Source organism: Phragmites australis, chromosome 13 (assembly GCF_958298935.1).
Source record: "Phragmites australis chromosome 13, lpPhrAust1.1, whole genome shotgun sequence".
Lineage (NCBI taxonomy): Eukaryota > Viridiplantae > Streptophyta > Magnoliopsida > Poales > Poaceae > Phragmites > Phragmites australis.
In genome coordinates this window covers 25286130-25429238 of record NC_084933.1, presented here as the reverse complement: position 1 = coordinate 25429238, position 143109 = coordinate 25286130, and the positions used below count along the sequence as shown (strand labels likewise).

The following is a 143109-nucleotide window of genomic DNA, read 5'->3' as shown; positions in this document are numbered from 1 at the left end:
AGCAACACCACAGCTGCCACCGCTCGCGTGGAGGAGGTGGAGAGGAGGAGGATCTCGCGAGGGGAGGAGACAGTGGGGAGGGGTGAGGGGAGGAGGCCAGAGGCCAACGGTGGGGATCGGAGGAGGCAGTGTAGGGGAGAGAAAAAGACGTGTGCATCTGAGTCTGAGATAAAAAGAGAGAGAGGATATGTGAGGAGGAGAGAGCCGAAGAGACTTAGAAAAATCTGAAGCTAGACTTGAGGCACTGAGCCAAAACTAGATTGCATAAAACATTCGGGTCTAGCCACAGCTTCATTGCCGGTTCATAATAAAAATCAGTAGTAATACTGTCATTATCGGTTTGTACTTAGAACCGACAGTGATAAGCAATTATCAGTGCCATTTTTTATTAAGAATCAATAATAATAACTGTATCAGTACCGATTTTTAATAAAACAGTAGTGATAAATCGATATATAAGACATATTCTATAGCATTAAAGTGTGTTACCGGAGGTCGTAGCTGCTAACCGATCAGCTTACAGGTAGTGCTGATCAGTCAACTACAATACACTGTACCAAGCACATCCCAATCATTTTCGCACTAAGCTGGCTATAGGCCTATAATTTTGTCTCATGAAGGTTTACAGTATTCCCAGGCAAGGTCAATGTCCCAATCACAACTAAAACTCTTTTCGCCGCTTGACCTTTTTCGTTCATTCCCTCCCTCCCTGTCGAACAATCGTATCTCACCATGAGTACTCCATGTGTACGTTGGTCGGTACTGAAAGAAGAGAAGAGCGACGATTTTGCGGCTGACAGATGGTAAAAGAAAACTGCACTTCCAGGGCACACCCTTGGCAATCGAGCGCGCTAGCTGCTTGCAGTGCTTGCCCTCTATGGCTGCCACCTAGAAAGTCCTTGATTACTTTTGTGTAGCAGCGTGGCACTGAATATATATGCACTGTCCACTTGCATACACATCCAATATAATACATGGATGCGTCCATCATATCCCTCCGATGAAGAACACATGTTAATCACTAGCTGGTATTCTAATCGTTAATCGTAGCGGTACCTAACCAATCCGATCTTAGTCTTAGATGATCACACCAGATTATTTCACTTTCGCAACTAAGATCGCATTCACGGTACCAATTCGTCAAGCGTGATGGAATCGTGACATCACACTGATTATGCAGCTAGATATATACAGCAGGAACACGGCGCCGACCCAGAATCACCCGGTTGTGTCCACCGCTTTGCATATGGTGAACCGGTGATCGCTCGATCCATTCGGACGACTATCACTGATGGCAACAGGGCTTGTGGCTGTCGCCGATCAAGATCGCCAGCTCTGTGCTGCAACATGTATCGCCGGCTCCTTGCAGTTGCAGGCACACGCACAGAAGCGCGGCCGGGGTCGTAGCAACTAGTGCATGTCCCCATGCCGTGCTGATCACGTCGCGCGTGGTCACAGCTAGTGTGGTGCATGCACGACGCACGTTCAATTGTTCAAACATGTCGGCTCGATCGCCGTCGCTGCATAACGATACGGCCGGGCCGGGGGTGAAAGACCGATGACAGGGATCGAGCTGATTCCGACCGGTGGATCGGTGGACGCTAGCATTTGGAGGAAGGTCGGTTTGGGATGGGACCACGTACAGATCGATTCATCGATCGATTGAACTGGCAGTCTCCGTAGGTAGGGATCAATACAGGAGGACGGGTATATATAGATGGTGTCATGCACAGTGAAGACTGAAGACGCGTCCAGTGTCCATGCATCACGCGCGTGCTTGTATGCATGCGCTTGTGTTGAATCCTCGTGATCTCGCGAAACCGACGAACTACTGAACAAGCAGGCCGTGCATTCGATCTCGCAGACTGAACGGCCGACAGTAAGGCTGCGCGCTGACAGAGTCACAGAGGTCGCCTAGTATGTTTTCTTGCGGTTGTTTTGGCGTGGATTCCTCGATCCGTACGTCACGGCAACCTAAGCTCCTGTTTGGTTGGGTTTTACTGTTTCTTAGAAGCCAGAAATTCAATAAAAAATAGGTTGCTGATAAACTATTTTTTAAAAGCTGAAAAACTGATTTTTGATGAAATGAACTAAAAGCTGATAAGTTGGTTGAAAAGGGATTTTCTAATTTTTAGCATGCTGAGAAGCTAACAATTTAATTAAAAAACTAATAGCAAAAAGTTATCAATTAAAAATAAAAACCAACTTTTCAAACAAAAACCGAAAACCTCATCCAAACCAAACACAGTGTGAATGCGCACGGCAGCAGCCGGCCCATGGAGTGTTTGTGCGACTACCAAAACGAAGACCCGATTGAGCCGGCGCCCCCTCCCCAACACAGCGCGAAGCCCATCCGCGACCGCGCGTTGCACAGCCCATCCGTCCTAGGTGCCCGGTGGAGGCCTGGAGGGCGACCTGCGCGCACAAGAGCGCGCACCGATGCGCAGCAACTCGTCCACTGCCGTCTCTTACCTGATAGGCAACTCGGCTTTCAACTCACCGATCGATCGGCGCTGGATCCCTAACTTGTCCGCGCAGGTTACACTACAGCAGTGCTACACCCCCAACCATCGGTGGGAAATTCGGGTCACTTCGTTTTACGCGCAAAGGTGACGGACAAGTCCGCTACATCTTTAACAAACTTAGTAAAGATCGTTCAGCCGGGTGATGACCTAATTCTAGAATGACATACTCATGGTGGTTTTTCGTGGCGAACGCAGAGCCAAGAATAGAGGAGGCTCCTGTCTCGCTAACTCCGGCCAGATGGTACGTAGTTACGGGCAATATATATGACAAATTCTTCCGACATAACTAATCCAGGACGCTCAACATCTGGAGTTACGTTCTCTGATGGTTTCAAATAAGGCAGCAGGGGAGGCCTTCACCGGCGGCAAGAGAAAACCAAGAACAGGGAAGAGAAGTGCCACTACGACTTCAGTCACCATTCGTTTCTGGACGTCTGAAACGACGCCATCCATGCGCAGACTGAGAAGAATGTTTAGGGCCTGCTTGGATGTTACAGTATCTAGAAACCCTAGTTTCTAAAAACTATAGATATTTAAATATGCGAGATGAAATACCACAGTTTGTGAATACAAAAATATATTACAGTTTTAGAAAAATCATGAAGTGTTTGGTATCTGTAGTATTAGGTAAAATATTTTGTTTCAAGAAAATAGCTATTAGGTTAACTTGTTATTATAATGAAAAACTAAACATGCTATACAGATACATAATACAACATTATGTCTATTTTTATTAGCTTTTGAACGTAACATTACATAACCGATGTATATCCATTTACGTGTAAACAAGCAAATTTTGTATGAGCCAGGTCATGTTCCACTTTATTAACTTATAGGTTAACAACGTGGCATGTGAAATATGAATCTATTGGTACACGTGAATGCACTGGATAATACATGAGTAAGAGTTTCTTAACTACAGGTATAATGTGAAGCAGTATGCGAGCGTGCGAACCAAAGCTCAGTTTCAAGAAAAAGAGGCCAAGAGTGGATTTTTAAATATTCTAAAAATATCATGGTATTGGACATACTTTGGTTTTTAAAATCAAAGTTTGTATTGTATCTGAACACTCAGTGTTTTTAATACCACAAGAAACCATGCATGGTATTACCTAGAAACTTTAAAAATACTTTATATCCATACAGACTCTTACGCAGGCATAGAATATGTATGTAGCCACTGAAGATCTCAAGTACAACTGTACAAGAGGTATGGAGATATTAGTTCAATCTGTTGAATTATAAGGAAATTGTCTATTTTTTCATGTTAGCTTAGGCTTTTGAGTGAGTGAGTTAGTCGGTGCATATAGTTTAATATAGTATTAGGGCTAGAGGTCTTGAGTTCAAGTAGGTTTTTACGTGAGGGCTAGTGTTAAAGTAGAAATGAATTGCTTATCTTTTCTCATCAGATTAGATTTTTGGTGAATTGATCGGTGCATATAACTCAATACAAACACCACATATTCTAAAAAGTACTAGTCAAGCACTGTATCAGGAGAAATACGCACGATCTATCTCGATTATCCATCCTCTCACTTGATACTTATGTATCCATTGATTCTCTTACCTATTTTACAATTTAATTTACATACTCATTCAACACAAATCTTAATCTAAATAAATAGTCTGATAACCATGCGTCGGCATGTATAGTGGAATTTTCATATTCATCGTACAAGCTGCCGCACGTAAGACACCCATTTACCAGTTGAATACCTAAACTTTCTTTAGCTAGAAAGCCATGACTCCACAAGATAAGCAGCCTCGAGAGTAGACATGTGACTGGGCTGGTGCTAAATTAAAGTTTGTGCGCTTACCCAACATGACATAATCAAATTGAGGAAAGTTGAAACTTTTTGGCACTCAAGTTTCCGTTTGCGAAAGATCTATTCGTTTCAACTGTTTCGCTATATATACGTACGGGCCAACGCTAGGAGCGCATTACGTGGCGCATGACTTGTCAATGCGTCGCGACTTGTGTGTCTCCACGTAGGCATGATTCCGTTCACCATGTGATGACACGTCTCAAGTCAGCGGGCTGTCGGTATTCGTGGTTTAGCTGTAGATTAGGGGGCATAAGACAAGAGGTTTTAGTGAGACTAGAGGTTTTAGTGAGACTAACCTAAAAGATTAGTAGGTATTCTTTTCTCTAGATTGGTATATATAGCGACATCAATTATTTGGAGCTTGTGCGCTTACCGAACTAAGCCGATCGATCTACGAGCCTAAAAGGTGGATTTTTTTAAAGGAATTTTTTAGTATTATTTTTACGGGAATTTCAAAAATATGGCACAAATTCGAAAAATTATAAGATTACTTACTATCGCAAGATGGTTTCGCAAAATCAATTTTGGCGAGTTGGAGTACTGAAAATATATATTTTTGCAGATTGGTTTAACGAAAATTTAATTTTCACGGGTTGAAACTGCGAAAATATTTTTGTGTCTTGAGAGCGTGAAAATATGAAATTTGTCGCGGAACCAAAATGTGAAAACTAGTTTTCCTGGGATAGGCGTGTGAAAACTAGTCTTCGCACTGTTCGCCCGTTCGCGCCTCACTTTACTTCGCTGCCGATCTCGTGCTTGCCCTCCTGCGCATTCGGCCGTAACAGTGGTGTCAGTTGAAAGAGAAGAAGAAGAAGAGAAGTAAGAAGAGAAGAAAGAAGAAGGGAGAAGGAGAGGAAGGAGAAGGAGGGTGCAAGAGGAGGGAGAGGAAGGTGGGAGCAGGAGGAGGAAGAGAAAGGAGAAGGAATGGGGGAGGAGGATGGTGGAGGAAGAGAAAGAATGAGAAGGTAAATTTTTTGGGATGTTTTGTTATTTTTGTTATTTATTTAGGTTACATAATTTTAATTAGATATTTGTTAGTTTTAGATTTATGTAGAAATATTTTTTAGTTATAGATATTTGTAGATTTATGTTAGGATCAATGAGCAGGGGAACAAATTTAGATATATGTAGAAATATTTGTTAGTTTTAGATTTATGTAGAAATATTTTATATTAGGATACCTAAGTAGTGGGACAAATTTAGATGTATGTATAAATATTTATTAGTTTTATAGGTATGTAGAAATAATTTTTATCTATGTTGGATGTAATATCATGTAGATGTACAATTTAATTTGCTATCTATGGGGAATATCTGGATAAGAAGCTTTTATTTTTTTCACCAACCCAGTAGATGTTTTCTTGCACCTGGCAATCTTTCTTTCCATAAGACATGTTTTATTTAGCGATGGGTACTACATGCTATTGTAACTTATCGTAGATTGTGTAAGAATAGGGTACGACTCGGTGCATGTTTACGAGCCACAAACAACCAACGAATGTTTACGATGAGCGTTATATGTTATGCAACTTACTTTCATTAATAAAATGGTTGAGATTTATCATTTTATACGTCTTTTCTAAATCCAATTCTTTCATAGGATTTTTTGTCTTCCATGCAAATGCAATAATAACTCCTTACTAAATTTTTATAGAATAAAATAACCACACTAAGCAACAATTTTCAAAAGTAATCTCTATCAAGCATCAATGTCACAACTTTTTTAGCCTTCACATGGAATCTATGCGAAAGTATCCTTGTGTAGGATCAAGAAGACCGACTAGAGGGAGATGAATATGCGGGTCTAAATTGTAAGCAAGATATAATCGATAAAGATGTGTAATTACAAATAATATGTTACAACACATATAAAATCCTCAAAATCTATGTCTCAATAGAAGTAGTCAATTCTATATCTATGTTAAGATTTGCAAACTAGGGTGATAGATAAGCAATTATAATTCTATAAATGTAAATTACTAAAAGTAAATAAGGTTAAGTAGACAAACCACAAAGGAAATATCGGATTCTTTACTGTGGTCTCGGAGACTTATCGGTCTCCTCTAATCCACGTTGAGATAGGTTTAAACCTTTAACTGTTAAGTATGCATCTAATCCGAAGATATAATGTATATTAAGATCATATTTTGGTAACATCAAACAACACTAAGTTGTTTGAGATTATCAAAACCCACTTACTAGCATCAAACACCATTAAGATTTTGATGTTAATAGAATTAAATATATGTATATAGCAATCTCCCCTATAATCTATGTATATGTGAATGAATATAGAATATCATTACACATATTGTTTATCTCAAATTTTGGACGGAGTTTTATTTATATATATGAGCAAGCATGACAATGTATATATCAAAAGTGAATATGCAATGCAAAGCGAAACCCTCTTGCAAATATAACATCTACAATTTTTTCTTCCGATTAACATCAATGCTAAAATGTAAGATCTTTAAAGAACTTACCAAATAGAAAGAACTTGCTAAAAAAATTCTCCCTAAAGCTCATTAGCCATATCCCATGAATGAATCATCAAAAGTAATACACCACCACTTATAGTATGAGTTCCCTAAAAAATATGTATTTCTCATAGATTGAGTAAAATCAAATACACTTATCCAATTACGAATTATTTAAAGAGATCGCACTATTCAATAGACTCAAGGGGTGTAAAGAGATGCCAATTGAAAATTCAAGACATAGCAATTTTATGAGATGCCAATTGAAAGCAAGTCAAGCATGAGCCCAAATCAATATCCAAAACACAAGTGCAATGAATTACGCTCAAATTGAATATAGCAAAATTATTGACATTATAATGAGATTTCATTTATCACAAGTGTGAACATCTTATAGGCTTAAATGTTTGATAGAGCCATTCAAAAAGAACAAGATAAAAGAGTTCAACACAATCCAACTTAAAAAGCAGAAGTTGAGATGTTTCTAACAAAAGCCAATAAACTTCAAGCAAAAGGATAAATTTTGCAATCTTCATCAATATTGTATATAAGAGCAACTAAAGCATTTTATATGAATTCTTTTGCATATTTAAGATTGGATGAATCATAAACATGATTATAGACATCTCACAAAAAATATGCTACTTCAAATTGCTCATATTTATAATAAAGAATTTTTTAGACACTTGCAAGAGAAAAGTGTTTTTATCAAGAATTTGCATGCTATGATGTAACCTACACAAGGCTGAATCTTTGATATTAAATACATAAATTAAGAACATATTACCTAAAACTATTGGATTGTTGTAGAGATTATTGCTCATCCTTGCTTGGTTTTACTTTAACACAATCCTTCTTCAAGATTTCAATTGAAGTAGAAATTGAAGGAGAAGATCTTCATGAAAACCAATTGAAAGAAAAATATATTCTTTATGTTTTCCAATTAAAATGATCTTTATTTTGAAAAGACCTTGTCAATGAATTAGCCAAGCATCCATTGTATCTCCGTTGTACCTAAAATTTATTTAAGTACAATCTGATTTCCAAACTCATTTGGTCCGAAGAGGTTAGCAAAAATCTCAACACATAGAGCAAACTCTCCTATAAACGGTGCATATGAATATGAAATAGATACTGATTGAAGCCAATGAAAACTCTATGCACCTTTTAGTCATTACGAGTTTTTAATCTATATGTTGAATCAAATAAGACAAATATGCTATAATATTAAATTTAAATAACCATGCTCATCACTTTAAAGATATAATAAAGATATAATTTAGGTAAAATAACATATAAATCATAAAAGGTTGTCCAAAATATATTTAAGAAACAAAATCAATAAATGATCATTCACAAAGTTTAACACATAAACTAAGCAATAAGATTGAGCATATAATATTATGAAAGAATTACATTCATGCTCAAAAACTTATCTTAACCAAATATATTGAAAATGATATAAGCGGTAAGATAGCAAAATCTTAGCTTCTATAAACAAGTTTCACAAACGAAATCAATAATTAGAAGCACGAGGTTGAAAGAAAGATGATCAACAAATATTACCACTTTTATAATTACCTATTATAAGTAAATAAAATGGTATATCGAGATATCTTGAAAATGAAAATTACAAAATTACATAGATTAACTTTATTTCAATGAAAGATATAATGAAATTTTAGAATTAAGCACCATGCTACAAGTCACATTCTTCACAAGATCAACCAACGTAAGTAATTTTTCATAAATCTATTAGTTGATTTAATCTGAATAAGAAAAAGATTACAATTAAAATCCCGAGATAAAAGGATAAGCATAAAACATAATAAAGATCTCAAGTTTCAATTAGAACTATATAATTATCAATTAATGAATATATTAGGATATTGAGTCTTAAATGAGCTTGACATACCACAAAGATACTAGATAAATAATAATATCAATTCTCAGTGGTATTCATCAATTATTCACAATTTATGAGTAAGTAATATGCCAAAGTGTAATACTCATGTATTATATGATAATTCATTAATTTCTCGAAAGAGACAAATATAATTCAAATAAATACAAGTAATATCAAATGATGCTATGACGGCCAGACTGGGAAAAGGCGCAGTCAGATGGGGAAAGGCGCGGTTCGACTGCTGGAAGCAGAGGACTCAGAAACCTCTCTGTATAACTCTGGCAGTCGGACCGATATCATAGAGGTCAAACCATTGAAAGCAAAAATTTCAAAAATATTTGGAGAGAACTTGAAAAAAGATTTGGATTTTAAAACAATTATAATGGAAAGATTTAGACAAGTCCATTATCAACTTGAATCAAACATAACCATAGATGTAGTGTATCAATTAAAAATTTGAATCAACTTGGTATGATCATGAAAATAGCATATAGAAATATGAGCATGTAAATCATGATGCAATGCTAGATAAGCAAAAGGCATAAACTTTTATTCATGCATAGATACAAAACCTACACATGCAAAGGGCTAGGAATCTTCAATGGCTTTTTGGACCATCAGATATTTCAATTTTTCAATCGGAAGTTTCTGTATGTGAAAAATTCCAAAAATCATATTTGACTATGTATCTATCACAAAAATATGAATTTTAAAAATAGTCATCTCAAAAAAAAATTGTGATAGAGTGTTATCCATAGATTGACATTGAATAGATGATAAGTGTTTTTCACATAACTTGGCACTTTTAATACTTTGATGAATTCTTCATCTTCAAATAATATTGCCAAGTGTCCAATACCCTTCTTTCCACCTTAAGGGCATGATGAGGATAAATTTCCCTTTTTTTTTTTGGCATGTATAACATATTTTGCCGCCAAACCTCTTCACTTAAGGCTTGTTGCCTTGATGATCATTTGATTGACATCTTATCACATATGTTCTTGATATTATCTTTGAGCTCCTTAATTTTCTCTATGAGGTCAATTTCACAAGTAGAACTAGATGATACGTTTTTGTTAGAGTAACAAGGAATAATAGGTAATTCATCATTGAATATGAATTTCGCATTAAATTGCTAGAACTAGCACATGTTAAATCTACATTGTGCAAAGAAAGTGTGCTATTGTCCATACGAGATTTATATGAGTTTACCATAGTGAAAAGTACCTCATAATCTATTTCTAGATCGGTATGAGAAGCTACAAGACTTTTATGAGTGCACGAAAGCTCATTAATTTATTTTTTATAGTTTCACATACTTGTTAGTTAGCTTATCAAGTTGAGCTCAAAGCTCAACATTTTTTCTTCTAAAGATGCTATATAAGAAATAGAGTTAGAGGCACATGCATCATCAATAGAAAAAATAATGGATTTGTTTTTAGATATAGAAGGAAATTAGGACATGACATATCTAAATTCACTATAGGCATAACATCTAATTTATCAATTAAAGAAACATATTTAATCTTAAGATTCACATTAAGATTGGATCAAGAACTATGAGATTCAGCTAGCAAAATATTTGAGTGTTTTGAGTCGAAACAAATATGCTTCAAAAGTTAAATCATAGCATGATACATAATAAAACAACAAACAATAATATTATGCACAACTAAACAGTGTACACTACTCAATGCTAGAGACTAGATATTTCAATATAAGTATTTGTTACTAAATGACATTGGTCCATAATATAGAAAATTCATCCTCATAGTTGACTCATTTTGGCATAAGGAGTGAAAATTCTTCTTCATAAATGAGTAAAGTCTCTAATGACTCTTCAAGTACCTATTAAATAATTCAAGCATTTTATGGTACGCAAACCATATTGGATCCTTAATGTTAGTCATAAGAGATTTAGCACCCAAATGATATTTGCATGAATTTTATATAAATTAACAACCTTAGCAATTATGGTATCATTTCTAGTCTTCCTATGCAAATAATGACCATTGAAAAAAATAGGCTTAGGAGTGTTACCATTTAGGTCATTTTTACCAATATGTCATTTCTCTCAGCAATTATAACAAGTCATATTTTTGCTTCTTGTCACATTGCTTTCCTTCTTGCCAATTTGCCTCTTTAATATCTCTGACTTCTCATCAAGCTTGCAAGGACAACTTGAGGCAAAGTGTCTCATTTTCTTTCAATTAAAGCACAAGATGTGAGCGAGACATTTCTTTTCTTTCTTCTTGCTCAACCTCTCTGTATCTTGATATTTCTTTTGTTGTCTTTTATTGTGCCTTATTTGATTGTTCTCCTTTTTCTTGGTATGGAAATCAAGTCCACTCTTATTATGTATGGTTCTTTGGTAATTCAAAATATTACCAAGAACGGTCCTTTAATTATAGCATCTTTCTAGTTTCTTCATTAATTTGTTGATCTCCTCTTTTAGCTCATTGTTCCCCTCCCGGAGGGTCACCCGGAGACTCTGGTACTTGGAGTATCTGGATCAACCCGAAGTATCCAGGCGGTCCCAGCCGAAGATGACAGAGGACCCCGTCCGAAGGGTCACCCAGAGACTCCGGAACCCGGAGTGTCCGGTCCAATCCGAATAATCTGGATTTGCTGTTCGTCAGACTTTCTCCTTTGTGTTGATGGCTTGTAAAATTCATAGCTAATTCATACAAGCAACAAAAATTATGAAACTAATTTTTTTGGCTTCATAATAACCTTCTCTACCTGTTAAAAATATCCCCAGACATTAAATAGTTAGTTAAATTTCTAAGATTAATTAATTAGGTTGAGGCTTCATTAAATCACTATTAATTCTTTACAAGTCCATGGTATTAATGACATAAATACCACCCCTAATCCACGTTGGAGCTCCACTAAGGATATGCTCTCGGTCGGCACCTGGTCACGACTCTTGAGCCACCAAGCCATCAAGGCAAACCATTAAGCTAGATGAGTCACCAAGGCAAAGTCGCACCATTAGTCTCCCTTCTAATCGCTTGTCGTAGTGATCACTTCGGAGCTTGAGCCACCAAGGCAACGGTCTCCACGTCCCTATACGCGTGTCTTGCTGCCGCTCCACACCAATTCAGAGGGTCAACAAGCTTGAGACTCTGACTCAATTTGCCGGTAAGTCAGCAAGACTCCAAAGTGCCAACGTACCATCCAGTTCAAGCTAGGATCACTCATTGATCTATTCTCTAGGCAGCAATCACCTAACAACACTCTCTCTAGGTCTATAAGTACTAATCACACACTAAACATGTGTTTAATTACCTTGGATGATCACATTAAGCACTTTGGTGGCTTGGATGTCTTCTCGAGTATCTCTGTGTTTCTCTGGACTCTAGAAACATGCCACACCTTCAAATAACTGAGTTGATGTGTATTTATAGCCTAAAACCCGCCAACTAGATGTTTTCCCAATAGCTCGAAAAAGCTGTTAACATCGGATGATTCAGTGAGAACAGTAGTACTAACACCAGATCATCTGATGAGTACATCTTCAAAAACTAGTTGTGAGACTCCCACTCAAAGTTATCCTAAACACCGGACTATTCGATGTAACATTCAAACCATCACCGGACTATCCGGTGAGTTATCTTGAGCCAACCAAGCCACTTCATTCTTCTCTACACAAAATACTCTGATGTAATCCTCTGGTGTACACACTTCCCATCGTCGGACCTTCCGATTTGTTGTTCTCCGATCTTCAACACCTGCAACACTCTCTGTAAAAATTGCTCCTGTGTAAGCCTCCAGTGTACACAACACATATCACCAGAACATCCGGTGAGGTATTCTTCGATCTTCAACTCTTTGAAACGCTTTTGTAGGAAATACTCCGGTGCGAACTATCTGGTGTGTACAACACATGCGCTGGTCCTTCTGGTTAGTCAATCTTTATTCTTCTGTGTTTGGATTCTTCTATATAGAATTAGTCTGACGTGATTCTTCAGTGATCATCGGACCATCCGGTGAAGCCATCTGCATTCTTTTGTCAACAATGCTACACTGCTTCTGCTTATTTGACACCGGACCATCCAATGAGGTCTTCAGCATTATCTCCTCTTTTGTCAGAAATGCTCCGGTGAGTTCAACACACAGCACCGGACCATCCTGTGAGAGGAATTCTTATAGGACTTCTCCAATTCAATCAATCTTTGTTCCGACTATGGTGACTTCTTTATGTATTACATCTATGAGATCAAATAAAACATATACTTGACAAACATGTTAGTCCAAATTACTATGTTACCATTAATAATCAAAATCATAATCATAATGTAATAGATCATTTTCACTACAATGTCAATACTAGGAGTACCGTTATTGTGGTATCTATTTATACAAATATCTGATTTTAGCTATTATTTTTTAATTTTTAATAAAATAATATTATTGTAAAAAATCATTGGCTCGCTGGTAGTTGGTCCGCTCGTAACATGAGCCGTGCATCATACAGTGGGCAGGTGTGGGCGCGCATACGGGCTAGAGATGGAGCAGATGCTTTTTTTGGGGGGGGGGGGGTGGATATGGAGCGGATGACTTTAAACAAATGCTTTGTTGTACTAGTTCGTTTAATTATCCCCTTTAAATGAGTCTTACTCTCTTATTTGATACCCGTTTTCGATTTTATTTGCAATGTGTGTTTGTTACAACAAGTTTAATATAATTATATCCATATTGCATATGTTTCAAGTACATTTTATATGTAATAGCAACTTACGTGTAAAATTACCAATGAATTCTTAACATAAGTTGCTACTAAATAAATCGTTGATGTTGCTACCAAACATTAGATGAAGTTGCTATACTATATCCACATAAGTTGCTACTGTAGATCATAATTCGAAATTGTTACATAAGTTGCTGCGCAATCTACATAAGTTGCTACAAGACATTCACCAAATTTGGAAGTTGTTATCAAATCCAAGTCTAGCCAAGTATGTGAAATAATTAATAGGCTTCTAAATCATAGTAATTTTGGGTATATTACACAATCTCTACATGATCTGTTACCAATATTTTCTGAAGTTGCTATACAATATTTCGATGAAGTTGCTACTTAACTTTTCACTGAAGTTGCTACATAACTTCTTCACTGAATTTGCTACCATGTTTTGCAAAGCTGTTACTCTAACTTCCCATCGAAGTTGTTACCTAATTTTTTTCTTAAGTTGCTACCTATTTTCTCACGAAGTTGCTACTTAACTAAAGTTGGTAATAACTTTATATATAAGTTATTAGCAAATATATATATGCATCCAAAACATGTACAATCAGGATCTTGTTTTGCAAAGCTCGTTAAATAGAACATAATTGCGCAAACATAACTCAAAATGAATACTTGATGAAAAAATTATAGTCGATCAAAGGAGCCAAAACAAGCACTAGTATATTGACATCATCACGAAAGCGGACATGCATGTCTGATATGATTTTTTATCCGTTAGATGCAAATCATGCGGCTGACATGAGTTGCATGCATGCATGGACAAGAGGAGGGGGCTGCGCCAGAAATGGTGGCTAGACCAATTGGTGTATTTTCTCGCGGGGTTTTGAGAGTTAGCTTGCAATTAATATGAAATAGATCGGATACAGATTGGATAATCTATTTTCCATATTGTTATTTATATTTTAATATGAATATAAATACAAATACAAATACAAATATTCTCGAATGCGAATACGAATCAGATAATTTGAATCCAAATCCGCTTTCGAATATCTACTCGATCAGGTTGTAAGCAAATATCCTACATATTTAATTACAAGAATTTTTATTTTGATGCACAAAAAATTCGTTTACATTTGTAATTATTGGAATTACCGAAATTTTAGAAATTTAATTTTAAATTCATGTCTAGAATTTAAATGTTTGATCAAATTTGATTGAATTTTGTTCAAATTTGATTGAAATTAGTTCAAATTTGATTGAAATTAGTTCTAATTTGATTGGCTGGAATATATAAATTTTTTTCACCTCTGAAATTTTAAAATATTAGCAAATTTTCGTTCCATGATTGGCGGATATAGATATTATACATTTTCACATCCGAATTTAAAGCAATTCGGATATCCACATTTGAATCGGATTCTCGAAAACCAATTCACATACATCCATTTTAGAAACGGATACGGATACGAATATATATATTCGTGTTTTGACAGATACGAACATCGGATAATTCGAATACTTGCTATCTATTTCCCACCCCTAGCAATTCACTGCATTTGTGCAGTTGAATATAGGTAGTTATATGGAACTACTTACAATTATCAGTGAGAATTAATTAATTTGCTATTACGATCAGACCGATTAATGCAACTATTATATCCAAAAGTAGAAAAAGAAAATAATTAAGTTCTTCGATCCATTAAAGCCACTCGACGATGTCAAACGGAGCTTGGGTAGTGTTCATCACAGGTGACCGATCTTGCTCAATTAGGTCGTTTCTCCGCAAATCCTATCTTCACGAAAGGCGTAACTGTATACCACCAATATAAATATATATTATCTTCGATCCATTTATCTGCCTTTTATTTTATGTCAGAAAATCCGGAACCTAACCAAATCCTTTTTGTCCGCCTGCTGGCCCATTCAGGGATAGAGCAATGACCCACGCCTGTACTGATAGAGGAATTCACAGGACAAGCAAGTGGTCTCCATTGCGGACTGACATAGTGAAATGTGACTATGTGAGTGAACTCCATATATGAGAATGCATGGTTGAATGCCATAGCCATGCTAAGGTGCTATGACCTAATCAATACTGGATTAACGGACACTCAGGATCAGGACGATGGATATAGCCCACTATGCATGCCTGCGCCATACAAATCGAGTACGTGCATGTGGGACCAGTCGATCTTACCCTCGGTCTCTAATCCGACGTGTCAGTGCGCTGTTGGCTTCAAGAATCCTACGTGTCACTCGCTCATGTGCTGCTCCTGATTTGCATCCACACTTGCATGAACGTTGTATAAAAAACTGAAGTGGATCGATAAGTTGCAGTTAACCAGATCGATCAGTACCGCACACACTGAATATATATATAATGTTACCCTCAAATTAACTTTTAGCATTTAAGCAGTCTTCTCGATAATTAAATGTACATGTGATATGGCGTCCCGTTCCGTATCGTGAAGTTTGCAAGCACAAGGACTACACACAAAAATTCCAGATGTTGTGTATCCTACGTGCGTAGTCTGTATCAGATCTTTGCCAGGACGCGAGTTGACGAATTTGACGACACGTTTTCCATCGCTCATATACATACGTAAGCATGCGTGCAACTGTAGCATTCCAGACTTAGAGGGGCCGGGTCATGGGCATCCCGCGTTCGGACTTGGTTATAATTATTTCATATAGAACTACAGTTATTTTACCCGTGAGTTACAATCATATTTACTTTATAGAACTAAATCAATATTATGCTTGGTCGATTCTTTTGTGAATGCTGATAAAAGCTTCAACGCGATATGTCTGGTTGCTGTTTAATTTGTTGGACTATTAGAAAGTCAGAAACAAATTATGATTCGAGAAGAAATTCATTCGCTACTCTAGTGAGATAATATTTCACGCTAGTTCTCCACTAACTTTGTGGTAGACTTTCTCAAGGTGCTCCTACACGTCCGTCCATTGTCCTTCTGTGCACAGAATCCCTTGCATTTTATTTCTTGTACATAAAAAGCAAAATAAAGAACATACGTCCATTTTCCTTCTGTGCGCCCATATACACCTGTTTGATTTCACAAGACCATACGTACACGGTACATGCATGATGCATGGAAGATTGGAAGCTTCAAAATTTCCAGGCATGCATGACATGATGCTTTATTGTGCGCAAGGTCGGTCATTTCCTAACATCAAGGCCCAGCACCACCGAAGCAAATTTATAGCACTTGGTTCTATAAAAGATACTCTCTCCTATGATTGATATGTATATACTCATTTTCTCTACTCTTCAGTTAAATTATTGGATCGCAGAATAAATGATATAGACGAGGTCTCATGAGAGCCTTTCTAAACATATTCATATAAAATTTGCTTCCTAACACCACAAACTAGTACTAATTCTTTGTGCCTTATCTCTCCTATTTCTCACTATATATAGAGGACATGTCCAGATTCACATCCCAAGACTAGCAAGAGCGTCAGCAGCAGCCTGCTGCTACCTACCCTCCTCGCGTTCCCTTCTTGGAAGGCCAGCTGATCCCTCATCCCTCTCCAGCCTCTCAGTCGTCTACTACACTCTGCGCTCGCACGTACGCCAGGAGTGACGATAAGCGGATAAGGAAAACAGCAGCGCAGGGCATCTATGGAGATGGCCGCGGCAAAGGGCGCGCAGAACGGCCGTAGTGCCCCGGAGTGGCGGGTGACGGTGCCGGAGGGCGCGTCGGCGATGGGGGAGCACGAAGCCGGCCGGGCTGCAAGGGCGTGGGCGTGGCTGGTTTCTTGCGTGCTCACGTTCAGGGACAAGGTGCTTGGTTTCGCGAGGAGGGTCTGGAAGATCGGTGCCGACGACCCCAGGAGGGCGGTGCACGGCCTCAAGGTGGGCCTCGCCCTCGTGCTGGTCTCCGTGTTCTACTACACCAGGCCCCTTTACGACGGCGTCGGCGGCGCGGCCATGTGGGCCGTCCTGACGGTCGTCGTCGTCTTCGAGTACACCGTTGGTGAGTTACACGTTGCATCCCTTGTCATGCACCGATGCACGTAGTGTTTGTCAAGTATGCCACATGCACTCAAGTACATGGTCAACTGGTCCTGACGTAATGGCTACATGCTTGGGTGTGTGTGCAGGTGGCTGTGTGTACAAGGGGTTCAACCGAGCCTTCGCGACGGCCAGCGCCGGTGTGGTCGCGCTTGGCGTGCACTGGATAGCCAGCAAGTCTGGAGACAAGTTCGAGCCGTTCATTTGCAGCGGCTCAGTTTTTCTGCTTGGTACGTACGTACCAAAGCATGTGTAAAGTATAAACATGCATAGTAGTAGCAGTGTACTATTTTCGTTTACGTGTGGCGCAACTAATTAAGTAGCCGGAAACCATGCACGTATATATAACACGGCGAAACTTGCTCTGCGTACGTGCAGCTGCGATGGCGACGTTCTCGCGGTTCATCCCGACGGTGAAGGCGCGGTTCGACTACGGCGTGACCATTTTCATCCTGACCTACAGCCTAGTGGCGGTGTCGGGTTACCGCGTGGGCGCGCTGCTGGCGATGGCGCAACAGCGGATATCGACCGTCTCCATCGGCATCTTCATCTGCCTCGCCGTCTGCGTGCTCATCTGCCCCGTGTGGGCCGGGCAGGAGCTGCACCGCGCCACCGTGCACAACATGGAGAAGCTCGCTGGCGCCGTGGAGGCCTGCGTCGAGGACTACTTCGCCGCCGCGGAGGTGAACAACAGGCAGCCGTCCGCCAAGGCGGACGGGTACAAGTGCGTGCTCAACTCCAAGGCGTCCGAGGATGCGCAAGGCAACCTAGCGCGGTGGGAGCCCGCGCACGGCAAGTTCGGCTTCCGCCACCCGTACGGCCAGTACAGGAACGTCGGCGCGGCCATGCGCCATTGCGCCTACTGCGTGGAGGCCCTGAGCGGCTGCATCCGCTCGGCCGAGACCCAGGCGCCCGCGCACGCCAAGCGGCACCTCGCCGACGCGTGCACGAGGGTGGCGGCGCAGTGCGCGAGGGTGCTCAGGGAGGCGTCGAGCTCCGTCAGCACAATGACGACGTCGCGGAGCCTGGACTTAGCCGTGGCGGAGACGAAGACCGCCGTGCAGGAGGTCCAGGCCAACCTGAGGGCGCTTCCGGCCAATCTGCTGATGGACGCGGCGCAGCTGTTCACGGTCACCTCGCTGCTGATAAACGTGTCCACGAGGGTCGAGGGCGTCGTGGACGCCGTCGACACGCTGGCAAGCCTCGCGGCCTTCAAGGCAGCAGATGACGAAAAGCCTGCAGAGTCCGGGACTAAGGTGTGCAACCCGTGATCGACCCGGACTCGAAGGAGTCGGACGATGAATGCGCTCGAACAAGCTTAATTAATCGGGTTCTGACCAGAACTAATCCCGCCAGAGTATAATCAAGAGATGAGTCGAGTCGAGCCGGGCAGATTATACTGGTTCAATCTGACGGAGTTCGCCGCAGTCATCCTCTCCTAGCATTTCTGGCTTATCCAAACGAGCCCTAACTCGTACCGAAGAACGGAGTGTGATTGAACAAAAAGGCTGTATCGGGCCAATTAAAAATCCTTGGTTATTTGCTGAGAAGCACATCACCAGGTTCGTGGAGAATAAGCGCCCTCTTAAGTTTATAATCATGACGTCAGCAGCATAATTGTTTTCATGTTGTACATATGTGTAAAATTTTAAAAAGTTGAGTTTTTTACACCATGAGGAACGTGCGGGATAGAAGGATGAGGTATTTAATGGGTGATTGATATTATGGTAGGTAATTAAAGGATGATTGATATTGTTTTAGGAATAAAATTGGGTCCAACTTTACACATAAACCATTAAATCAAGTCGGTGAATGATGGAGATGTTCCGAATCAGTCACAACTGGTGAATTATATAGAAGTATATAAAAGTATAAATGAGTACGAAAGAAGGAACTGGGCAAGTGTGCAAAACAAAAGTATGCTCTTTGTACCGTGGAACCCACATGGTTATTAAAATAAGCAATAAATTTCTGACACCATATAATATTAAGCATTGGAAATTCACTTTAGGCAATGAAAATCCACGTCAAATGATATATTTGCATATCACAACAATTGGACTTCCAAATGCACGAACCAATTCTAATATATCATGCTTTAGCATTCATTATCCTTTTCACGATGGTTGCAACAATCGATAACATGTCAAAATTTTCATAGTGAAACACAATTACTCTCAGTCTAAAGCTTGATAATTAGAACATGATACCATTGTAAGAGCTTTAAAAAATAAAGAAATTAGAGCTAAAAAGACATTTTTATGCATGGAAGTCACTTAGCTATAATATTTCGAATAACATCAATTTACCACATCTATTAAAATAAAAGCTCCAAATTGAAGCTTTTACAGGATAGTTAGTGTCCACGTTGGGAAAGCTCCATAACACAAAAGTAAAGCAGGCAAGTTTGCATGACAACACAATAAAGTACATTGCTTTACAGTTTCTTCTATACAGGTTCTCATAGATGCATCTGAAGGACTCTTGCATCTATATCATTTTTTGAATATTTGGCCGCCTGAAAAAACAGACATGTTAGGTAATTTTGGTAAAATTATAACAAAAACACGCAAGGAAAATGAAAAAAAAATGTCATTTTGCAACTACAAACAATTAAAGAGGCAAAGAGAATGAAATATATATATATATATATATCACAAAATAACTCTTTTCCCATGTATGAAAGTGGCTAAACTCCTTTCCTGTTAGAGGTATGAATAATAGCTAACAAAAATGAACTTTAGGTTTTAGTTGTAAGTGAAAAGTATTAAGACAAAACAACCATGAAACAAATTTAGTGGCCACCAATAGCCCAACTGACAAAGGACATAACTCTTTTCTGCAGCTTGGAGGATTGTCATATGAGTTTTCATGTTAGTTGTTTCATGGTAATCAACACTCATAACCATTGGGCTCGAAAAGAGTCGTGCAAGGGTTATCATCGTATTGCAACACAGTAACAGCTCACTCAAACTCCTCCCTGAGAATATTGATCGTATGCCTATCAACTGCACGACCTAAATCATGGCCGGTATCGAATGGATCCTCGATGCACATCAGATGGCAGTCGTTTTCAACGCTAGTCGTCCACTTCTTCTTATGCTTGTTATTCACAACAAATTGCACTGAGTGTAGTGAATTTGTAAAATTCTTTGAAACCTACATGAAATCTGACAAAGTAGATGCTGAAAGTTCATGATTCAAAAAAGATCGTTGGTTCTTACGTTACAGTCTTCCCCAAGCGGGTAGAGATGGCGTCATTCCTGTAATCGTGACAGAATTCCCAGTAGTGGAAGAACGCCCAAATCAATTCCGACTGTGCTCCTTGTGTTTCAGCATCAAAATCGTGAAGTTGATGAACTTTGTCAAAGTATGCGCGTTCAGTGCCATCGACATTCAAGGTATATGTTGATTCCATGGCTTGCAAAAATCGCGGGGAAGACGCAAGTTGCATCAAGATGAAATCAGCAAACTACTGTACAACATGAAACTCAAAACAAGTCTATGTTTTGGCATCAAATGAAATTTGGTTCTCCTTCCAACATGAACCTATATGAACAATTCTAGTTCTGTATGCACTCATATTTGAATTAGATATAACTGGAAAAAGCACACATAAGAATGGACCTACTTTGCCAAAAAAAAGGAAAAGAAAAGAAAAAAAAGGAAAAGGGACCAACCAATCAACTGTAGTTGAATGATGATCCATCAATCCAAAGAGAAGCATGCATATAAAGTGAGAATGTCAAATGGTGGAAATCGAGGACGAATAGAACATAGTACTCCACTATCAAATAAAAGAAAGAAGAAAGAGTTAAATAAAAGAAATGAAAAGAAGGTTCGATGCTAACAATGTGTCTTACTTGTATCAACACGATGAATCTAAATTCAAGGAAAATTATTTGTCCTGAAATGTACTTGCAAAATGTCAAATGAATTTAATAAGTTTAGCAACAAAACCTGCAAACATGGTATAATCTTGGGCTCTCGTAGCTACAAGAAGTTAATGCACATAAGAACATATATGCAAGTTCATGCAGATAAAGATCAAACCCTAATTTTTCAACAAACCACATACTCCTGAGATGAAAAGAAAATAAAGAATGCACAAGTATCATTTCACTCACGCATAGCTAGAGAGGGTTCCACTGTATGTTTCATTCACACCCCTCAGTTTGGCCCAATGTTTCACAAAAAAGGCCAGCTGAAGCATGGCACCATGGTAGAGGCAGCTCTGCCGCCGGAGGCTATGCCGATGAGAGAGATGAGTGCGGGCTTGGTCTTGAACATGACGTTGCGGAAGAGATTGAGGAGGCGTGGGAGGAGGGCCTGGAGGTAGGAAGCGAGGTTGTCGGTGCCGCGGAGAGAGTGGCAGCGAGTTGTGCACATTGGTCTGGCTTGTGGAGCAGCACATCCACGAGCGGCCCCAGCACACACGGAGGAGTTCGGGTCCTGCACCCACCACAACGAGGTGGCCACGAGCCTAGGCACAAGCGTTGCAACGCGTCTCGTGTGTGCTCGCCGGCCACGAGTGCAAGAAGCCAGAGCTTGTGCTGTCGCAACGGCGTCCTATCGGTGGGCCACACATCGGAGACTGCGGCCACAAACCCCGACAGCTCGTCAGCGTCCATCCCACACAAAACCGTGTCCAGCTCTGTAATATGTAATTGTTTCTGTTACACGTCTAGCAGGGAGGGCGTGCAGGATTTAGAATGAAAATAGGATCCAATTTTACACGTGAACGGTTAGATCAAGTCGGATGGACGACGGAGATCTTCTGGATCAACTACAACTAATGAATTATATAGGAATATATATATAGAAATACCGATGAGTTTGAAATAAGAAACTGGGCAAGTGAGCAAATAGGTCATGCTTGTTTTGCAATGATGAAGGCTACCAAATTTTCTCCATACACCTTTTTCATGTGCTTTTTGACAATATTTATGCTGCATCACTAGGGATGGTAATAGGACATGTGGGTCCAGGTATCTGCGGGTTCTGCACCTGACGGGTATGAGTTCGAGTCTAGATTTTTGTCCATGGGTATGATGGGTTGGGCACTCGAAATGGGCCAGATCGAGTTCGGGTTTTCAGTTTCACAGGTCACCCGAAATCCTAGCCTAACTCACCCATCAGACCAGCCAAACCCACACTGTCACACACCCGACCTCCCGGTCTCCTCGCGTGGCCTCCTCGACACCCGGCCTCTCCGCCGCCACCCTGCTCGACTTGGTCAGCAAGCTCCCCGACCCGATGGGCACCCGATAGGTGCAGGTGGGGTCTTAGTTTTCACCTATTCGTCACCTCGGACTTAGGTCGGGTTTAGACTGTTGGGTTTTAGATTAGATGTGGTTTCGCTCCACCGGCTCCAACCCGATCCGTTACCATCTCTATGCATTACAGGCTTACACACTGGAACTCTACAGCGACGAATGACTTGTGCACGTCTTACCTCATGATCCGTAGTTGCTACTACCTGCTATTGCTCGGCAGAGTCAGCAAAATGGACGATAAAGCTGTGCCGAACCAAAGGTCTTAGTGGAGGACAAAGTTTCTGTAGCGACTGCAATTGGAGACAAAGGTAGATGACACAATGGACAGCGTCTACAATGGAAACGTATGGAAACCTGAAGAAACAATGAACCAGAAAAAGTTTGGTGGGATCGACAATGGAAACGTATGCACGAGTGCCTACCTAATTACTAGTGTTTTCTCTCAGGTGTGCAGCATGTCATAAGTAAAAGTGATCTGAACATTTGAAATGGTGGGCATTAGAATATCTGCATGTCTGCCGTAAGATAAGATACTGCGATCAGAAGCTTCACCACTACCGGCTCCCGTGCTTTGAAGGCAGCGCAGCAGCAGCAATTCAATCCTCACTTCCGCAAAAGCAAACAAAAATCAAGGGGAAAGGAGATGTTGATACGTGCAGCTTCTCATGCTAAATACCCATGATCATGCACACCATACTCACACACCCATCAATACACTTTTATCACACATCTACCGCGCCAGTATGTAAATAGTAAGAAACATGATTTCAATCTGGTGAGTGAGTCATATCTCACGCCTCCATAGCCACACCAAACAAAAAGAAGCGTCTTCGGGACAAAAGGGCGTCAAGACTTTTGGACGCTCAAAGTGGCCCAACAAAAAATTCGTGGGTCGCATGACGCGAGCCTCGCTTTGATTTGGGCCGAAATCAACCGAGCCGAAGCACAGTTTCGTCGAGGAGAGCCCATTTAATAAAACGAACAGGCCAGCGACAGCCCGAACCAGCTGCCGAAAAATCCCAAAACAAAGCCGGGAAAGGTCGAAACGAACGATGGGCTCGCTCCAATTCCAAATTCCACTTCCCGATTCTCGCAGTCGGAGGCCTCTCTACTCTCTCTCTCTCTCTCTCGGCCACTCCCTCGCCGGAGCTGGCATCTGTCCGTGGAGGCGTCGATCCGCGCCTCGCCGCCGCCCGGTCCTCGGCGCCACGCGTGCACGCACCATTATCCCGGCCTTCTCCCCCTCCACCTCCACCTCCACCTCACCGGCGACGCGCGAAAGAAGGCGGCTCGCTGGAGGGCATAAACCCTAGGTAGGCCCTCCGGGGATGGAGGCAGCCGCCTCTAGCCTCTCGTCGCTGCTCGCCACCCTCCGCGTGGACGGGCCCTGGACGCCTCCGGGTAGCTGGGAGGCCATCACCCCCGAGAGCGGCGCCGCTCGTATCTCAGACCTCGGAGGGCGCTCCCGCCAGGAGCCGATCTACGAGCTCGCGTCGGTTACTGTGAGTGAAACCTACCTCTCAACCTACTTTGATTCGGTGTCGTTTAAGCAGTTACGCGAGAGTAGAGGTTGAATCGCTAGTTTAGTTTTTTTTTTCGGGGGAATTTTCTGCCGCATTGAGAGTTTAGTTGTTGGATCCGCTGCATTTCGTTGAATTCTGTATCTGTGCCATTTGAAGAGAATATCAAGTGGTGATTACTGAATGCTGATTAGCGCCGTTCTATTTCGTATCATGCTGTTAATGAGTGTGAGGACTTCTTTGTTCTGCAGGATAATGCTTTGGTTCGTTTGGCTTTGCATGCGCTGCATGGTGTAAAATCATCATTAGATGAAATTGAGGAGCTTTCCGTGCTGTTCTCCTCAAATCCGGCAGACAGGACCTCTCACCGTGTCGCAAATGTGTGGTCACGTTCATCCAGCACTACATCTGTGGGGCATATTCTCAAATCTATACGCTCGACAGGTCTTGCGATTTTCTTCCTTTGCAAGTTTGTGCACTTTCACCTTTTCCAAAATCGAGAAATGAATTGTGCAAGTAGAGGGGGATGTGAACATGAAGATTCTGAAGATAAAGACACTGAGCAACACCGCCCTTACAGCCTAGTAAACCAAGCATTTGCGGCAGCAGTTGAAAAGGTCCTCGAAGGCTATTTCTGTTCCTTGAATACTTTACCAGCATCAATTAAGCTAAGGCGTTCAGTCGGGCAATCTGAAAAACTGTCAAGGATTCCCAATGGAGCTAGTTTTAATTCTACTTCTGAAGTCTCACTTCTGGAAGTTTACCTCCACAGTGAGGAGTTAAGAAGGCATGTTAAGTCCCTTGGAAATATTTGTTTCCCTAAGTTTGCAGGTCTTACATTGTGTCAGGAGGGTTTGAATACTGATACAAACGTGGAGTTTGAGAATTTCCCATGGGGCACCGATTTGCTTTCCTATTTGTATGTCCATCTTCGTGTAAGCCATCATCTTATGATCTGAAATTCAACCCTTTATTTTCATGTGATTGAATCATACGACTTCTAAATAAATTTCTTAACTATGTGGTACTTTACGGGTTCATATTGTTTGCTAATGTCTTGGATTTGCATATGTTTATGACAAGATCTTATGTTAACATATGTTAATTACCCTGAGCATTTGACATTCATCAAGAGTACCTTTCATACTGGCAGGATTCTTCCTGTACATTAAGCTGGAGATAACATACTACGGTCCCGTCTGGCAGGGCTCCAACTCCCAGCCCACTTCAGATTTGGAGTTTGTAGGCTAAAATGAAGTAGTTTAAGCCTATATTCTTAGCCTAAAATGAAAATAAAATAGCTCACCCAAACATCCTCCATGTACCCCCAACTCCAGCTCCACAAATTCTTGGAGCTAGGGATACCTAGCTCCAAGAATTCCTAGAGCTGGAGCTCTACCAAACAGGCTCATCATATATTCAAGTAGGTTAGCTACTAAGATGTCTTCCTTTCTGAACATGTGAGTTTATCTTCAGGTGGGCCTGACTGGGAGTATTTTGGCATATTTGTTTAGTGATCCAGAAGGCAAATTTAGAGGGAATCGACCAAATATCTGCTTTATTACTCTGTAGTGCCCTCAAGCTCTCATTTTTTAATTGGCAAATATATCAGTAGCAATCTATTTCATTCATAAGTAGCATGGCAAGATACATGATATTGTCTTTTATAGCTCCTCTCATATTCACTTCATGTAATGAAAAACTTCATTTGCTAGTGCTAGCATAGTACATTTTCTTTCTTGGGCATGGCATTCGGAGCCAATGACTATGTTTAGTTTTGCATTCTATGTAGTTTGGCATCTGATTTTTTTTTCTATCATGCCTTCCTACTTGTATGTAGTTGCTTAGTTGGTCTCCACCAAATTGAGTGTATTTTCTTCAACACTTCTCTGGAATGTGGCAGTTGAATTGTGCATTCTTGCTGATTACTATATACCGAAGGATTATGCTACTTTTTCTTTACTTGATGGCAGGAATTTGTGCTTCTGTGTTGCAAAGTTTTTATTTGGACATATCCTGTTGTTCATTTCCTACATATAGCTTACTATGTGAAACGCTGTATGATTTTCTTCATTTTGCTTTATTTCAATTTTAGGATGCTGATCCAGTTCACTATGGACTTCTGAAATACCTTTTCATTCGTTCTTGTGAGCCATACCTTAACTTCGTTAAGTCATGGATTTACCGGGCTTGTGTTGATGACCCTTACAAGGAATTTCTCATAAAACGAAATGAGAACAAGCAATCTGAAGGAGCTTCTTCTGGTGTACTAGATGATTTCACCCTCTTGCCCTTGAAGGTAAATCATTAATTTGTTTTTCTGAAACTTGAAATTTTTCATCCTTTGTTAACATGATTTATTTTTGACATCAGAAACCCTAGTTATCCAAGTATATGACCCACTCGTCACATTAAACCTAGCATAGTTATTGTTATTTAATATTAATTGTTAATCTAGCATATGACCCATTCATCATGTCTGCTGTCAACAGGGAAGAAATCATGTGTCTGCTCCATGTTTCCTAAAAGAGATTTGCCATCCTCTTCTACGTACTGGGCAGCAGCTTCAAGTGCTCATGAAGCTTCTAAACTCATGCAATCTTTCTGTTACCGGAGGAGATGCTTATTCCTCTCGTAATATCATTTGTCTGGAGGGAGTTCTCCCGTGGTTTGATATGTCAATTGAGTCTTCAGTGAATTCATTTACTTTCTCAAAAAGTAGTGTGGAAGCAGTAACATATCAAAGAGATGCTATGTACAAGTTGATGATGGAGAAGCTCCAGCACTTTTTCTCAAGTGTTGAGGTCTAGTTACACTAACTGAATTGCACTCTGCCTTCATTTCCAGCATTTACCTTTTTGTCTGGGTTTTGCTCTAACAGATGCAATGATACTTCCTTCGCCAACAGTCACCTTAGCTTCTGTTTGCAAGTATGCTTTGTATCCTACCGTGTGACAGAAGGTTATTTTCAGGTGATTCCTTTTGACTCTGTGTCGAACATCCTACATATAAGGACGGACCCTCTGGAAACGTCAGTTTCAGATGAGCTGTTCTATGGAGACAGTGATGCAACACTAACTTGCAACATGTATGTCCTCAGTGCACCTTTATTACAATCGCTAGCACTCTTGAGTGCCTGTTTGGATCGCACATATTTTTCAGGAAACAGTTATTTCCTGCAGAAATAGGATTTTTTTCCCCTGTGTTCCAAACTGGGCCTCAAAAACGTAACTTTCTTTCATTTTGTTTTTCTGTATTTCTATGTACATAGTACATGCTGTATGCTTACTTATGCAGACAATGGGCATCATAAGTCTATGCCTTGTTCTAGTTTGACCTGTCCTTTCTCACATTAGGGATGCAGATGAAAAAGATAATAATGCTTCTTCAACATCACAAGAATCTTCAGATATAGTGGATCCAATAGAATCTTCAGAGTGCTCTTCGTATAGTTCTATGGATGACATTGAAGTTGAGAGTGCTACAGCTTGTGATAATTTGTCTAGCTCCATGTTCTCATCATCCTGTACAAGTACAGTTGAAGCAAAATACTCTTTGGTAACCAAAAAGCTGCTTTCATATCCAACTACTTCTGTTCGACATGGGATAAATCCTGCAATTCCTATTGATGAGCACCAGATAGATGGCAACTTGAGTTGCAGACTTTTTCCGGTGCACTCCCAGAATATTAAACATAATGTGGTGCCTAATGCTCTTGAGCTCGATTACCTCCTTAGTAACTCTTCACCATTTGGTAGATTTCTAAAGAATTCATTCAGTAGCTCAGAAAAAATGAGTTCGGCTGGCGAGTTCTTATATGCTGACAACAAAAGTGCATTAGAGCAAGCATCACTTGATAATGTAGTTTATCCATTACACTCTGAATCAGGGTCTCCTGGACTATTAGACAGTAAAAACAATCAGAAATCTGGCAAGATAAATCAGCCATGGAATACTAGTATTCCTTACAATATCAGCTTGAACCCCATATTGAAGAATGCTGCTTGCCGTCATAAGGAGAATGACTTACAAGGGAAGAGGAAAAACCAAGCACTTGCCAGCTTTGATTTCGAGTCAGTCACAGATCCATGTGAAGTATATTGTGGAAGAAGTACATCCTACCATGATGAGTCTGGACTTGGAGCTGCAACAGTTGTACAACCCAGTGCCCAGGCTTCTAGACAGCCTGATTGTTCTAGCATGCCTCTTCAAGCTCAGGCAAGAGGTAAGGCATACGTTGCTTCCTCAGGAGAAATGGCAGGAAGAGATAATCTTCAGGAAAATGCTTCTGGTGGGGCATTCTGGGAGAAATCATTACAATATACTGCTAAATCAAAAGAAAAAATAGCTGGAGATAGTATTTCACAACCTGATATGCCACTTGATATAGTTATTGACAAGTGCATTGTACAAGAAGTTCTGCTTCAGTATCCTTGTAGTTCTCCTAATCTTTCTTGATATATAACTTTCGTTATGTTTCATGCTCATCCAATCATTTTTACTATTACTGCCTGTATCTGTATAGGAGAACAATTAGAGTTATATCTTCCTTGTGTTTAGAATTTGTGACACCCCTACCGTTTATATTCCTTCTGCAGTTGTCTTTCAGGAAACCTGGAAGATTTTTATTTCAGTTCTTGTCTTCAGTCAACTGTAGTGCAGATGGACAGATGTTTGTGGTTTGTGAAGTTTTAGTAGTATGTGGGCAGTTGGATTTAAAGACAGTGATGCAGAACAACAGACACACAATTTCATGAATAATAAGTAGTGATTTACTGTCTTCTAATTGCTCTTCTGTCTTGTGTAGCCCATTTGCCATGTTATTGCTTTATTAGCTAGTCTTGTTCATCAACTGCTTCTGCAAGTGAGAACTTCACATATGAAGCTTGTGATAAATTATATTACGGTTTTGGTTATTTTGTTGGAAAAAATATTATCGGTGGATTTTGACTGTAAACCTTGACCACTAAACATGCAGCTAAATGTTCGTCCAATTTTATGCACTGTTCCTTAACTTCAAAAGATATAAATATGTTAGCAGCTTCACAATGAAGTTGCTTGAGGAGGGTTTTGATCTTTGTGGACATTTACTAGCTCTCCGGCGATACCATTTTATGGAACTAGCGGACTGGGCAGATTCTTTTATTGTTTCAATTTATCGTAAAGTAATGTTTCTCTAACCATATTATTTTAGCCACATTTCATGTACTTGTGTTAATGTGTTTATCTGCATAAAATTCTCACAACCCTGAAACTCCCCCATTCAGAAGTGGTCATTTGTGAAGCCTGAGCATAAAAGAACAGAGATCCAAAGGCTTATGGACTTGGCTTTGCAGAGGTCTTCATGTGATTCGGACCCTTATAAGGAAAGATTGTTTATATGCATGAGACAGCAACCAGTTGTTTCTGTTGCAGCCTCTGCATGCGGTAATGATTTCACCTCGGATTGTCCCTGGGTACTATGTTTACAGCTTGATAGCTGAAGGCCTGCTTCTCAAATTATTAACCGCCCATTTCTTCACTGCCAGGTCTTGATGTGCTGGATGACATCTTATTGGGTTATAAAGCTGATTGGCCAGTGAATATTGTCATCACAGAGGCCACACTTAAAATATATGCTGAAATATTCTGTTATCTTCTTCAAGTCAGGTTTGCGGTCTTTTTACTAACTGAAGTATGGCGATTTCTGAAGGTACTTCGCCAAACATGTTTTACTTACAACATTTGATTCATTCAGATGTACATACAATGAGTCCATGCATTTTTTTTTCTTGTGTATTGAAAGAGTTTCTATAGTAGCTTGGTTGTAGAGCCTCTAGTTGAGACCGCCCACTCGGGTGCTTGCAGGTCGTGTGAGTACCTCTCTTAATGGTTCGGTGCTCCCCTCTCTTAAGACAAAGTGAAGGATCGTGATGTCGCCTAGAGAGGGAGGTGAATAGGCGTTCCTAAAAAATTAAAACTTTGCAACGGATTAAACAGAATCCGGAACTTTCGGGTACCGGACCCGGAAGTTTTGAGCTAAACACGGACTTTCCATATACAGAGTATAAAATCGAAATCGAACAATGCCTAGGCACCCCTAGTTGATTCTAGATGGTACCAAATGTCATAAGAGATGTAGTAAGTCATTTTCACAAGTCACATGCAGTCACAGTCACACAATCACGTAGATCGGGACGAATTGCTCATAAGTCAACTAGAATAAGAGAAAGTAAGTAAGAAGACAAGTGATTTGTTTCCCGAAGTTTGTATCCAAGGATCCTACATCTCCGTTGAGGAGCTAACAAAGAGCCAGGTTTCTTTCAACCCTTTTATCTCACCAAGCGACTGCAAATATCAAGCTCAAGCTTACTCAATTGTCTTCTTCCCTTGCCGAGGCGAGGATGAGCCTTCAGGCCCTTCACAAACTTCCCGCAACACTCTACAAGCTTGGGTGCTCAGCGGGTGATATCTAGCCGTCTAGGAGGATGAACCTTCAAGAGTAAAACACGATGCCGATGTGGCTTGACGATGACTTCAAGTGCTCAAAGATGGGAATGATGCTCACTAGCACTCAATCTCAAATCCCTCACCCAACTCTTAAAACCTAGCAAGAATTGAAGCCAAAGGGAGTGGAGAGAGCTCTAGAGGTGCCTTCAATGGGTTTGTCACGGGTTAGGTTGGCCTCCGTGAGAGGAGGGGGTTAGGGGGGTATGTAGGAGTATTGAGTAAGGGGGCGTCCTAGCGAATGGGCCCCACGAGGGGTATGACGACCGACGGGGGATATTTCCTGAATCCTGGCCCATCCAATCATGTGACCAGCTCCAAGCTCGCACGACCAGCGCAAGGCTAGCGCGACCAGCCTCCTTGCGATATTATGGGCCAATCCTTGCCTAACCCGTCTAATCATATTTATTGTTATCTATTCAAGTGTTTCCCTTCCCTAGGCACCCCATCCAATGTATAAAGTCATGACTGACATAGATAGCCATTGTCTCGTCCCGCAACATTTGATGCTACGGGATGGGGCTTTGCGGACCGACATAGCACTGCACGACAGACATGATAGGGTTTGCAGAACGACCAGGCAAGTGGATGATTTTGCAGGTAGACTCGTGGAGCGCAGGGAGGGACGGCTTGACAGATTAACTTGCGACGCACGGCGATGGGACAAGCCGGGGGAGGCAGGTGCGGATGGGACGGGCGCGTGCACGCCCTCAAAGCAAGTTGGGTTCACCCGGTTCTCCATAATGATGATCTAAAAGTAGAATATCTAGCCAGACATGGGTCTGCTAAACGGGGCTCACTTGTAAATTCTCCATTTCTCTAGTATATAAAGAGAGGAGGATCCGATTTGTAAGGATACACAAAACAAGGAGTCTAGGAATCTCTGTAACCAGTTCTGAAACACTGATAACCAAATACACAGGACATAGGGCTATTATCCTTCTAGAGGCCTGGACCTGGATAACTCTGGTGTTCTTGAGTTCATAGCATATGCACCCCGCAAGCGTTGTTCACGCATGTGCTGAAACTAAAAACATCCTACTCTTTAATCTGGGCGCCCCTCGACCGATACATCCCGGAATCATTATCAAGGATTAACCCTCGACAAGATATTTATACCCAATCCCCTAAAACTAGCCGTTACAGTAAATTCTGACTCAGTCCGGAATATCCGGATTCATCCGGAACTTCCGGATTGCCCTGAGTTAGCTTCATTCCGAACCTTGACGAATTAACAGAATCCGGAGGTGTTTCGGGTCCAAAACTTAGTTCAACCCGAGTACCCCAACTAGAAACAATCCGGACCTTTCGAATATCGTGTTTATTACTCTTTGAGGTTCATCCTTCTAGACGGCTAGACGTCACCCGTCGAGCATCCAAGCTTGTAGAGTGTCGCGGGAAGTTTGTGAAGACCCCTCCTCGCCTCCGTAAGGGAAGATGACAATTGAGTGAGCCTGAGCTTGAACTTTGTGGTCGCTTGGTGTGGTAAAGGGTTGAAATAGATCTGGTTCTTTGTGAGCTCCTCAATAGAGACGTATGATCTTTGGTCCGAACTTCGGGAAACAAATCATTTTGGCTCCTTGCTTACTTTCTTTGGTTCTAATTGACTTTTGGGCAATTCATCCCAATCTTCGTGGTTGTGATTGTGATTGTTGGTGACTTGTGGAAATGATTTACTATATTTTTTGTGGCATGTGGTAACATCTAGAATCAACTAAGAGTGCCTAAGCGTTATTTGATTTCGATTTCATACTCTATATCCGGAAAGTCTGGGTCTATCTCAGAACTTCTGGGTACTCTGCTGCAAAGTTTTAATTTTCAGGAACGCCTATTCACCCCCCTCTAGGTGACATCACGATCCTTCACAAAGTCAGGGGATTTCTTCTTCCCGTGGTTGAGTTTTTTTTATAGTGCTGAATTTTGTAGATAAAATTGGTATTGAGTTATCTTGAGCTAAACTTTACTATAGAGTAGCTATCATAAGTGACTTTGTTTGCTGAAGCTCTGTTAATAGATGTAGTAATGCATGGACTTGCATAAGATCATTTGGTAATGTGAGACTCATCTGTTATGAATGGGAAGATATGACTATCTCTTGCTAATTTATTACAGAAGTTGACACAGCTAATCAGTCGCTCCAGCCATAGTAGACCTGATGTGTTGAAGAAATTGAATTATGTGATGAAAGTGAGGTACATACATCCATAATCTTTCTAAATTTTTGTGGTGTCAAACCATATATTCCTCTTATCAGTTTGAAGCTGTCACTGAAGCGTTAGGAACAAAATGGCTGTTTTATTTGAAGCCCTTAACTGTTTGCTACATTATTAAACCTTATTGCTTCTGGAATTACTTGAAAATGCAGTATATATTAGACATGTTCATGTCATAGCAGAGTAGTTCTTAGGTTCACATCCAAATATCAGTTGCATCTGTTAGGAATAGCAACTTTATTCCCTGGAGGCCCTGAGCCAGTAGGGCACAACGAGGGTGACCACCACCACCTAAAGAGGGCACAAGTGGCGAAGGAGTTGTACGAAGAGCAGACGACGGTGCAGTCGAAGATGTAGGCATAGTAGGTGGACAAGCAACCAACATTGAAGGAAGTGGCAGCAGTTTAAAACCACGCATACGAGTCTCATCCAAGCATAGCTCCATAAGAGCCTCTACAAGCGTGACACGAGGATATCGTGCAAGCAGCTGAGCCCGACACTGCTCAAACTCCGGACTAAGGCGAGTTAGGAACTCGTAGAGGCGTCGAAAGTTACGTTCAACACACAGATCTAAGTAGCACCGACAGGAATGGCAACCAACAACACAAAGAGACTCCAACTGACGTCATACATTCGACATCTGAGCATAGAACACATCAACTATAGCATCACCCTATTTAAGAGACTACTTCTGGCGAATAACAAACAGATATAGAGTATCCTTAGATGGCTCATAGGTCTGACGAAGATAAGTCCACATCTGAAAAGCAGTAGAGAACTCAATAACATCAGAAGAAAACATGTGCTCCACACTAGCAATTAGAATAGAAGCTGCATGAGTATCATCGTCCATCCACTAAGCACAGTCAGACAACCGATCATGGTACAACTCCAAAGCATCCTGATAGGTAAAGACAACTTTCTCATAGGCAGCGATGGCGATGTCAAAAACTGTTTTGTCTCCTTTGTCGATATGTGTCTACACTGGCTCCGTCGGAAGCTCAAGGGAAGGCGGACAAGGAACGTTGCCACAGGGAACACCGGAAAGACAAAGCCCACGCATGTGGACATGCATATGCTACGCAAAGTCCTGGTAGTTGGCATCATCAAAGATCACATAGCACCGAGGAACTGAAATGGTGCTCGATGACATCCTTTAGAAGTGACGAATGACGTCAAGAGTGCAAAGGAGAAGCGGCGGTCGATGGAGAGAGGGCAAAAGTACCGGCGAGCAACAACAAGTAGCAACAAATGATAGCGAGAGTGCAAAGAAAAGCGGCAAGCGACGGCGAGAGCGCAAAGAAGCGGCAGTTGCTGCAATTCTTTTTTCTTTTTCTTTTTTTTTCCTTTTCCCCTTTATTAACATAGGCTCAAGCAGAGACATACGAGTTGAAAAGGAAAAAAGAAAGAAAGAAAAGAGACAGAAGAGGGGCAGCTGGTGGAGGGGTGGTCAGCCATGCGGGACCGTATTGTTGATTTGGGCTGTTTTGGTATGGTTTAGAAGGCTCGACAAGCTATGTTGTTTGGTGCTAGAAGTTCAGAAAAAAAACTGAAAAATGTTGCAAATTTGGAGGAAACCAAACTTATAAGAAAACGGATGGTAACTGAAAAATGTCGCTTCACCAGTGGTTCAATATATAATGTTTGTAAGTGCCTAATTTCATTAAAATGAAGTCGTGAAACGTATCTAAGTACAACTCAAATGCCAGTATTATTTTCGAAGCCCCTATTTTTACAACACAATGGTTCCCATAAGGAGAATTAGCACTATGCCGTTGAAGTTATATCTTGTAATCACTGCTGAAAACATTGCTGGATGGTTTGAACCTTTGAATGTTTCAATGAAAACAGTAATCTTTTTGGATATTTGACTACTGATTTACAATGCCTAAATCAATTTTTCTGTTATCTGGTAGCGTCTCCAATTTATTTTTATTATTTTGTTATTTGCAAATTTGTCTGGAACAAGACACACGGCTGATACGACAAGTCAAGAAAGCCTCGTGGCCTCATTTGTAGTTTCTTCTACTATGCCCATGAATAGCCTTTTTGCCTATTATTGATAGTTATATTTCTGTTAAATATATCTGCAATATGTAGCTTTATTTTATCGGTGTGTTTCTGCCTTTCTGGGCATTAACTATCTTTCTGTTTATTACTTTATTTAGACATCAAGTTTATCACTTTCTATCAACACTTCAGCAGTATCTCCATAGCCATTTGGCTGATATATCATGGAGTCGTTTTCAACATTCCCTCAAAAATCAGGTATAATATTTCAGCCGTTATAATTATCAAGCTATTTTCATCACAAGCGGAGTAAATATGCTTTGTTGGGCTTCCAGTGATAATTTTTCTGTTCATTAACATTCTTATATTTAGCAGTACTAATCTAATATTGCCTAGGTGAGAGATATGCTGGATCTTGAACATGTGCATCTGTGTTATGTTACCGATGCACTTGACATGTGAGTAAGACCTTTCTACAAAAGGAATTATTTTTTAGTTTATGACATTGGTTATGTCCTCAGATATATCATGGTTGCAAATGAAGGGAAATAATAGGAATTTTCTTTCTGTCAAAAACAAAATAGCAATTTGCGCAACTAGTGTCTATTTATGCTTCATGTTTATAATAGTGTTATGGAAAATTTTGCTAGAGGACACTTTTGCCACAAGACACTATTTTTTAACTTTGGGGGAATCCACTCTCAAAAAGTGGATATTTGATAGGAGACACCACGCTCATTAAAACATAATATTTTGCTGATTAGGAGAGAGAAACAATCCAAAATGCCCTCAACGGGAACACGCGCGGGCTCTGCGGAGCTTGTCTATTTCAACGGAGTTGTGTTGGTCATGCTATCTGAGCATGGATGGAACAACTCTGATTAGATTAGTGAGGAAGTTTAGGGATTGAATTTGGTTGGAATAGTATGCACCAAATACATCAAAGAAGCCAGCACAGGAGAGGATCTGATCTCATCTCCCAAATTACGTTGGAGATTGAAGAAAGTACCGACAAGTGGGCCCCTGTCCATAGGGGCAAAATAGACTTTCACAACGTTTCTCTCTCCTCCTTAGCCCGAAATGAATATTTTAATGCATGTGAGTCTCCTGGCAAATATCCACTTTTTGGGAGTGTCTTCCCCCAAAGATCAAAATTTTGGCGTCTACTGCCTAGTGTTATTTGTTGCCATGAAAATAATATAGATAATTTATTTGACATTTTGACTATTAAAATTGTGGTGTGATTTTCAGACTTTGCTACTCAATTTAATATTTAGTTGCCTACCTCTTTCAAGTAGGGGTTAGGATAGATTCATAGTGTTTGTTTGTTTGGGCTTCTGCTTATGGCTTTTCTTCTGCCAGAAGCTAGAAGCTCAAACAAACGGGATTGATGAAAAGTGACTTCTGGAGAATCCAGAAGCCTATTTCTGAGGAAATAAACTAAAAGCTGGGAGTAGTTTTTTTGAGAAGTGGTGTGTTGAGATGTTAAAATTTTATTGTAAAAGCTAACAACTAAAATCCAAAAGCAGCTCTTCAGAAAAGCCAAAAACAGAAGTCTAAACAAACTGACCCATAGTATGGGAAACACTAGTAACTCAAAGATTGTGCTTTCATTTGTTAATAAAAGCTTTTAATTCCTTTCTCTCAGTTTTTCCCCTTTTTGTGTTTCATAATATTTAATTTGTCTAAAGATATTTCCATGGATATTTATATTTGATATGTAAAAATGAAGTTCGTCGATTTGCCAAAAAATACTTTCAGAATACTATTGTTCTACTAGGTTTTACAAATATATGATTTTAAATTAGTGACTAAAGTTGTGTATCGGAGACCATGTCAATGTCTCAAATGACAATTGTTCCGATTGGAGTGGAGGGAACATTACACTTTTACAGAGTAGAAATTGTTATTTGATTGATTGTTACGCTTGTTTTGAATTGATCATGATGTGTTTTTCAGATGTTTCCTATCCAATGAGACAAAACCAGTTGCCACCATAATCAAAAGCATGCTGCAGCAAGCTTTGGAGTTGCGATCATGCTTCAAGAGTCTTGATGATATTTCTGGATTTACAGTTAACCAACTTAGTAATCTGCATTCTATTATAAACTTCTCTCAGGTATTATCTCAGTTTCACACGCATAAAGTAGTTTGGTTTAAAATATTGTTGCATTCTGTCGTGGTTTGGACTTTCAAATCCGGTATGCAAATTAAAGAGCATTTGACTGATCTGCTGATATATGTCGTAGGCTAGTTGTGAAAGCAAGTTATATCTAATTTTCTATACTTTCTATAAAAATGTATATAAAATTATGTTCAGATTGGTCTGTCTTTAGTTGCCCTATCCTTTTCGAAGCCACTATCCTTAAACACTTATCTAGATCAAGCAGTTTGATCCTAGCTGTCGACACTGAAATCCCCCTCGAAGTTACAATGTTAAATATTAGATCCTGTTTTCCCTTGGGCTGTTTCTTGGGCTTCAATCCAGGATGATGGTTGGTCACAGTAAGATGATGGTTCTGTCACACTGCATGAACACGTAACATATTGCTTGGTTTGTTATTTGCTGAGATATGCTAAATCTTTGTTGATTATGCACCGTTACCTGCTTCAGTACTTTGGAGGCTCGCCATTTCTTCCAAATCTCACCTTGCTGAAATTATCATCTGCTAGCATTCTTTTTATAAATATCCTTTTTGTCACCGTGTGCTTTTCAATGCAGGTGGATGCAATTAGAACAAAGTTTGAGGGTAACATCAAAGATTTGCATATTTTGCATTCGAAGTCTCCCAAATTTGGGGAGCTTGGCCTTTCCCGTTTCTGGGGGTATCTGAACTTCAATGAATACCATTCTATGACAATCAGTGCAGATATGGGCAGCCTCTATTTTTAATAGGACATCTTAAGACTGAAGTAATTTTTTTGCTATATCTCCGGGGACTAGCTCACCTTTTACAACCATTGGTGATGGCATTGTGTGCATTTTTATTGTTCTCCCTGAGTCCTGGTAGTAACAAGAGGTGCCTTTGTTTTGGATCTTCTGGAATCAGTTCAGCTTTTCAGCTCTCGGTGACAGATGGTATTGCCTGTGTGTGCTGGTTCTAGTATCTATTATGCATCTGCACTGCAAGAGGAACATGCTGCTGACGCTTCTCCTTTCAGACGAACGCATTGCTAAGATCAAATTATTCCCCCGTATATGCAACCATCCCTTATAGTTCTTTGACTTATTTCAGCGAGATAAAGAGACCTATGCTTCAGCGTTGATTATTTTATGGAACTCTGATACCTGGAGATGGATTGATCGGTTGAGATTGGAAGTGCTTTTAAAATTTAGAATGAGCAGGGGAAGTCGCGAAATCCTTTCGTTTAAGTAACACGCCCAACACTTAATTGGACGTCAGTAATGGCATTTCTGTGAATGCATGCAGTTCTTAGAAAGACAGTAGTTTTGTATAGTTCATGTAATCTTGATTCTTGACACGTCACTTGGTAAATCAAGGTGATTGGTTGCCCTTTGGCCTCTTACATGTAAAGATGAAAACTCCTGTGAGGTTGCGTATTCTGACAGAGCAGAGCTATTTGATCACACCCTTTGGCGACTGTACATTTTTTTCCCCTGTAAAATTCCTTTTGCAGGTTTCCGTGAGATTCCTGGTTTCCCAAACAAGCCGTACCTAGGTGGTGCCAAGTCCGAGTTTCGTCTATTTTCCCTGCGATTCGAAGTCGTTCTGCTTGACTGCTTGCAAGCCTTGTGCCTAGCTGCGTGAAGCCCCTGGTAAGAAGATGGATGGTTGCGCGCCAGCCACGTCGTCGTAGCGAGATACAATACAACCAATTTTCAACAGTACTGCGCTGCGGCTCGTCGGAAGGTGGTTTTGCTGTTAATTGATACGGTTTTTGCCTATTGCCACCCGCCTTCGGAAGCGGCAGCAGGAGAACGCGGCAGATGCAGCCGGGGTACGGCAGACACGGTCGTTGAAGGCGCGGCCGCCAGGAAGCGGCCGTGCCGAGCGAGGGGCGCGAGCAGGCGAGCAGGCCGCGAGGCCATTTGGCCGACGCGGACTTGTTGGCTGAGGCTCTCGTGGCGCGCGCCGCGAGGGTGACGCGGCCAACCCTGCAGGCTGCAGGGCGCCACACCGGCGGAGGGCTTTGCGCCGCGAGTTTCACCCCGCTCCCGGTTTCAGGCCGAATTGTACCTGAAAATGGAGCCCGGAACCGGCGGCGTCTGATCGGCCGCGCGTACGGTACTGCCCTGTGGGAGAGGGAGGAACGGCTCGGTGAGATGTTGGTTGGAACGTGCGCGTGATTTGCGCGGGGTTCTTTCTCTAACCACGGAGCCAGCCACCGCCGCTTCACGCTTGGCCATTTGACCAGTAGTGTATGGTGTTGGCTAGGCTGGGCCAAGCGGCAGCTTGAGTGCGGTTGTTGTAATAATATTTCATTTAATAATTGTGGCTCATGTATTTTATTGTATAATTTCTAGACTAAAAGAATTAGAATTATGGGTTTAAACACCCCTCTTATCTCCCTTCAATACAATATCAAATGAATGTATAGGTGTATGTAAGCTGTTAGCTGGCCCAGCTCAGCGCTTATTTTTTGGCTAATCACATATAAGGCTTAATGACCATGTGCTAATTAGAAAAGGCAATTAATGGCGCAGCTGCTATAAACGCACTTGTCCCTTGCCGAGCGGACATGATCGTCCAAATGCACCCGTTAGTACAGTACAAATAGCACATGTACAAACGCACTTGTCCTTAGCTGTTAGCATTCACATACATGCACACATGATCGTGAGGGGTGCTTGTGTCTTTCGTGATACTGGGAGATCAGTAAGGAGATCAGTTCATGTATGATGGCAATTCGGCAGCAATACATGACGACAGTGCAGTCCAACAGAAGTAGAGAGACGTATACTTGAGTGTCCAAATAAATGATATGTATGCACACCTATATATAAATACTTGTTCCCTAATCATCAAAGGAACACTAAACGATGAATGAAGAGAGTAGAGAAAATACTCTACAATAGGTATCCTATGATGTATTTTCGGTAAGATCGTGAAGGAATCAATACATGTATCTCTAAGTGTTTAAAGGGTTGACTAAAGTCTGTGCTTAAACGTTCCTGTCTAAATATCTCCGCATAAAGATTTTTCATATAGTTGTTCCCGGCTTGCGACGGCAGCAAGCTGGAGGATGAGGCGGGGTAGGGTTGTAAGTGTATCTAATATGTAGTTTTGGATCACCACTTAATTTATTTTTTGAACTTAATTTTTTAAAAAACTTTATTAACTCTTATAGTCACGTCAAAATGATACAACGCACAAGAGTTCACTCAAGTTATACATAAGAATACACACAACCAACCAAATGAATAAAAAAAAAAAACAAGAACAAAGCTAAACCAAACGAATGTGGTGGTGAAGCTTCAAGGCGAAGATCAGAGCGCCACCCAAACTAGGTAAATAGCTCCTTGGCCGCTCGCTCTAAGTGTATATATTTAGATGTAATAAACTAAAAATGTTCCTATCATTGCATCACCGATCACATACGGAGCAAATGTGTATAAGTAAAAATAACATGCAAAAGAGAAGCATGTTTTTTTTTTGTTAAAGACCACGTCGTATCTGTATAACTATAGTGACCAACAAAAGGAGGTTGCCTCCACCAGAATATTAGCTTTCAAATTTTTACTAAGACCACGTAGCCAAGTTGTAAACATGTTTGATACACTTCGTGATTAGTAAAGATTTGTTTCCACTTGGACTATAAACTATGCAGAACGAGCGAATCGACATTCAAAGAAGAGATGCTTAATCGTCTCTGGTTTGTGACAAAATCATCACTTCTGATTGCCTTTCTATTTTCTTTTAGTGAGGTTATCCTTTGTTAGTAGCAAACCTTTGCGTAAGTACCAAATGAAGATCTTAATTTTTAATGGAAGTCTTGGTTTCCACATATATTTGTATTGAATAAGTTGATCACTATGAACGAGAGCTCTATAGAATGAGTTGACAAAGAATCTTCCTGATTGGTTTAAGTTCCATCGAAACTCATCTTGTTCTTCGGTCAAATTATTGTTTGTGAGGCGAGAAACTAGATCATTCCACATAATTTAATTTGGGCCAATAAGGTCCCTTCTGAAGGTGATTCTTGGTGGAAAAGTCAGTAAAACGGTAGCCACTGTATCTTGTTTGTTTCGAGTTACTCTCTCTGATCAAAAATATATTATGTTTTTGATTTTTATGGCCTTCTATATGCAACTTTGACCACTATTTTCTTTTAGAATATAGTTATAATATCTAATAAAATATAATATTATGAAAGTATTTTTTAAGACAAATTTACACTTATGATTTTTATGTTTTCAAGCTAAATATTTTAGAAGCTATTTACGATCAAAGTTTTAAAGTTTGACCAATATTGGTTAAGCGTCAAGTATTTGTAATCGGAGAGAGTATGGTATATAGCTCTGGGTATTTGTCTCTTAGCGGCGAATTACACAACCAACTGTCTTTCCAAAATCTGATTTTGACCATCTTTTATATGAAAAGAGCCATACTAGAATAGGGTATGCTTTACTTTCATTAAGCCATACTTAAGGTGTGAATTACTTAGTTTCTCCTCCACTTTAATAAGTGGTTTACACTCTAGATATTTGTTTCGAAAGGGATCTTGCCACCACCTCTTCAGTGAGAAGTTTGTACAATCATTTGCAGAGGAGAGCAATGTTTTGGATGTAAAGGTCTAGTATCCCTTAGCCACCTTGATCTTTGGGTTGGCATAGGACTTTTCATTTAGTCAAGCGATATTTCTTTTTGTGACTATCACTTTACCAGTAAAATCTGAATGAAAGTAGTCAAGTCTTTTTAGAACCCTTCTTGGAATTAAGAAAAAAGTACATCATGTATGCGGGGAGACTGCTCAGAACCGAGTTAAGAAGAACGAGTCTGCCTGCCGATGTTAGGTATTTACCCATCTAGCTGCTTAGCCTTTTTTTCAAAACATTTTTCTACTCCTTTCCAATCTTTATTTCTTAACTTGCGATGGTGTATCGAGATATCTAGATAGTGCAGGGGTAGCTTACTCTTAGCACATCCAAAAATATCCATATACTGTTCAACATGATCCATTGCCTCGCTAAAGAAGAACAAGTCGCTCTTGTGAAAGTTTTTATTTAGAGCAGAGAATTGTTAGAAGGTGCACAACAAATGTTTTAAGTTTGTCACTTTTTTAGGTCATGTTCCATTAAAAGGATTGTATCGTCGGCATATTGAAGGATTTACAACTCATTATCTACTAGGTGGGGTACAATACCTGCAATTTGCTTGACGCTTTTGGCTCTCTCGATAAATACTGCTAACATGTTTGTGACAATATTAAACAGAATCCGAGAGAGTTGGTATCCTTGTCGTAAACCTTTTTTGTTTGAAAATACCGACCAGTTTCTTCATTGACCTTAACTGCTACACTTCCCCAGTAATGGTTTCTAGCCATGAGCACCATTTAGGTGAGAAACATTTCATACGTAGGGTTTATAACAAAAATGGTAATTTCACTTTATCATATGCCTTCTCAAATCTATTTTAAGAAGAACCATGTTCATCTTTTTCCTATAGAGTCCGTGCATAGTCTCATGCAAAATGACCACTCCTTCTAAGATGTTACAACCTTTGTGTTGGTCCGATTATTTTGTCGACAACACTATTTGCAAGGTTAGGTTCCACCATTGTTAAGATTTTGAATCTTACATTCAATAGACATATGGGTCTATATTGTTGTATTCTACAAGTGTCTTTTAATTTTGGTATGAGAGGAATTTCCCCGAAGTTTAGGCTATATAGTGGTAAAGTTTCATAGTGCAATTCATGGGACATTACGATCAAATCATCTTTAATGATGTCCTAGAATGTCTAGTAAGATTCTGCTGGAAAGTCATCAAGTCCCAAGGATTTATTATGTTTCATTTGAAAATTTGTGTTCCGTACTTCATTTTCTGAGAATGGGGTTAGAATTTCATTTTTTTTGTTTTCTGCTACCTGAGTGATATCGTCTATCCATAACTCCCTCATGAAAAAGTGATTGAACTCAGGCAGGCCACATAACTCCTTACAATAATTTGTCACATATTCTTTTATTTTAGGTTCCCCTCAATTCTTCCTTTGTCTTGATCCAAGCCGAAGACTCGTTGTTTCCTATGTTTGTCATTCCTATGTTTCATATGAAAAAAAAAAGTGTATTGTTGTCTCCTTGGATAATCACATATGTTTTAGCATGTTGGTATCATTTTGTTTCCTCTTCTCGAAGGAGTTTTACTAGTCTTTCATTTGATATCTTATCCAATTTATCGATAGTCGCCAGGAGTTTATTCTTTTCTTGTTCATAAGTCTCGCTAGTGTGCTTGGCTTGACCTCTAAGGTAGCACCTTTGCTCAGTTTTTTTATCCACCTTTGCGAGGGAGTCTATCCACTTGATGGATGGTTCCAGATGTACCTTACTATGTCTGTGAACCCGTCCCAATTCAGCCATCCCAGTTGGAGCTTGAAGTGCTTGCGACCCACTAGTGGAACCAAATATCTGATATCCAACAAAACAGAAGTATGGTCAGACACTTCCATTCGCTCTATAGCATGGGCATTGGCCAATGGGTATTTTTCTTCCTACTTAGTAGGCATTAGGACTCAATCTAATTTCTCAAAGGTGGAGTTTAAGTATTGTTAGACTAGGTATATTGACTACCCGATAGGTCAATCTCTCTTAAGTCCAAGCTGTCTATGACTGTATTGAATGACTGTATTGAATAAGAAAGATCACTGGTTGGTAAACCTGTTATTATTTTTCTCCTATTGATATTTTAAAATATTAAAGTCTCTACTGATTAGCACCGGATGTGGGTTATCACGGCAAATATTCACCAGCTCTTCAAGGAAGCAGGATTTGAGATCAGTTTGGGCTGGTCCATATACTACTATGAGAGACCACATAAAAGAGTCCGCTTTATTTCAAAGATGGTATTTCACTAAAAATTTACCATCAGAAATAGCAACAATCTCAAATGTGTTTATATTAATCCCAATGAGTATACCACCCGATTTGCCGCGGGGAGGTAAGCTATATCATGATAGTTCTAAACCATCTGATAGACGATTAAGAAGACCAATTTCTACCTCCTTTTTCCTTGATTCAAGCAAGGCGATAAAATCCAAGTTGTCATCACGAGCGCATTCAGAAATGTAACGGTGTTCAGTCAAATCACTGAGACCTTTGATATTCCAAAATACACCTTTCATGAGACATTCGTTGGATTTTTTGTTTTCTTTCCTTGTTGCAGCAGCAGTTTTTTTGCCGCCTTTCTTCTTTGAGGTATGTGATTTGGATTTTCAAGGGGTAGCTTTAAGGTTGCAAATTAAGCTTCCCAACTCCACCTCTTCCTTATCTACCTAGGTGATTTCATTCACTAAGTGAGAAAGAAAATGGCCGCCCATCTCATCGTCACTTGGTTCAAGGGATAGATCATCAGCTTCAATTTCCTAATATTGAGTACAAGTTGATCCTTCATCCTATTCATCACCAAGTTCTTTAGTAGTAAAATTTTAGTTTATTTTTTTAGTTTTAAGTCGAGCCAATGGCAATTTTTTTTTTATAAAACTTGGATCCTAGGCGGAGGCAACCTGTGAAATGCGGCGGTGTCTGATCGTTCTGGCGTTGAGGTTTCGCGCGGCATAACGGCGTGCATGCATGATGTGCTGGATCTTCGTATACGCTCTTTCGGTTCCTGTGTAATGTGATGTGCCGGCTCAAAGCCCGAGTTCCACATATCGAGGTCAATACGTACGTAGTAGCATATGAGTACTGTATATGACTAGGTCTTGCAGGATAAGCGGTAACATGTTTTCTTAAGCGCACGAAAGCTGCATCTCTCTCTCTCTAATCCCTTTCAGATCATGAAAACATGCTGAGAGAAGCCCGAGCACCAAACCGCATTTAAATTCTATCTCCTTATATATTAAACGCGCGCATGGCGTGTAGCATTATACAAGTTACGCCATCGTCTACACATTTACTTGGGCCGGCCAGCTGGGTGTCATGAAGAGCGAAGCTTATTATTTGTAATGACCAGCGCACACGGCGTGTTAGGGACTGGATGTCCCTCTCCGCTCCGATGAAGAAGCCGGTGACGCATGAGGCTTGGAGGTGCCGCGCACATGCAAATCTGCGTGAAATATCCATTTCTTTCTTTTCACGAACTCGATCGTCCAACCACAGATCGAGCTACATATATCAGCAAGTAGTTAACATGTAGATACTTCACGGCACACAGGCTTGCCGACGTAAAAATAGACAGACACTAGGCTCCAAAAGGGCATCCCATGCAGTAGCTTGATAATGTGTTATTGGATCAGAGCGCAGTATACTTATATTTTCCAACTTCGTACATACAGCTGGAGAAAACCAAGCTTCACGTCAGATGTATATATAGTTATATACTATATCCTTGTCTCTTTAACTAACCTGCAGAAATGGCCATTTCTGGATCTGGCGGTAATTAATTTGGAATCTCCATATGGATTAACTAAGCTAGAATTTGTGTCGTCTTAATTTTATAGTCTGTTCTCTTGACAATTAAATTGTAGGAAAGCTAGTATATGGGACTATATACAAAGAGCTAGTCTGTATTGGATCAGGTATAGCAGCTAGCATTACTGCTGTACTAGTATATATGGTACAGCATAGTAGCTTTCCTAGGGTTAAAGTCATTCTCTAGGCGAACGCGGAACATTTCGTAATTTGGAACAGAAATTAAATCTTCAGAACCGTTCATGGATCTGACAGTACAGTATGATGTACTATACATAAGAACTGGAGCATATATAACAAGATCTTAATTTCCCCCTGCGTTGGGGTAACACAATATTTCTCACTGAAGAACTGCACCACTGATATTAAGATCCTTGAAATCACATGAAATTGGCATATGAGTGTTTTAAATAGGATAAGGATGTTTATAGAAAAACTGCAGAAAAGGCAATGATGTGAATGCGAAAAAATAGCGATCGTAGGAGCAGAACAATACGAAACTAGCTTTCTTTGAAAAAGTTATACCACCCAAAAATGACTATGATTTTTTTAATAGTTTTGCTATCGTCGACGGTTACATGATTCATATGATAAGTAGCCTTTTATCATAAACTGCAAGGGCTTCATGCATGCTTTTTTCCTGAAAAAGAAGATGTAATAATGATCCTTATTTTGAGAAAAGGTCATGTATATTAGTAATAATGATCATAAATGGTTTTGATACTTGATGACGAAATATGTTTTCACATCACTAGACCTCAAGAAGCAAGCAAATTAAGCTGGTGAACTTCGGATAATCAACATGCAAATGTATGGAGCGATACCTTTTGAGTAAGAGACGAAATATGAAACTACTATATATTGTACTGTTAGGAAAAAAAACCTAGACTGCCCCCATCGATTGGCAACTTGCAAGCAATGTTAGCTTAGCTTGAGCAAGCTAAGTCATACAGACAGTTCTGTGGAACTTTTTTTATAGACAGCAGTTCAGATATAGGCCAAACAGATCTTCTGCTGCCGTTTCAAAAAAAAAACACCTCAGAAACATGACGAACAGTTTGCTTCAACCATCCAGCTAGCATCAGAACACTTACCGTGCCTAAATATTTCCGAACTTAAAAATGAATGAAGAATACATGAGTGATATTGGTTCGGCTCACATCTCATCTAATGATAAACTCAATAAGGACATGAGCCGAAACAGTACCACATCATGTCGTCTTCTTCCTCATCCGTCTTCCCGCCATAGCTTCCTAGTTGCTTTGCCGCTCCCTGGCCTTATTTGTGTAGACCTGAAAGCTGTGTTCTCTATTGATGGCTAAGCAGCCATTGAGCCATAGCATGGCTCTTTTAATATATAGCGAGAGGATACCGAGTGGTTGCACACGGTGAAGCCACGTATAAGCATCTTATAGCACCATTTCATTTCTACTACTGGCATAAACAATTGCAAGTAGCTCCTGGAGATGCTAAACCTAACAGGGGCCAATAGAAATGTCGCTTACTGGCCTTGTGATCCCTTATCTCCAATGTTTCTTACTAGCTAGTAGCTACATCAGTTACACCTTCCGACGTGCCTAGCTGCGCCTCTAAATATAGTAAAGTCCCTAATTTAAAATGACTTTGGCCAGCCACATTTTCAGTGCACAATTCTTTGGAAAATTGGATTTTTTTAGCATATTTGTTACTCTCTTATATATATTTTTTTTAAAAAAGATTTATTAATTCTCATCATTACATTAAACTAATACAACCGTAAAAGATTTTACCCCTAGCCTCTGCATTTCTTAGATAGTGGGCACACAACCACTATCTAAAAAATAAGTGTTACATTAGATACATAATAAAAGTTCAAACAAGATGGAAACATATCTCCTCAAGCGAGTTATTCTGCTTAGTCTTGGATACGAAATCTAGACTACCATCCAAACCAGGTAAAGAGCTTCATGACCACTCGCTCCAATCGTATACATGCTATAGTATAGTAACTATCTCACGATACTCCTGCTGATGTAGTACATATCACAAACATAGCTAATGTGTATAAGTAAAAATAACCTGCGAAAGAGAAACAAAATTCCTCTAATTAAAGACAATATTGTTCCTACATAGCCATGTGGATCAGAAAAAAGTTACCGCAGCCGCCAGTATGTAGGTTTTTAAGTTTTTACTAAAACCTTGAAGCCAATTCCCAAGTATATTTTGAACACTTTGAAATTGGTAAAGATTTGATGATACCTGAACTATTATCCATGTTGAACGTGCGAAACTACAATAAAAGAAAATGTGCTTAATTGTCTTGGTTTGTAACAAAGACAACACCTTTTTTATTTTTAATGGCAACTTTAAAACAATTGATCTTTTTTAAACCCCACGTGGTATTTGGAAGAAAGATATCATATATGTAGGTAGGCTACTGAGAAATGAGTTTAGAAGTATCTATCTGTCACTCGTAGATAAGTACTTGGTCTTTTAACTGCTCAGGCTTTTTTCGTTTCGTTCCTCTACTCCCTTCTAGTATGAATTTTTGAGTTTTCAATAATGAATCAGGATTCTTAGGTACCGCAAGGGTAACTCACCCATTGCATATCTAAAAATATCAGCATATTGGTCGGCCTTGTCGTGAGCCGTCCCAAAGCAAAACATTTCAACTTTATAAAAGTTTATTTTTAACCCTAAAAGGTACTCAAAAGTACAAAGCAAAAGTTATATGTTCTTAGCCTTTTCAAGGTCATCCTCTATAAATAAGATCGTATTATTGGCATATCAGAGGATATAGCCTATTTTCTACCAAATGAGGTAAAACTCTTTCAACATGTTATGCATTTTTGCCTCTCTTAATCAGTACTGCTAACATATCTGCAATAATATTAAGCAGAATCAGAGAAAGTGAGTCACCTTGATGTAGACATTTCTTCATTTGGAAATAATAGCCAAGTCTCTTCATTAACTTTTACTGCTATGCTACCTAAAACATGTTTTCTACCTATTCGCACCATTTAGACCAGAAGACTTTCATCTAAAGAGACACTCCCTTATATATGTTCCATAGAAGGATAACTCTAATATTTGAGCTAGCTGCTAGCTCTTATTTTACAGATGTGGAGGGGAGAAAAGTGAGCAAATATGAAGATAAGAGCTAGCTGTTAACTCTTATTTTACATATGTGGATAGGAATCTTGAAGAGTTATCTTTTCATCAAAAGATAGCTCTATGTGAGAAGCAAGTCCCACCTCAATACCTTATTTCTCTATGAGGTATAAAGAATTAGGAATTGTATGATCCGTATAAATTTTAAGAAATATGATAAATAATTAGAGCTAGCTATTGGAGCTGCCCGAAGAGAGTTTTCAGAAATCAGCTGCCTGCATCGACATCCCATCATCCTTTTAGATCACTCCAACTACTAGTGATATTCTCTGAAAGACTTCAGTTGAGCTGGATTGATTTCACATTCCACTTTCAACACCAACTCCCATCGCTATTTCGTGCTTCTAACCACTGGCGTTTCTTATGTGAAGACTGAAGAGAAGTTTCTTTCTTCCCTTCTTTCTCACTGGGAGCAATATGTGGCCAAATTCGTAGGCAGTGTGCCAATGTCCACACATGTCCACATGCTGTCCTTGGACAGTTGCTGCTTCATACCTGTACTAAGCACTCTGCTAGCTCATTGCCGATCGTTCATGACTGCAGCATGAGCATAAAAGAATCCCCTGCAATTGCTAGCTCATTGGACGTCCGAGTCCCACGCGGCAATGTGTGCGGAAAATCAGCAAAGAATCGAGGGAAAATCCCAATATGTTTATACCAGTACCGTGATTAAGACCTGTGAGGACGCCAATCTGCTCGCTCTTTCGCACCATTCTGAACTTGCTCTGAAAAATAAAAACCGTGAGGTCGAGATGCGTTTCACTCACCGAATCTTCACAACGACCGAAACTAACTAATCCCCTGGTCGATCCATGCCTACTCTTGTTCAAGTGCAAACAAAGCCGAGTACGTAGACGAAATTGCTGGACAATTATGCGAGCAAGTGAGTAGGAACACGCACAAAAACACGGCGTGGAGCTGGTGGCTCTGATGTTCAGCCAACGGCCAAGCAGATAGCAGAAGGTCGTCGTCCCATATTCTGAAGAAACAGTTGCCACTCGGGTGAAGAACGGAACATTGTTCGGTTCTGCTCGATCTGCTCGCCTTATTTTTAGAGTCGTTCACAAGGACGGATTAAAAATTGATCACGAGTGGTCCTTTGGTGCTTAGATATTTGGATTCTGGATCAGTACGAATAGTATTGTAACTTGTAAGTATCATAGTCTGGTCCAATGGTAACTTGTAAGTATCATAGTCTGGTCCAATGGTTGCCCTACTCTACGCCCAAAAAAGTCCCTGCTGTTGTTGAACTGTTTTGGCCGCAGGGGCGTAGATCTCATGCGGTGTGATTATCTTCGGTAGGCCTGATATATACAACTTTTTTTTACATTTATGACATATATAATTGACACACATCCTACTCACACCACATTCATATGCACCTCTTATACACAGTACAGAGATTGAAGGGCACTAGAACCTCTTCAGAGATCTAATCTCACACTACATCCGTGTAGGGTTTGGCTTACCGAATTGAGCTCCGACGGTAACCAAAAAGTTACGGTTACCTCGGTAACCGGTCAGAAATTCAAAAAAAATCAGACAAAATTCATTAGGCAAAATTTGAAATTTGGGAAAAAACGCGATTTTAGCCGCTCGGTAACCGGTCGGTTTTTGCGATTTATCGAACGGTTTTCTCGAATTTTCCGTATTGTCGGTAACCGCTCGGTTTTCTCGATTTATCGAGCGGTTTTCTCGATTTTCAGTGAAGTTCACCAAAAAACCCAAAAATTAAATGGTTTTTTCTCCAACCGCCATAGCAGCATCGTTTTTTACATGTTCCCGTTGCAACGGCTATTGAATGATATGGTAAAAGTTGATAGGATGTTTATTAATTTTATTTATTCAGAAAAATATATTTTTCCAAATGGACTGGTGCACTACAAATTTAGTTAATCGTTTAATTCGGAGGGACCAATTTTGTTGGCATGAATTTTTTGAGAGTACAATTTTTTCCCGACAACTGCAACTACGCAATCACAATTGATTGCTTCCAACATACGAAATGGACGGTGCTATCACTCCAATTTTACTTGTAGAGGAAGGTCACTCGTCTTGCAGCGGAAGCCTCACAACTAGTGGCTTCCAGGGGAAGGAAGTGCGGTGGCTTCTGTCACAAGGCTCAGCATCTCACTATATATATGAGGCTGGGGTACTCACATATATGCAAGGTAGCTAAATGGATCCTCGTTTAGTCTGGAAGTAGTGTTTGAGAGAGTTGTGTTTTTCCTCTAACGACTCTTTTGATGAGGAAGATGATATATTCTTAAAGACTCTAAGCATCTGACAAGCGGAGTCGAAGACATCCCAGCGGTGACCTTGGAGCGGTTCGGTGCCTGGTTGCCAGCGTATCCACCGTTATCGGCTAGAGGGTCATATTATGTTGTACAACGACTACTTCGCTGATCCCCGTGTACCCCAACTACATTTTTCGTCGCCGATAATATTGTAAACATAAACTCTCTTGTGTAAATGTTATATACTGATGTATGTGTGAGGTGCTTAATGATCGTTGTTGGTGTAGGTTCAAGATGAAACGTAACATTTTCTATGACCTGTGGTTCCAACAGAGAAGAAACGCTGCAGGAAAATAAATTGATATGTGAACCCAGAACTTATCAGAGACTTGACGACGACCACAGACCTGCTACTGCGGTCGAGCACACCGATAGGGGGAATTTGGGAGCGCGACCGCCAGATCTGCACCGACCCAGTCATCAGTCGCGAGGGACGATATGTCGTCTACCCAGTCACCGGATGCTGCTCACTTTTATCGGCCACCGAGGCCGCCCACCTCGCCTCGGCACATACCCACTAGCTCCCCCGTTCGGCAGTCCTGTCACTAACAAGGAAGCGGATACCACAACCCTCCGAAAACCCTGTTTAACTCAATGCGGACTCCACCGGAGACCGTATCCGGCCTCACGCCGAGCAGCATCCGAGATGGATACGGATCGTGGACCGGATACGGCCTCTGCTCGAGTTGCCCTCAGCCCATCTTACTCCGCCGTCGTTCTCGCCCAAAGCGTTCCCGAAGTGGCGAAGCCTACGACCGCACCCCGCGCCAAAGCCCTAAACCCCAACCCGACCCACCGCGCCACTCGCCGCCATGACCGACGCCGCCGACCAGTACCCCTACGGCGACCGCCCGTCGGGAGACGGTGGCGGTCGACGCGTCTACACGCCGTACCAGCCGGAGGGCCTCAGCCTCCCCTCGCTCCGCGCGATCTACGACCTGCCGGCCTCGCCGGAGCTCCTGTTCCACGAGGAGCGCCGCGAGACCCGCACCTGGGGCGAGAACCTCACCTTCTACGCCGGGTGCGGGTACCTCACCGGCAGCGCGGCGGGGGCCGCCGCGGGGCTCCGGCGCGCCGCGGCGGAGGCCGAGCGCGGCGAGTCCGCCAAGCTCCGCGCCAGCCGCGCGCTCACTCAGTGCAGCGCCGTGGGGCGCGCGTACGGGAACCGGCTCGGCGTGATCGGGCTTCTCTTCGCGGCGGTCGAGAGCGGCGTCGGCGGGCTCCGCGACGCCGACGACTGGGCCAACACCGTCGCGGCGGGGCTCGGGACTGGGTTGCTCTACCGCGCGGCGGCCGGGCCGAGGTCAGCGGTCTTTGGCGCCATCGTCGGGGGGCTCATGGCCGGCGCCGCCGTCGCCGGGAGGCAGGTTCTCGACAGATACGTGCCTGATCTGGCTTTCTAAACTGGAATGGTGAACTGCACTAATTGAGTTTCGATCGAGTGGGTTGAGGTAGTAGTAGTAATTAGGCTAAGTAAGTTATTATGAGTATGAGCTTTATATAAATTTCCAAGCTTTGTTGCTGATGAGTAGATTGCCGGAATGTGATCTGTCGAATTAGCTTATGGTGAGGATGTTGGTTTATCATTTATGGGTATCAATATGTGTCCTGAGTTTGAGTAAAATGTAGCGTCTTTTGCATGGAGATCGAAACTCATTTTCTGTGATGCTCTCTTTATATTACAGATTATGGATTACGTGCAATGCTGTATGTGTGATGCAGAATTTGTATTGCTGCTGTATTGTTTATTATCTTCATATATGGTGCGTTTTGGTTGCTTATGAAAGATTTGGATTACTGTGCTTATCAATGTTGCATAACTTTAGCATGTCATTGTTTATGAAAGGTTTGTGTACTTATCTTGCTACTGCAAGAACATATCCATTGTAGGTTTTCTCTTAGGAGTCATTGGCTATTTGGATTGGATCCCTGTCCCCCTATTATTCCTTGTCCTGTAATGAGTTGTCCCAACAATTTGCTTGAAGCGGTGTTGCAAATCTAGTTTTATTCTTGTTAAGAAGCTAGTTGCATCATGCTATCAATGTTCAAGGCAAGTCATACTGCAAAGTTCATAGAACTTTATTAGACAACTAGAGGCGGATCCAGGGGGGTCACCAGGTGGGCCGAGGCCCACCCAAAAAATTGAGTACCTCCCTAGATCCCAAAATTTGGCCCAGCCCAACTTGTCGTATAATGTTTATGATATGTGATATGTCGTGTTAGAACAGGCACACCCTTTCAAAAAAATTTGGATCTGCCACTGTAGACAACTTAGTTTTTTTATTCAAATGCGAATTTGTTGTATGTGGTACTGGTTTTAGTTTTGTCCAGCGTTTTGGCATTGATCAGTTCTTTTCTCAGACGTTAGAACAATATGTCCAGTTGTGCTCCAGTAGCTAGTCATGCCTACATATGCCATTACAAGAGCATTTTAGTAGAATATACATGTTTGTAGCCTGAATTTCAGAAATAACTTTAGCTGCTGGAATGAACAGTACATACTCTGTGAATCGTGGAATTGGTGACACTGATACCTGCTGCTTGCTTGTCGTTGTAGGGAAAATTTGTTATTTGTAGATGTAAATGTTATTGTGTGATTTGGTTAATCTCCAGGAAGAAGTGTATTGTACACCTTTCTGCCTAACTGGCAAACTCATTTCTTTCTAAGATATTTTATTATTTCTGGTGTTCTACGATGTTTTTCTGGTCAGCTGCTACTTTGATGTAGATTTTATGCTTTTGACCATTCTGAGATACCATCATATGAGACAGTACCAAATGTCAAGTTGTATCGCTTCCCTCCCAGAATTTTCTCGCAAAAATTGAAACTCTTTCAATCCTTGTCGGAGCAAATTAAAACTTAGAAATCTGGATGAATCGTAAGCATTTTTGTTGCAATGAACGCACTACAAATGTAATGTTAAATTCTGGGGAAAAAATTACCATTATACATCTGTCCTTATGATCTTTGGGTGCTAATTTACAAACAACTTTCCGTACTTTCTGTCAACACTTAAATTCAGTGTATTTCTTGGCTTACAAAGAATCATTGAGCTTTGCTGAACTCTGTGTTTGTTCTTTAGTAGCTTGATCAGTAAAGTGTTGCCCAAGCGTTCAAATTGGATATGGGGATTATGGTAATGTTTATTTAGGTTTCAAGCAGCTGCTATTTGTTTCTGAAATTGGCAGATTAGTGCACGCCATCTGATGCTGTTTAGCGAGTGAGCAATAGTGACTAATCTAACATAAAGATTTGAAGACATGTAAATCAGCACAGGTCTGCTGTCAATTGATCTTTCTTTCGAAAGTATTGAACTTTCCTCAGTGCACTGTGCCAGCTAGGCTAAATGCAGGACACGGTCAGGAGATATGTACCGGTCGAGCTGCAGCAGTTTTGTTTTTGGAAGTGATCAAGCTGCAATGGTTGAGTTGTTAGTTAGGTAGCAATCGTTCGGAGTCCGGTGTTTAAAGGCGACGATGAAGTTCCAGCACAGAGGAGGGCTAGCAGACACAGTGATGCAGGTCTGGCCTTCTGGCTCCCGCAGGCAGCACCAGCTTGCTCTCGCGGCCCTTTTTCTTCAAGAACACCAGAAGCACGGCCCGGCGCGCTCTTGGCTGTTTGGTCTTTTGATGGCGAGGAGCACGTCTTCCGAGTCTCGGTCCGTGCTGTACCCCGATCTAGAGCCTTTAATATGTCGCGGTGGATTCGCCTTCTCGTAGAGCCACGCGAGTGCAACTAGCTAGCACGCGTGCCACGAGTGTATGGTAAGAGCAGAGGAATAGTAATGCAGAATCATGTCGGCGAGCTCTGATTCACCAAGAACTTGGAAGTGGGCTAAGCTTTGCTCAGAACTCAGACATGGAACTTACTGAAGAATCAAAACAGCGAGCTCAAGAGAACTCCATGAGATAAAACAACGAATTACTAAGTTCTCAACTGAACAACTCTGATTTCCCATTCTATTATATGACGAGAACTGATTGAAGCTCTGGACCTTCGTAAACGCTACAGCCCTAAGCACATTGCGCATTTTATGTTTGCGCAATGTTTTAAATGGTGTAAATTTTGATGGCACTGAGGGAACGGCGAAGTGAAAGGTTGCTGCACTTTGTCCACTGTTTCAGTCGAGGGCTTGCGTGATCAAGATAGGATTCATGAAAAACAAGTAGCGCAAGATATGATTGCTCATGCACTAGGACCAGGGACAATGAGACAGGTCCCTTTGGGAAGGTCACTGTTGAGAACCTAGAATTGTGCCAGTTCTTGGAATTTAGCTAGTTGTCACCTTTTCAGTGCCCTTCAATGTCAAAACTCAGAGGAAAGCTTGTGAGGTTTGATGGCCTCGCCACTGTCTCAGCAACTTTCTCTTGCTACTGTTTCCACCATACATAATGGTCAATCCACAAAGCTTCATGATGTTGAATTGTTGATGCTGATGGGCAGAAGCTGTGATGGCTTTTGTTTCGCTCAGCGTACTTCTTTGCGATGCCGTCTGTCAGGATCATCATGGTAATAATTTGTGCGCTTGAGCTGAAATTGGTAGTTTCACACTTTTGAAGAGGAGATGGTATTTTTGCTTTGACAAAATTTGATATTCTAATAGAAAAGTTCAAGAGTACACCCTTATTTACTAGTTTCTCAGTTCATAATTTTTTCTACATTCTGATTCTGGTAAACCAGGTCAAATTTTCATCCACTCTTTTGAGCAGGAAATAAGTGGTCCTTGTGACAAGCTTGCCCCTTTTGGCGCACCTTTCCCTCTACTCATACCGCACACGCGCGGTTGCTCAGAACCACGTAGTGGGCGCGCTGAGGTAAATGTTTTGACTGCGTCTTCTTTAATCATGCTGCTGCAACTAGGTGGTCTAGTTGTTGATTCTCTCTTTAAGTTGTAAGAATTCACAGGGCGAAGCCCAGATGTTCTTCTGAAGCATCCAATGGTCAATATGTGTTTATCATTTCCTCCCTATTCCTTTGGCATGTCTTGTTCTAGGAGTGATCATAACTTGTCAGTTGGACACGCGAGACCTGCTTGGGCGGGAGCATGCCCTATCTGTAGCTTATACAGTTGAAGAGACTCCAGCAAGCACAGACATTGTTGTAGCCTCCGACGAAAGGACCACCTAAATTCTTTGGATGCTCTCAAAGCAGAGCTGGCTCAACAAAAGGGTGAAACGCAGGAGCAATTTTTGGGAAAATAGAATCTCCGTAGTTCAGGATATTCTTGCAGCTTCAGGAGCTGTCAATGTCAGCAGTAGGAAAGTAGTAGGAACAGCATTATGGGCAGCAGCACACTACTTCCAGTCTTCCACATTTCTTTCTTGACTTCTGCATAAAAAGGGTACACACTACACGCTGTCTAGTTTGTAGGCTTGGCTCAAACATGGTCCACAAAATACCTGATGTTGCCAATTTGCTGATCCCTACCCCTAGAAAGTTTCCTTTGACATTACCAAACGAAAGGAGGCAAAGGAAAAGATGGTTGGGGCAAGAATCACACTTTTCCCTGTTCTTTGGTGCTCAAGCCTGAAGCTGAGAGCAACGGTACGACTATAATACTATGAAAGGAGTTTGGTAGGAAAAAATCTAAAATTAGATAATATACGTGATTGTATTTATTAAAATAGATAATATATCGTCGTATTTATAATTTTAGCGTTCGTATTCGGCACTTCATTTACCGAAAATTGATTTTCGGTACACCGTACCTCGAAAATACCATATTCGGCACACGTTGTGCCGAATATTTTACTATAGCACCGTATTTAGTACACGGTGTGCCAAAAATAGGCCCATATTTGGCACACAACCATGTGCCGAATATGCCCGTCATAAACAGTGTTGTGCATGAACAGTAACATCGGCGTGTTTGAATTTTGCTTTCCTCTTCTTTAAAACGGTGGTCTTCTGTTACTCTAAAAAATTTAAATTTTTTTTTACATATTTCATAATCCATGTGCAACCCATTTTAATTAGATTCAACAAAAAATCCTTTGTATATTTTTAAAATTCTCCAAAAAAAAAAGCTACTTTTATAACTTATAATAATTGTTAGTGTCTCAAATAAATTCCCAAAAATCTAAAAAAAATCACTAATATTCTTTTTATGTGATGGACTAATTTCTAAAATTATTCTCGGCCCTAGGTTATATGATGAAAAAGTAAGTTCCTTTGTAATACTCTATTTATATGCATTTTTATCATTTGTTATATAAATAGAGTATTACAAAGAACTTATTTTTTCATCGTATAACTTAGGACTGGGAATAATTTTAGAAATTAGTCTATCATATAAGAAGAATATTAATGAATTTTTCTAGATTTTTGGTAATTTATTTAAGACACTAACAATTGTTACAATTTATAAAAGTAGTTTTTTTGAGAATTGTAATTTAAAATATAAAAAAATTCGGTGAATACAATTAAAATAGCACATGGATTATGGAACACGTAAAAAAAGTTTTAAAATATTTAGAGTAAAAGAAGACCACAGTTTTAAAGAAGAGGGAAAGCGAAATTCAAACACACTGATATTACTATCCATGCGCAACACTGCACATATTGTGTGCCGAATACGATGCTACAGTATCATATTTGGCACACCGTGTGCTAAATATGACATTTTCGAGGTACGGTGTACCGAAAGTCAATTTTCGATAAATAAAGTGCCAAATACGAACGCTAAAATTGTAAATACGAGATATGTTGTTTATTTCGATAAATACGGTCATGTATATTGTCTAATTTTAATTTTTTGCCAGCTTGATAACTTTACGACTTACACATAATAGAAATAACCTGTTAATTCTAAGATCATTCATCAGCTACATGGTCATGATGTCAGGGATATCCAAAAGAAAAGCAGGAGATCACCAACACTGCCGATCGATCGATGTACAAATCCGAAATTGGAACAGTGATCTAAGATCCACAGATGGACAAGGAAAGTTCCAAGCTAACACCCGGCGCAACGAAACAGCCTGAATGCCCGGAGCAGTCACTGGAGCTCCTCCTCCTCGGCGAGGCCGAGAGGACGCAGCTGCTTCCGCTGGGCGAGGGGGCCATGGCGCGGGCGCATTTCGGGTCCAGACCAAGGGACAGTGACAGCGAGCATTGTTCAGGTGGTTCTTCCAATTCGCCCTTTGCTGCGATGCTGAAGCTGCTGAAGAGCGAGCATCCGTTTCCTTCCTCCTTGCAACCCTGCTGCTGCTTCACCGCAAGACCCAGATGATGTGCTTCAGGTCTGCTTATCTGCTAAAGAATCAATGAAATGGCAGTTAGAAAGACTAATTTGCTACATTGACAGAAAGAGTACTCCTTTTTGTGAAGGACAGAAAGAGTACTCCAGCAGTAACTGTAAAATTTATCTTCTTGACATGCAACTATACCATCAGATTTGAACCTGTTGGAAATCGTTTCCCTCTCTGCACTAAAACCACAAGGATCGCCAGGATATGGGTAACGGGTACAGCATCTACGCTATTTATGTGTTTAGAAGCAAAAGGACATGTGCAGTTTTTAGAAATTTTCAGTCAGAGCAAACCAACAGAGAAGCTACAATGAGTAAATTCTATCTGCGCCACCATCATCATGAGAACCACCGGGTGCAAAGCTTGGATCTGAACAGTGCAAAAGTCACTGCTACATGCCACTACTGCAAGGTGAAGTAAATGCCTGAAACGGTTTTATGATTTCTGTTTAACACAAAGATTTCAAAAGCTAATTTTTTGTCAGTCTTATATGGTTGGATATGCATGCCCTTTTGTACATGTAGTCAGATACTGAAGTGATACCTGTACCAACAATCCCATAAATGTGTATCTTCTACAAAACATGCGCCAGAGATACGGCAGTCCTGTAGGAGGAGGGTGTGTGGCTGTGCATTGGTCAGTCAAGCAAAAGATCAGACCTCCAGTGCTCACACAACTACAATATGAAGCCCAGTAAAACGTATGCAGATCTTAGATTGGCTGGTTGACCAATACCTAGGGATGAGAAGTGGGCCCCATCGATAAATATATTTTTGCGAAAAATTCTACCACCAAAATATAGTATAAATATCGACAAGTGCAAAATGGGAGTACAGCTAAATGAATAAGTCCAACCCATTTGTAAGTGGTTGGTTGAATAATGAATAAAGGAGATGACATGCAAAGGACATAGAAAAATTGAAGGAGATAATCTGAAGAGAAATATCAAAGTATGAAAGCAAGCAGTTAAGACAAGATACATCTACTTTTGATCAACTTTTGCCCAATATTTCTTGCAAACTTTTACTTTCTAGCTGATGTACCTGAAAAGGGTCGGATTCTTGCACCAAACATCCCAAGGCCTGGACGCTGGAAGCAGCAGCAGCATCCCTCTGCCATCTGAGGCCCTCCTCCTTTATTCTCCTCTCCGTCGCCATGGCTTGCATGTAATCATCGACGCAGTACTGGTTCCCAGCAGCTCTCTTCTCACTGATTCCCTGGCTCCCTTGCATGCCTTTGTATGCGGCTGCTTCTGTCCCAATCTTGGCCCTGTTCATCCAAAGACCCCCAGGGGGAAAAAGAGCAAATGGACACCAAGGGGAAAGGAGTTTTTGATTAGGCCCCAAAAAGCTTGTCTTTAATTGAACACAATTCAAAGATGGAAAAGTGAGTTACAGACCAAACCTTTTCAGAGGGGGGCACAGGAAGTCTTTGGGGCCTTGCTCATCAGCACCACATGAGTGCCTCCTTTGCATCTGTGGGTGCGTCTCTGATCGTGTCATCAAAGAAAGGGGTTTCGCTTTCCATTAGCGACATCTAAAGCGTGCGATTTTTTTTATTTAGCTTTTCGAAAAACGAGATGATTTGCATGATGAAGGTATTCATGAGAAGGGAATCAGGGATTGCTGGTAAGTTGGCAAGTGTGGTAAGCATGTGGGAAAGTGAGCTTATTAGAGAAGAGTCACACAGACCACAAGGCAATGTGAAGTTGTGAACCTTGATTAAAAAATTGAAAATTTGTAATGTTCAGTTTACTGTGGTAGACGACAAAACGTGTGCTCTGTTCCTGAAGCTTGAATAAACAATGCAACTAAGCTAAATGCGTTGACATGTAAAATAATTAATAATAATACGGCCTCGATCGTCTTATCCAAAGCAAAAGGTGGAGGTAAAAAAATGGGACGGATGCCATGAAAAAAGTTTTTTTTTTGGTGGATGATGAAGTTGGGAAAGAATTAGGCATGCAAACGAGGGCACATCTCATATTTCACCTCTTCTGCCTGTGCCAAGCCTCGCGCCTCTGTGCATCTGTTCAAAAGAGCACATGGACGAATCAAAGTTTTGCATTTTCATACGCTCCTCCAAAGGGCAAAAAAAAACAGTATATGGCCTGCAAGTGTGAAGCGCTGAAGAGATCGAACCTGGAGATGGCTCTTGACATGAGATATGGTGAGCCCTTTCACGGCCATGAAGCGAAGAATGAGTTTCGGTGTAGCCTCTGCAATTAACACCACCAAGATAGTAATTAGGCTGCTGAAAATATTGCTAAAAAGAACAGAAAGAGAACAGCACAACCAACATAAGAACAGAAAGGCATGAAAAGCAGGAGCACTTCATGGCACCGAGAAAATCCTTCAGAATCTCTCGAGGACAGGAATACTACTACCACCTAAGGATCCAACAACCAAGGAAGACAGTAACTAGCACCATCAATGAAAAAGAGAGAAAACACTATAGCAAAAGAAGGCACATACAGCAGCACACTCGAGGAGATCGAGAGCCCATCGAAACAAGCATATATAGTGATTTGACACCATGAACACTGCATGCCATGGGAAGCAAAAGGAGCAAGGAAGAAGAACGCACTGTCTTGGCCGCCAAGGCATTCTATAGCTTGCAGGAAGCTGCGGTGGAGCTCGGCGGTCCACCTCATCCTGGGCTCCTTGGATCTGATGTACCGCCTCACAGCGCCATTCTTACCACCGCTGCCCATCTCTGAACTAACAAGGACCTCGCCTCACAAGCTAGCAGCCCAAAAGAAAGAACCAAAGTTTCACTTTTGTTCTCTTCCTGGGCTCCTGGCTCTCCTCCCTCTCTGACTTATGTAAGCCTGTAGCCGCGCGCTGCTGCCCCTCGCGGCCTAAACCGTGTCTCTTTCCCCCTCTCCTCGATAGAGGAGAGGCTGTAGGTTTATAATCTGGTTGGCCTCTTCGGTTTGGTTCTTGCTGTGTTGTGTTGTTCGCCTCTCTTGTATGACTTCGTGTCTGCTACGTACGGTGCATATATGATGTATAAATCTCGTTAGGCCTGTCTAGGATTATCGAAGCACACTGATCCAGTGGCCCTACACTCACGAGATACGGCCATCATTAGCCGAGTTTAATGGGTGCAGGGGAGAGAGGGAGAGAGAGAGAGTCTCGTTCATGTATCTGTATGGCATGGAAATGGATGCATCTATACGAGGGAAAAGAGAGCAGGTTATAATGCGTAGCTACTAAACGCGTATCACGCAGCGCGTCAGCAGTTATGTCTCTCTAACGTCGTTACTGCTACTAGGAGTAGTGGTCTCTGAACACCTCGACAGATAACACACCTTAATCTCTCTGCATTGTATGTCAACAATAATGCCACTCCTATTTGTCACTGATGCGAAACTCTAACCGCCGGTCTCTCTTATGTCTAAGAATAAATTTTACAAAATTACTACTATTTACACCAACTATAACTTCTGAAATGAGTTTTGTAAATTTATAATTTTTTTACGAGTTTCGTAAAACTACAAATAATTATATCCCTAATAACACAAAACTATATTTTTTTATTTCACAAAAGTAAAAATATTTTATGTAAATAGTTATAATTTTATATTACTATAGGCATAAATACTTGTTGTGAAACTCATTTTAAAAATTATAATTTTGTAATAGTTAAATACAAATATATATAATTTTATGAAATTTACTCTCTGGCCTCGTTTGGTAGAGCTCTGGGAGCTGATTTCGCACTGGAATCGCTCCCAGCCAAATGGGCTGGTCGGGGAGTGATTCAGCGCGGGAATCACTTCCCGTTTTGTATAGCGAGGTGGGAGCTGAAAAAACTAGCTTTCACCTGATTTCCGACTGATTCTCCTCAATTTCAACACAATATTCTCTCAGCACTTCCACTATTAACATACCAAACGATTTTACAAACAGAATCACTTCCACCGTAGAATCACTCCTACTCTACTTCCACCACAGAATCACTTTCATCACAGAATCAGAGCTCTACCAAACAGCCCCTCTATCCAACACAAAGAGAGTACTAGCAGCACCGGGACTGGAGTAGTATTCACAAAGCAACAGTGCAGTGGCAAGTGAACAAATGGAAGGGGACAACAAGGATGCACCGGTCCAGCCACCTCATAGTAACTTCGAAAATTCGTTCAAACCCTGAAAAAATACGGAGATAACTGAATTTCCGATGTTCATGATATTTGAAAAATTCAACGATAATTTGGACGAATTTATCTAGTCAAACTGGTTTGACCACATGAAATTTAACCGAATTAGGCATTTAATAACCGGATGATTTCACCAATTAATCGCTCGATTTTGTCGGTATTCGATTGTATTTTTCACATTTATTTTGTGGTAAAAACCACTCGATTCCTTTGAAACCCATTTGGTTTTATCGAATTTAGAAAAACCATAAAATAGCTCAATATTGTAAAGTCGATAACTAATACATATGCGCTTCAAATCAAGTAAAATAATTTTTTTAGTTTCCTTGTAACATGATCTACATGATAAAGTTTTCATGAATATTGATTGTTTTTTGATGAATTTTTTAACCCTTCCCCATAGATCCATGCCAAGCCACGTTGAACACCGGCCCATCCCTCATTTAACCACCTGAAAACAAAACACCATCTCCATTCTGCAGGAAATTTATTTATTTGCCACCCAATCGGAGAGCCTTTTTCAAATTATCATTATTTCGATATACAATTATTTTCTTATCACCGTTTCTGCGAATTGCTTATTTTTATACCACTATGGACAGTTTTACCCCTTTTCGTCGTCCTTGCCTCTTCTCTATCATCTTTCCCCTCCTACTCCAACCATTGCCGACGCCACCGTCGTGGCTACCTCTGACACTGCCACAGACTCCGCATGACTAATGTTTTCACCATGTAGGCTGTGGAGATGTGCTCATGAGCAAGGTCAATAACACTACACCAAAACATCTTATTAGTACCGGTTTTGAACCGGCACTCCAATAATGGCACTGATGGTCGAAGACCATTAGTGCCAATTTTCTAACCGGCACTGATGAGGTTTTCCGCAAACAAAAAGAAAGAAGAAAGGCTAAGCATATGAGCTGACTCAATGCATTGAGCCGAGCCTGCTGCCAGCCCCACATGACGACCTCATCATCGCCGAGGACGCCACCACCGCAGATCCTTGCTCCGTCCTGCACAAAACGCAGGGCACGAAGGTCGCCGACATAGAAACCGTGGGGCACGAATGCCTCCACCAAAGAAACCGCTGGAGCCCTTGGTGGTCGTCATCGGTGTCGCTCCTGCTCCCGCCTAGCCATGCTCAGCCACGAACATGCGACACCGCTGCTCGGCCATGTGCAACTGCTCAGCCCTGGGCCACCGGCGAGCTCAGCTCATTCCCCTATAGCCGGTCTCTCTCCTTGACTCCTCTCTCGCCTCCTCCACCCCTCTCTCCATCTCCGTGAGCCAGGCGGTCCAGGCCCTCTAGCCCCCTCTCTCCCTGGCTCCTCTCTCGCCTCCTCCGCCCCTCCCTCCATCTTCGTGAGCCAGGCGGCCTGGGGACCTGCGGCTGGTCTCTCTCCCCAATTCCTCTCTTGCCTCCTCTACCCCTCTATCCATCTCCGTGAGCCAGGCAGCCCGGGGCCCTCTGGCCCCCTCTCTCCCTAGCTCCTCTCTCGCCTTCTCCGCCCCTCTCTCCATCTTCGTGAGCCAGGTGGCCCAGGGCCCTCCAACCCCCCTCTCTCGTCTCCTCCGCCCCTCTCTCCATCTCTGTGAGCTAAACTGACAGAGAGATGGAGGAGATAAGGAAGAGATAAGATAGAGAGAGAGGAGGGGGGATCGATGAGAGCTATGCAAGTGTGATGGACTCGAACCGGACGAGCCAAAACTACCGTCCATAAATATTTCGGGTCCAATCCTTATCAGTATCGGTTGTAGATGGGAATATCACTAAAACACGTACTATCATTGCTGATTCATGGCTGGAACCGACACTGATAGTCCTTTTCAGTGCCGTTCTTAGCGATTTACTCATTTTTCATACGCAGGAGATTAAGAATTGGCACTGATACATCTTCAGTTGTGATTTTTGCAGAACTAACACTGATATGACACTACTTATGGCTTGTTATGTAATAGTGTAAGCACCTCCTCTCCCTCATCAACTCACAAGAGTCACCGTTGTTGGCCCTCGCGGCAAGGACGTGTGCCTCCTCACCAGCCGCCACGGCGTCAACAAATAACGTGAGCCCGGTCTGGAACCTCCCTTGGACCAACAAGCTCCCTCTTCCTCCTCTCCACCACCTAGGACCATGGCCTTGGATGCGGTGGTGAGGCCGAGTTCCATGGCCGCCGCCGCCTGGGACAAGGTCGAACACCATAGGGTAAGCTGCATGATTGTTGGAGGTGAAGGAGGGCGCAATGGCGGGTCCATGGTTGTCACACGGTAATGGTGACCTCTTCGGCTCGCTAACGACCTCAGTTCGAATGGGAGAGAGAGCAGCATATGAAGAAGACGGAGAAAGAAGGAAGATAGGGAAAAAAGATCCAAAGTGGTATACAACTAAGAATTAAATATAAAAATAATGGCAGTTTGGATGAGTCATACCAATAGTGGCAGATAACTAAATATCCCCCATTATTCCAGCCAAAACATGACATGCATGTCCTCTTGCGCTGCCCTAATTGCAGTTACAATATACTCCCACAGCCCTACTCTTACCCTGGCCAGGTCCCCAATTCTCCAGCCAAGCCAAACAGCCTTTGACTCCATCACCGGAGACAGCGACGTCATGGAGAGAGAGAGAGAGAGAAAGAGAGAGAGAGAGAGAGAGAGAGAGAGAGAGAGAGAGAGAGAGAGAGGAGAGATGAAGCAACAGTCTGTATGCGTGCGTAGATGTCGGGTTCGAGCATATCTGCTGTGCTTTACGAGATCGAGTACGTACGCTTGATCCCAGTGGCGCTGGGTCGCGCAAGAAGACGGCTACATAATGTCTGAGCACCGGATTCTCTTGCCAAAGCGTGTCATGGCTCTGGCTAGCCTAGTGCTTAGCCTTTTTCCACTGGTGTGCTGGTGCTGCGACGACTCGACTAGTCCACTACGACGTCGTATCGTGCGTACGCCACCTTGTTACTGCTCCAAATTACCCACCCGGCGCCTACGCCTCCTTTTTCCTTGTTTGGCCACGCACAGCCTACCCGCCCAGTACAACACCCGCCACAGCCTACGCGGCATGCATCACATGCCTTTGCCATGCGATTGATGCTGATGTGCCTGGTGCTCCGTGCGCAGCTAGCAGCGTCAGTAGATCAGTCGTAGCACTCTGATCTGCCCATGTAAGGGCATTTCCAGCCGGCTAATTTCATCCACGTCACTCTACAAAGTGTTGATTATGATGGAGATGCCCTAATAATGCACACATATTCGAGCATTTAAAATTATAAATTGTTGATTACTTTTACTGAGTTGTACACGTACTTGTACATGAATTAACAGTATGCGTGCGTACTGTGCATTGTATAGACGTATAGTACATGCATCACCCCAGTTAGTCCAGTATGTACTTCCCTTCGTATCTGTATTCATATGCATACCGCCAGCTACAACTCCTGAAGAGTTGACCAGTCTCTTCCTATTGTCTTACTGAGACATGCACGTACTATACGGCTACCACTGCCTGTATCTGAGTCGTACGTCCACGCCTTCAAATGTTAATGGAACTGTAATATAAGTACAGATCGGTAACCGTGTAAACGTGTTAGTTCAATGTACTCCAGACATACTAGTAGTATCATTTACCCATCGCCTGCTGGTTGACGTATGCCGTCGTCGTCAATCGATCCATGCGTATCCTGACTCCACATTAACTGCATCGATCGACACGATCAAGATCGATCGGATGTATAGATCTTCGTACGTGAGTACACTTAGACTGTGTTTGGTTTCTTATATGAATCTATATATGTACTAAATGATATAGTATACATTTGTTTGGTTATATGAATCGAACCAATCCATTCAGTACCAACTTATCCAGATTTTAGAAATATGCTCCGTAAATCCTGTATGGCTCGGTACACCAAAATTATCAAATTACACCTCGTCTAAGATGAAAACCAATCCAAAGCCTAGCTGTGCTCACCTCCCGTACCATTTCGTTTTGTTCATCCCCTACTCACTCCTTTGACTCATCCACCCCCCTCCACCCTCCCGAGACGCAGGACACCAACGCAGCTCCTGGTTGAGTGCACAGTTCACATCACGCCTGGGAGAGCGCATGCCTACGCCTGCGGCTTGCCACATCGGGTTCCGGCGTCAAGCAAGCATAGGTAAGCCGCCTCTCCTCTTCCCGCCCCTTTCTATCATCTGTGGTACCTTGTGCCCTAAACCTTAGACTTTTGACTGTTTTGTTTTGGTTGCAGGAAAAGTGATTTCCTCTCCAATTTGTTGTAGTGGATATTGAGCTCTCCCGTTCCTTGAACCAAGGTACTATGGAGAACTCTTGTGAAGTCAAGCTTGGGAAGATTGAAAAGTTGAAGAATTTGAGTGGAGCTCTTTGGGATGAAGGTAATTGCACAAAAAGTCTTAGGGTAGAATATTACATTGGTCATATCAAGGATCACCTAATAATGCTAATTACTTAAACACTCCAATTAAATACTACCATAAGATGAACACCATATTTAGCAATAGTTTAGTAACATGTAGTTATGCTAAGGGAGCAAGTGACCCTCTTGCTACAAAGGGGACTAAAATTGAGAGCGCACCAAAAGTTATAGAAGTTGAAATTAGATCACCCACAAATGAGCATTTGGGTGGTGATGGAGGAACATATTCAGTAGCAATGTTGGATACTCCTCTGGTACTAAACCACCTCCTGCAAAGAAGGATAGGCTATCTAATGATGAGGACTTTGGTTATGATAAACAAGAGCCTAGCACAAATGGTCACTACTTTTAATAAGATTGCTTCTTCCAACAATGATATCCCTGATAGACTTTAAGAAGACTTGATGAGTATCTTGGCTTCGAAGAGGCACATCTTTGATTACTACTATGCTCATTTGTGTGAAAATCCTACACAAGCAAGGGCATTTCACAAGTTGTCCTTGTCAAGCAAAACTGTATGAGTTACTAGGTACATCAATAAGTGTCTTTCCGATGGTTTACGAATAGGTATGGCAATAGGGACAATCCCGTCGAGGAGTGCTTCCCTATCCCTGTTCTCATTTAACTGTCGGGGAAAAGCTTTCTCCCATCTCCATCCTCGCAAAGAATTTTACGGGGATCGGGTCCGCAATGGGATGTAAAATTGAATCATAGTTGATTATTTCTATATATTAACAATATGTTTATAGTATAAATAAATAAATTATTGATGCATACGAGTATAATTAATATAAGATTGGTTAAATATTGTAGGTTTGACAAAAAAATATAAGAGTAATTTATTATTTTCCCTACGTAATGTAATATTTGTACATTCATATACTAAGAAAAATATGTATATGTGTGATATCGGGGATATAGCAGGAAGCGGAGATGAGTCTCGTCCCCGTCCTCATATAAGTTCGAGAGGATCGAAATTTTCCATATCCATCCCCTAATAAAAGAATTCCCAGTGGGCTACCGGGGAATGGAGCCACATTATCGTCCCTATTTATGAATGATGAGTACCTTGTGTTCTCTTTTTTACTAACTACCAAAAATGTAGCTATGGTGATTTATGACTGATTGGTACCTTGTGTTGTCTCTTTTGCTAACTACCAAAACTTAAACAACAGTGGTCTATAGTGTGTAATCTGGTTGTGACAATCTGATCGTGTTATAGATATATATTAATGGTTAATGTAGTGTATTATGGATCTCTATATTACTATTTTTTTCTCATAATATATGCATACGTGTCACCGATGTTCTTGCATGATTACAATTTGATCATACACTATGCCGAAATTTCTCTTAAAAAAGTTGAAACATCTTTGAAATATTGGTAGCGTGTTAGAAATTTAAATATGGTTGACACATTTAATGAGAATGTTTAAAAATAATTACAACATAAAGTTCCTATTGCAATAATAGAGGTGATAAAGTTACCAACTCTGTAGAGAATGTGACATACCCATATGCATTCGGGCAAACAAATATGATCTTGTACGAGTTTGTACAATCTCACATAGAAAAAAAAGAAGTATGTACCAATCCATACAACTAAACAAACATGCTAATTGTATTATGACATTAAGAACCACACAATCTAAGATCCCTGCACCATACAAACAACCCAGCACTACCTTATTTTCTTCGTTTTCCTGCTGTTTTTCACACTGCCTATGGTTTACTGGCGAGGGAGCTCACGTAAGCCAGCAATCCAGCCTCCGTTTGCAGCGCTGGCTAGCTAGCTACGACTTGCCACTTGCCAGTCCTAAACAAACGAAGCTGGCCAGGTCAGATCGAGTTCGATTCTGTCTCGGGAGCAGTAAACTTCAAACTATTCGAACCAAAATCACCGGTAGGAGTAGTAGACTAGACCTGTCTTCTTCATGCAGACGTCGGTCATGCTCACACGTCAAATCGATCGACAGCACAACGGTAGTAACTCACCATTGAAGAATGAGGATAACATCTCGCAGAGCCACAGTAAAAAAAGAACTGGAGATGAGCGAATAGTAGACGGGCAGATGGACAGGAATTTGTCGATACCTCTGTCCCCATTTCATCAAACAAGGACTCGCAAGGGAACGAAAGAGATTTAATTTCGCAGTTTTGGAGCTTTCACTGTGCATCGAATTCAGCGGGCACGGAGCTTCTCCCATGCAAAAGTCTACTTGGATACAACCAAAAGCCGGAGTGTTATTTGCTGTCGTCTCTTTGCGCATGCAATGCGTCCAGAATGTGAATATGAACTTCCCCAAATGATCACGGGAAAATAGAGCGAACTTGTTGCTTTCTGGATGGTAACTGGTTGCAGTAAAATTAAAGGGACCAAGGAAACAAAACTAGTAAATTTTCAAAAAATACTGGTTTTTCGAAATACTCCTAAGGACAACAGCAAGATTCACAAGCTCTGAGCAGGGAGATTTTGTGCCTCTGGAAATTCCTCCCGGCATGCATTCGCTTCCATGCATGCACTACAGGGAAAAAGGGTGTTAGCGGACAGGCCTAATCTTTAATAAGGCAGCAGAAAGCCTATCGAGGAATGCAGCAGACAAGTAGTATAAACTCAAAGGGGCAAGCAGCTGAAGCACTGAGCCACACTTACCCAAGCCTACGAGCCTACTCTCTTTTTACTCTCGTCTGCTCTGCTCTGTTGGGTTCCTTCCCTTTGGCTTGCCTACTTGCAGAAGCAAAGCAAAGTTGCCTTGCAAAGCAGGGCGGCCATCGTGCCGTGTGCGCGCCTGCTAGCTGCCTACTCCACCTAGCTACACGTACGAGCGCGCAAGAACGAGTTGGATCTCCTGCGTGTGCATTGCAACGCAGAGGGCACACAACACATTAAGTATACGCCGCACCGCAGCGTATCAAGTCTTTTCAGATGAGATACGGGCGCGTACACGCGTAGCTAGACAGCCGGACAGAGCTGACGCTGACGACGACGACGACTACACACTACGACATCCCTTTACTCCTTGTGCATGCAACATGCGCATCGTCGTAAAGGCATGGCCGCATGGGATAGCAGCGCAGAGCTTGCTTGTCTTGTTCGAACAGCAGCAGTAGCACTAGCAGTAGCAGCAGCTGCTTGCTAGAGGCTGGTGTGGTGCTACACTGCTACAGACTACAGTAGATAGGCATGTAGTAGCCTAGGCCTGCGCTGGGAGGGGGGGGGGGGCGCAGGTAGCGGCAACGCAGCACGTACAGCTTGCGATTCTTCCTAGCTCTCGCCTACATACCGTCTCGGGCTTCTGCGCCGGCACAGGCAGCGGAGGCATGGCAGCACGGGTACATGCCTGATGCCCTGGCTGTGTCCGAAGGAGAGAATTTTGCAGCGTCTAGCTGGCTTCCATTTGTAGCTAGAGGAATTGTGCAGAGCTGCCAAAATGAATCGCTTGCCTGCATTCCGCATGCATACATGCATGTTAAATATACGAGTATTGCCCTGGACTCTCTCTCCTCCTACGAGTGTGGTATTCTAGCACGGTTTTCATTCGTAGCTGCATCATCCTACTAAGGTCGAGCGACTTAACCCAGTCGCCTTGTGAGTTGCTTGAGTAGTCCCGGTAATACAAGCAGTAATGCCATGAGTATTTGGTAAAGAGTTGTCTTGGCGTTCGTATCGGGTACGAGATCTTCGCACAGCGAACTCACACAGGCACTGTATTTCACTGTGCATTCTACTACCTGCGTCACAGGTCAGTACAAAGCCGGTAGCGAGTAAACAATAGCGAGTAGGAGAACTGATGCTGTTCATGCATGCATGGAAATCGATTCGATCGGTGGTGACTGTGTCCACTGTGCCCGTGAAGCGGAGCCGGAGAAGCCGCGACCGGAGCTTATCCATGGCGAGGGGCGGCCGATCGAGGAGCGGCTCTATAACTGTTGGGGACGCCAACTTTGAGGCCTCGGAACATGCATATCTCTGAGAATCTCGGGCAGAAGGATAGGTGAATTAAAAGCGAGATGCAACGGCATCCTGAGAGCTGGAAATTTCCTTCAACCAAATAGAGCTGAAAAAGTGGGTTCTTTTCTAGTAGCTTCTTTGTCCTATCCAGAGAGAGGCGGGGGATGAAATGAAGACGGTACGTCCGAGGAACAGTAAAGCAATGGATGAGGATTCCTGCGAAGGAATGATGGGTGGTTACAGGGAATATATATAGGGACCAGAGCACATGTGAAATGCAATACGAGAAAAGTTAAAATTTATGATAAGTGATTAATAAAAGTATTATTTTGATTTAATGATTTCTGAGTTTGCTTAAGAGTGTCTATGTATTATAATTGTGATCAAGTCTAACCTAAGTTGAAGAGAAAATTGTGTAGTAAGTTTATCTCTGTTTTCAAGAAAATTGTACGCGCCGAAAGTTCTAGTGTCCACAACAAAAGTTTGGGGTTTTGTGCACCATAACATTTCTTGCAGAAAAGAAATTTTCGGAAAAAAATGAAACTTTGAACATCGAAAATTCTGATGATGCTGACGGATCGTCTCTTGCAGAGAAGAATTTTTCTAAAGGTTCTGTGCTGTACTGAACCTCAGAAGTACTCCGGAAGTTTCCGTGATGGGAATCAGAAGTTCCAGGAGGTTACACACACTAGATGTTCTGGTGTGCAAACCGGAACATTCGGTATTCACGATTTATGAGGGTTGTGTTGACAACTGAAAATTCTTGAGATGGATTAATTGTAGATGGTTTGGAGATATATGTTTACTTATTTTATAGTGTGCAGGTGATGGATGCAACTTGACGATCGACGCTGAAAATATCTAGATAGGGTGTGAATAGGGCTTTAATAAAATTATAACTTCTATCAATTTTTAAAACAAATAGCAATCTTAACCTAGATAAAGGAAAAACAACTACTCAAACAAGCAATGTAGAACAAATCAAACAAATATGCAAGCAAAGAACTTAAAAGTAAATGTGTAATTGAAACTTGCATAAAAGTAAATTCTTGAAGTAAATTGCGAAAAAGTAAGTGAGTAGGGCAAGAAGGTATCGAAGAGTTGATACTCTTCCCTAATCCTCGTTGGAGCACCCATACAAGGATATCACACCTCCTTGCATCACAAAGACTCAAGTACTCACTAGGGATTATCACTTCTTCATCTTTGGATTGATGGGCATCAAACCAAACACAAGCTCTTACTAGGGCTCCCACAAGAACTCAAAAAGCTCAATGAAAACATCTTCTGCCACCAAGACCGGATAGGTGTTTCCAACCATCAAAAATAACAAGCTAAATACTTCACTTGATCCCTATCAAACCTAGATAACAGCTAGATACACACTCGCTACTCTTAAAGTACTAATGACATCCTTAATCTTGCAGTAAAGAACTTGGAAATCAACCCAAGTACTATCCCTTGCTTCTGATGACACACACATTGAATGAGCTTCATTGGGTTGCAAGAGAGATGAATGAAACTGAGTAAGAGGGTATATATAGGCTAGATGTCCAAATCTAGCCATTGTCCAACCAATAAAATTTTCTATGAACACTGGATGGTCCGGTGTATCCAACCTTCTACACACCGGACAATCCGATGTGTTAGCTTTTGCAAGAGCTGGCCCAACCAACTGTTGGTAGTCGTTTCCTAAATTGCTCTGGTGATCTTTAAATTACTATACCGAATCATCTGGTGAGTTCATATCGCCTTACACCTAGACACTAAGTCAGAAAAATGCTCCAGTGTGTTAACCTTCACAACACTAGACCATCTGATGACTTGAATTTCCTCACCTCTGGAAAATCCAATGTTCTGTTATGCTGTGGTGTTCACACTCTCTTTAACACCAGATGGTTGGGACGTGCGATGAGATCTGTAGCATTAAATGTCTCCACGCCTTACTGCCAGGAGGTGGCAGGGACTGACGTACTCAGTACGACAAGCGTGGGGGGGCATGGTTGGAAATGACAGGCCACGCTCCTTCTTAAATGCAGCATCGGGCCTCTCACCAATTGACACCTCACCGCTAAGCCCTTGTGGGGTCCACCAGCAAGGGGTTTCTCAGATCCCTGGGGAACTCTGGGTGCTCGGGGACCACTGTTCATAGCCCCGAGAGCTCTCTCCCGGGTATGTCTCTTCTCGGGTCATCGGGGAACTCCGGGTGCTCAGGGACCACTGTTCATGGCCCCGAGCACCTCTTCCGGAACTGGCTCTTCTCGGGTCCTCGGGGAACTACGGGTACTCGGGGACCACTGTTTATGGCCCTAAGCACCCCTCCCGGAACTGGCTCTTCTCGGGTCTTCGGAGAACTATGGGTACTCAAGGACCACTGTTCATAGCCCCGAGCATCCCCTCCCGGAACTCGCTCTTCTCGGCCCTAGAGGAGATGGTCCCCGAGGGAAGGCGCCATATGGCATTCTGTTGTCCTGGCCTCGAGACTCGGAACCCCTGGTTTCCATGTCACTGACAACCAATAATACTCATATGATCATTGTGAGCTAAGTTTTTTGTTCCCTTCAAAACACACATGTTAGTCGCAATGATACAATTGTCATTAATCACTGAAATACTTACATCTTATCTAGCGGCCTAGATGCTATACTCTCCTCATTTTTTGTGATTGATGACAACGCAAATAGGAAGAAAAAGATATGATTGAAGGACACCCTGCCATACTAGGCAATTAATGGCATATACCAATTAAGCAATAGAAATCCTAACATTAGAACAACCTATAATGCTATTAGAATAAGAAATAAAACTGAGTACAAAAGGAAACACAATGCAATAAAAAGCGAAACACATCAATTAAGAACAAAATAGCTTGTCATTACATCAAAATCCATGAAAAACCAACATTCCGACCCTAGTCTACCCAAGCTCCCCCTGAGACTAAGAAACTAAAAAGTTCACTGATCACTCTAACTAGCTCTCTCCAACACAAAAGACTCCCCCTATCACATAGACTCTTTCTAGACTCATGGGCTTCTTTAAGGTTCCTAGTGCTATAATTTCACATATATGCATCCAACTAAGTCTAGACTCAATTAGACAATTACAACACTTAGCGCCCTTTATAGTACGATCAAAAGACTAAAAAAATGATCCTATAACTACTCTAATTGCCTTTCATCACCTTGTGACACTTATAACTAGAAGATCTTTAATCTTGATATAAATGCCATTTGATCGTCAAATATAAATCCATACAGGACTAAGAATACTCATATGATTATTGTGAGGTAAGTTCTTAATGCCTTCAAAACATACACGTTAGTCGCAATGATACGATTGTCATTAATCATCAAAACACTTTTCACTTACCTAGATGCTTAGATGCTACAGATAGCGAGATCTAGGGTTGAACACGGAACGGGAAAATCCCGTCCCGTCCCGGTGCCGTATCCCGTATTAACCCGCTCATTTTCGTATTTTCGGTTCTTATCCGAAAACGGGACGAAAACGGTATAGGTCTGGCGAAAACGGTACCGAAAACGGTTTGAGAAATTTTCGTCCGTTTTGTTATTTTCCCGTATTTATGCGGGATATTCCCGTTTTTCTCCCATTTTTCTTTCGCGGGATAAGGCCTAAATGGCTGAATACTGCAACCATAGCCCACTAAGGCCCATGTGCCCTTTGCGCCTCTGCTGCTCAGTCCCGCCCGTCCAGCCGCCGCCCGCCAGGCCCTCCGTTCCAGTGTTCCACGCAGTCGCGCACGCCACCACCCGCCACCGCCAGGCCCTCCACCGCGCAGCGCACTCCTGCAGCCAGCCGTCGCCCTCCTGGATTTTCATTGCTCCGCACACGCCATTCCGCTGGAGGCTGGAGCAACGCGCAATCGAGAAGGGCAGTAGCTGGCCGCCTGACTGGAGCTCGGCCGAGGCGTCGACCGCCGTTCCGCGCACAGCACCAGCAGCCGTCCACTGGCAGCCTGGAGCTCCGCTGCTCCACGCAAGCCAGTAGGCAATAGCTGGTCGCTGCCCGCCGCCCGCCGACGGCCGCCCGCCTGGATCTCGGCCGAGGCGCCGACCGCTGCTCCGCGCACACCAGTAGGCAGTAGCCGGTCGCTGGCCGCCGCCCGCCTGGATCTCGGCCGAGGCACCGACCGCTGCTCCGCGCACACCACCAACCGGCTGCCGCCCACCTGGAAGTCCGCCGAAAAAGCCGCTCTGTGCACACCGCTGGCCGGTCGCCGTCCGCCGAACGCCGCTCTGGTCGATTCGTGCTCCTGCTCCGCCGAACGCCGCTGTGTGCACACCGCTGGCCGGCCTCTCGTGCTCCTGCTCCAATCTCCATGGCTCCACTCCTCCAGAGCAACAGCCGGCAGCCGGCAGGAGTCAAGTTGGTTGTTGTCTTGCTGACTTGCTGAGGGCCGAACTGCCCAAGTGCTGACTGCTGACACCCTCCCGACCCCTGCAGAATGCTACCATCTGGAGAAGTTCCATCTGGCTCGAGGCCACCGGAGACGTACCCGGGTTTGGGCCGTTTGCTCCTAGAGGCGCCGCCGCCGCCGCCTACAGTCGATGGCAAGACGGACAACTCTACTGCAGGTACCATCAATCCTAGCAATATATATTTGTAGAATTGGTTATATTGCTCGTGGATAGAAGATGACTTGTGACGAAGTGTTAGGAAGTGTTCAGTGTTACAAAGTGTTCTAGTCAGTGTGATGAAAATGAAATGATGACTTTAAGAAGTGTTCATTCGAATTTAGCTCGGCATTGGTGTGAATTTGCTGCACGCTTGTTAATTTTTTTCATGTAGTAATGGTGTCATATGAGGCCAAGCACATAGGTTCACATTTTATATCATTCCCCATGATAATGATATAATGTCCTTTGTTCATTTATTTGTATCCAATTTATTTGTATCCAAGAATTTGTTGTGTCATCAATTGTAAAAACCTTTTATTGATTCTTGTATTATTGATTCTTGTCAGGACCAAAGAGAAAGGCAAACGAAGTTCAAAGTGTTAGCTCGAGTGTATATCTTGGTGTGTCAGCATCATCTACAACACCTGCAGTTGAGAGGGTTTCTATTGGCACCGATGGCAGTGGCACACATACACAGGAGCAGGGTGATGATGTAGCTCCAAATCCTAATGTTGTTATTGTTGATGATAGAGCAGAATCTCAGACAACTACAAAGCAGCAGAAGAAGTGCACATCTGATATCTGGCAGTACCTTACCAAGAAAACAGATATAGTAGAGGTGAATGGGAAGAAGTATGAGCAGTGCTGGGGATATTGCAACTTTCCAAATTGCAAGTCCAAATATAGGGCTGAGAGCTATCATGGAACATCCGGATTTCGGAACCATTTGAAGTCAGCTCATTGTATAGTAAAAGGGCAGCAACAACTCAAAGTGGAAAAGGATCATGGAAAAGACATTACTGTTGTTGAGCCTTACAGGTATGATCAGGAAGCTAGTCTTAAGAAATTGTATTTGGCAATAATCATGCATGAGTATCCTTTCAATATAGTTGAGCATGATTACTTTGTTGAGTTTATTAAATCATTGCGCCCTAATTTTTCAATCAAGTCTCGTGTTACTGCTAGAAAGGAAATCATGGACATATATTTGGAAGAAAAGGATAAATTGTATGCACAATTTAAAAATGTTCATTGCCGCTTTAGTGCAACCATGGACATGTGGACATCATGTCAAAACAAATCATACATGTGTGTCACCATTCATTGGATAGATGATGATTGGCATATTCAGAAGAGAATTGCGGGTTTCTTTCATGTAGAAGGACGACATACTGGTAAGAAGTTGGCACAAACCTTCTCTGAACTTATGGTCAAGTGGTACATTGAGAAAAAATTGTTTGCATTAACTTTGGACAATGCTAGTGCAAATGAAGTGGCAGTTAACGACATAATTACTGATCTCAAGGATGTTCATGCTTCTTTAGTTTGTGATGGTATATTTTTTCATGTGAGATGTGCCTGCCACATACTCAATTTGGTTGCTAGAGATGGTCTAAGTGTAATTGCAAAAACAATTGAGAAGATTAAAGCACTTGTACTAGCTGTAAAGGGCTCTCCGTTGCAGTGGGAGGAACTCATAAAGTGTGCCACTGAGTGTGGATTGGATACAACAAAGGGTCTCTCACTTGATGTTTCAACTAGGTGGAATTCAACCTATTTGATGCTGAGGGATACCTTGTACTACAAGGCTGCTTTTGTGAGGCTTAAGTCCTCGGATCGCCGTAGGTATGAGAAAATTTCTCCATCTTCTGATGAATGGAATATGGCTATAACTATTTTTCAGTGCTTGATGAAATTCTATGATCTTACTGAACTTCTCTCTGGTACTTTATATCCAACTGCAAATATGTTTTATAAAGGATTCTGTGAGATAAAAGAATTGCTTGGTAAATGGAAAGTTAGTGAAAGTTTCATTATTAGTGAAATGGAAACTGCTATGGATACAAAGTTTGAGAAATATTGGAACAAGTCTAGTACTGCTCTTGCAGTGGCATGCTTTCTTGATCCTAGGTACAAGAAAAAGCTTGTAGAATTTTACATGAGAAAGTTCTATGGTGGTTTGTATCAAGTTCACCTTGAAGAGTTTGTTAGTCTTGTAAAGAAGGTGTATCAATTTTATGCTAGTTCTGCACCTATATCTTCAAAGGCAAAGAGTAATGTGAATGAACCTACAAACCCAGTAGATGAGCTCATGGGAAATAGAAATGATGAACTAGAAAGCTTCTTATATGATGATTGTGGCCCTGATAGAGATGGCATAAGTGAGTTGGAGAAATACATGGTAGAGCCACTTTTGAAGCAGAGCCAATTTGATATTTTAGCATATTGGAAGAACCATACAGAAGATTACCCTATTCTTTCACAAATTGCCCGTGATATGATGGCCATACAAGTGTCAACGGTTGCTTCAGAGTCTGCCTTTAGTGCTGGTGGCCGTGTCATTGATCCTTATCGCAGCCGTCTTGATCCTGAGATGGTACAAGCATTAATTTGCACCAAAGATTGGGTAGCTGCAAGAAGAAAAGGTGATAATTTAAATAGTTTGCCATTTATAATTATGCAATAATTGGTTATTTTCTTTGACTGATGTATGTGTCTTTGTTTGATTTTTTAGATTCCAAGAATTTTTCTTCCATTGTGGATGATCTCGAGGTTCTAGAGACCATTTCCAATAAACTGATGCATGAGGTACTTACCGTACTTATGCTATCCTCTCATGGTACAAGGCTGGAGGTGCATAGAATCTCTTGGTCATTTTGATGCATGGATGTCCGAAGCTGATCACACACTCGCTCACTAGCTATGCTCTTTTTTTTTTGTTCTTCATGTACATTCTGACTAATATGTCCTTTTTTCATGCATTGTAAAATTACAGGAGAAAGAAGAAGAAATAGCAAGTGATCCAGATGTGATGAATGATTATGAGCAGCTATAGGCCGAGTGTGATTGAAGAATGTTTATGTTCATGTTTTGTTGTCCTATTATTGTCATATGTTGATGTTGTGGTGGACTAGTGGCTTGATGTTATTATGTTAAGACTTTGTGTGGTTGTATGGATATTTGTACTATCGTTCACTTATTTATTTGTTTGAAACTTATTATTTGCGTGCTTAAATATATACATGTCATCGTTATGTTATATCACATGTTATCTCACTAAGCATGGATGATGTATTTATTGTAGTCATGTTAAACTTATACATGTTGACACATCTTGATGGTTTTGTGGGTTTTTGTTTTCGTTGTGTTTTTCGAATCCCGGCTGTCGGTGTATTTAGAACCAGCGGTCCCTAAGTCCCGAGGCCAGGCCTGCCATCCACCACATATCACCACCCTGCAAGGTAGGTAGAAGCTAAGTCCCGGGAGAAGGTGCTCGGGGCCGCCGCTTCTGGTTCCCGAGCACCCTAGTTCCCCGATGATCCGCAGAGCCCAAATACCAAGAAGGAAGTGCTCGGGAGAGAGTGCTCGGGGCTGCACGTGGCAGCCCCCGAGGACTCGGTGCCCCGAAGGTCCCATCAAAGTGCTCGGGAGAGAGTGCTCGGGGCTGCACGTGGCAGCCCCCGAGGACTCGGTGCCCCGAAGGTCCCACCGAAGTGTTCGGGAGAGAGTGCTCGGGGCTGCAAGTGGCAGCCCCCGAGGACTCGGTGCCCCGAAGGTCCCACCGAAGTGCTCGGGAGAGAGTGCTCGGGGCTGCACGTGGCAGCCCCCGAGGACTCGGTGCCCCGAAGGTCCCACCGAAGTGCTCGGGAGAGAGTGCTCGGGGCTGCACGTGGCAGCCCCCGAGGACTCGGTTCCCCGAAGGTTCGCGCAAGATCATTCAACGACCCGAAGGGTCCCGTCGTCACGGTGTCATCCAGTCAAAGGCCCAATGCCGCATTTAATAGGCACGCGCGGTCTGACATCCTGACATCCTGATATTCTCAGCTGCCCACGCCCCAGTGTCAGACCCTGCCATGCACTGGCAGGGGGGCGTGGGTCCATTAAATGCACGGGTCCCGTCCCGTTTCATCCAGGTGTCTCGGGATAACGTTGCCAGAATCGAAGCGCTCGGCCTGCCACCCTGCCCTGGCAGAAGAACAAGACAGGGTGGGCGCACCGGGCACCTCTGAGGCTGCCCGGTGGGCCCCTTTCATGGCGCCCCGAGGCTCCCGCAGCGGCTGGTGGTCGAATGCGCGCCGCATTTCTCCACCGCCCCTGTCACTTCGCCAAGATGAAATGATTACGCCTTTCTCCGTGGCACCTTGGCATTCACGTCCCCTCTTTCCCATTCAGGATATGTTGAGGTCGGCGCGCCTATAAAAGGAAAGGATGGAGAACACTAAAGAAAAGAGGAGAGAGCAAGAGCCCCCGACCACAAGACGACCAAGAGACCAGACAACCAACAATCTCCGGCGAACCAGGCCAAAGATAGATCGACAGACACTCGAACCAGCTCAAGTTAAGCTAGAACAGAAGAGCCTCAAGCTCTTTGTAAACAGTTCTCCCCTTAGAACCAGATACCTCCTTGAAGAATCCCCTTCAAGGATAAATATAGCGCTCATACAGGAGTAGGGTGTTACGCCTCCGTGCGGCCCGAACCTGTCTAAAACCCGGCGTACCCACTTTTCCTTGCATTAGGGTGATCGTCTCCCACCAGCCATCGCATTTATTTCCGTTCCCGATTATTTCCCACACAAGCTTTTCCAGGATCATCCCCCCGGCTGAATCTCTAAAAAGGGGTCTCTCGGGATCCCTGCGACAGGAGTTCACTCTCCGACACCGACCGATACCGCCATTTTCCCTATCGGATTAGTTCGTTTTCGACCATCCGATTATGTCCCGACCGTTTCCGTTCCCGTCTATCCCGTTTTTGTTTTCGTCCGGTTGAGAAAATGTGAAAACGAAAATGGTTAGAGGGTTTTCCCGACCGTTCCCGTCCGTTTTCATCCCTAGCGAGATCGGGGCTAAGCGGGATGCTTGGTGCTAGGCGATCAAGGAGGCCAGACGAAGTCAAGGGTGATTCTAGTGGTACATGTGAAGGTCAAGCAAAACATGAGAAATGGATGAAGTCAATGTGTTGTTGAAGTCAAGCGAAAGTGATGCAGGTGCAAGTGACAAAGACGGCCCAATGGATTATGAGCGGGAGAGACTTGCTGGCTGTCAAGATCACAAAACAGGGTCCACGTGGCATCATCGTGAGGCTTGCATAGAGACGAAACTAATACATGAAGGTGTCGCAACCGTTCAATGGACGAAGCAAAAAATGGACCAAAATACTTCAGTGATATGTAGAAGGCTATTGTAAGAGAGGGGTATTTTGGGAATAAGAAAACTTAGTATCTAAGGAAACTCTTAAGGCCTGTAAATAGAATGGTTGGGCTGTTGAGAGAGGTTGAGTCAGTCGTTAAAGAGTTGTGTGATTGAGTTTTTGAAGAGGGGATATAAGAGTTTAGCCTTTGTAATCGGTGATAGCTTTTTATAAGAAATTTTTTTTAATCTGTTTAAAATAGGGTTGATCTTTTGAAAAAATAAAGTGTATGTTTTCTCCGATGCTTTTATCCAACTCCTAATTTCCTTCTATTGAAAATGTTTCTTAGTTGCAAGTTTTTTTTTTGGTTGGATGAGATTTTGATTTTAGTTTTTGGCTGAAATTTTTCTTCCGTGTGAAGTTATTCTTCTTATTTTTATAGGTATAAAATTTGTATATAAATATATATAGGTGGGTCTTGAACTCACTTGTTTCTGGATAATCTACTTAGAGAGTTTCTTCTTTTAATGTTTCTCTCGATGGATTGAAGTTTTTTTTATGAATTTATGATTTTTGGTGACGATGACTCATAGATTGAGTTTCATCGAAACGTAGAGTTCACATATAAATATGAGAGATATGATTTTTTCTGCAGCATTGATTGTAACTTACTTTGCTCTAGCTTTTGCTTCCGGTTAAGTTCTAGAATGTGTTGGACGAAAGAAAGTAGAGAGACATTTGACTCGAATAAATTTAATAAGACATATATTTATCTTTTTAGTCGCCATTGTCAGTTCTACGCAGTCGCAACGCGGTCTCCATTACCAACCAACCAAACCGGTGGAACGCAGCACTGCGACATTTTTCCTGTGAGAAAGATAAAGAGTTGATCGCTCGCCTTCGGGTAGTTGACACCCTTTTTTTAGAAAGGAGGATGTACTTGACACTTCACTACTCATCTCCGCTGTTAATTTTCTCCTGGTAATTAAAGATCGTCCACCGTCAAACCAAGACATACTGGTAAAAACTTTGTACCGTAGCGCATGTACATTTTCATCGTTCCTGCAACGACTTCAAATGCAACAGGCAATTGGATTACGTACAGCATAAGAATGATAGCGTAGCTCACCGGAAATGAAACAGACATGCGCGGCAGTGACAATGATCGCCTTGTGCATGTGCAGTGCAGTGCAGCGACGTTCGAGCTAGATAGGAGGGAGACTTGTCAAGAGCATAATCCCATGTTCAATTGAATTCATGTTTGGTTTGACAGCTGCACAGTATCATTCCTGAACTTTTTGTGTCCAGAGTGCCAGACACGCATGAACAGTCGCCACTATTTTGCGAGAGAATAAACCATCACTCTGTTCCTCTCATTTTTCAGCAACACACGCACGAATCACCGGAGCAATTTCAACTGAGAAGTGTCTTTTACTCTTCTGAGTTCTGACGTGACTAACTTAAGTTATACTACTTGTTCAAAATTGTAAGGTGTATTTTGTTTTAAAAAAGCATCATAAGTAAATTTGATCATTAATTTCTTTTATTATATGTTTTCAATTGCTATAAAATAAATATTATATTAAAAATACTTTAAAATATAAATCTATTGAAATGACTTTTATATATTGAACATGTGTATAATATGACTAATTATTGATTAAAATTTATAAAATTTGATTTTTTGAACAAAATAAGACTTATATTTTTTAACGGAGGAAGTAAATCCCTACTGATTTCTTTGCTCTACTAATTTGCCATTTTAATTCACAGTTACACGTAGTAGTATGTGACTTCCGCTCAAATGAAGCGGTAAGAGAAGGCCACATAATAGCAGTACGCAGCAGAAAAACCATTGTTCGTTTTTTTCGTTTTTGAGATGGAAAACTCATTGTTTTGGGGCCGGGGCAGCGGGCAGAGCCAAAAGGCGTTTATTTTGGGCAATCATGACTTGCTGTGTCCGGCATTGCAGTACACATGCAATGCACAACAGAGGGCACGTTCGAGCTGCTGCATCTGAATGATGCTACGTTGGACGCCACTGTGTACGTCTCTTACAAATAGCAAATGACTAGGTACCCCACATCCAATTACCATATCAACCAGCAGGGAGGCGTTCATTTGTTTCAGGCCAAGCTAGTATTTCCATGTTACCTCGCAGGTGACACAAATTTTCCACTTGAACGAAAGGGCATGCTAAGTTGCATGGAATAAAACAGAAAACCGAACAAGACCAGCTTCCTGCCTCCTCTCGATCCACTTTGGGTGTTTCTCCGCGGGGCATGGTTACGTACCCGAGAGTCTTGGTTCGATGCATCTTCCAAATCGAAAGGAGTTATGTACAGCACCAATCGTAACAAGAAATACAACTCTGCAGGTTCTGATACACTTATAGTTTATTTGAACTGTTAATCTCTTTCACTTGATAATCATCTGTCCATTAATTCACTTACATATTTTACTATTTTTTCACCTACCTTTCCAAAATAAAATTTAATATAAATAAACATCCTAATAAGCTGTGCATCAGTGAAAATTTCCCCTCCGCAACAACAATTTCTCTCTCCAGCCGCGACGGGACGAGAATGAAGTGAAATGCAGCAAAAAGGGCTTTCATTAGGCCGCACCATGCACCATCACTGCATCCACGCAACGTACGGCGTGGCCCAGCGTGCAGGAGGCCGCGTCCATTCAGTCCGGTGGGCCAGTCGGCCTCAAGGTAGGATCGATGGCCGGCCAAGGCTTTTTTTTTTTTTTGCAGGCGAGAAGCATGGATGACCACATCATTTGGCGCCCGGATAATCTAAAAAAATAAATCATTTGCCGCCCGGAAAAACAAGAGGCTCCATGCGTGCCGGCTGCGAGACAGCGAGAGATACGATATCGTCGTGCAAATGCATCGAGTGCCCACTGAACTTGTCAAAAATCGAGCAACAGTGTAGCTTAGATCAGGAATCTAGATCAACGAGGCAACGACTAAGAGCGGAGAGACATGTGTGGCTGAAAATTTGCAGGCCGGGAAGGTGCGCGACACAGCCCCACCCGCACGCACTCGACCCTGCATGCTGGCTGCGACGCTGCGTGCATGCAGAGATAAGAAGAGAGATGGCTAGTTCTCCCTGTAAGACTACGAGGGATTGATTAATATGATTAATGTATTGTATTAAGTCTCTCTAATGATATAAATAGAGTATAGAGATTTACAGGAGAAAAAATCTACCTGATGCATATGGTAGTACGGAATTACAAATCCTAACTACTAAATATATTCTAATATCTCCTGCAATCACAGTAGGAGCATCGCAGGCGATCAAACTAGAGAATAAGCCGAAAGTAATAAGTTGATAGATTGACATCCCCCACAATCGTAATGCCGCCACGTTACGAGTGTTGCGACTAGAGTGGTGACTAACGAGTAGCTTATGCGGATGATAGCCCTTTTGTGCCTGATGTCGAGGTAGCTGAGAGCGAGACAAGTAGCCGTGTTCGAGGATGCCGTGCATGAGATTGCCGTTGTCAACGTGGCCATAGTCGGGGTTGTCGTGATTGAGGGAGCTGGCCTTTGAAGTCATATGCGCCATGGTGACGGGCTTATGGAAGTCCAAGGGAAGAAGACGGTGACGCGGATGAGTCGATCGTTGAAAAGAGGTTGATATTGAAGTTGACACAGTCGAGGTCGTCAAGTACGATGCACGCATCGGGTTTGCAAGGCCCAGAAACGCGTTGGGGACGAAGGCACTTACCAGTGTTGCATGTTCCGGACGCGCGAAGGTAGGGAGTTCAACCATACGCCTGTCTTTGAGTGACCAGTAGAGAAGGTCTCAACAATCGCGGTATGCAAAGCAGCGAGGACGAGAGTGCCAATGCAGCCTGTGGTTCCTAGAGTAGACGAAGTAGGCAGGGAGGAGACTATGACGTTGGCAACGAGGTTGTGCTAGACGAAGACGGTTGATGTGAAAGTAGCGGTCTGGAGCGACGACACTAGTGTCCAGGAGAGCGTGACGTTGGTGCTCAAATAATCCGATGAAGAACACCCGAATAATGTGACGAAGACCAAGTGCATTGATGACTAAGATGATGACGAGCTGAGAGAGGCGGGGTTGATTAGCTGAAGCATCGTGGCACGTGGAACAGTGATAAAGGGCAACTACGGGAGCCTCCGTTCGACCGAACCGTGCCAGCGAGGGTGCGGTGGCGCTGCGGAGACACGGGCCATGAGCGGTAGCACTGTGGCCTGAAGGCAATACAGTGGCAACCCCGGTTCTAGGGAAGACGCGCGTACTCGTGGATGAAGAGGATGCGAGCCATTGTCGATCAGCCAAGAGGCGCATGCGATCTACTGATTAGACCAGAGGCGCACAAGGCAGACATGGCGAAGGCATCCTGAGTGATGGTGGCGACGATGAACTGGCGTGGAGCACCATGCCAACAGAGTGGCAAGGCCGTGACACGTGAGGGTGTCCCCTTCGTGCCCAGCCGTGGTCGAGGATGGTCGTGGTCGAGAGCGTTGGTCGAGGGCGCGTGGCGGCGCGTGAAACACGGGCGCACGCGCGACTCGCTGTGCCTGTGAGTGGAGAAGCCGACGTGTGATGTACGAATGACGTGTGCTCGTGGAGACAGGCAGCAACAGACTGGTCAGGGCGGGGCCGACGCAAGGTGTTGAAGTCAAAGATGTGTGTGTGGAGATGGGCACTGACATGACGCATGCGTGTCGAAGTTGGAGTCACACAAGACGGAGATGGGCAACGGCCTAGAGAGAGAGAGACAAAGATCGGATCCAAACGTGACATGGGGCATCGATCTAGAGCGATGCAGATGCGTGGAGGCGGAGTGGTCAAGGACAAGCAATGACCAGACGTGTGGTCTCAGAAGGGCGTCGGTCGACGAAGCCTAACATGGGCGCGTGGACGACCGTCATGACGAGTTATGCGATCCGACCAACTCCGAGCTATGACGCATGGTGGGGCGACGTGGCGGTAGACAGAGACAACGGGCGGGTGGATGGATCCAACGAGCGCGATACGAACGACATGTGTCCATTGTCGTGCCACACGGGAGGAGTAGCCGGTAGCGGGTCACACTGAGGTCAAAAGAGAGGCATACGAAGAGATCGATGTGCGACAGGTGATGCAAACTGTTCTTAGATCGTTAAAACCAAAGAAAATCGCTAATCAATGATCGATCAGAGAGAAAAACTCGATCAACAGATCGGTAAAAGACCATCTAGGGTGTCCGATCAACACGATCAACAGCGTGAACCTTATGTACGAGCAGTGTTGCCCCTGACAGAGATCATAAGATCGATCTCCCTAGGGACACGTGATGCGGAAGCTGACGATGGCTATAGTTTGTGGACTAGTATTAAAACCTAAACTCGTGATATCACATGAGACTATAAGAATTGATTAATGTGATCCATGTATTATATTAAATCTCTCGGATAGGATAAATAAAGTATAGAGATATAACAATATGAGATTAGAAATCCTAACCACCAAATATAATCTAACACTCCCACCATCATATCCCCATGCAAATGCGACCATCATATCCCCATGCAAATGTGAATGGAGTGCGCTCCACGGGGCTCTGATAGCTTCATCATTGTGCCCCGTGTTTTTGTTCCTTTTTCTGTTCCACTCCTACCCCGCTTATTCCAACACCCTTGCCTGCAGGCCATGCATGGCCCATCGAGGAGGGAGGGAAAAGGCTGGCGCCTTTTTGGAGTGGAAGTTCTATAGCACCACTTGCAGCCCCGGCACCGTGCCATCATTTGCCTACTAAACTTTGCCCTGTTTGGTATTCTTAGCTCTCTACTTGCTCTGCCCCGCCGCGGCATCGAATTTTCCATCGCTAGAGTTACGGAGATACTGACCAGATATAGTACATCCGAAATCAATATTTTATTTTCGTTTTGACGCAGTACCATGTTTATGCGCGTAACTATAATCGATAGCTGAACAAATGACACGTTACAATGTCTTGTTAGCTCACCTCGATCTGTGTAGCTTCACGCATGTGCGGTTCTGCCAGTGGGCGTGATTAGGCCAAGGCGCGAGGATGAGTTGATAAAAAAGAGTGGCGAGAGAGGGACAGGAAGAATCATGTATTTATGTCACGTCTGAAACCTCGAAAACTATTGGTCACTTCGTGATTCATGACTGTCAAATGATTTGTACGGTTCCTCGCAAAAACAATGATTTGTACGACGACAAGCCCTGATGTGAACAAAAGTTCATTAAAAGCCTAAACAGTCGCTCAAATTGCTGGAGAAAGAGGAGATGCTCTGAGGGATGAATATCATATGAATCAAGACGAAGGGAAAATTCCATTAGTTTTATGGATGTATAGAATATTAAAACTTTTTATTTATATTAAAATAATAAATTAAAAAATAAAAATAGATGAGAAAATTAATGAATAAATGAATATTAAATAAGAGATGAATGGACGAAATACCTCGTTTATTTACGGCTCCACGAGGAGTTGCCTTTCTCTAGGAACTAGGCCTGGTCGAGCCACCCGGCCTGCATGCTTCTCGGAAAAGCCCACTTGAGCCAGCCCAGCCCATACATCGTAAAACGCGACGGGCCACCCAATCATTCTGAAGCCGCAACCGCAAGCCGGCCGCCGCACCCCAAGCCCTAACGCGCACGCGCGCACGCACCGAGTCGGCGAGCGGGAGAGAGCTATGGCGGCGGCGGTGGCGAAGCAGCAGCAGCAGCAGAAGATCCGGTGCGGCGAGCTCGAGGACGGCGGCGGCGGCGACCTCGGCTTCCTCCTCATGCCGTGGGTCGTCATCGGGCCCGACGCGAACGGCCTCAGGAAGGTGGTCGAGTACCGCTTCGACGACGAGGGCAACAAGGTCAAGGTCACCACCACCACCCGCGCCCGCAAGCTCGCGTGCGCGCGCCTCTCCAAGAGCGCCGTCGAGCGCCCCTCCTGGCCCAAGTTTGGCGACGCCGTCAAGGAGGACGCCGGCTCGCGGCTCACCATGGTCTCCACCGAAGAGACCCTCCTCGAGCGCCCACGAGCTCCAGGTCGGTGCCGCTCCTATCCCCGTACTTTGGCACCTAGATCTGCTCTGCATCGGTTGATTCATCTGTTAACCACGATTAATTATAGTGTCTGTAGACGATGCATTATTTCCGGTTGCAGTGTACACAAATTGTACTGTATTTTCGATACATTGGTACCATGGAAAGAACATGCCTTCATACCCATTCCAATTAATTTGGATCCAATGATAGATAGTGTTACCAAACGCTCAAAATTAGCATTCGGCATTTTACTATGACTCGTCATTCTCCCTGACCGTCTTCGTCATGTATTATTCAAGTCTACGTAATGCAGGCTTCTGTTTAGTGTGTTAAAAGAGAAAGGCTCTACACCCTTCAAAGAAATTTGTGGGATGATTTTCCTGTCGCATCTCTCAGACTGAAATTCCATATCATGATCCAACGGCTGAGATTCGCTGTAGTTGGTTTGATGTTGTAGCACCAACTGCAGGTGATCTCAGTCCGTTGAAGGACTGTGTTCTCTTGAATGCAGGCATGCCACCAGAATCTAGCTTGACTACTTTACTTCATACCAGATTTTATTGGCTGTGTTGCTATTTTGTTTCGAAACGTTCACAAATTCTGACATAGTTACTTTTGATCAATACCCTACCCTCCAAAGGATCTGTCAGCTCAGTAGCGTACATCTTTTCATGTTGTGGATATATAGAGACCCATCATTCAGCCATTGCTAGTGTTCTGCTTAAGCGATGACATTAATCTTCTTAAAGTAGCTGACAGTATGTCTTTCTTGTTGATAATGTCTACTTTTTTCAGTTCCGAAGCCTCAAAATTCTCTGGTTTTACTGTAATCGTGTTATCTTTGTGCCCTTATTTTTAGGTAGTAATGGAATAAACCGTGTGCCCTTATTTGCTGACCGTTCACTTTTGTAGGTAGCGAAGGTGAGGAACCAAATACTTCTGGTGATGGAATTTTTTTAGTCTATTTAAAATTAATATTTTAATAACAGCACGTGAGGATCTAAAATTTCAGTAACTAGCCTCTTTTTTCACGCCAAAAGCTTTGGCGTGATAAGTCGACTTATCACGCCAAGCTCTCTGACGTGACCGAGCTGCTACGCTGGCGGTTGCTCGACACCGTGTCACGCAGCGTGCCAACGTGGCAGACCTGTGTCGCGCCAAGGGGTTGGTGCAACTTCGGTCACGCCACCCGCATTGGCGTGACACAGCTGCATATAGAGGGGCGCTCTGGCCCTTCTCTCCCCACCGGCCCTTCTTCCTCCTCACCTGAGCGCGACCAGCACAGACGCCAAACACGATGTCGATGCCCCCTCCCTCCAATCTTCACCGATTTCAGTCTCGATTCGAATGGGATTTCAGGGGGAAATGTCCTAGGAAGGTAGCTCATCTAATCCCTGCAAGTATTTTTGTTGTTTTTTTTACATTGTTAGTTCTAGAGTGGTTAGTGTTTAGACTATGGTTTTGTTGATGTATGAAATTTATACGTTTCGGTCTAGATCAGAGTTTATATATCGTGCTATGTATGTATAGTAATGCATATGTATCGTGTGAAATTTGTTGCATGCTATTGTTTGAGCGTAAGAAATTGAAATACATACAGTTACACTTAATGTATATGAGCAATGCATGTTCTTGTATGTATTCAAGTATTTTTGAATTGTTGTGATGAAATTGAATCATATTGAAATGTATAATGTATGTGAACCATTTTACGCTTGTAGGTAGTGGTGCGAAATTGCGGTGATGAAATTGAATCATATTGAAATGCATTTGAAAAACATCTTTACAAGCATCATGCAGTAATAATCATACATCAAATAGTAGTTACTATCACTTTGGTTGGTGAATGGCCCTAGATTTGAAATATGTTTTTCAAATACATTTTGCTACTAACGCTGATGTCGTCTGTGTCGATTCCCGCTTCGTCGCCGTTGCCCGCGCAGCTGCCCTCGCCGATGCCCTCGTAGCTACCCACGCCGACATCGCCTGTGGTGGCTCCCGCGTCGCCGTCTCCCACGTAGCTGCTCGCGTCGACGATGCCCGCGCAACCGCCCTTGTTGACACCACCAGTGCAGTCGTCGTCGCCCTTTATACGATGTTGAGTGGAGTGTGGAGGTGGAGCAAGATCCCGATGTGGAGCGTAGCGTGGGGGAATCAGGAATGAGAGCCGAATGCCGAATGGGTTTGGACCGTCAGATTGTGGAACAGAGTGGAATCAGGTATGAGATGTATTGATTGTATGCTGGGTCACCTCTGCTCACATGGTTTTAATTTGTTTACTCATTATCAAATACACATACATAAGTATATTAAGATTAATCCTATAGCTTAACACATGAAAAAATGATCCACTCCAATTAAAATAAAGGCAATCTTTAATTTATTCTAATTAACAAAAGGATTAATCTAAGATTAAGTTAGTTTATCACATGCGACAATACTACGATCGTAACTAAACATAGTTATCGAATTATCTAACTTGGCTCTATTTAATAAAAAACTTCTTAAGGCTATGACTCGATTTGGGTCACTGTGGATCGATTGACGAAGTTCGCTCATTTTTTTTGCCCGTCAAGACCATATTTTTGATCAAGCAATATGCGGAGTTGTACCTCACCAGGATAGTTTGCCTTCATGATATTCCGAAGAAGATTGTCTCTGATCGAGGTGGGCAATTCACTTCTCATTTCTGGAGGAGCTTCCAAGAGGCTATGGAAACCAAGCTTTTTCACAGCATGACATATCATCATCAGACAAACGATCAAACTGAATTGGTGAATCAGATTCTTAAAGATATGCTCCGTGCGTGTGTTATCACTTATGTAAAGAGGTGGGACATATACTTGCCATTCGCGGAATTCTCTACAACAATAGCTTTCAAGCGAGCATCGAGATGTCGTTGTTTGAAGCTCTCTATGGCTGAAGATGCCGAACGCTGTTGAATTGGTCTAAATCCAGTGAACGGACTTTTCTAGGTCCGGATTTGGTCAAAGAGGCGGAAGATCATGTTCTGAATATCCGTAAGAGTCTTCTCTCGACTCAATCCCGGGAAAAGAGCTATCCGAATCGTCGCCGTCGAGACCTCGAGTTCGCAATTGGAGATCATGTGTATCTCAAGGTTTTACCGCTCAAGGATGTTCACCGATTCCAAGTCTGAGGCAAGTTAGCGCCTCCATACGTGGGACCATTCCAGATTATTGCTCGACGTGGAGAGGTGGCATATCAACTGGACTTGCCTCCGTCCCTCTCCGCCGTGCATAACGTCTTCCACGTGTCGCAACTGAAGAAATGCCTACGAGTTCCAACCGAGGTGGTTAATGTTGCACCTCAGGAGTTGCAGCCGGATTTGTCGTATTGCAAGCGGCCGATAAGGATTTTGGGTGAAGCCGAGCGCAAGACGCGGTGAAGTTTCATCAAATTCATGAAAGTCCAATGAAGCAACCACTCGGAGGATGAGGCAACTTGGGAGCGTGAGAATAAGATCCGCTCCGAGTATCTCGAGCTCCTTGAAGGCTTGAAAAAGTTGTTGTAAATTTTACACAGTTGGAACATTTCGCATGTGTGTGTTCATCACCTTGTTAAATGGAAATGTGCATTGGATTATATCTCTCACAACGTGGTTCCTAGACTCATTGTCCTATCCCCGACTCGTACCGAATCTCGGGACAAGATTCTCTTAAGGGGAGAGGTTTGTCATGTCCCAAATTCTTAATCACATAATTAAACATAATCATGCTTTTTAAGCATTATGTTTAATTTTGTGTAATTATAATTTGAAATATTAATGCAATTCATTTGAAAACATTTGGATGAGAGAAGGAAATCCGAGAGAGAATAGAATTGGATTTGCAGCGAAAATGGACACTTTTCACTTACATGTGGGCCCCATATGTGGCCTCACCTTCCAACCACTCAAGTGAGCAGCCCCCACCTGCCCTCTCTCTCTCCCACCTGCTCCTCTCACTCTCACGTGCTCTCTCCCCGTGCAGCACTGGGAGCTCTCCCTCCCCCTCTCTCTCAAGCTTCCTCTCCATTTTTTTCCAAAATCCGAGCTCAAGAGAGGGATTAAAGGTATGCATATAGTATCATTGCATTCTAGAGCTCATAAGTTATTCATCCATCCAATTCATTTTCGTTTTCTCGAAAGATTCGAGCCGGGTTTGATGTCTTTTGGTGTTCTTGGTTGAAACCCGAGGAACACCGGAGTTCTTCGATTTCCCTCCATTTCCTCCACTTCCCGACGGTCACCCAGCTCCACAAGCATCTTGAGTAAGTCTCTTAGGCTCCCCATGGCAAGAATTCGTGGTTTGGTTGATCGATTTCGAGTTTTAGCAAAGTTCTCGAGTTTTTGAGGTTTTGGACCAAAATGAGGATTTAAATGAGATTTGAGCTAGGAATCGAGTTGATGAGTGAATTCTAGACTCCATAAACCATCTCAAACATGTTCCTCTTTAGTTTGAGAAAGATCACAATTCGATTTTGCATTTTTTTTCCCCAAAATCAGAGAAGTTCTGGGCAGTGCGGAGTATTCGCATAAATGTGCAGATAGTTTGCAAAAATGCGGAGGTTTCGCACCAAAGTGCGGAGGGTCCGTGAATTGTATTAAAGATTTTCTTAGGGTATATATTCAAGAGTATGGTATATATTCAGGAGTATGTAGTACATATTCAAGTTTGGAGTTAAATCGATCGACGAATCGTCAAAAACACATTTTCAGCCCAGGTCCGGAGTGTTCGGAGAAAAGTCCGGAGGGTCCGCATATGTCCGGAATATCCGGAGAATTCTCTGGATAGTCCGGAGTTTGTCTGAGTTGCACAATGTCCGTATGTTCTGTATAATTTTGCGGATAGTTCGCATATGTCCGGAGGTTCCGGAGAATTCTCCGGAGGTTCCGCACTTTCGGTAACTTTTTAAATTGGTTTGAGTCACAATTTTGTTTTAGCTCGCATGTTTGCACTTTTAACATGTTTTGCGCATCTTGACATTCATTGTTGCATTTCATCCATACTCAGCATTGCACGCGTTATTCGTTTTTAGAGAACGCCGAGCCGATGATCCCGGCGAGCGAGAACAATCTGGAGGTACCCCACCTTTGTAACCCAGTGCATCCAGGCAAGCAACTAAGCATATTGATCCCTCTGGTGTAATTGGATAAGTCTAAAATTGATGAAATATGCTTATGTATATATGCATGTTTAGTGAGTCAGTGTCGGGTATCATTGGGTAGAACCTATATCGATTGCATTCTTCTACTTTGAATACTTGCGTATTTGAAGGGTTGCGGGTAGGCTATGCTAGCACAAAATAAATTTTCTCTACCGCGTTCAACCAGGAAGCCATGCGAGTAGGGGATCATGAATCGTTACCACTTGACGAGCAGTGCAGCGAAAGAAGAGTTGGAGCAGACCAATCCAAAGTCGTGCGCGTCAAGTAGTCGATCGTCAACCTCGTCCCGAGCACGTCCCGAGCACCTTCCGAGTACTCGCGAGTACGTCCCGAGTAGATCAGCACTGCAATAGCAGCAGCGCCTCTACGGTATCCACACGTACAAGGATGGAATCGCCGTGCGCCGGTGTGCTAGCACCGCGCGCCCGGCTAGGGTTTCGAAGGGAGTTCGGGAATAGGAGGCGGCCAGGGTTTCTGAAAAACTCAATGCGCCTTGGCCCCTGCCTATTCTTATATAGAGCACGCTAATGGGCCTTTAATCAACATTAAAGCCCATTATGACTCTAAACCCTAATGGTCCTTTAATCAATATTAAAGCCCATTAGCAGATCCAATCCGCAAACTCAATCGCCTCTAGGGCATATCACCAACAGTATTTACATTCCTTGTAGCATTGAGGTGTTGTCAATGTCTAGGTATGAGTTCGACTTATATGCTTAGCCATGCTTAGGTCATTCGGTAGAAGTCGAACGACAGCGCATCCCGTTGTTTGCGAGTCTAGGACCTTCTTATGATTATATATACTTGTTGAGGTTGACATAGTTGTATAAGTGGTGAGTATGAGGCGAGATGTGGACGGTGTTAGGGGTGTCGTCTGCCTCGGTGAAAAGTTTAGGGGGCAGGTCGGGGAAGGAAACCCGAGCACCATAGACCGCTTGCATTGTTTAAGGTCGATTGTCGGGGTAGTTGGCTTTAGCACTTACCTTACTCACCGCATGCCGATCTAATGATAAGGCGAGCCTAATACCTTCGCAGCTGTGGCTTTGTGGGTGTGGAAATCGACGGTGTGAGCGAGCGAGCTTGTAAGCGGTACTAGTTTGCTCCAGGAGTAGTTCTAGTATCGCCGCACCGAGCGATGCATGCCCACACGGTTGGGGCTGTTTGGGAAAGATTGTCACGTATAACCCCTTGTGTGCACTTTAGCGGGTGGCACAAGCTGTATGGTCCTCGTATCGTATGGGTCTAGGAGTATCTCCTGTATGGTGTATAAACAGTTCGAACTGCCAAGCTCTTGGTTATGAGCATGCTATTGTTTCATTTGCACCCAGTCGTAGAGTTTTGAGTATGGCTTGTGGTTTAGTTTGTGGGAGATGGTGTTTGTGAGCACTTGTTACTTGTTGATATATATGTTGTTTACAGTTACACTTGTTCAGTTGTTAGTTGCAGGATAGTTTTCATATATTTTGGTTAAGTTTCAATCGCTCACACATATGTCTAAGATGCTTATTGCTTATGTTTTACTTAACTTGTGGTTCATCCTTGGTAATGATCAATGCATAATCATTGGAGTTGAGTTATGTATATGTGCTCTATATGGTTTAAATTTTGCGAGTACTTTAGTACTCATGCCTGCATTTTCAGGTACTCATGTCGCTGAGAAATAGGCGCTGTTTGGCTACTTCATGCCCACCGATGCAGGTGATGGGCAAGAGTAGTGCATTCTACTCTCGGTGGTCGTGCTTTTGTGATGTAGCCTAAGGGCATATGGCTCCATCTCTCTTTTGTTATATAGCTTTTAGTCTTCCGCTGCTTAGTTTTTTTTGCTGGTTAGGAGTTGAGCAGTTTTTAGTCTCCTCCAAACTCTCTTTTGCTGTAAATTGTGGTAACTTGTTGCATGCTTAAGAACTTGTAATATAATGTTAATTACTCGCTTTTTCTTAAGCCTTGTTATGATGTACATGTTGAAAAGTCATGTGTTACGATTTTGGGTACAAAACATATGTCGGGACTACCAAGATGATATTCTAGTTAATCATCGAGGTTGTGATTATGAATAATGATCATTCTGGTGATTAATTAGAATATTATTTGGACGGTTTTTCTCAGAAAAGACCAGAGGCGGGGCATGGGAGAGGATTGGCATGAGAGAATAGAGAGAGTGTGTGAAAAGATCTAAAGAGAGAGTGTGAGGGCTGGTTTGGCTAGTTGTGAGGGTGAGAGAGATAAGAGAGAGATTAGTTGTGAGATATTTGTGTAAATGGATGTATTTGTATTTGTAAAGATTTAATTTGAATAAATTGAATTGAATCGGACTGGTGTCATTCAAAATGAGTTTGAATTAGGAAAGGATTTATGATAATTCGAATAATGGTAGGCAATGAATAACTTGAGATTGAATCGATCGGTAGGCAATTCAATTTGGATTTGCTTTGAAAGTTGTCATGACATTTGGATTGGGGATTCGAATATGAAATTAAAACTTGAACTTGATTTGAATCGAATGAATTTGCGAAGTGGTTGAACTGGAGATCATTCGAGTATGGAATCGACGAAGATTTGATTGAAACTAGATTTCAATTATTTGGGATTAAATTCAATTAAGAGTGTTTGAATTTGGATCTGAATTAGAGATTGAATTTGATATTAATTCCGATAAGGGTGTTTGAATTAGGGAAAAGGTTTGAACCGGTAATCTCGGTATTTGAGAGAGGTTTGAATTCAATTTGAATTTCAATTGAAAAGAATCTAAGAAATAGATTTGAATTTGAGAGACATTCATATTTGTGTCGATCAAAATTAATTAGGGATTATTCAATTGAGTAATTGAATTATAGATTTGTGTTGGATTGGAAGATCGATTTTCCCTGATTGATTTGGAAAAGGAAGTTACCGAAGAAACTTAAACGGATTGGAATTTGAGAGACGTTCAAATTCGAATCGCCACTCAAGGAACCATAAGAGCAAACAAACCACAAATGCATATGATCAATTCAATGCAACGATTTATTTAGAAATTAACTTGGTGCTATTTGGAATACTTAGCTCAAATAATATATTTGGATATATACATACGAGTATATATACATCAAATATATATTTCTTTGATTTTATACTAGTTTAATAATTAGAAAAAGTTTAATTTGGAGCAAATTTTGCTATATTTTTATATGCTAAAATTCAGGGTGTTACACCGGTGATATATGTTGTGTACATCGGAGGCTTACACAGAGAAGCATGAAGTGGCTCGGTCAGGCTTAAGACAACATGCTGGATGATCAGACATTTGAGTTGAAGGTACACCGGAATGTCTGGTGTTCACAGAGACTTTGAGTGGAGTTTTAATAGCTAGTTTCTGAGGTTATACTCACCAGATATCCAGTGTTAGTACTACTGTTGTCACTAGATCATCCGGTGTTTATAATTTTTCTGAGCCATTGAAAAAACAGCTAGTCGACGTGTTTGAGGCTATAAGTACTCCTCCACTCGATCATTTAAGGTAGCTGGAGCCGAGAGGAAGCTCATACACACTTAGGAAGACATTCAAGCCACCAAAATATTTTTGAAGTGTTCATTAAAGGTGATTAAACCCATCATTAGAGAGTGATTAGTTATTATAGACCTAAAGGGAAGTGCTACTAGGTGCTGCAATCTAGAGAGGGGATCAAAGAGTGATCCAACCGTGTACCGAGAGGTACGGCAACGTCTTGGAGTCTTGGTTATTTGCCGGTAACTTGTTGACCCACTGACTTAGTGTGGAGTGGTGGTAAGAAGATTGTGTAGTGACGCGGAGGCTCTTGTCTTTGTGACTAAAACTCCGAAGTGAAGACGATAAGTGACTGGAGGAGAGGTTAGTGGTGAGATCTCGCCTTTGTAGCTTAATGGCTCATCATGTTTGAGATCTTGTCTTTGTGACTTGGTAGCTTAAGAGCTGTGATCGGAAAAGACTTAGGGATCACGAGCATATCCTTTGTGAAGCTTCAACATGAACTAGAGGTGACATTCATGTCATAATAACACAGGATAAAAATCTTTATGCCGAGTTTGCTCTCTCTAACTTATTTACGTTTTGTATTTACATACTTGCAATTTATCTTCCTTGATATGTTGCAACCATTTTTGATCGGTAGAGTAGACACATTAGATAAATGTAGTGTACATTTAGATAAAATCTAATATAAGTTTATCTTGTGTAGTTTTTGGAACCGAATAGATTCTAAGTATTCTAATTCACCCTCTTTCTTAGTATGTCATCGATCCCTATACACAAGGATAATTTGTGCCTGAGGTTTAGGTGCAAGTACTGCTACAAGGGGGGAAATGTGGTGGTGCCAAAAGTTGAAAGAACATTTGGCAGTGCGTGGATTGAATATTATAAGTTGCGATAGGATGCCTCCAGATATATGTGATTACTTCAAGCGTGAGCTTGATATGATAATTTTCTAATTTTCTATACATAACAAAATATCCGACTAATTTGTTTCTATATCGTAGCTTGCACATAGCGTTGATGCAATAAAAACTGGAATCAACACTTTTGGTAAGTAAGATAGCAATATGCTGTATAAAGTGAGCTTATATGGTATGTGGTTATGATTCTAGCTTTTGTACGAATAATTTGATATATTTGTTAACTTGAGGTTCTATTTATATAATGTTTGAATATATTTGATGAAATAGTTGTGTGGTCACGCTCGTATTGCTATTAATATCTATTTGTATGATATATGCATTGAGTAAATAGTATGATTAAATAAAACATAGCAAATCTCATGCCATATTTGTTTCAATTTTTCTATTTTTTTTGTGACTTATGATTTTTTTTTATTTTCCTTGAACTTCACTGAAATTTGAATAATGCAAAAGGTAATTCGGTCAATTTGACCGGTTTTTGACAAAATCATTCGCAATGCGACCAAATCGATCAATGCAGTCAATTCAAAATAAGTGGTAAATTCGATCAGTTTTTGAACAAATTCAATCGGTTTTCGGTTTGAATCGAGTTATTACCAAATATAGATATGGGCCACATTTTTCCACCAAATTACAGATTTGTCAGAGTAAATTTTGAATGAAATTTTTTAATATTCGTGAAATTCAAAAATTCGCTGGGTAGCGAATTCCAGTGATCAACGAATTTTCATGCTGTGTTATTATGTTCGGACCTGGATAATTATACTCGCTGCCGTTTTTGCTGTCTGCTAATAATACAAATGTGAACTTTGGATGGTTGGATGAATCGAATATGTCGTCATTTTCTGTAGAGCTCTTCCTTAATTTTGGTTACCAGTTTGAAGTGCAACTCTGCGCCAACTTTATGCATTCTAAGCGCTTCACATCCACCGTTACAAATATCGTTGCTAATCGCTTGTTTATCACTGTTACTGTACGATTTTATCCGCACCGTTTTTATAAAACGAGCGGTTACCGACTAAATTTAAATTTAAAATTAAAACAAATGATAAAATTCAATCAATTTCTACTAAATTACTATACGGTAACTACGTTTGAGGATCGATAACCGTTTACAAAACGGTAACTAAAAACCTGCTCACATCCACATGTTTGATCTGATGTCCTGCCTTAATGCTATGGATCAACAAACCTATTCTAAACCACACATCTCACGGCAACCGCATCAACTGTGAACATGCGGCCTGAAAAAGCTCAAAATTATCTCACCTACGCCAACAAGCTATCATTCGCAAGCTCAAAATTATCTCACCTACGCCAACAAGCTATCATTCGCAAGCTCAAAATTATCTCACCTACGCCAACAAGCTATCATTCGATTTGGGCGACTGTAGTTGCAGTATTCGCCAAGGAGGCCGGGGTGCCGCCGATTCATGGAATTCGACGCCTGCCCAGGCGGTCGTGGCTTCGTAGGCGGCCGAGGCGAGGCGGCGAACAGACGGCTGAGGCGGTCGACGTCGGTACTAAGGCGCTCAGTTTTTTTTTTTTTTTTTTTGAGAGGCTCAGCGCCCAGATAGATCGTCGGCAAAGGAGCCCGAGAAGCAAGTGCCGAAGGCCATATCTGGGCTGAATTACAAAATTGGTGGATGTGGGACATCGGAGACGGGTATTAGCGCGGATTTGTATACTGGGTCGTTCTCTTTATCGTAGGCTTGTGCATTTCTTCGTCGTGGGCTTTCTGAAACCTCATCTTTAGGCCTCTCTGGGTCTCCTTTTAATTTCATCTTTTCTCGAGTTTTATTATGGGGCCAATGAATCATGAAACACCCTGTGATGTCCAGCAAGAACAGCGTTTCAAAGCTTATCCTAGACAATGCAGTGCCACCAACGAATATATTTTCTCATTTTCCGCGGGGCATATTCGCTTGGAAGATTCCGTTCCGACAAAAGAACTACAGTGAATGCCAGAAAATAGCTGACAAAGATCGCCAAGGATGAAATGCCAGAAAACTGTATTAGTCCCTTTCCAACAGGTCATCGGCTGCAACTCGCGTGGATTCTAAATTGCGCAGCATACTTTTTAGTGAGAAATACCTGCATGTCACTTCCGATCACAATTCAGCAAATGAATGATCTAATTCTATATATACTCTATCCAGTGAAAAATACTTTATATTTTGGATATGATACAATCTCTAATATATACTTTTGACATCTATTTTCTACTATAATATATTTATAACATCTGATAAATTTATGAGTCATGCAAGTATTTTCGAGCTAAATCTACATATATAGTTTTCATATTTTGAAACAAATATTTTAAAAGTTTTTCATGTCAAAGTTTAAAAAGTTTGATAAAATCTTATCCAAAATGTTAAGTATTTACTTTATATATAAGCCTTTGCTAGCACTTTTATCTTGCACCCTTAGGGCTCAGTGCAATCTTATTAATATAACAAATGTTGGGTCACTTCAATGCACCATATATAGCTGGTAACTCGGATCACCTTATATAGCAAAGATTTCCTCCTTACCAACCATGCTTTTTTGTTTGTAATGGAGAACAGGGGCGGTAGTCGCAACTGGCAACCCATTTGGAGAGAAGGGGACCGCAAGTTCATCCAACGGAAGCTAGCAGCACGTGGATCAGCTAACGAACTAATGGCTAATCCACATCAAAGCAGTCGCTCAAATGGAATCCACATACCGCCTGCACCGGCGCAATATTTTTCTGGCCCCAACAGAACAATAATTGGGCATATCTTCGCCCGCACATCACCGATATCTTTTGCTTACGACGAGACCGGTGGAGGCAGCCCCACCCCCCTAGCCTTGGTCGCTAGCGTTGTTGCCTTGCCTTGGTCGCCAGTCGCCACCAATAAGACCCGGCTCTCTTCACCTTGCTCGCGATCCATCCTATCCCAACACACGGAAAATTTTATCTTCCACCCGACCCTCGGCAGCGAGGTGGCGACGATCCGGCTTCCGCTTTTCGCGTGGGCGCGCGGCGTGAGCGATGTGTGACCTTGACATGGCGATGCGCGTGGAGAACGGGCGCCCCCATCAAGGTATGCCCCCTGTCCTCTCCCCCGCCCGCATCCTCGTCTCGCTTCGGCGACCTTTTCCTGTGCCAACTTCGCGGTTTTGCCTTTCCTCGCTTCTGTTCTTCGTGTCGTCCCGTCGGATCGTACAGCTTTGCGTGCATGATTGTCTCGCTCGTGCACGCCGGTCGTTTCCTTTGACCGTTGCCAAGAATTGCATTCGCTCGTCGGTCGCTTCCTGTTGAGCGCGCTATTCGGTGCTGCTTGCATGGTCGTGCCCGTGTGTGGATTGGGCTTGCATTTAGTTGCCTACAGCGGTTTAGCTCCCACCCTCGAGTAAAACAGCTCGTCGTATCGTTCTACTTGAGCCCTTCGGTTTGTGCTGAACCTGTAAACAGTCGGCGGTTACCTAGTGGTGCTAGGGGCAAATCGTGTGGCTTTGCGGTTGCGGTGAATGCATGCAGTAGCGAGTCAGACACTTGCCGAGCATCTTGGTAGCCAGGACAAAAGAGACAAAGCCAGACCTAAACAACTGTGGAGTCAGACAAACAGAAGCATACCACGCTCAGACGCCCTAAGCCCCTAATGTCATTGTTAGTGCAGCTACAAGGCAAATCTTTAACAGCGCTCTTATGCTCAAGCACGCCCATGGATCGTCTTTTCAATTTTACCCTGGGTTACCACGATGCATGCATGCCTAGAGCTGGACGAGTGTGCGCATTCATGCATGATGCACATGTGGATATATTTAACTTCGTGCAAGCTGATCTCACCTCAAGAAAGCCTATCATTCAAGAAAGCTTATCATTCCCTGATTTTACTACGTTTTTGCAAAAGAAAGCACGCAGTAGCGACATCCATTCGGCACCTGTGGCACGAAACAGTAGCGTGCCTATCGTGCTATCCAAGAGGCGTTGGATCTTTCGCCTCGGGCGGTCGGGCCGCCATGGCGGCTGGCAGCGCAACAAGGCCAGGAAGGCCCGGGCCCGTGGGAATTGTGGTGTGTGTAGCAAAGTCCACGCGGACGAGGACGAGGACGAGGACGGGGCGGAGGCGGGCCCACGGCATTATAGGCGAGGATGCAGTACAGCAGCACACACAGCACCAGACCAGAGGTGCGTGCACCCGTAGTACGCCGTCGTGCACGTAGGGCCCACGCGACCCAGTGGGACACGTATCGGGCCGTGAGCGGCTCCGAACGGTCTAGAGCGCGGGGGCGGGGCCGGGGCCGTGCCGACTGACACGTCGGGCGACGACTGCCTTGGAATGGCCCCACCTGCAGGTTCACGGGTCGTTGGACGCGGTCTGGAGCAGGCGGTACGGGCCCGCGTGTCAGTCGCACAAGGCGCGACGGCTGAGCAAAACCATCTGGGCCGGGCGCTTGCGCTCGAATGGTTACGTCGCGCCATCCAGGACTGGAAGCGGGAGACTTCGAGGGGCCCGCTGTACCCTCGTGTCGGCGAAGGCCTTCTTCTTCTTTCATCTCTTACTCTAAGGAGGCACAGCACCGCATGATTCCGCTTGCAGTTAATTTGTCCTTTGAACCATGTATAGCGTAATAAGTTAATAGCGGGTTCTTATGATTTTGGTTCATGAACATCTAACCTTGCCAGAGCTGAAGAGTGGCGGACGTAGGAGCGAAGTGTAGATCCGCTGGGTGGCAAAGTTCTCCAACATAATATGTTTGTAATTAAGTAAGGTACTTTTGAGATTATAAATTGAGTAGAAAATAAGATAGGTTTAGATTCTTAGTTGAAGTAATATCTTACGTTAAATATGAATTATATTATATATGAACTATTTTGAATATGCAATGTGGCTAGATCTATTATAATAGAAGAGATTGAATCTAGATTAATACAGAGTTGAAGTGGTCGAGTATATCTGATTGCTAGTTCTTTGAGTTGCTTGTGTCGAGTTGTACATATCTCTCTCTATGGGTCAGGATCTCTGTTCTAAGGGGTCTTGGCATATGTCTTACTCTATACCATATTCGATGGGAAGTTTTTCATGTTATCGACCAAGCAAATCAGTCGGATCCAACGTAAATACTAGTTATACTCAAGTCGAATAACACGATCAAGATATTCATAGTATATGTCTTTATGATCTCTAGAGTATCGAGTCAAGTAAATTTAGGTTTGTAATATCAAAGTTGTTAAGCAGGTATACGATATATTTTATCCGTATATAATGTATTTCTTGTACGTATATATCATATAATTAGATATTTAACATCTTAAACCCATTATATTGAGTACACTTAGAGCATCCAAACCCCTTTTAAATTTTGGCATGAAAAATGAAGAAGAGGAGAAGAAATAATAAGAGAAAAAATAGGAAAAATCCCTATTTTATGGCTCTAGATCTATTATTGGAGGCTCTCCTCCCCTTACTCTTCTTTTTCTACTAGGCTAAGCCCTCTCACCTCCTTGTGGATCTGTTGCTGGTTGAAGTTAAGTATAGTAGACACAGAAAGTATGGCAAATAAAATTGAAACCCACTTGTGGAGTAGATTGGCAAAAAAGCATGTCATTGACACGTGGGCTAAGAGCTAAGGAATTTGCAGCAAGCCACCGCTGTACGAGAAAACTAAACAATAATCTAAGTTAGTGTTTGTTTGGTTGAATAAAATTAAATAGGATGAATGGATGGGATGATCTTGAATGATGTGATATAAGTAAGTTGTTTGATTAGATGTATATAATTGTATATGAATTTGTTTGATTGGATGTATTAGATGATATGAAAATGTGTATAGTTGCTTAAAAAGATATATATTATATCCATATATAACTTAATTATTTTACAGAAATAATAATTTTTATACTTATTATTATCAACAAACTATGCTAATTAGTAGAATCATTACTAATTTCAGTTAATCATAACTTAAATTGTCAATAATCATCATTAAATACCCATAATACTAATAATTATTTATGATTGATAATATCTAATTGTAACTAATGTTTAACTAAAAATCCTTAATAACTATTAATAGTTACTAATCATCACTAAATATAAGTGATAAGCAGAGTTGACAGGACATATACGGGGTTGTTCGGCCGATTTTGCCGTTCGACTCAATACAACATATTCTCAGTATATTCTGAGAATCTGAATCATCTTATCTAAATAAAATGATATAATTCAATGAATCAAACATCACACTAAGATTCTCCACAACTCATATATATTGGTTTATTCAAACAATCAAACACACTTAAAAAACTATGGCGCCAAACAAAGTGTTGCCCCGAAAATTGGCACTATTTGTCGATGAACCATACACGCCCTTTAGTTCTTTAACATCCGGTTTGTTTTATTGTACTCTCGATGGTTCATTTCTAGAGTAAAAGTCTTTCTTCGATTTCGTTGCAGCACAGAATGGTCCTTTCGGTCACAAGACTGCACGGTCGTACCAGGCAGGTTTGTAGCTTCTGTATTCTTTGGTCCTTCAAGTCTTAAATGTGGAAAAAAAAACATTTTGACATTCATCAGGGGATACTTTTTAGTTGCCACATAAAAAACGTATAAATCCCTTCTATGTCACTACCCTATCTGATCCAAAAATATATTATTTTAAGTATAAAGAGTTATATATTTTGAATGTATTTTTCATGATGAACCTAGTAATATCAACCCTATATTATCAACCCATATAATATTTTAGCTATCAATTGTCAAACTAAAGATATTTAACTTATAATAAACCTAAATAGACTTATATTTAGAGTTGAAGTGAGTATTGTCTTATTGACTGACAGATGGATCAAGACCGACCTTGTCAGTAGTGACAAAAATAGCACTTCACATAACTTCGGTTGCAAATAAGGAATTTGTCCTTCATTTAAGCCCGAACTTTGTCTTCTATTGCAAATGCACCTCCTTTGTTTTGCCACAACACCATCTCCTTCTGTTCTATTGGCACTCCGTTACAGATCATTCAAACATAGAGAAAAATACTATGATGTCTGTAATAAAAAGCAAAAGAATACCAAAGAAAACTCAAAACAACTAGTACTTCTCGCTTTCGAAACCTAGTTTTGAGTTTTCGTGAGAGGCACCCTCAAACAAGGGTGGCACTACCAACATTGTTTCATTCTTACTCAACTATGTCTGTACTTCCTTCTATTCACATTTTCTCAATTTTCTTGAAAGTTGAAAAGTTTTGCTCAATTTATTATTTCTACTATCTTTTGTTTTCTTCTTTGTTATCTAAACTTTTGTTCCTTTTCATCATTAACTTCTTGATGGGGAATGGTGTTGTGGTCTAAGGAAGTGGCAAACAAAAAGAAATTAAAAGAATACTAGAAAAGTAGAGAAGGGACATTTGCAATAGTAGAAAGGTAACTAGAGCTAAAACTAGCGAGAATAGATTTTTTTTCTATAATTGAAAAGTAAATCATACAGTTTGATTTCTGGCGAAGTGGCAATTGGCAAATGAACATTGCCGGTGCAGAGAAAACTTCTTTTTATTTATTTATTTATTTGAAAAAATATCTTGAATCATCCAAGGGTGAGGTCTTTTTAAAGCCACAGCACCAAATGTACCAAACAATACAAGCCAAAGCAAAAAAGAAAAAGAAAAAAAGAAACTACAACACCACATATGAGCGGAGACTCGCTGGGACAACATAGCTAAAAACAAAATATTATCTACCACAATATCGTTTTCATAGTGTCGATTGGGCAAAACAACACAAACTGTAGAAAGCACACCACCACCATCCTATAAACAATGGAGCATGTTGCATATCATTATTGCTAAGCTCATTGCACTATTAGTGCTGAAAGTGCATCTAGTCTTTTTGTAAATTTTAAATAATTAATGACAAACGATTAAAGTGACTAATAATTTTATCAAGTGTATAAACATGTGTTAGAACAGTTGAAAAAGGATAACAAATGTTTATGCCCCTCAAAAAGAAAGGAGAAGTGACATGAAGAGACTATTAGATTTTAACTGTTTTTAAATTTAAATTTTGAGTCTCAGAAATATCGTACTATTAAGAGAGTTGTTTTTTAGTTTTTTAGTATCTCAATGCTCAAAGTGCTTTATGAAAATCAATTTTTGAGAGACACCATCACTCACGAACACCGGGATTAAAGGGCTGTTTTGTCTGGTTTCGGAGTCTCCAGATTGGTCCGGATACTCCAGACTCGGTAGATGTTCCGGAGTCTCCAAGAGAGTCTCCATGAAAAGCACTCGACTAGGCGTTATTTTTGTGCCCGGAGTCTCCGGGATGGCCCGGATACTCAGAAAGTTTATTTGTCCTGGATACTCCGAGTTAGTCTCTGTGAAGAGCTCTCGGTTAGGATTTAATTTAAATTCTCGGAGTCTCCGAGTTCGTTTGGATACTCCAAATGATGTTGAAGCCTCGGAGTCAGTCTCCGAGTGAGACTCCGAGACAGACTCTCGGTTAGCGAAGGTTTTTACCCGGAGTCTCCGAGCTGGTCCAGAGTCTCCAAGGTCTAATGCTTCCGGGCATCCTCTGAACTTGAGTTCTAGTTGATTTTTCTCTAACTGTTACCCGGAGACTCTGGGTGAACCCGGATACTCTGGGTCAATGTAATGGCTAGTTATGACAAGTTAGGTGCGCGGTTTTCTGTGCAACTCGGAGACTCCGAGTCTACCTAGTTTGTACAATAACAGCTAGTTTTTGGAGGAAGAGTATAAATACCTCTTCACCCCCTTTCATTGAATGCTTGCTGAACCACCAGCTCATTTACTCTCTCTAGTGCATTCAATAGCCTTCCCAACTCTCCAGTGCTCAATCTTTTCAAAGTTTTTGAGAGTTAGATTGGGGAGTGAGTTTTTGAGCAAGAGATCAAAAGAAACCCTTTTAACATTTGAGTTCCTACCTAGCTGCAAAAAGAAATCTTTTCCCTTGAAGCTTTGTGTTTCTAGACGGTAAGAGGTCACCCGTAGAGCACTCAATTGCTGTGGAGTGCCACGAGTAGTTTGTATTATCCTCAATTTGAGCAAGAGCGCTTGCTTGATCTTTGTGATCATTTGTGAGAGGATAGGGTTGGAAAAGATCTGGCTCTTTGTGAGCTCCGCAACAGAGACGTAAGTATTTCTATGTGAGGTGGCCGAACTTCGGATTTAAATCTTGTTTCCATTTAAATTTTTGCAAGTTATTCATTCATATTGCTATTTGAGGATTTACCTTAAATTTATTGCTTGTGAGTATTTAATTGTGCCTCTATTGTTCAATCGAATATATCCATCTTAGAGTCACTGTGATAGCTCATAATCTCTAGTAGAATCTCTTAAGCTTACTTAGTTTTCGAAGATTCTGTATTGTCCGGATAATCCGAGTCAATTTGGATACTCTGGTACTCAGATTATCCAGAACTGTCCGGAGTTTTCGGACCCTGTTTAATCCGCTGTTAAGTTTTAATTTTTAGAAATAACTATTCACCCCTCTAGTCAACATAAAGGACTTTCAAGTGCAACAAAACACTTCACCACGGTGGACCTCATACTTTGCATCGATATCGCTTCACCCCACGTGTACAATCCGCACCAAACAAACCCACAATATGTCACTGTTGCTAAGCTCAATTGTACACCAGCGACATAACAACTCCTATTTTACTTTAGCACAATCTTTCACCATGGTGCATAATTTAAAGAGACAAAAAAAACATGGTCAAAGCACACCGCCAAAGGTGAGGTTCAAAGCATTGTTGAATTTTCTACCCAATCTAGTAAGGCCGGGAAGAAATGTGCTTAGAACATCTTCAAGGGATTTTTTTCGCGAACGAGAATATCTTTGTATCAATTCTCGTTCACTTTAGCGTTTCAATGGTTTTCTTCACGATTTTTGTTATAAAAGGATTTTCTAGAAAGATCTTCTCTCAGATAGGATTCGATCCTTTATTTCATGAATCGCTTCGAAATGAAGCTATTGAAAATTAAAGAAAAATAAAAAGAATAGAAAAAAGAGAAAATAAAGAGAATAATAAAAAAGTAAAAGTAATATAGTTGGAATGGTCTTATTTGATTCTGTTGGCTAGCCTTTGTTTAGTGAAAGGTAAGCAAGAGTTTCGTCTAAACATCCTTGTCCACTAGTAGGCTAGCAACATGCAGCGTAGCTACCTAGGTGGTAAGTTGGGCGAATGTCTACCAATATGCCAATACTGTTTTATTTTGAGATATATCGTCAGCAATATTCAGTTTAGCGGACGAATTTCATTGCTTGCGTAGATTATGGTAACAACGAACTACAGTCCTTGAGTTGAGTTAGGGCTGAACGATCACGTTCACTGTGCGCCCAGCAAATCATCTGTTCACTGTGCGCCCAGCAAATCATCTGTTCACTGTGCGCCCCTTGATTTGAAGCACGGAGACGCCCTGTCCACCAAAACCAAAGGACGTAGGGTGCGGCGTACGACGCGATAGAGACTGATACCCGCTGTATCATACAGTAGTAGCGATACCGGTTCTAGCACGATGCCTGCGCTGCAAGTCTGCAGCTCTGCGAGCGCGAACGAGAGCATGGTACCTGTACCTCGGGCGTAGCCAACAGCCTCGAATCGATAGGGACGTAGTACTGCGAGGCTTTGGAGAAAGGCCGGGTGATTCTGGTCGTGAGGCCCGAGGCAGCCCACTGGGCACTGGCCTAGCCTGGTCGCGAGGCGCGAAAGCGAAAGGGGCCCCCACCCCTATCTGCCGTCTGCGCCGCGGGCTCCACTCGTCTCCGTCATCGGGCCGCGGGCCTAGCAGGACAACGGCTGGCCGCGCGCCCGGTACGGCCCCAGCTGCAGTTCAGTGACCTATCCACCACAGGGAACTTAAGCCACCCGCGCACAATACAACTGCCTCCCTGCGTGCTGGGCCCGCGGTCTCGGTGGGCTCATCGTGTCATCCCGTGGAGAACGGCGGGTGAGTGGAGCCGTGGAGGAGCGTGTGATGCATACAGTTTGGTGGTGCCCCACACACTGGCCGGTCAGCGAACCGATCTGAACCGTTGATCCGGTAGGGTGGCCGTTGCATCGAGTGGCGCCCGTTGACCCGTTCCTTTTCCTTTTACGGGCCTGAGGCTTAAGCAAAACGGGATGGCAGTAACAGTGAACCACCACCCGCGGTCATTGATAACTCCTCACCGTGATCGATGTGCTCTTGCATCTTCCACTCGCTATTTGCTCCGTCGCGTGGTGCGCACGGGACACGAAGGCGAGGCTACCCAATCAGCAGTCGAAACGTCCCCCGGGCCCTGGGGAACAACAGAGCGAGGAGGCTCGACTATCCACTTCTGACACCCGGGCCCCATGTCGTTTGCTTCTAAACGATTGATTAGCCCCACTAATCCCAGCGGCGGCGTCCACTAGCCCGAGGCGCTCCCAGCCAATCGCGCCGGCGGAGCCCGCACTGGCCCCACCCTGTCAGTGGCATCCCACGTTCGCCGCTAGTCCCACTCAAAACGGGCTCGCTCCGGATTGCCGGGCCCGACGGCCCCGGGAACTGACCTGACACGGGCACCCTGCCCTCGCTTCGGCGCTTTCCCCAGCGTGCCGCACTGCTGCTGCTAATTAACCACAAGCGGCCGTCGTCTTCCCCGTCCTCAAAAAAGGCGGAGAGGTGGTGGTGGACACGCAGGGGAGCACCAAGCAGCAGCGCGGCGGCAGTAGCGAGCGTTATCAGTGGAGTGGGGAGCACAGCCCTCCCGCTCCGTTCCCATCCGCCGCCGCCGTCGTCCGCTGAGCTTGCTCCGGTATCTCTCCCGTTCTCTGCTAGATCTGCTGCTCTCTCCACCTTGCCTCGCTGATTCCGTTGGGGGGTTGTCTAGCATTCGATCGTTTCGGGGCGTGGGTTGCTGCGGTTCGGCGGTGTTGGTGCTTGTATGAGTTCGAGAGGGTGCCGGTGGATTTGGCGGGGTCTGTTGGTCGATTTGGGCGGATGTAGCTCGACGTGAGCTGAGCCGACGAGGTCTTGACGGTTTGCTCGTATTTGTGTGATCGTCTTTGAATGTTTGTTTGGGCTAAGCGCTAGTGTTGCATGGGAGGCGTGGAGTTGCTGCGTGAGATAAGATAGGTCTGTTCTTTCCGGTTTCAAGTGCTTATATTTGGGTGAAGTGCTTGCCTGATACTCTCAAGTCTCAACATTTTAATTTGGTCTTATTTACTTCTGCTGTTTATGCGTGTATGCCTGTGTGATTATTTAGCTCTACCTTACGGTATAAAGACCACTCTGTTTATGTGTGTTTTAACTTTTAGCTGCTGTAGCTTGATATCTGAGAGTGTGATTATTCAGGTTTTATGGCGCTCCTTTTGTTGTTATCTCTGACTAATAAATGAGGGTTCGTTTCTATGCATCATTAAGTCATGGGTGAAATTGCAGCCTCAGCCAAGAATGCGGATGTGCTCTTGACATCAGTTTCCACCCAATGTTTGATGTTTGCACTTGGGGTCAACTCTCGACCCTGATTGCAAAAAGTATATACTTTCCTAAGACTCACGGATACATTGAGCGCCCATAAGTTGCACATAGTTTGGTAATTTGATCAAAGTGTTAGTAGTAGCATTCAAAATGTTTGTTGTGATCGCCGTTCTATTAAACAGCGACAGCTAGAAGCATAATGACCTTAAAAATGCCACAGAAGTGAAGTCTTTAGTAGCAGGTCTGATCATTTCATGTATAGCTGTAGTGCTTCATTTCAGGTTCTGCATATTCCTCATCCATACGTTTCTTCTGGTATTCTGGTGTGGGTTGTACATCCCCCTAGTGTGTGTATCACCTAGATTATCTGTTTTGAATAAAAGTATGATACCTTTTATTCTACTATCGAATAGGTGACTGATTGATTCTGCTTATTTTTTTCTGTACATTTGTTTTATGCTATCGTGTTGAAATGAATAAAATGTACTTTGGATGATACGCTCTTACTTACATTTTACTAACCTTCTACTTGCCCACTTTTTGTTTAAATAGAGGTTCGCAACCAATCACAGAAACAAAGAAGGTCTAAAAGTCAATGAAACTAGCATCAGCTCCCCAACTTAAGTCTTATCTCCAAATACTTGTGAACTTTCATTCCCCTTCTTTCATGCTTACATAATTTTCCCTTTTATCGTGTGATGGTAACTTGGTCCATTTCCCACGGGCAGAAATTTGTACCATGTTGTAGTTCTCGTGTTTCTCTGTTTGCTTTAACAATTCCTGGATTCATTTTGTTCAAAGTAAAAGCTGATCTTCTATTTGTGTTACGCTGAAACGATACATTTTCTTTATTCTGCGTGAGCTGTTGCAATTATCCTCAGCATGCAACCTTCTGTTGTTTAAAATTTTCCGCAAAAATTCAGTTAGCAGTTTTCTTTTGTATGTGGTACTAATCTATTTTGAAGCATTTTCATACACATTGTCCTGCATCTTTTTACCATATTTCTTTATATGACTTGAGTTGAATCAATTTATTAAGCTTTGCTTCTTGGTGGTGATTGATGAGGATGTCGAAATTTAAACTAGATGTTGCACGAATAAACTGCAGATGTTACATTCCATGTTAGGTCTTGGGATATGGTAGATGTGCCGTTTAGTTGTATGTGAGAAACGAACTTGTTCGTTTCCTTGACAAGTTTTGCTCATTCCACCTATCTTTTTCTTTATGTTGAGTTTCTTCTGATAAATTTTTGCTTATTCATTGTATCTTTTTTCATGTTATATTAGATTTTTTTTTATAATCTCACAGTCTAGATGTATTCCTGTCATCCCAGCGTCCATCATGGTGAGGAAGAAAAGAACGGGCCCTGGCAGCTCTGGAGAAACTTCTGGGGAGGCTTCGGGAGCTTCTGGACAATTTCCCCCACAGCAAGCTGAGAGAACTCAGCAACATGGGGGAGGACGTGGTTGGGTGCCTCTGCAGGGTGGCCGTGGTGGTGGGCAGCACCAGGGCCGTGGTGGACATTATCAAGGCCGTGGAGGGCCAGGGTCACATCACCCAGGTGTTCGGCAACCTGAGTATCATCAGCGTGAGTACCAGGGACAGGGACAGGGACGTGGTGGTCCACGCCCTAGAGGAGGTGGAATGCAACAGCCATACTATGGTGGGCATAGGGGAGGTGGTGTTGGACGAAATGTTCCTCCAGGTCCATCCAGAACAGTTCCCGAGCTGCACCAAGCCCCATATGTCCAGTATCAAGCCCCGGTGGTTTCATCATCCCCATCGGGACCTGGCTCATCCTCACAGCCTATGGCAGAGGTGAGCTCTGGACAAGTCCAACAACAGTTTCAGCAACTTGCTATTCGTGGTCAGACTCCCACGAGCCAAGAGATTCAAGTGGCACCGGCATCAAGCAAATCGGTTCGATTCCCATTGCGCCCTGGCAAGGGCACTTATGGGGACAGGTGCATTGTGAAGGCTAATCATTTCTTTGCTGAGCTGCCTGACAAGGACCTTCACCAATACGATGTAAGTGCCTCATAAGTAGTTCCTGTCAGTTTTTATTGTGGTTTCTGTTCACCAATCTATTGTCATCAGGTATCTATAACGCCTGAGGTTACTTCACGCGGTGTCAATCGTGCTGTCATGGGAGAGCTTGTAACACTGTATAGACAATCCCATTTGGGTGGGCGTCTACCTGCATATGATGGAAGAAAGAGCCTTTATACAGCTGGACCATTGCCATTTACTTCTAGGACGTTTGAAATTACCCTGCAAGATGAGGAAGATAGTCTTGGTGGCCAAGGCGGTCAAAGGTATGGCATTGCTGTTGTGTCTGTATTTAGAACATATACAGAATTCGGCGCTGACAGCTGACTACTGCCATCCCTTTAAGGCGCGAGAGGGTATTTAGGGTGGTGATCAAATTTGCTGCCCGTGCTGATCTCCACCATCTGGCTATGTTTCTAGCTGGAAGGCAAGCAGATGCTCCTCAAGAAGCTCTTCAAGTGCTTGACATTGTTCTACGTGAATTGCCTACTGCCAGGTAATCTTTGAGCTAGTTGTATTTTTTTTAGTTATTATCCTTATTTAAAAAACCTTTACTGTTGTAGTATTTCTCGTGTGTAGGTATTCTCCTGTTGGTAGGTCATTTTATTCTCCCAACTTAGGGAGACGCCAGCAACTTGGTGAGGGTTTGGAGAGTTGGCGCGGCTTTTACCAAAGCATAAGGCCTACGCAGATGGGCCTCTCTTTAAATATTGGTTAGATACTGTTACTCCAACCTTGATTTTTCACTTTTTATCTTTTAGTTGTCACACATGATCTATGGCAAGGATAGTTAGTAGTACACTGCATTCTAGTTCAGAAGGCCTGTGGGTGTAGCTTATGGTATCAGTGTTGCTCTTGTCTTAGCATTTTATTTGTGCTCTTGCAGATATGTCCTCTACTGCGTTTATCGAGCCTCTCCCTGTGATCGATTTTGTTGCTCAGCTTCTTAACAGAGATATCTCAGTTAGACCATTGTCTGACTCTGATCGTGTGAAGGTTTGGTTCATTACCTATCCTTTTTAATAATAACTTTGGTATATGCTTTTAGTTGGTGCTAAAATTATCATCTGTAGATAAAAAAAGCCCTGAGAGGTGTGAAGGTCGAGGTCACACACCGAGGAAACATGCGCAGGAAATATCGTATTTCTGGCCTCACTTCACAAGCAACAAGAGAGCTATCGTACGTGTGTCATCCCTTGCTTACGTGAGATAATAGCATAAAAGATTATGAACTGACGTGGTTCTGTTGGTTTTTCTGTGATAGATTCCCTGTTGATGATCGTGGTACTGTGAAGACTGTGGTGCAATACTTCCTGGAGACGTACGGTTTTAGTATTCAGCACACGACTTTACCTTGCTTGCAAGTGGGCAATCAGCAAAGACCAAATTATCTGCCTATGGAGGTTAGTTCTTCAACGATCTCTATGGAGCTTGATTTGTTATATTGTGGTTATCTGTTCAAATGACTTCTGGATGCTACATCCAGCTTCAGCATATTATCAGAAGTTTCTTATGGCTTTGAAATATCAGGTTTGTAAGATAGTCGAAGGACAGCGATACTCAAAGCGGCTCAATGAGAAACAAATCACTGCTCTACTGAAAGTTACTTGTCAGCGCCCTCAAGAGCGTGAGCTGGACATCTTACAGGTGACTTTTGATCATATTTCTTGGTGCAAGTTATGTTGCATATCTCATGAATTCAAGATTTCAAGCATGCTGCAATTCTAGCCTATGTAATGGGTTTAGCTTTGGAAGCCCTGCATACACATTTGCTTGATCATTCTTTAGGGTTTAGGGGCACTACAGCATGACTGGTTATTGTGATTTCTCATCTTTTTTTTTCGATGGTTAACACTTGCTTGTGCATCTGAAATGATCTCTGGGATAGGTCTATTGAATAGGGGCTGTGCAACAGTCACTTGACTATTAAAATGTTTGTAAATCGTATTTTTCTGGTGAAAAGTCCCATCTGTTTTATCATTATTGTTGCTGTATCTGTAATGATTACATATCATAGAACATCGAGGTTTTATTGCTTTTGTTCATTTGAGTTAGCTGTTGTATTCACCAAGGTTAATCAGCTGAATTGATGATTCTAAATAACTTCCTAATTTCTCCTTTCCTCTTTGGATCAGACTGTGCATCACAATGCATACTATGAAGATCCATATGCACAGGAATTTGGCATAAGAATTGATGAGCGTCTTGCAGCAGTTGAAGCTCGTGTTCTGCCTCCCCCAAGGGTAAGTGACTTTTCTTCTGCCGTGTAACAGCATCACAGCATTCTTCCATATTTGTGCAAATGTTGTACGCGACTACTGATGTGGAATTTTTCTTTTGTGTAATTAGCTTAAATACCATGATAGTGGCAGAGAGAAGGATGTCTTGCCAAGAGTTGGCCAATGGAACATGATGAATAAGGTATGCTTGGTTAAGAATGTCCTGAGAAATCTAGATAAATCACTCATCCTGTGAGTTCTTCAGTTGTAATCAGCCCCCCCCCCCTATAGTAGCATTAGGGGAAAACCATACCGAAATTAAATTAAATGCTATATTTTGCAAGATAAACATAAAGCGGCAAGCTAGCCTAGCAGCTGGGATATAGCTGCCACTCTAGGAGCTGATAACCTGCTTTTAAGCGTGTCAGCAATGAGCAATACAACAGATAAGCTTGTTTATGCAAGCTTCATAGTCATAGCTACTAATGACTGTAGTGTTTATGCAAGCTCAAGTTTTGTTTTTGTCATCTCCTTACCTCAAAATTCCAGGATCTATCTAGTTTCATATAGGAACATTTTGGCAGGGAGAAATTTTGTTTTTTACTCCGAAAGCTGTATCAAGAATTTCTGAATTATCTGTTTTTTTCTCTCTTGCTTTTACTCTCGTGGGTAGTTAGTTTAATACCAATTTTTATACCACACGTCCACTGCAAAGTTAGTCATTTGGCTTATACTGTGCCATTGTCAATACTTTAACCTAGATAACATCTATTTTCTACCTTTAGCTTGCCCTTTGTATGCATACCCCCTTTTTGTTGTTTGGTTTAATAAACTCATAACTTTTCTTGTGTATTCTTTTTTGGGTAGAAAATGGTTAATGGTGGCAGAGTCAGCAACTGGGCGTGTATTAACTTCTCTCGGAACGTGCAAGATAGTGCCGCTAGGGGTTTCTGTCATGAGCTGGCTATCATGTGCCAAATATCTGGAATGGTATGACCTTCTTTGTTCTCCAAATATCATTTCAAGATATATGATCTATTTATCTCTTTGGTTGTTTGCCCTTCATAGTCCTTTTTTTCTTCTAGGACTTTGCACTTGAACCTGTGCTTCCCCCAGTGACTGCAAGGCCTGAACATGTTGAAAGAGCATTAAAGGCGCGCTATCAAGATGCGATGAACATACTGAGACCACAGGGCAGGGAACTTGATCTGCTGATTGTAATACTGCCTGACAATAATGGTTCTCTTTATGGTATGTTCTCTTCTTAAAGACACTCTGAACGTTGTCTGTGAATACATTTTTCATCAGCATTCCTTTCGTTCCTTAGGGGATCTCAAAAGGATCTGTGAGACTGATCTTGGATTGGTCTCCCAATGTTGTCTGACCAAACATGTTTTCAAGATGAGCAAGCAGTATCTTGCAAATGTTGCCCTCAAAATAAATGTTAAGGTAAACTGTCTCCACACTATTCCATCTTTAACTCACTTGAATCATTAGTTTTCTCACGGTTTTCCTACTTTCAGGTCGGGGGAAGGAACACTGTTCTTGTAGATGCTTTGACAAGGAGAATCCCCCTTGTCAGTGACAGACCAACCATTATATTTGGTGCTGATGTTACCCATCCCCATCCTGGAGAAGATTCCAGTCCTTCCATTGCAGCTGTAAGTTCAGCACTAGTTACAGTGAAGATAAGCCAGAGGTTCTGCTTTCCTGTTGTGGAAGTTTCAAGCTTCTTTTTTACTATATTCTTTCCTTCCTAGGTTGTTGCTTCTCAAGACTGGCCTGAGGTCACCAAGTATGCTGGACTAGTGAGTGCCCAAGCCCATCGCCAAGAATTGATACAGGATCTCTTCAAAGTATGTCAAGATCCGCAAAGAGGGACAGTAACTGGTGGCATGATCAAGTATGATCTTTATTGTGATAATGGGATTTATTCACTTCTCCATTCTTGGATGCTGCTATATGCGTAAATTTGTTTTGATTGTGCAGGGAACTTCTCATTTCTTTTAAGAGGGCAACTGGACAGAAACCCCAGAGGATCATATTCTACAGGTTCTTATCCTTGCATGGGCATCTTTTGATCTTTTCTGATCATGATTCTCAATGTATTAAACAAATTTCAATTTCAGGGACGGTGTCAGTGAGGGACAGTTCTATCAAGTTTTGTTGTATGAACTCGATGCCATTAGAAAGGTACTAGTAATTTGATGGCATTTATTTGACAATGTTCTTCACCTTTTCTCTGACCTGACTTGTGAAACCATGGGGATAGGCATGTGCTTCCTTGGAGCCCAATTACCAGCCTCCAGTTACTTTTGTGGTGGTCCAGAAGCGTCATCACACTAGGTTGTTTGCTAATAACCACAATGATCAGCGTACTGTTGATAGAAGTGGAAACATACTGCCTGGTTAGTTCTTTGTGCACCTTTTTTTTTGTTGGGGGTGGTGGTGGCTAGCATATCTAATTTGAGTCTGACCAGGAACTGTTTTTTGATCGAATTTAGGCACTGTGGTTGATTCAAAGATTTGCCATCCTACTGAGTTTGATTTCTACCTTTGTAGCCATGCTGGCATTCAGGTTGATTTTTCTTTGCTCTTCAATTTATCACTTGACGTGATCTGATGGTTACTGATTTGAATTTCGCATCCATTCAGGGAACAAGCCGCCCTGCTCATTATCATGTCCTGTGGGATGAGAATAAATTTACAGCTGATGAGCTGCAAACACTCACAAACAACCTGTGCTACACGTAATATTTACTGCTCCATCGATCCATTATTTTCTACGCACTCTTTAACTTCCTATTAAACATCATTTCAACTTTTGCAGGTACGCAAGGTGCACCCGTTCTGTGTCAATTGGTAAGCTCAACTTGAAAGTTTTTTTAAGCCTCTCAACTGGGTACAGCTACCATGTATGCTGAATTGCTGACACACCATCACACTCACCCGCGCACACAACCATGCATACACCCAAGAACTAAAGACTACACATTCGCGTCCCTAGGCGACCACGTCACAAATTCCATTGGCTCCACACGTGAGAGGCAGGGATTTTTATTTGTGGAAAAAAAAACCCCCGGTGAGGCCCAGGTTCGATCAGTGGCAACGCTCGCACCTTGGAGCCACTAGCTAACTGAGCCCCTGGATCGTCAGCATTGCTCAGTTTCTTGCCTTCCTAATCTATTGTGGTGCTACTCCAGTAAAACAAAATGTTTACAGGTGCTTAATTGCTTGCAGTGCCTCCTGCGTACTATGCTCATCTGGCAGCCTTCCGAGCTCGCTTTTACATGGAGCCAGATACTTCTGACAGTGGGTCCATAGCGAGTGCTGCGACGAGCCGTGGTCCTCCACCAGGTGGCGCACGCAGCAGCAGGGCCGCTGGGAATGTTGCTGTCAGGCCTCTACCTGCTCTCAAGGAAAACGTGAAGCGTGTCATGTTTTACTGCTAAGACGTTGGTTTGATTTCACCAAGGAATATCCTGGAGTATTCCATGTGTTTGCACTGTTTTGGTGATACTGTTAACGCCATTATGCATCCAAAAACTGTTGCACTGATCTGTGGACTTTAGGTACTTGTACTGTATCGGTGATGTTGTGAACGCGGAACGCCGCATTGCTAGCTTCTGTACTGTGTGAACTGTGAACTATTTGTGGTAACCAGCCTGAAGATTGCTATTTAATGTATTGATGAATATTTGTGTGAAGATTGTTAAGTAGTCTTTCATCGTGCTCTGCTCAAATATCTTATGAGAGCTCTGCCCTTTCTTTATTTGTTCGAACTGGAGTTTTTTGTTTTGATTTTTACAAACGTAGGATCATCCTTGAATTCGAGTGTATATGATGGGAACTCAACTGTCTTACGAGTGCATGGTACACGAGTCTCTCCTTTGGTTATTCTGTGCCGCGCACAATTCGGCCTACTCATAAACACGCTGACACAAATTTACACATTTGGAGCACCAGCAATTTCGTTAACTGCTCATGCGTCTTGCACGAAAATGCTTGAAACATACTTTTGAATTTGAAAGGTCCCTTCTAGCATTCACAAACGCATGGACTCTATAAGAGCTCAGTTTTTCTAGAGAGGGGTCTGAAAATTTTAAATTACATATGATGAAGTGGACTGCAGTATGTCGATCAAAAGACCAAGGAGATCTTGGTATTGTCAATACAAGAATTTTCAATACATGTCTGATCACCAAATGAATTTGGAAATTGTATAATAATGAGGATGGGGACTGGTGTACACTCCTAAAAGCCAAATATATGCCTGAGGGGGACTTATCTTCTGGTGTTAGAGGATCTCAATTTTGACGAGGATTACATAAAGTTAAGCATCTTTTCAAATGGGGTGCTATTCATAAAGTTGAAAACGGTAGTCTAACTCAGTTTTGGAATGATATGTGGTTGGACTACACTCCTTTGGGGATTCAATTCCCCAGGTTGTATGAGGTATGTTCTAACTCTTCTGTCAAGGTGGCGGATTGTGCTGTAGGAGGTTGAAACATAGATTTTAGAAGGAGTTTTGGTGATTTGGAGTTGCATGATTGAAATTCTTTGCAACTTTTACTTCATGAAGTTCATCTCACGGGTGAGATGGACGGTGTGTAATGGGCTCTATCACCAAATAAGAAATTCACTACCAAATCGCTGTATAATTTTTTGGTTACCGGGGGTATGCAGCATAGAGTGGCTATCCAGATTTGGAAATGTTTTTTGCATTTGAAAATTAGAATATTCCTTTAGCAATTATTTCAAGATCATATTCAATCAGGTCATCAACTTAAAAAAAGGTATTGGCATGGAAGCGAATGTTGTGTACTTTGTGGGGGGGATTGAGACTACCAATAATATCTTTTTCTACTATGTTTTGGTGCGGTTTGTGTAGAATGCTTAAGCTGATATTTTTGGCTGGAGGGGTCAGCCTATGTCGGTTGACGAATTGCTACAGGATTGGATCTCCGATATTTTTGTAGTCTATTTTAAATTAGATCTTTTCTTGTTTGCAAGTTTAGCTTAGGCTCTCTGGAGCACTAGGAACAAGATGGCTATCCAAAAAATATTTTCTAATTAGCCTATAGACATTGTTTATACTGGTATATCTTACTTACAGAAATAGAAGATCCTTCTAAAGCCGCATAACAAGAAGACGATCAATCAAATTGTAGCAAGGGTGCTGTGCTGGATGGCAAACTTTCACCCATCTTTAAACTCTTGCTCTGATGTAATGATCATGTAATAGGTTAGCTTGTTTGAGCCTGGGTTAGTTTTGCCAGCTCCTTTTCTGTTCACTTTTGGGTAAACTGGTAACCCTAGTATGTTTCATAACAGGTGATTTTGCTTTCTATAATAACAGAGAGTTGTTCCTTTTGTCTCAAAAAATAGCTGCATCAAGTAGCTTGAAACATGTTTTGGATCCCGAATGGATCGAAACGTGAGCAGAACCTTCGTCTCCCAGAGAGTTCGTCTTTGAAAATTGTTCTGGGTCGGATTCAGCCGTGGATACAGACCCGCTCAAATACCAATCCCTACAGAAACTACCGACGCTTGCGAACCAGTTGCCACGCCGCGCTCGCTGCAAAGTTTGCGTCCTAGTTCTGCAGGGCAATCTCCAGACCGGACGTGCCGATCTCTGCCCATCAGAGAACGGCACAACCATCAATTGAGCTCTTGCTTTTTACGTGCCAAATGTACCAAGCATCGAGCCCGTTTGTCTTCTTAGTTCGATGGACAGTCGACCTACTAGTGTACCCCCTACATAGGCCAAGGACACAACACAGTGAATGATATCTGAGGAAAAGTGGCAAGTGACAACGCGGTCGTGCACTGCATTGGCACTATACTTTACCCTTTTCGTTGCCCTCTGAACACACCCGTCTCACGGACCTGAATACTTGATTGTACCGTCAAATGCTTTGTTTGAGTCCGCAAGGCAGATATCTAAGCCGTTTGCACGTTGAAATTAAGCCACCTTTCCAGACGAAGCGCGCGCTGTGTCGTTAGGGGCAGCTTGGCAGGTAAATCAAAGAGGGTATTGTTCCAGTCGTTCCTTTCATGGCAATATGGCATCAAGAATGGCGAAATGGACGAGTGACGAGGACATCAAGACCTGACCGTATCTGCCTCTACCGTTCTGCCGTTTCTTGTCGCCACGTGCCGACGTCCCCACCGTTTCAGCGGAGAACCAATGGGAAAAGGGAGCCAAAGGGCAAGCCGACCTCGACCGCTATGCCTGCCTACAAGAAGGCAGAACCAACTTGCCCCATCGCGCAGGTTAGCCCTCGGTCCGCTATGCCTGCCTACAAGAAAGCAGAACCAACTTGCCCTCGGCCCTCATCACCAACGCCGCGGAAGCGAACGGGGGCGGGGGGCCGTGCCGGGCGGTGGAAGCCTCCAGGGTCCTACCGCCTACGTCTCGAGGCTAACCTGCGCGATGCCACATGACCAAGGTAACAAATAGTGTTAGTAGCTGTCCCTATAGCGGTTGCTAGTAACGGATCTCTGCACCTGTTGGATAAGGTAGTATGTCAAATATAACGGTTTATAATTTAACGGTCGTAATAGCAGTTAGCGGGAGTTATTGTGGGTTGCAATAATATTTAGTAGGTTACTATTGTGTGTTGAACCTTGCTCATCAAGTCTCTGGATGTCATTGATTTGCTTTGCTTTTACATATTTGAATTTATAACTTAACGCTTCTATTACTAAGACATATGAAGAAAACTTGATGTTTGTTTCTTCTTTTAAGTTATATATTTGTATCTCCATATTGATTAGTCACTTATTTGTTCTCTAGTTGCTAATTGCTATTTTACCATATTGTTAAGTCAAATATTATATTATATTATATACTTGAAATATAAGCAATTTTAAAATTCTACTATTGAAATTTAACGTTCACAATATCATCCGTTACGATACTACTCCACTCCCACCTGCTATTTATTAGCTTGCACATGACACGGCGTGGGCGCTACACCGAGTCAACCGGTGGTCACGCGAAGCCGCCGTGGTTCGGACGAGAATCGCATCAACACGCGAGCAAAAATTGGGCCGCGGCCCACTGGTTTGGTTTGGCATATCGGCGCCTCGCCCGCCGCGTTGCCAACTGAGCCCATCCATACCTGAGGCGGCACCGCGTCCTAGCAAGCGGGGCGGCCATTGCCCGTGCGCCGCCCGTGTAACCATCCCACCACGGCTCGGCTCGGCGCGTGGAGAAGCTCGGGACAGGGGCGGGACGCGCCGCCACGGCAACTGCGGCGAGAAATAGCCACGGTAACCGGCAACTGCGGCGCGGCTGGCCTGCACGCTGCACCGCGCGCGGTGTGTGGACTGTGGAGCCGTAGGCTTCTGCGGAAACGTCAAATACGCAAGTGCTCCTCCGTTCCGTGCCGATTTCCCCAATCTACTCTCACTCCTGCCATCTTACCGTCGGGCCACTGCAGATCTTGTGCACGAAGCGGTCACAAAGGCTGCGCAGCGTACGCTCCAGTTCTGAACCCTGAACCCGGGCCTCCGAATCTACCACAGGGTAAAAAACGACCCTATCAGTGTTCACCCAGTACACGTACACGCTCGCACGCCACGCCACGCCCTAGCTAAATTGTACACATGATTGCGACCGAAAAGCTGCAGCTAGCATCCAAATGCACGCATCAAGAGGCGGGCGCGGCCGGCGTGCGATCAGCGTCAGGCACCAGCGTCCGTTCAGCAGCATCGACCACATTCGTATGCATAGGATTCTTCGTTCTCCCCAGGCCAACCCAGGCCGGCGGGAAACGATACCACCCGTGACCGTGGGCGATATCATGCATCGACCTCGCTCTCGCGGGCGAAGGTTCTCACCGGACAGGCCAAACGCGCCGCGACAGCGCTAGAGACAAAGCGGCGTCACGTCCCAACCGACCCTAGAGGATTTAATTATCTTCTGGTTTAGGGCTGCAGCGCTGTGTCGATCGTGAGCATTGACTCGTATAGTAGTGCCGAACGGATCTGGGAGCAGGAATTCCCGGGATAGGCGCACACGGATGAAACTTGAAAGCATCGAGTCCTGCGGCTCCCCACGACGTTTGACAACAGTCGGAGAGATTAGTAAATGCGAAGATTCTCCGGTTCTCGGAGGCCTGCCAATTAAAATGCAGAGTTGCAGATAAATCTTCAGAATCAGGGCCGCACCCGCACGCATGCCTCGTACGATGCATCCGATCCAGTTGCTGATTTCTATTCATGGGTGAATGCTAACCTTGTTCAAATCCTGAATAAAGTAGAAATCAGAAATTTAGCGCAGTACATTTCTGTACTTGTGTAATGTACAAGGGCCATGCAACGAAGAGGATGTTACTCTTAAACTAGTTATATTTTGATTAAGGTGTTTTACAAAATATATCATTTATAGCTACAAAACATATATAATGTGAAATCATTTTAAATTATGAATATAGTTCTATAATATTTATACCTTAGATATTCTTATAATTTAATTAAATACTAATTAAAATACACAAAGTTTGACTTTCTATAAAAGAAACATACCTACTATTTTTAAATGAATGGAGTAGTGTCAAACAGAGAAGACATTTGGCATTGGTTGATTTAACAATTGTTTCAGAAGGATGTTTCTAAGATGAAGGCCCTAGTTAGTGCATAGTAATGATCGATCAAACGATCCTTTTCAGCCGGCATAGTAGTTTCTGAATAATCACGAACTCACAATTAACTGCTGTAGCTATCACAGAATTATCTGAGTTTACCTAGCTAGTTGGCAGAAGCTACCTTCAATTATTCTCTCTTTTTGTTTGGCTTTCCGGGGAACAATTGTACTTGAGGAAATCTGTATCTCGACCACTCTCATCATCATGGAAGCACACAGCAGAGACAAAAGTAAAGGCTGATAGCGGGAGCATGCCCTTTACCCTTTATTCCCAAGAATCATTGGAAAATGGCAGCCGCTTTTTGTGGGCAATTGATCTCGAGCTTTTACGGCAGCTGTCCCTGTCGGCTGTCGTCGCCGCCGTCGCCATATGTGCAGCAGTACGGAAGGCTTCCGGAAATAATTCGAGTGAGTGACCAGTAACCAACCACCTCGGCCGCAAAGCGTCGAAGAGGAAAGCCAAAATCTTCTGCATATGCGTTGCCACGGGACAGGAGTCACAGCCAAACAGGCGAATCTAGCAGTTCGGCACAAACATTCCTTTGCTGAGATATATATGTACCAACCACCAAAACACCCTAGTCCTCCACGGAATTTTCGTTGCCTGCCTTCTATTCCATGTTCTATATATATACGCCATGAGCCCATGACTCATGCAATTGCCCTGGTTATAGTTATACACATGCAAATGTGCACACTGTTCCAAATCTTCAGAGCAAAACTTGTTAGATTATGCAGAGTTTTCTTGCCTCTCCACTTTCCCCGATGGAATGCATATTTTAAATTCAAGTTCGTAAGGATTATCCACGAAACAAAATTAAATACAGGAAAATATTGGACGGCCAGTTATCTGAACATACCATCATGCGTCGATGTGGATCACAATTCGCAATGTATACATGTCTGAATAATGTTTCATAGGGATATCTCGATCAGTCGGTGAGAAGAATGCAATATATAATTTGTGCTGCCCATACCGTGGTGTGCATGCACAAGGCGAAAGCTACATCCTATCGTTCGCTCCGTCCAACGAAGAGAGACAACCACATCCACCAAGCACGAGAGCTTAGAGAGAAGATGAGCGCCACACAGTGCGCTGCTGTGCATGTAAGCCAAGGGCTAGGTGGTCACGGGCAGGAGGAGGGCATCTTCTCTTTTGCCCTAGAGATCAGCTCATGCAGGCACGTATATTAGCAAGTTCAACCTGGACGACCGCACAGGGCTCACAAATTTAGAGGGGCCCAAAGTTTAGTTTGTGGGTGATTATTACTTAGTAGTAATTGATGTAATTAGCAGCACATCTGAAGTGAAGAAGCAGGGTAGCTTTTGGGTGAGTTAGTTGGTGCGCAGCTCAATAATATATCTACAGTAATTTAATCGAAGGAGTTGCACTTATCAGGTAAAACAGTGTACTGTGCTTACAAAATGTGGATAATAGTGTGAATTTAAACTGGACCTAGCGTTTATGCCATGCAAGCCTTGTAGGTTAGTTAAAATATCGACTCGAATCCTAAATCATAGGACTCTACCACTCATAATAGGCCTTGTCGATCCAAGTCCCATCTTGAATCCTAATTGGAATAAACTCTCGATCCTAGACTTTGAATCACTTAGGATCCTAATCCTAATTCGAACTGAAGTTCTAGATGATTCAACAACACCTTTCACTTTCCAAACGCCAAATTTTGTGATCCATGTATATGAAAATAGACATTGATGTTGTAGGTTTTTTTAATAAGACGTGTATCATGTCTAAAACGTAGTTAGTAAGTTTGGAAATTATTTTAGTGTCTGTATAAATAAAAAATGATTAATTTTATTTTACTTATTTTTTTGCAAAGAAATTGATTAATTTTTTGGTTGATGTAAGTGCTGACGCTGCAGACACTTCGCCGGTTTCATGAAAAATGGACTAGGGGAACTCTCTTATTTCTACGAGTAATTTTAGTTATATGATAAAACATATGTATTTTTTTTTCAAAAAAATAGAACCCACGATTTTAAAAATCGATGCCACAAATTTGACTCTGTTAGAAGAAAACCGATCACAAGTATTCTGGTAAAACCTATACGAGGTACTAGCTAGTGTTGACTTTATGATCTTCAAGCAAAAACTCTATAGCAGTGAAAAATTACTGAATTTGATAATGCATATATCTCCTTGCATATCGCATTTGAATATATACATTCTGTTGAATTTGGAAAATGAAACCAATAGCACGGAAGCATATCCCACTCCAACAAAATCCATGTGCTATATATATTGGTATATATATGCTATATATACTGGTATATATATAGATGAGTTTTCCTGGTAAAAGTACTAAATGGTATATTTGAAAAGATTAAAGATTGCACTGTTGGCCTAGCCAGTGTAGAATCAGTGCACCCTATTTTTTGCCAATCATACTTGACAATATAATGCATCCTTGCAGCAAAATATTATAAGGGAACAGCATGAGTTTGAACTAGCATGATTAATCGCATTGTAAGGGGAATATTGTTTTGCTACAGGTGAAAAGGTAATAATTAAAAAAAACAACAAAAGGAGGGGATTGGAGCAAATTAAGCCCCACATCATCACCCCCATTGAGCTAGCTACAAACACCCTTATTGGTTCTATCACCAGAACTATACTTAACCCAAAGATCCAACTACAAGGGAAAACGAACAACAAGAACAAGTCCAACATGAACACCAACTCCCACCACGAGCAAGGGTCATCACATGCGTCCAAATAGCACTAGCTTCTCTACTCCAATAGTCAGAGAAGACCCCTCTTTCTCCCTCGCTCAAGGTCTTCAGATGTTGAAACCATAGCTATCCTATCCCATGCAGCCGCTGACTCATGCGACTCAGTTGCTAACTTGCCAGTACGCTAGCTATATAACTTTACCCCTCTCATGCATGCATCTTGTTGATCAAGTCTCGCTCAGTACCATGAGAGCTTACGTCTTGTGTAAGCTCGATGGGTCGGTCATGGTATCCTGCCTCCGTTGAAGGACGAGGCCGACTTCATCTCGGCCTCCAAGGAGCTCATGTCGCTGCTGCTCTGGTGGTCCCCTCTCGGCGTCGAGATCCCGCGCACGATGCCACCTCCTCCCACGCCGAGGAAGTCCCGCGTCATGTCGCCGCCGCCCTGGCCGAACTTCACCTCGTGCGCCTCCATGTCGCACAGCTGCCTCGGGTAAAACATCCCCGCGCCGCCGCCACCGTTGCTCCCACCAAACATTCCTCTGGCACTGACGCCACCTGCGGCGAGCGAGTTCATCAGGTCGTTCAGGTTCGCCTCGCTCTGTTCCATGTGCGGCGCCGCCGGCCGCATGTGCGGCGAAGAGCCCACGAAGCCTCGGAACATGGACGCTGCGCCGTTCGCGCTAGATGTCGCGCCCATCTGCGCCGCCTTCTGAAGGAGAGCGGTCGCCGACATCTGCGGTAGCATGGCAGCCTGATCGTTGTAGAGCCCTGCCGACGGAACATGATCTCCACCGCCGACGAAGTTTCCGCCGAAAATACCCGCCGCCGATGCCTCCGGACCCCCGCCGCCGCAGCCTCCACCTGCTCCGCCGCTGAACTGGTCATTGTTCATAAACCCCTGGCTTGCATGCTCATGACTAGACCCCGGGCTGTTGCCATTGTTAGCAAAGAAGCCCAGGTTGAATAGGCTCGGCCCCGAGGTGCCTGGCCCCCCCGCACCATTGCCTTGGAGGTCGGGGAGCTGCATGAGTCCATGGAACTGCTTGGCCTGCAGGAATGAGTGGGGCCCATTGCCCGCGTCGTCACCGAAGTCCTGCCCCGCCGCTGCCGCCGCGTTGAGGAAGAACGCGGACGACGGCGGACCCTGCGGCGGGCGGAAGGCGGACGCGCCAGAGGGTGACAAAAGGTGGTCGAGGCGCGCGGCGATGCTGCTGCCGCCGCCCGTGCCGCCGAGGCGGAGGAGCTCCGGGGACTGGTGGTGGTGGTGGCCGTCCTGGAGAGTGGTGGTGAGGTGGGAGCCCACCTGCGAGAGGCTCAGCGCCATGTTGCCCGCGTTGGTGGCGCCATAGAGGTGGCTGGTGAGGCTGCTAAGGCTCGTCGGCGGTAGCCGGGCGCTCTCCTGCGCGAGCGCGTCGCAGAACGCCCTGTGGGTGATGAAGCTGTCCCTCCTGCACGCGCGCATCGATGGAACATTATTCAGTCATGCGTCTTCTGCTCAGCACCTTAGCTAGGTCAGAGGCAACAAGCGATTGCAGGCCAGACGCTGTAAAAGTGCACAGTAAAAATCGATGCGACAAGTAAGCATGCAGGTTCCGTAAGAAAACGGCAGGGATGGCAGCGCATGCATGCATGGCCCATGTCACGCTGGTGGATGGCGCGAACATCGAGGAAGAGCGGCATCTCGGGTTATACTGTTTTCTGATCAACATGTGAACAGTGCAACTGGATGCATGCATGCTGATGCTTTGCCACTGAGTGCTATGTTTGTAGCTGGTTTTCATGAATGTGAACAGTATATTTTTTAGTTTCTGAAGGCCCTGCATTTTTTTTTCACTTATCTGGATATAAGAATTTGCACTATTTATGCCATAAGTAGTTTATTTCATATATTGGTGCTAAAGACTAGTATAACCTGTACTATTACATGTTTGTCTGATAGCACTAGTAAGGGTGTTTGGCGACAATGCATGCATGCAGATACCAACCAGCCTCGCCACAAAGCTAGCTCAAGATCCCAGAAACCCATGTCAATCAAGGTTGGAAAAAAGAGAGATATGATAGCTTTGCCGTGCTATATATGCCTCCCATAGGTTCCCTCTAGTAGGAAGGTTCAATCGAGAAAGGCAGGAAGACATCGGCATCAGAATTGTCATGCACACCAACACACACCAAGGAGATCAGAAAACTTTGTGGAGCTGGTAAGCTCACTTCCCAAGAGGCCAAGACAGATGAGAAAAAACAAAAAAGCTCTGCTCCGGTAGGTAAAATTAAAATAGGAGAGTGTGTAGCCCCTGATCAAGGAGCTCAACAGCAAATTGTGGTTTATCATTTCTATCAAAAAAACTGAAAGAACTACGAGTATAACTCGAGAGGCGGACATCAATGCAACTCCTGTTGATGCTCCTATATATGCATACTTCCTATTGGAGAATTTTTGCCATACTCATGAAAGATAGGAAGGAGTGGAGTGACCACACCACCCCACTTGGGACATGCTTAATTCCATCAATAAATGAACAGTGCCTGAAAGTTACGCCTAGGCGACGACTCGTGACTGATGAGTCGATACTGTGAGGGCGTGGTAACGTATCCATGAAAGGTGTGGACCTGGCCTGGCATGGCCTGGGCTCCTCTGGCTCACTGGCACGGCCAACGAACGGTCCAGCCACATCTAGACAGCCAACTCACATGAGAACAAACTAGGCTTACATGGCAGCCAAGTGATTCAGTAGAGAGAGAAAGCAGGCAAGAGAGAGGAAGCCTGCTGGGCCTTGCAGCTTGACTGCTACTGACAAGCTGAACCAGTAAAAATGTGGGTCTACAGGACAGCAACAACATAGACACATGCATGTCTGTGTAAATGTGATGTGTGATACTGTAACGAGTCTTTGGCTGGACAGAAGGAGAGAGTTGCCGGTTCCTAGTTCCCTAGGGAGGGAAGTCAGGAAAGGGAAAGATGAGGGGCTTCTCATCAGCAAGGCCAAAAGCTCCGGGGGAAAAAAGGCATTTCACGTGCAAACAGTCTTCTCCCCCGCGGCCGGTGAGCATGCACCAAAACTATCTCTATGTGCAGCAATGTCGTTGCAAGGCCAAACAAAACCCTAACCCTAAAGGAAAGCACAACATGGAACGTTCCTAATACTTTACTCGCTCACCGAATCCAAGAACCATAAGAGGACAGCTAGAACAGGCTCATGCAGTAAAAAGACCCAAGATGATACTAGATGCCGTGCCTTTGACATGGTGCTGCAATCATGTAAAGCTCGACCCATACATATATACGCGTACACATATATAAATGTAGCTATAGGTGTATGGACATATAGGAAAGGACGAGCAGAAGACGTACCGGGAGAAGAGGGTGCCGCAGTCGCATCGGTACTCGCGGGTGCCACAGATCTTGGAGTGTGCCTTCCAGTCGGACTGCACGGCGTAGCGCTTGGAGCACTTGTCGCACTTCCACTTCTTCTCTCCGTGCTTGCGGCAGAAGTGCTTCTTGATCCCCGTGAGGTCGCCGAGGGCGCGGGCGGGGTCGTGGTGTACGCACGTCGGCTCCGGGCAGAGGTAGACGCGGCGGCGCTGGACCTGCAGCGGGTTCTTCTGCTTCAGCTTCCACGGCAGGTTGTGCCCGCGCCGGTGCAGCTGCAGGTTCTGCTCGCGCTGGAACCCCTTGTTGCACACCTCGCACACGAACCGATTCGTCGCCATCAGCGTCTTCGGCGACAGCGCGATCACCTCGGCGTCGGGGTCTGCTTCCGATCGATGAATCGTCGGCGCACCGAGGAGAAACCAGGCACAAGTTTAGTTAGATGATTCATATATGCTTGTCAGCTTGTGCATACATATGGACAGCATTGCGTACGTAACAATTTTCAAATAAAAATGTTCAAATGATGCTTGCATAATGATCATGAGGATTAACAAAATGCTTCATGAGAAGTATGAATGGATGCATAGGTAAGGGGATGCTCGTCAACATTTAGCTAGTGTGGATTAGGAAGATGGAAGAGTGTAGATAAAAAGAGCACATGGTTCTACTGATTCTAGTCTTAATTATTTGGACGGAATTGTTCTTCAATTGTGATAGTTAATATTTTGCTTATATGTTAGGCATGCATGATTAATAAATGATGGTGTGAGCTTAGTAATTAAGGGAAGATATTTTTGTTTTCCGTTTCTCTTGGTGGGTGTGAGCTGTGGTAGAGACAAAGTAGGACATCGAGAGGGGAATATTTGCATGAGATTTTGGGGAAGAAAGGAGTTGCAGGAAGAGATATAGAGAACAAGGGAATCGACATGGATTGTGTCATGGCTCCTATTTGCTTCTCGTAATTTGGGGAAGAACTGAGTAACAGCTCATGTACATGGCATCTTGGAGAGTAAACTGACTTTGTTTTTTCTTGAGAAATATATGCAACTATGTATTTTCTTAATAAAAAAAAGCTGATAGAAGAGTTTGAATTCTTCAACCAGTTGATCTGATTAAAACGTGAGACTTAGAAGAACACACAAACAAAAAAGGAGTCTATATAGTACCATGAATGAAGTACTACTCCTTTCTATTCTTCACCTGAATTAATTCATACTCTCAGGTGTGAGTGTACATAGCTTTAAATGAAGTATCGATTTAAAGGTGCAAATTGAAGGCCAAGCTCTTCAAGGCTACTTGCTTTGTGTTGAAGTACTAGAGGGTAGGGAGGGGATCCATTGAAATAGCTAGGGAAGAGAGAGAAACCTAGTACTATAGAACCATTTTATAAAATTCAATTTCTAACAAAAACAGGCTGTAGTTTACACACATCTGTGTTGAGAAAACAGGCAATCCTCCAATAAGTAGCGCAGAGTAATAATTCCGAATCAAGAACCAGAGAAACAAAGCAAGATAACCACAAAGAAATAGAAACGGTGGGAGAAGGAGAGGCCAAGTGCATGTGAGAGAAGATAGATGCTCTCACTGCCAGGAACCAAATCACAAAACTCCAATCGATCCAGAAGAGATCTCGCAACAGATATGCTATGCATGCACGACCGGAATAAAAAAAGGTACTTGCAAGAATAATTGCCTGGTAAAGTTCTCTTCTTCTTGGGCGGTGGCGGTGCCGCCGTCGGTGCGCCATGGCCGGACGCCGCGGGCGCAGCGGATGCCACGCCGGGCAGCGCCGCTGCCAGCTGCTGCTGCTGCGGTGATATCAGCGGCTTAATCTGGTCTTGCTGGTCCCCATCCCTAATCCCGAAGAACGCTGCAGCCGATGAATTCGATGCCATCGCCTCTTGATTTATACTCAAAAACGAGAACAAGACTACTCCTTTCCGGTCGCCCTTTGGCTTGTTCTTTGGATTGACAGTCTTCCTCCTCCTCCCCCTTCGCTGAAACAAGCAATACTTCCCAAGTGAGACATCGCAGTTAAGAACAGCAACAAGCAGGTATTTCCAAGAAACAGATACTACGCACAGCATGCAAGCAGCAACCATGGGAGAAAGATCAGAAAGATTTTTTTGTTCCGGAGACAAATCGAGGAGGTGTCCAACAGAACCGAAGGGAAAGAGCAAAAGGAAAGGCCCCAAAATTCCCGAGGGAGTGATGGCTATACCTATCTCATATGTATGTGCTTGGAATTGATCTGAAACAACAAACAAATCGACAAGAAGCCGAGAAAAACTCCAAAGCATCAGCCGCTTAGGACTCTTCCGAGATTAACAAAAGAACAAAGTGGACAGGGAAATCCAAACAAACAGTTGCACTCAAAACAAGTAAAAAAGCAAAACAACAAAAGCTCGCAAACACCCACACCCACAAACTCATCTATGACACAAACATACAGTGAGAGAGAGAGAGAGAGAGAGAGAGAGAGAGAGAGAGAGAGAGAGAGAGAGAGAGAGAGAGAGAGAGAGAGAGAGAGAAATTGAGGAAGTTTGTTTCTTCTCTATACCTCAACCTCACTCTCCCTAGTACTGCTCCTCTTGCTTGCTCTTGCTACTGAGGAGATAGCAGTGGACGAGAGAGGATGGAGGAGACTAAGAAGGTTGTTGTCTCATTTCTTTCTTCATTTCCTTGTCATACTATTCCTTCTCTCTCTTCTCACCTTGCTGCTTTCCTTCCACACTCTTATATTCCCCCACGATAAAATATTTTCTAAAATTTTCCCTGTGCCCTTTCCAAGTCCTATGCACACCAAGAATATATAAGAGAGCTAGTTTTTCTATATACAACTCAGAGCAAGAGAGAGGATCGATACAGCTGATGGGAGCGGGGGGCAAGCTCACGCAGGCGAGCGGTGTCGTGAAGTGTCTGAGGATTGGGTCCACCGACTGAGTGGGGCTTACCTCTCACCATCGCAAGCGCACACACGCACAAACTTTTTCCCTGAGGTTGTTTTGGCTTTTTAGATGTTTAGGATTGCTAGTGTGCATATACGGGCGTGTTTCACGTCCTTGCTAAAGCATCAAAGCTATACTTAATAACCTTATTATCAATTTTTTCTTACATTGATAACTTTTTTATTAGTTTGCACGTATACCTCCACACATGTGATCCAAAATATTACTTCAAGAGGTTACCATATATCACATTTTGCATGTGAGTGCTAATGAGATCTATCAAAAAAAGTAATCATGTATTAAGTGGATGCCTAGTTGCTGCATAGATGGTACAAAATATGTTGTACCAACCAACAGTGGGTTTATCTGAATCATACGTAAAAAGTGAACTAGCTTATGTGGTCACATTAACGTATATCCACTATTCATTATCCAACATGTTGTATGTGGTCTCTTTAGTAATCGTAGAGCACCAATTGAGTGTGCAAAATGGATAATTCATACTATAATTAATCTTCTAGTCCAAGACGCTTAGTCTATTGCTAGACAATTATATACATAGCAGTTATTTTTACTTGGTGCAAATGTGTGCCATATAAAGATCTCTTAGTTTTAGAAGTGACTAATTTTTGTTAGCAAATTTATTACTAGCAGGCACAATTTATTTGTTGGTCATTCAGCTAATTATTTCTTACACTTTATTTCATTTTTTTTTTGGCGGAAGCGCATGCAGTCATAAAAAATAATAGATATGATCAGTACTGACACTCAAACAGTATAATATGCACACTTGATGCATGTTGCTTGGGGCAACCAACTGATATGGGAGCCATGTGTAATCGGATACCGATCCATCATCCAGCACAAGAATACAATAGATATAATGCAGATCAACAATCTATTATGTCTCTTAAGTAAATCTGGGCTGGTGTCTTAGTTTTATCTTATAAATATATGGCCAACACAAAATAGCTAACCAGTATGTAATCTTATTTTGGCTAAAATAAACAATTTCCTTAAAAAATCAACTGAACAACTAGTATTACTATTAGCTTTATGTATATGTGTCGTGTATGATCAACACGTTCAACTGCACTACATATATAATTCCAAAAATATTAGTAGATATTTTTTCTTGTTTACTTTTCACATCATCTATCAAATAAAGACAACCTATCTAAAGCGGTTGTTCCTGATAGCAACATAGAAAACCAAACAACAAAACCACTTTGGATGCAAACCTTCCATGTTTTAGCCTATTACTTTTTGTTCGCCTTCACTCCAAATTCAACAGCCTCATATCTAATGTAAATTAGGAAATTAAAAACTGGTGAGTTTAACAGTAGAAAAACCATGACGTGTAAGAGCTAGAACAATCAATGTTCAGGCCGGCAACAGTTTCCAGCCGTAATAATGAGCACTGAACATGGAGAAACCGGTCGAAAATGTCCAAAAAAAAGCATGCATAGCCATCGAGGCCAAACGTTCGCGAGGCATGGCATGCACTATGACACCGCTGCTGGGAAACGGTCCGAGAAAGCAAACGTAAGCTCAGCCCTTGTCGTTGCTGTGCATCTCTCGGGGTCTTCGCTTCTAGCTATTGTGTCGTCACGGCCTTCAACCCGCTTTGCAAAATTTTCGCCTGTAGCGACGAATAGATAAGCGTCTTGCACGTAGACCTCTTAGCTTATTGACACATGGATATATACATGCGCAAGAATTCAATAACCAGAAAAGGAGAATAAAATAAAATTCAGCTTTGCTCTCACGGGGCCAGGCGTGGCAGTTTCGACGTGTCACTGATGTGGCATGTCAGCTAGCGTGGAAGAGAAGGTGCGCACATGTTGTACACGCGCGACACATGCCAATTACGTACGTTAGAGCATGGCGCATGCCCCAGGCTGGGCTGGGGCGTCCCGGGCCAGGGCCTTTACACCTTAGAATCTTTTTCTACTTGTCCAAGATGTTCGCGTGGCACATGTTTTTTTAATTGAGTTGTATACACCAACTAGTTAATCGTTTGATCTTGAAAAACTAAACTGATAAGAAAAGATACTTCAACTTTGTCAAAAAGCCTAAGTTGAATCCCTATCGGCCCAAATCTACGTGCATGCCGCGCCAAATACACCCTATATATGTGTTGTAAGATTGAAGGTACCAACCTATGAACTAAGTAAGCATGAATATATAGATCTCGCAAGAAATAAATAGCTAGGCAACTATGAATGTATACAGAAGTTACAGACTCAAAGAACCAAACAAATCAACTCATCCGATCACATTTTATTTCTAGAGTACAATGAATATAATTATACTTCTTTCCAATAATGATATGAACATTTGATTAGGTTTTGTATCGATAGATCGAAAGGTATGTACAACAGACAACCATGAGTGGGTAAAATGTTACATGCATGTGTATAAAGAATAAGGGAGCAACACTCACCAACTATCCATTAGTAACGCTACAATAGACCGTCCTCTCCCCAAACACTGTCACACATGCCGCGCCCGTTGCACCCTTCCCATATTTTCCTCCCGGTCCGTAAACCCTCATCGACTACTCAGCAGTCAGCACCACCCACCATGGGTGGGCACAAGTGAGGGCATGGGGTGTACATATCCGCACCCAATTTTTTCCTTAAAAAATAAAGTATATGTATCATATTTGTTTGATAAATAATCACCGAGTGTATAAATTATTAATGAGAGTAGTACATGTATTTATATGCTACAATCAAACATAATGACATGTGCAGTTTGTTAGTAATCCATTGCACACAGTGGTTGTAATGTGCCTTGCGGTAGAAGTGAATGCATGGAGACTCGGTGAAGTGGTGAACGTGAACACAAAGTCGGTTGAGGACATGCATGATGAGTTGGTGTCGGAGGGTTAACTCCTGTCGTAGGGATCCTGAGAGACCCCTTTTTAGAGATTCGGTTGAGGGATGATCCTAAATATGTTCGCCGGAGAAATAAATGGGTGTAAATGCGATGGCCGGCGGGGTGGAACGATCTAGTGCGGAATGGAGTAAATGCGCTGGTGTTTAGACAGGTTCAGGTCGTACGGAGGCGTAACACCCTACTCCTATATGGATACTATAAATGCTCTGAGAATGTCCCTCAAGGATGTTGCTGGTTACAAGAATGTTTGTCTATCCTAGAGCCTGAGGTCCTTGTTCTTCGGTCTGCGTGTGTATGTTGGCTTTAGGTGCTCTCGATCTTCTCTTCTCTTCACTACTTACTTCCTCTGGGATTTTTCAACCATTTAGAGATTGTCTAACTTGTCGAGCTTGCTTAGAGATTTCAAAGTTTTTGCCTGTTCTGATCTTCTTAGCCTATCCCTGTCCGCTGCTGCCGGCTGCTTTAAATACCCACCGGCAGCAGCGTGCCTCGAACGGGAGGGCACGAGTTCCAAGGTACTATAAATGGAAAGGGTGTCATCATAGCCTTTGTGCGAAGTCACCGGGGGTGAAAAATGCGCCCCATGCCCAGTCACCCGTCACCATAAATGCACTGGCAACGGGCACCGTGGAGAGGGCCCACCGGGCAGCCGAAGAGCGGCCCGGCGTACCCGCCCTGTCTTGTTCTCCTGCCACAGCAGTGCGGCAGACGGAACGCCTCGGCCCTTACGACGTTATCCTGAAACGGGCCGGATAGCACGAGATGGGACCCGTGCATTTAATGACCACACGCCCTTTTGCCAGAATGTGGCAGGAACTGACACCGAGCGTGGCGGGAGCAGTTGGGGGTGACAGGCCACGCGCGCTCTTTAAATGCGGCCTTGGGCCTTTGACTGGCTGACACCTCATCAGTGGGCTCCTACGGGGGTCACTGTCAGGGGGCTCTTTGAGTCGTCGGGGAACCGAGTGCTCGGGGGTCACTGTTCACCTCCCCGAGCACTCTCTCCCGAGAACGCCCTTTCTTGATCCTCGGGGAACCGAGTGCTCAGGGATACTGTTCACCTCCCCGAGCACTCTCTCCCGGACACACTTGTACGGACCTTCGGGGGACCGAGTGCTCGGGGGCCGCTGCTCGCAACCCCGAGCACTCTCTTCCGGAACTTCCTTCAGTGGGTCCTCGGGGTACTTGGGTGCCCAGGGGGCCACCGCTCGCGGTCCCGAGCACACTTCTCCCAGTACTTAGCTTTCCTGATCGTCGGGGGACTCGGGTGCTCAGGGGTCACCGTATACCTCCCCGAGCACTTAGACTTCGCAGATCATCGGGGAACTTGGGTATTCGGGGACCACTGACTGTGGCCCCGAGCGCCCTCTCCCGGGACTTAATCTTTTTTACCTCGCGGAGGAGACTCTGCGGGATAGCACCACGTGGCGGATTGCTAGCCTGGCCTCGGGATTCGGGGACCCCCGGTTCCTGATTCACCGACAGTTGGTGAATCACATGTAGTTGTTGAGGACGCACCGGATGACTTGGTGAGGAATGCAATCGTTGAGGAATTGCCAAAATACTTGGGCAGCACCAGTTGATACTGAGTCAGTTGCGCTAACAATATTTTTCTTAGCCTGCTAGTCTCCTAGGCCATTGCCTTTTTCTCACACCAACAGGTGCAGCTCCCGGTGGCCTAAGCAGCCAAGCGCAACGTGGCAACACCCAATGCCCCAAGCTCAATGCGACAGGTCGTCAAGGGCCACAATGGGTGCCCACATCCAATCGGCTAATCCCCAATTGCTCAAATGTGCAAAAACATCCCAGTGGCCCAACACCTGAACGCACACACAAGATGGAGTATGATGGCACCGAGTCTGTGGATGACGTGAGCGCAGCAGGGAGGGACAACGCGAGCACAACAAGGCGCTACTATGGCAGTGCAAACACGAGCGCATCGGGGAGGGGATGTACCAGCATGGTAGAGTGCTACCACGGCGGCGCGACTACGACATCATAATTTTTTTTAGCTATGTACATCTATTATTAAAATACTACGCCCTCCACTGCCACCCACACCCTTGTTGCTTTGCTATCACACTGCCGACCTCCATTGAAATCAACTTCTAATTCAAACTAGTAAATAAAAGCTTTCAACTCCTAATTCAAAAGCTTTTTTAACAGAGATTACCTCGGCTTATATTGAAAACCAATTAGCAGGTTCACAACATCATTATAAAGAAAAAGAAAACAGATAAAAACGAGGTAACAGCTAGGAAAACTAGTGGACCAGATAGTTCGAAACCTCTAAGAACCAAAGTAGCAAATACACAAATCAACCTATTACAGATTGTAAACTAAGGCACAGGGTCAGAGCTCACAAACATCAGAAGCTGGACCCTAGCCAGAGTGAAACCTCGCAGCCACCCGGACCTGATCTAAGACACATTGAAAAGCTTTTACTAGGGATTTAGAAAGTTTCAACTATAAATAAATGAATCCCTGCTTTTTGCTAAAATAAAATAAAAACCCAAAGTGTCAATTCCGAAATCTCGACTTTCAACTAAAGGATTCTCGAGCTCTCAGCTAGAGTAATTGCCTTTCAAAGCTGAACAGTGTGCAGCGGTTTGTGAGTGCTAAGAGGGGAAAGAGCATAAGCATCTCCGTGTGAGATTGCACCTGCGCGATTATAAAAGCGCATTAACAGTTGAGATTTCATATCAGGGTAATTCAATTGAGAAAAGACATCTCTCGGACATCCGCAAGTTTGGAAAAGATTTCATTTGCATGTTCCCTTGTTAAGTTATAAAATTAGCTAGGTTCGCCAAACACGCGTCAAATCACACGGAATGAATTTGTTAAGCCGCCCTATACGCCGCACCGATTATATATGTAGCAGATCAATCATCTGGAGCAAGTAGGAGCCATTTAGCCCTAGTCAAACAAGTCAAACTGTGGCCGTCACGGAAACCTAATTTATCCGCGCTCTGGCTGTCCTGAACAATATAAAAACCACACCTCTGCATCTCGTTCTCCAGGGAACCAAATCTAGAAACGCTGTAGTTAATGCCACTATCCCGGCAACGGGACAACCTATCTCGAGCTAGACGCAGAAAAGAAATGGCGAAATTATCTTCACGCATTAGGTGAGGGAATTCCGTGCGTGGTGGCGACTGGCATTATGCGGTTGTTTGCCGACAGGAGTCTCATAACTCACGGCTCGCTGAACCTAAAGAAACATTCGCTGCTTGGGGAATCAGGTTTAAGGGCATGCACTGTGTGCGCTATACTCTACTGCTGCCTCATCGCCCACACATCAAATCACAGACACCTTCCGTGTCCTAGTAGCATTAGTTTAAGCGATCAGCAAGGCCTGTTCCAAGGACATAAATTCCAACATGGTACGATGGTTTTGTTTCGATTTGAGAGGAGAGAAGGGGGGGGGGGGGGGGTTAACGTTAATCTTTGTTTGCCTGCGTCTCTGATATATGCACAGTAATTAAAATGCTGTGTGTGCATATGCCATGTGTGTGTGCTCGGCGTTATGTTTGTAGGATAGCAAGACAGTGGTTGCAGAGGAATATGGGTTCACTGTGCTGACCTGGGGGCCCACCATCCCCTGAGATTCTGCCCGTTTGGTTGCTTTCTTCTCGGTGTGAAGACGTAAGACTAACCCTAGCCTTGTGAGGCACTACTGTATATCTATCAGTTTTATTCCAGCAGTAAAACATGAAAAATAGTAGCATTTGGAGCAGATGGTATAGTACAACTGGGGCACGGTCAGTGGTATCAGTATCAGTACTGTTGGCGTTGATCATCGATTTGGAGATAGTTACCGATGGACTTCAGGAATTGACCGCCATCGCGGTGGAAATGAGAACTGCATGCTTTCAGATTTCTCTTTTATTTTTGCGAGGAATGCTTTCAGATTTCTCTTGATTAGGGATGGACTGGAATTTAAGCCTGATTATCCGCTGGGCTATCCTGGTAAAAAGGTTAGTAAAGCAGAACACGTGCAGGCCAGTTTTCCGACGTTATCAATTGAGGAAGTTGAACAGTAGAGTTATATAGTGTTCCGGATGGAACTTTGAACTTTGTAGCCATTTTCTGAATCTTAAAACTTACACTAGTGTCGAGTAAAAGAAATCTACAACTTACCTTTTCTCTATAGCGTACAAAGTATAAACTAGTCAGGTCGGCAACACAAGAAATGGAAGATAAAACGCTTCACATGAGAGAGAGAGAGAGAGAGAGAGAGAGAGAGAGAGAGAGAGAGAGAGAGAGAGAGAGAGAGAGAGAGAGAGAGAGAGAGAGAGAGAGAGAGAGAGAGCTATTGTAGGAGTTTTGTAGACTTGTGACCTCAGTACTGTACACGCCATGGTCCCGTCTTTGTCGTCCCGCTTTCTCTCTGTGTGCGTGAGATGTCAACCTCATGGACAGCAGCTTATTTCGGAGTTATTCTCGGGCATTCTCCTTAGGGCTCATGCGTCCATGCATGGGACGGGAAACGGAAGAAGGAATAACCAGGGAATAGGAACCTTTGTTTCCTATTTTAGAGAGCTTGTAGACGAAGGCATGCATGCAGAAGCGGAATTGCAGATGCATTGCGAGCTTACAAAGTTACAGGGCTTGTCCATGGACGCACGTCACCCCGATCAGCTCATGACGGCCTGGCACACGCGACAATTATGAAGGAATATAAAAATTGTCTGGCCAGTATGATTCCTTCTTTTGTTTCTTTCTTTCCTTGAAGCATTTGCTGTGTAGGAGTGGTAGAGTACGTACGCATCTGCGAGAGTACCGATGCGAAGTAAGGTTCGAAGCGTTTATTTCAGCACGTCGCGTCGTGGCAGGATGATCAGCCGGTGGCTTTGTTAAGGTACAGTAGGCCTGAAAAAAATGTCTGACTGATATGTAAGGGATCTTCAGAATTCATTTTTTCTTGGCCATAGATCTTTGGGTGCTTCGTTTACTGACCGCCTAATTTGCTTCGTGGATTCGTGTCAAATTTGTAGAGGTGGCAATAATCATCTACTAAGTTGCGGCGAAAACCTTTTACCAGGTTGTAAAATCAGTGTCACTATTGGTCAAGAAGAAGAATAATCTGAACACGATGGCAGAAGCTAGCAGCCTTAACGACCAGGCTGTCAAAACTAGTTTTCTGCAGAATAGGTCAAACACTGAAATCTATATACAGTAACAGGAATGTGTTCACATTTTATATGGCAGCTTAAGCACTGCCATCGGATGTGACGGGATGTTTGAACCGCCAGGTCTCCTTGTGGACCCACACAAGCAAATCTATCGGTTAGAGTCTGTTTAGTAGCGCTAAGTTCTTTATAGGAAATGATCATATGAGAAAGTGATGCGTGATTATAAGTAAGTTTTTATGATAAATTTTATGGATGAAGTGGTTCTGCATAGTAAGTGAATAAGATAAAATTATTTTTAGCTCTTAGCATCTAATTTATTTTAAAGAATCACTCTTACGGATTCTACTCAGAGAGCTAAATAAAAAACTGATGTTTGACAGAGCTCCTCCTAATCTCACTCTAGAAGCTGCTTTAAAAGATCTGCAAAAATATAACCTTAGTTTTGCTCTATATATCTTCAAATTCAGCTTCTAGGAGGGGAGGAGAACGAAATTTGAAGTCTACGGTACGAGATGTCTTCCAGCCAAACTATAGGCAGCAAGATATCATTGACTCTTTGAAAGAGATTGAGGAAGAATGAATTTGCCAAGCGCACTTGATCCTATATATATAGCTGAGTACCGAGAGTATAACGTGAAGAAGTTGCGATCCTACAACCAAGGAAAACTGCCTAAGGGAGCTTCAGCTGACTGAGTTGAGGCACTATCTCAGCTAACAACCTAACAGAATTAACACTCGATCACTGACAGTTTACATTTGTTAACACTTTTGTCATCCTGTGTACATATCTATTGATCCTGACATCCAGTTTGATTTCTTGCCGTGGCTATCTACATGTATATATATACATAGAAATCATTCACTCGAATCATCGGGTAACATCATGTCAAGGTGAGAATCAAGCATCGAGTTAGATGGTTAGTGGCAGTGATCGTATCCACCACTTACTAGAATCAAACCACATATTTGCTTCTCATGTGTCTCATTAAGGATTTTTTTAAGTAGTAGACTACATATCTATTAATAATTAGACGTATATATTTTATAGTAACTTATTAATTTATAAACTCTGTATCTTTAGTTTTTAATAAATATTATATAAATATACGTGTAATAGTATAAATGTGTGCGTCATGTCAAGACGGACTTGTCGTGGAGGCAACGGCAGAAGAGGCCCGGTAAGACCCGTTTCTGAAGCGTCGACGATATATGGGAGCGTCTTGTTACGCTATACCAAGGTGCAGTGAAGAGACAGATCGATCTTGAAGCAAAGCTAGGTAGTATTTAAATCACCTATTTGTATTCTGATACACGGCGCCTTCTCGCCTTCCCGTGGAATCCGTTAATATTTTTCCGCGTCCATGAAAACGATCTGATGAATTCCGATCAGCGTCGTCGTCGGTTGGGTTCCACGTCCCATCATTGGAACAGCACGTTGGGAAGGGTCCACGGGTGCACGAGAGGATGGTTATTAGATGGATCGATCGGCTCCTTGTTTATTTGATCTCGTCGGACCAGCAGGCAGGGTGCTGCCAATCCACGGAATGAAGTGGTTGGGTTTCTTTTCGGTTAAGAAAGACGCAAGCTACTAGCTGCTACAGGATGAAAAGTACCGGAGGATCGATGCTTTCTTCATTAATTGCAAAATACAAGCATGTGACATCGTTGCTTTCTTCATTAATTGCAAAATGCAAGCATGTGACATAAGCTGTTCGTGACAGTTACGTGAACAGAAGTTTATGGCGAGCATATACATATATTGTCGCTCTCGTAAAGAAATGGAATTGACAGAGATGTGTATGTGGCATCAAATTCCGTCCTTTTTCTATGAGAAGTATGGGTGGTGATAAACTTATTTTCATCAAATGATTCATCCTTGTTCATCCTTTTGCTCCGTGTTCTTCTTCCTCTTGTTTGCTCGTATCATGTGTACTCGCTCCCGCCCCGCCGACCTCGCCCATCGTAGGTCTGACCGTAGTCTTAGACATCTCTCTAACCTTAGAATCATCGGTGGACCTTGAAACTTCAAACTCTAGACCCTTCTCCCCCAATCTTATTGTGGACCAAAGATCAACAAGATTTCAAACATCTAAAATCTAGTAGGCACAGAAAAGTATTAAGTGTTCCGTACGAAATTAATTAACATGATGGATAGCTCCCTCTCCAGTTCGTATCTAGACGAAAGAGGGTGAGACCTAGACACATCGTGGTCATGCATGGGGAATACAAGGCCCTGTTCAGAAAAAGAAAAAGAAAAAACCATACGTACAGTGCTACACTGCAGATCTCAGGCCAACGTGTACTGTAGTACTACAGCGTCACATGCATGCATCAAGGGTACAATCTCAGGAACCCGACCGGATCCTGGCTGCACAGTACATTTAACACGAGCAGGACAAGTCGCCCGTCGATCCCAACCCAACCCAAAAGCAGATCGAACAGACATGCTGGCACGGCAAGTCACATGTGTGCACGCTACAAGTAGCTACATCGATCAGCGACCTCGGCGTAAATCCAACCTGCCGCACCCGCGCCCGCGCGCTCCCCTCATGCGTCCGCGGAGCCCCGTATGGACCATTGTATCGCTGGGCAGGCAGAGGCAGCAGCGCCGCGTCGCGCTCCACGGCCCACCGCCCGCCCTCGCCGGGGGCCCCGCGCGCTGCGGCGCCAGCTGCTGGCGATCGTGATTGTTCCCTTAGGCGGTCGCGCGCCGCGGGGGCGGACCCGTCCCGTCTTCACCACACCGTAAAACACGCCGCCGCCGCGCGGGCGCGCTGAATACCTCGTTTTTCTTGCACGAAATGACGTGCGCGTTGGCGTTTCGTAGCGCAGGGGGGCCCAAATGAGGACGCTAGCTGTTGGGGAGCCGCACCTGATGATGGGTCGCTGAACAGTGCGCAGGCGAGGGTACGCACGTACCAGTGCTGCTAGTCTAGGCGCTTGTGAGCGCCCGGGCATCCACCACGCCGGTCAGAGGGCGAACTGCGCAAGTACTTGCTGGGCCGCTGGGCCGTGGGCACCGGCCGGCCGGAGGTTCAGATTTGGATCAGATACGGTCCGTCCACAAGCGGCAGCAACAATTCCGGACCGTTGGATCAGAAGTCTGCGCTTCTGATCGATCTCCGTCGAAGAGTAGGATCCATTAGTTCCCTGTTAGATCGAACAACAGATCGATCGAGAACCGAGCGTAGCTCGCTTGGCAACGGTGGCCACTACGTCCACGCGTTCGAATTCTGGCTTCGGCGCTCATGTTCACCCGCAGGTTTTAGCTCTGTTTGTTTCAGCTTCGGATTGTGACTTTCAGCTTTTACAATCCGAAACTGAAATAAACAGACAACTTTTGATTATAGCTTTTTAAAATCTACTAGTTGGATTGTGAGAATTTGATAAGATGGTTTTTCTCAGCTTTTGATAGATTGTGAAAGTATATTTTACTAAACTATCCAAAGTTTTTTTAAATCTATAACCTAAAAGCTTTTCACAATTCAACTTTTTACAATCCAGCTTTTCACAATT

The 143109-nt window shown here is 42.9% G+C and overlaps 7 protein-coding genes across 18 annotated transcripts; 5 read left to right on the top strand and 2 right to left on the bottom strand.

Moving 5' to 3' along the window:
* Positions 1–17076: 17076 nt before the first annotated feature.
* LOC133889564 (aluminum-activated malate transporter 10-like) lies at positions 17077–18740 on the top strand. Its single transcript, XM_062330038.1, has 3 exons — positions 17077–17431; positions 17559–17699; positions 17848–18740. Exons 1-3 carry the CDS (start codon positions 17077–17079, stop codon positions 18738–18740), a joined length of 1389 nt encoding a protein of 462 aa, XP_062186022.1.
* A 5067-nt stretch (positions 18741–23807) lies between these two features.
* Positions 23808–38539, top strand: LOC133887670 (uncharacterized). 3 transcript variants are annotated; one of them, XM_062327630.1, is made up of 14 exons: positions 23808–24247; positions 24517–25200; positions 26361–26564; positions 26758–27069; positions 27238–27353; positions 27622–28692; positions 29289–29430; positions 29533–29692; positions 29794–29957; positions 32864–32943; positions 35133–35232; positions 35371–35432; positions 36934–37093; positions 37697–38539. In XM_062327630.1, the coding sequence occupies exons 1-14, from the start codon at positions 24074–24076 to the stop codon at positions 37865–37867; spliced, it is 3600 nt and encodes a 1199-aa protein (XP_062183614.1). In that variant the 5' UTR covers positions 23808–24073; the 3' UTR covers positions 37868–38539. The 3 variants fall into 3 exon arrangements, with proteins under 3 accessions (XP_062183614.1, XP_062183615.1, XP_062183616.1); XM_062327631.1 differs by lacking the exons at positions 35371–35432; positions 37697–38539 and having other exon boundaries at positions 36934–37089; XM_062327632.1 differs by lacking the exons at positions 35133–35232; positions 35371–35432; positions 36934–37093; positions 37697–38539 and having other exon boundaries at positions 29794–29914.
* Positions 38540–51571: 13032 nt separating this feature from the next.
* Positions 51572–52725, top strand: LOC133889762 (mitochondrial import inner membrane translocase subunit TIM23-3-like). The gene has a single exon (XM_062330234.1). The coding sequence runs from the start codon at positions 51821–51823 to the stop codon at positions 52409–52411; it is 591 nt and encodes a 196-aa protein (XP_062186218.1). The 5' UTR covers positions 51572–51820; the 3' UTR covers positions 52412–52725.
* Positions 52726–57727: 5002 nt separating this feature from the next.
* Positions 57728–61208, bottom strand: LOC133889761 (myb family transcription factor MOF1-like). 3 transcript variants are annotated; one of them, XM_062330230.1, is made up of 6 exons: positions 60846–61208; positions 60401–60477; positions 60251–60287; positions 59664–59748; positions 59303–59528; positions 57728–58263 (listed from the first exon to the last, which is right to left on the bottom strand). In XM_062330230.1, exons 1-6 carry the CDS (start codon positions 60970–60972, stop codon positions 57931–57933), a joined length of 885 nt encoding a protein of 294 aa, XP_062186214.1. In that variant the 5' UTR covers positions 60973–61208; the 3' UTR covers positions 57728–57930. The 3 variants fall into 3 exon arrangements, with proteins under 3 accessions (XP_062186214.1, XP_062186215.1, XP_062186217.1); XM_062330231.1 differs by having other exon boundaries at positions 57728–58260; XM_062330233.1 differs by lacking the exon at positions 60846–61208 and adding an exon at positions 60734–60845.
* A 25939-nt stretch (positions 61209–87147) lies between these two features.
* LOC133887836 (uncharacterized) lies at positions 87148–94631 on the top strand. 4 transcript variants are annotated; one of them, XR_009903655.1, is made up of 3 exons: positions 87149–87606; positions 88519–88984; positions 89550–90244. XR_009903655.1 is itself a non-coding variant. In XM_062327822.1 (2 exons), the coding sequence occupies exons 1-2, from the start codon at positions 87258–87260 to the stop codon at positions 88516–88518; spliced, it is 402 nt and encodes a 133-aa protein (XP_062183806.1). In that variant the 5' UTR covers positions 87148–87257; the 3' UTR covers positions 88519–88528. The 4 variants fall into 4 exon arrangements, 3 of the variants coding, with proteins under 3 accessions (XP_062183806.1, XP_062183807.1, XP_062183805.1); XM_062327822.1 differs by lacking the exon at positions 89550–90244 and having other exon boundaries at positions 87148–87606; positions 88466–88528; XM_062327823.1 differs by lacking the exons at positions 88519–88984; positions 89550–90244 and adding an exon at positions 94414–94631.
* A 5393-nt stretch (positions 94632–100024) lies between these two features.
* On the top strand, positions 100025–117593 carry LOC133887877 (protein argonaute 1B-like). 3 transcript variants are annotated; one of them, XM_062327870.1, is made up of 24 exons: positions 100025–100253; positions 103611–103658; positions 110952–111646; positions 111716–111933; positions 112014–112163; positions 112247–112380; positions 112554–112663; positions 112741–112847; positions 112932–113070; positions 113198–113314; positions 113803–113910; positions 114017–114088; positions 114754–114876; positions 114972–115137; positions 115214–115335; positions 115410–115547; positions 115647–115789; positions 115876–115938; positions 116016–116079; positions 116159–116294; positions 116391–116464; positions 116542–116636; positions 116717–116748; positions 117127–117593. In XM_062327870.1, the coding sequence occupies exons 1-24, from the start codon at positions 100202–100204 to the stop codon at positions 117336–117338; spliced, it is 3318 nt and encodes a 1105-aa protein (XP_062183854.1). In that variant the 5' UTR covers positions 100025–100201; the 3' UTR covers positions 117339–117593. The 3 variants fall into 3 exon arrangements, with proteins under 3 accessions (XP_062183854.1, XP_062183855.1, XP_062183856.1); XM_062327871.1 differs by lacking the exon at positions 103611–103658 and having other exon boundaries at positions 100026–100253; XM_062327872.1 differs by lacking the exons at positions 100025–100253; positions 103611–103658 and adding an exon at positions 108688–108952.
* Positions 117594–124999: 7406 nt separating this feature from the next.
* LOC133889783 (protein indeterminate-domain 5, chloroplastic-like) lies at positions 125000–131417 on the bottom strand. Of its 3 annotated transcripts, none has more exons than XM_062330257.1 (4): positions 131167–131417; positions 130300–130603; positions 128586–128985; positions 125000–126684 (listed from the first exon to the last, which is right to left on the bottom strand). In XM_062330257.1, exons 2-4 carry the CDS (start codon positions 130499–130501, stop codon positions 125517–125519), a joined length of 1770 nt encoding a protein of 589 aa, XP_062186241.1. In that variant the 5' UTR covers positions 130502–130603; positions 131167–131417; the 3' UTR covers positions 125000–125516. The 3 variants fall into 3 exon arrangements, with proteins under 3 accessions (XP_062186241.1, XP_062186243.1, XP_062186242.1); XM_062330259.1 differs by lacking the exon at positions 131167–131417 and adding an exon at positions 130828–131082; XM_062330258.1 differs by lacking the exon at positions 131167–131417 and adding an exon at positions 130689–130828.
* Positions 131418–143109: the final 11692 nt, after the last annotated feature.

Bases quoted from the DNA above. Each gene is read 5' to 3' on its own strand.
- LOC133887836 (XM_062327821.1), top strand. From the start codon at position 87,258: ATGGCGGCGGCGGTGGCGAAGCAGCAGCAGCAGCAGAAGATCCGGTGC. The intron at 87,607-88,518 runs GTCGGTGCCGCT...TCACTTTTGTAG, and splicing joins CGAGCGCCCACGAGCTCCAG to GTAGCGAAGGTGAGGAACCA.
- LOC133889761 (XM_062330230.1), bottom strand. From the start codon at position 60,972: ATGGGCAGCGGTGGTAAGAATGGCGCTGTGAGGCGGTACATCAGATCC. The intron at 59,749-60,250 runs GTGAAATATGAG...TGACACGATCAG, and splicing joins GCTTGGCACAGGCAGAAGAG to AGACGCACCCACAGATGCAA. The intron at 59,529-59,663 runs GTTTGGTCTGTA...TTGGATGAACAG, and splicing joins CTGTGCCCCCCTCTGAAAAG to GGCCAAGATTGGGACAGAAG.
- LOC133889564 (XM_062330038.1), top strand. From the start codon at position 17,077: ATGGAGATGGCCGCGGCAAAGGGCGCGCAGAACGGCCGTAGTGCCCCG. The intron at 17,432-17,558 runs GTGAGTTACACG...GTGTGTGTGCAG, and splicing joins CGTCTTCGAGTACACCGTTG to GTGGCTGTGTGTACAAGGGG. The intron at 17,700-17,847 runs GTACGTACGTAC...GCGTACGTGCAG, and splicing joins CGGCTCAGTTTTTCTGCTTG to CTGCGATGGCGACGTTCTCG.
- LOC133889762 (XM_062330234.1), top strand. From the start codon at position 51,821: ATGACCGACGCCGCCGACCAGTACCCCTACGGCGACCGCCCGTCGGGA.
- LOC133887877 (XM_062327870.1), top strand. From the start codon at position 100,202: ATGTGTGACCTTGACATGGCGATGCGCGTGGAGAACGGGCGCCCCCAT. The intron at 113,315-113,802 runs GTGACTTTTGAT...TCTTTGGATCAG, and splicing joins GTGAGCTGGACATCTTACAG to ACTGTGCATCACAATGCATA. The intron at 115,138-115,213 runs GTATGTTCTCTT...TTCGTTCCTTAG, and splicing joins CAATAATGGTTCTCTTTATG to GGGATCTCAAAAGGATCTGT.
- LOC133887670 (XM_062327630.1), top strand. From the start codon at position 24,074: ATGGAGGCAGCCGCCTCTAGCCTCTCGTCGCTGCTCGCCACCCTCCGC. The intron at 28,693-29,288 runs GTATCCTTGTAG...TAACTTCAAAAG, and splicing joins GTACAAGAAGTTCTGCTTCA to ATATAAATATGTTAGCAGCT. The intron at 29,693-29,793 runs GTAATGATTTCA...CTTCACTGCCAG, and splicing joins TGTTGCAGCCTCTGCATGCG to GTCTTGATGTGCTGGATGAC.
- LOC133889783 (XM_062330257.1), bottom strand. From the start codon at position 130,501: ATGGCATCGAATTCATCGGCTGCAGCGTTCTTCGGGATTAGGGATGGG. The intron at 128,986-130,299 runs GCAATTATTCTT...GATCGGAAGCAG, and splicing joins GAAGAAGAGAACTTTACCAG to ACCCCGACGCCGAGGTGATC. The intron at 126,685-128,585 runs GTACGTCTTCTG...GCGCGCGTGCAG, and splicing joins TGCGGCACCCTCTTCTCCCG to GAGGGACAGCTTCATCACCC.